The sequence below is a fragment of the Rattus norvegicus genome, chromosome 15 (genome assembly GCF_021556685.1).
Source record: "Rattus norvegicus strain SHRSP/BbbUtx chromosome 15, alternate assembly SHRSP_T2T, whole genome shotgun sequence".
Taxonomy (NCBI): domain Eukaryota; kingdom Metazoa; phylum Chordata; class Mammalia; order Rodentia; family Muridae; genus Rattus; species Rattus norvegicus.
The window spans coordinates 6,676,129-6,791,517 of NC_141548.1; the positions used below are offsets into that span (position 1 = coordinate 6,676,129).

The 115,389-nt window shown below is 42.6% G+C and overlaps 6 protein-coding genes, 1 long non-coding RNA gene and 2 pseudogenes across 8 annotated transcripts; all 9 read right to left on the bottom strand.

Moving 5' to 3' along the window:
• Nucleotides 1-590: 590 nt before the first annotated feature.
• LOC148000748 (uncharacterized) lies at nucleotides 591-4,180 on the bottom strand. The gene is made up of 4 exons (XM_087587024.1): nucleotides 4,015-4,180; nucleotides 3,107-3,266; nucleotides 1,490-1,621; nucleotides 591-1,047 (listed from the first exon to the last, which is right to left on the bottom strand). Exons 1-4 carry the CDS (start codon nucleotides 4,103-4,105, stop codon nucleotides 846-848), a joined length of 585 nt encoding a protein of 194 aa, XP_087443150.1. The 5' UTR covers nucleotides 4,106-4,180; the 3' UTR covers nucleotides 591-845.
• A 1,445-nt stretch (nucleotides 4,181-5,625) lies between these two features.
• On the bottom strand, nucleotides 5,626-6,052 carry LOC134482243 (glutaredoxin-1-like; annotated as a pseudogene).
• A 3,876-nt stretch (nucleotides 6,053-9,928) lies between these two features.
• Nucleotides 9,929-17,180, bottom strand: LOC134481926 (uncharacterized). The gene is made up of 5 exons (XM_087587025.1): nucleotides 16,981-17,180; nucleotides 16,078-16,240; nucleotides 14,780-14,911; nucleotides 14,146-14,322; nucleotides 9,929-10,510 (listed from the first exon to the last, which is right to left on the bottom strand). The coding sequence occupies exons 1-5, from the start codon at nucleotides 17,129-17,131 to the stop codon at nucleotides 10,426-10,428; spliced, it is 708 nt and encodes a 235-aa protein (XP_087443151.1). The 5' UTR covers nucleotides 17,132-17,180; the 3' UTR covers nucleotides 9,929-10,425.
• Nucleotides 17,181-36,289: 19,109 nt separating this feature from the next.
• LOC148000749 (uncharacterized) lies at nucleotides 36,290-38,844 on the bottom strand. Its single transcript, XM_087587026.1, has 4 exons — nucleotides 38,705-38,844; nucleotides 37,795-37,954; nucleotides 37,177-37,308; nucleotides 36,290-36,735 (listed from the first exon to the last, which is right to left on the bottom strand). Exons 1-4 carry the CDS (start codon nucleotides 38,793-38,795, stop codon nucleotides 36,534-36,536), a joined length of 585 nt encoding a protein of 194 aa, XP_087443152.1. The 5' UTR covers nucleotides 38,796-38,844; the 3' UTR covers nucleotides 36,290-36,533.
• A 9,419-nt stretch (nucleotides 38,845-48,263) lies between these two features.
• Nucleotides 48,264-54,676, bottom strand: LOC148000750 (glutaredoxin-1 pseudogene; annotated as a pseudogene).
• Nucleotides 48,498-53,889, bottom strand: LOC148000751 (uncharacterized). Its single transcript, XR_015638631.1, has 2 exons — nucleotides 53,799-53,889; nucleotides 48,498-49,930 (listed from the first exon to the last, which is right to left on the bottom strand). It is a non-coding gene; the product is annotated as an uncharacterized LOC148000751 (long non-coding RNA).
• Nucleotides 54,677-59,568: 4,892 nt separating the features above from the next.
• Nucleotides 59,569-72,101, bottom strand: LOC148000752 (disks large homolog 5-like). Its single transcript, XM_087587029.1, has 8 exons — nucleotides 71,832-72,101; nucleotides 69,558-69,783; nucleotides 66,967-67,143; nucleotides 66,614-66,841; nucleotides 65,711-65,873; nucleotides 64,435-64,566; nucleotides 63,800-63,976; nucleotides 59,569-60,158 (listed from the first exon to the last, which is right to left on the bottom strand). The coding sequence occupies exons 4-8, from the start codon at nucleotides 66,762-66,764 to the stop codon at nucleotides 60,074-60,076; spliced, it is 708 nt and encodes a 235-aa protein (XP_087443155.1). The 5' UTR covers nucleotides 66,765-66,841; nucleotides 66,967-67,143; nucleotides 69,558-69,783; nucleotides 71,832-72,101; the 3' UTR covers nucleotides 59,569-60,073.
• Nucleotides 72,102-86,044: 13,943 nt separating this feature from the next.
• LOC148000753 (uncharacterized) lies at nucleotides 86,045-89,311 on the bottom strand. 2 transcript variants are annotated; one of them, XM_087587027.1, is made up of 4 exons: nucleotides 89,159-89,311; nucleotides 88,249-88,408; nucleotides 86,747-86,878; nucleotides 86,045-86,302 (listed from the first exon to the last, which is right to left on the bottom strand). In XM_087587027.1, exons 1-4 carry the CDS (start codon nucleotides 89,247-89,249, stop codon nucleotides 86,101-86,103), a joined length of 585 nt encoding a protein of 194 aa, XP_087443153.1. In that variant the 5' UTR covers nucleotides 89,250-89,311; the 3' UTR covers nucleotides 86,045-86,100. The 2 variants fall into 2 exon arrangements, with proteins under 2 accessions (XP_087443153.1, XP_087443154.1); XM_087587028.1 differs by lacking the exon at nucleotides 86,747-86,878 and having other exon boundaries at nucleotides 86,075-86,302; nucleotides 89,159-89,289.
• A 16,273-nt stretch (nucleotides 89,312-105,584) lies between these two features.
• On the bottom strand, nucleotides 105,585-113,014 carry LOC134481927 (uncharacterized). Its single transcript, XM_087587031.1, has 5 exons — nucleotides 112,872-113,014; nucleotides 111,971-112,133; nucleotides 110,668-110,799; nucleotides 110,033-110,209; nucleotides 105,585-106,845 (listed from the first exon to the last, which is right to left on the bottom strand). The coding sequence occupies exons 1-5, from the start codon at nucleotides 113,002-113,004 to the stop codon at nucleotides 106,746-106,748; spliced, it is 705 nt and encodes a 234-aa protein (XP_087443157.1). The 5' UTR covers nucleotides 113,005-113,014; the 3' UTR covers nucleotides 105,585-106,745.
• Nucleotides 113,015-115,389: the final 2,375 nt, after the last annotated feature.

The following is a 115,389-nucleotide window of genomic DNA, read 5'->3' on the forward strand; positions in this document are numbered from 1 at the left end:
CCTAACAATCCTCTGTCACTTAAGTTCCAGGTGAAACACAGTGACCTCTTCTGGCCTTTGGGGAATAGCACGCACAGACCTACAGAAGGCAAAACACTCATAAATATAAAATAAATCAACGACAACAACAAACAAAAACAAAAGCACCCAAAGATGGGAAAACCAAAGGAGAAAACTCATAGGGCACCTTTGCCTGGATATTTTGTCCAGCTTTTAAAGAAATCTAGAAACTGAATTGTAAACTATGTGGTCTGCTTGAGTTGAAATCCCAAATGGAACATAGTACATTGTCAAGAACAAAAGTCATCATCCTAATCAAGAAGAACAAGAAAACAACCAACCATAAAAACCCTATCCCCTGAAAGGTCTTGCAATTTATTATCTCTTCTGTGCAGTTACAATTGATATCATGTTTGAAGGAAACCAAAAGCAAGCAATTCTGTTTCATGACTGCTTCTATACTCCCTATAATATTGTTTTATTTCCTGGGAGATACTACAGAACACCTGATGAATATTCCATTAATATGTTCAACACTCTCATCCACAAAAGAGTATATTTTAGTGGTCACTAAATATTTGATAAGGATAAAGCATTGATATTTTATTTTCAATAAGAAGTTGGTATTCAGAGTTGGACACACAATCTACACTGAAAGTACAATTGTCTTTGTATCTCAGTCTGACTGGGAAGTCATTATGATGCCCAATCCCTGTGAGAATGCAGAGATCCATCTCTGCCTGAGAGCTGTGGGATTTCAGATGGTTACATCACACTTCAATAAAGAAGGTTCTTAAGAGTGACGAGTTCGAGATCACTGTTTGATTCACAAGGATACATTCGATTTATTCAAAAGTAACAGGACACAAGGATCCAATATCTGCGGTGTAGATGGTCTTGCTGGCCTCCTCACAGAACCTCTTTCCCTCCTCACAGGATGCTTGCAGTTCAGTCTGCTCCACCAGCAGTTTTCTGTTCTCATTCATCAAAATCCTTACATTCTTCTTCAATTCATTGCGTTCATTCAGGAGGTGGAAGTTTCTGATGCTGAATCAAAAACAAATAATGGTAAATCCCAGGCAGTTTCTATTTGCCTGCCACTCCTGCAAGTACAATCATCCCTTCAAGGGCCCCATCCCCAGGCATCTCCAGACTAGAGCCACAGTTTGCATGATAGCACCAATTAGAGGCAGGTCAAATCCCGAGTCCGCACTCCATGGGAATCAAAGTACTTCAGAAAATCTTGACACTAGAGGGTATATATACATCAAAGAAGAGGAAATGGTGCATATGGGTGCTTATGTGTTCATGGTATTCTAAAACCATTGGCAGGTAGAGGGCCAATCCCCTCTGAGGGCTGATAGAAGACCCAGCAGCTATACAATCTTCCCATGTGTTTCTCATGGATCACAGATCTTTTTTCAAAGTCATAGCTGGACAGAAGTATTCCCTGCCTAGTGCTGGGGTCTCCTTTCTGTCAGTGACTCACCGGTAGGAATTGTTCTCTTGTATGAGCTCCTTGTACTTCTCCATGGCATCACTTATCCAGTTGGTCATCTTATGCATGTCCATCGTTCTCATCTCATGTTGGGATTTAAGCATTGGCAATTCAACACTCAGCCTGTGTTAGAACATGACCCAAGGAACAAATAACTGTCTGAACCCATGATTTCAGAATTAGGTGAAGTGTAAATAAAAAATAGCCAATAAAAAATTCAAATTCAAGGAATGGGGGCTAGGGAAGAAAGTGGAAAACTCAAAGACCACAGCAAAAACACAACAGTGAGATTCAAACCATCACTCTCCCATAGAAAATATTTCTCTGCAAATCAGCATGCATTTGTTTTGAAATAAGTAATCCTTAAAAGGCTGGTGAGATATGGTCCTATAAAGACCCTCTGTATAGGAGGGGGGAAAGTCTGAGAGCTGCATGTTTGGGAATAACAAGTGCCAAGAATTTATTCCCACAGTGACCTTTTCTAGGTCACAGTAAACCATCCTTGGATAATTAAAAAAAAAGAAAATAAAGTTCAAAGCAGGAAAATGAATAATAAATAAATAAATAAATAAATAAATAAATAAATAAATGAACTCAGACTGTTCTCTGGACTACCTAAGCCCAGTATATACCACAAACTTGCTCCTTCCAATGGTGCTGGTTAAATTAATTATCCTGGCCTTTGGACAGCAGAGCTAGGGGACCAAATGGAGGGAGCTGACCTTGAAGAGCTGGCCAGGTAAGCATGAAGGAATTGAATAGTTGTGTAAGAAGTATAAGATGTTTCCTCCAGTCTGTGCCATAGCCTTGGGTCCAACAGAAAGATGTGATGACATTTCTCTTGTTTTGAATGCAGGGATTCTCAATCCTTGTTACAAGACTCCCAGAGGCCGAAACTACTTTTTACAGGGAAGAGGATTCATAACACCTCCTCCCCTCAGGAGAGTCCTATTTGCCAGCAAGGTAAACAGAAGGAGCAAAGTGCTCTGTTGATCAATGACGGCCTCACGGACTCATCACTATCATGACCTGCAAACTGTTCATCAAACAAATTCTCAGACCCAATCAAAGTTCCCAGACTTCCTGATCCTGAGCAAAACACACACAAATACTTTCACATCCATACGTTCATACCAACCCATATACAAACATAATTAGAATGCCAACTTTATCATTGAGGTGCCATAGAATCAGTATATACGATCTAAATCAGAGTAAGAGTGAGGACATTCAGGCATTTCATTCACACACTTAGATGCAGCAAGTGTGACCAGGTCCTTCCAGCTGTTGAAAAAATCCAATTCAACTCCAAGGAGCTCAGGGTCAAGTACAAGAGAGGTTGACCCTAAACACACAGCACCTAGCTTCTCTCATAGGCCAGCACCTGCCAAGGCTCCTTAAAATCCAGAATGAGAGGTGAAACACTTTCTTTTTTTTTGGTTCTTTTTTTCGGAGCTGGGGACCGAACCCAGGGCCTTGTGCTTCCTAGGTAAGTGCTCTACCACTGAGCTAAATCCCCAGCCCCGAAACAGTTTCTTGATGTGAGGAAATCTTGGCTTAGCAGAGAGAGCACAAGACAGTCAATAGGTTACAGGGCATAATGACTACCTGTAGTTCAAACCATCATTGACATAAAGGTCCAGGATTCGAGAAAGTTCATCCCACTCGATTTTATACTTCTGGATTTCAAGTTTTAGTTCCTCCAATTTCTTTATACGCTTTTCATGGTTACTGATGAAATTTTCTGATGATGCCTTCCGAATAAACCCTGTAGATAGATAAACACAAGTGAATGTACATATTGGATAGCCCATGGGTAGAAAAGAACATTCTGAGTCTCAAAATGGAGGTTGAGGAAGAGGAAAGGCTGGAGACTTGTTGAATCCCTGAAAGAGAAGAAAAGCTATCTTTAATGTGGACTCTTAAGCTATTTCCCTCTTCCCAACCTCCATTGCCATACATAAGCCTCACTCACTATTACAGGATCCCTCATACTGAAAGATAGAATCTACCTCAGACAAAGATTAGGGACATTGTCAGCAGATATCAGACGTGGAGCAGGTCAATCCTGGAGTTCACAGCACCATCAAACCCTAATCGTGTGTTCAAGCTTAAAGTGTCTGCGACCTCAATTCATGACTAGGGGGTTCATCCTTCCTTGTTGTTGTCATCAGAGACTTAGTAACCTACAGGAATCTAGAGGATGAAGTGCTTCAGCACCCAACCATGAACGGGCACATTGTTAGTCTCATAGGGCTTCCTCCTGGCATTCCTTGGCAGTAGAAATTAAAAAGCTCATAGAAAATAAGCTGCAGGCCTGCCAATTCCTGGCTCTCTGTCAAATTAATCATCAGGACTCTTGACTCTTGGTCTGCAATTGACAAATTCCAAGGCTCCTGCTTGTAAGGCCGACTCCTGAAAGGCTCAGCTCAAACCTCCCTCCTGGAGGAAGTTCCCCAACTCTACCCAGTACTCACTGTGCCTTCCCCAGAATGATTTCATTCTTCTCTACTTACAAGACAGAAGGCCAGCTTTCTTCTGCCTCGGTCTGGTCTCTCCTTGGTCTCCCCTCTCCTTCTGAACTAGCTTGAGCAGCTGCTGAAACATGCCTGTTTGTGAACCTAAAAGGCACTGAAGGAATCCCACAGGCAGTTGGTGTCACCACAACACTGGTGACATCACAGAAGATTCTAGTGCTCTCTTAGATACAAGAGATTGTCCAAGGAAAGATTACTGATGACGTCACTGGGAAGTTCTATGGCCTCCCTGCTACCCAGCTCTCCCAAAAGCAACCAATTTCTATGGGGCCCTTTTCTGCAGCCTCTCCTGTGACCCAGGGAATATCCTTTGGCAACTTCTCCTCCCAAGTTAGATATTTCTGTCTGCTTCATCGGATGTCATCAATGCTTTTGATGGGGAGAGTTGGTTACAACCCTGAATTGCATATGATATTTTTGTTAGTATCTAAATCTCTAGGGACCACAAATGAGGACGATTTCTATCAATAATAAATCTACACCTGAGACGATGCACATACATACAGTCCAATTCCCAAAGTTTCCCTGTTTCCTAGAGGCCAATATATTCCTCCTGTAATTTTAATTTTATAAAACCTGAATAATATTTGCTTATTGTGCATTGCTTGATAGCCAGGACTATTTCCACATACACGTCCATGTAGTTCACAAAGTCAATGTTAATAATCCTACTTTTTGCAATAAAAACTCCCTTTTCTTCGGAATATAGGGGATCAACTACAGGGCAAATATAAAATCATAAATTTCTGTCCCTTCTTTTACATATTAAGTAGGACATCATTCCTTTCTCAAACATAGCCAGACAATTAAATTGGTCATCAGTGAGTAAAGGTCAACCTGGACTGCGTGTTCCTACATTGTAGCCTGACAGCCATCACTTCTCCAATATCTGTCTTCCTTAATTTCCAAGTCCAGGCATGAGGATATTGGGGGTTGCCCCTTGATACAATTGATGCAATTTTGCATTTCATATTTGACTTTGCTGGTACTCTGACGAGGATCAACATAAAACTTGGGATTTTCTTAATCTCCTTTATGAATAGAGATGAATGCACAATCTGCTCTGTCGTCTATGTTATTATGGCTACAGTGAGGACCAAGTATGCTAAAGCTCTTCATCTGATTTTTCAAACTGCGTGCTCATACAAGTGTGGACTTCTGTGGGTTGTGCGAGGGCAAGGTTGAGAACACTGGCTGAGGGCTGTGAATGGAGAAGTGGGACGGTGCATGCAGGATGGAGGGAAAGGCCTGTGTGTAGGTCATAAACAAAATCACAATATCCATTGATTTAATGACCATTCAGGAAGTGGACTTCTGCAAAATGACTTCAGCTGACCAGCATGGCAGGAAACCAGAAACAGATTCAATGGGGATTAGATCAACTGGATGGGAAACATGGGCTTAGAGGCAGAGACATGTCAGCTCAGGAAGAGTGGAAAAGCCAGTGTTGTCTGTTAAGCTTCTCAGCCCCATGGTTAAAGGCAAACAGCAACAAGTTTTAGCACTGAGGAAAAGAAGAAATAAAAGCCAATTTGTTGAAAAGTCTGGTCACCAGAAAATACTGACATCCTCTGTGATGCACATCATCTCTCAGGGGTCTGGGCCATCAGAATAGCTGGATGATGGCTCTCGGCATGGGCTCTGCCTGCACCCCTTTCCTAACCGCAGAGCTCAAATCTGCTTCAGCCGGGTCATCAGCTCCCCATTGTGTGGCATGGAGATCAGATCGCTGTGTCTGCCTATGCAGTCTTTCTTTACCTATGAAGACCCGAGGAACTGTTCTCCATCCAGTGAGCTGTTGTAAATAATCTTGAATCTCATTGGTGTTGTTAGTGGCTGTGATGTTCACAGATTCCAGAAGACCAGGTTTGAAAGGCAGTTGACTGAGGATTTCTTGGGTCTTTCTGCAATAGGGGCAGGTGGGCTGGATGAACACGACCACCTTCCCAGATGGGAACTTGCAGTTCACAAACCACTGAGCCACGCTGACAGGCTGCAGCTTTCCAGGAAGGAACATTCGGTTGAAGGTCCTGGTCCCGTGTCAAATGGAATTGGAAAACCTGATGTCTTTGCTTCTGTGGACCAAGATCTGGAAAAACCCAACTACATAAAAATCTGAGGACAAGTTGTGAGGGGTTTGTTCTTTCCTTCAATCATGTAGGTCCTAGGAAGGAGCTCAGGTGTAGGGAGTTGGCAACAGTTACCTTTATCTGCTGCCATCTCACCTGCTGAATCCCTCATTCATGGAACTGAAGAAACTCTGTATCCATCTGGTATTCTGTGTATATATCTGTGTATCATTTGTACAGTGGATACTTTTGTCTGTTGGTTGGAAAGACCAGTCTGGTGGGCTCATGGTTGGTCTCAGTAGTCCAGTCCAGGAGCTGCTTTACAAGAACCATTCATTGATCTAGAAGAAACTCTTTTTATAGGCAGTGAGATCTACTGGAACAATATCAACCATCCTTCTCCCTTCCCAGTTCTGAACTGAATCATTCTCCACCAAAGGCCTGTGGTCTCTGCTGCAGGCTGCACCCCCCAGGCTGTCTGAAGCTTGCTCATAGCAGTGCATTTATGGGACGGCAACATGATTTCCTCACCACTTCACCCCCAGGAGAGTTTTTCAATTCTTTATTTAATCTGATGGGTCTAATCTACATCGTCACCCAGGATGAGATGGGGGAGTTCTGCTCCAACCCTTACAGGAAGAGATCCTGAGATATGATGCTGTACCCACTAATGCCCTACCTGGACGCCTGCCAGTTTAGACAATAAGCATGGCTGTCCAATATATGTGTTCCTACTGGTCTCTAGAAATAGAGAGTGAGAAAATATGCCTTGTACATATGAAGCCAGAAAAGAATTTGTGGTTCTAGAAGACAAGGTACGAAGGACTGCGTGAAAATCCCAGTGACTGAGAAAGCAGCCTGGAGCCAGTTGTGTTATTGAGACTTCCGACAGCTTGGCCTTTACACATGTGACACAGCAGACTCCCATGAGCAAATCCTTAGCCTGGAAGATGTAGTTATGGTAGCCCAGAAGAACAAACACAGAACTGTCCCCTTTGCCCGCCTCTTACTACTCTGATCTCCCACATCACGGGAGGCTGAATGGTCTTCCGCATACCCTGGGATGCAGCTCACAAGGGACAGCGCCTGTCTTCAACAGAGCTTCATCGGAGCCTGCCCTTGGCCTGTGGTGGATGTGCAGGAAGTGAGCTGACAGGTGAAACGTAGCCTGGCTGGGTCTCAAAGTGCAGCTTGAGACTCACCCACTGTGATTGTCAACACTTCCATGTCTCCATTGGGAGGGCAGTGTCACAAGGTCCTCCTACTGTCTTCTCACTCCATTCACATGCTTCGTGTGACACAAGCTCATTCACAGTTCACAGGAGGCAGCATAGCTTCAGAGCCCTCATCTCTGGCCGCAGAAGCCAAGAGAGCCATGTCACAGTTCACAGTGATAATGTAGATAAGCCAGGGCATTTCGTCCAAGTTTTACTTTCAAGTGTATCCTTTTATTGCAGTTTACGCTACTCTTTCTAGAAGGCCAGGTTGCAGGAGAGCATTTGGATGACGTCACTGGGAACTGCCAGGGCCTCCTGCTAACCAGCTTTCCTTATGGTGACCAGATTCTGAGGTGCCATCTCCAGGAGGCTCTCCAGTGACACAATGGAACCCTTTCCATATCTCCTCTGTCTAAAGCTAGAGATTTTTATTTGCTTCATTAGTAGTTTCATGCTGTGAAAGGGCAGATTGCGTCAGGGTCTTGGCATGGGTAGAAAACATCAAGGGACACGGGATGGAAGACATTCTTCTGCATAATAATTTTATTCCCAGATCCATTCCTGTGACATACATTCCAATTTCCTAGGTTTTCCTGGTTTCCCAAAAGTCAGTATTTCCCTCCAGACCTTTAATTTATTGGATATTGGATTTCATTTTCTTATTGTGCATTCCTTCCAAGGTGTCTTTCTTTACATATATTCATGGATGTGTACTCACAAAGTCTCTGTTTTGCATCCCTCTGTTGCAATGATCTTGGTAACATAGTGAACCCAGTTATACAGTGAATATAAAACTGTAAATGTTGTGCACCTACTTCAGATGATAAACTTCCAAATCCTTTCTCCAAAACATAACCAGATATCAGTGAGCAAAGGACAACGTGGACGGAGATTGGTCCTCTGCAGTTCCATTAGACGTCACTTCTCTAGTGTCCACCTTCCTGAGTTCCCAGGGACAGGCCTGAGGGTGTTAGAGTTTGGACCATGATCCTGTATTCATGCCAAACATAAGATCCAGGAGGTTGTGCAGGGAGTGGAAGGGCTTGAGGTCAGGTGAAAGCTCAACTTTAATAGGTCCAGAAGTTCTGGAGGGAGTCTATTTGGCATTGTCATCTGTGGCTTCTACCTTCTTGACCTAGTTGTGAGGAATCCATGTTAAAATTCCACCTAACCTCATAGCTGTAAGAGTGTAAAACATCGCCACGTAAGTTCATTGCAAATTGCTTTCATTGTCCTTTCGTTGCCCACTACCACCAGGTCCAAATTAGGGGATATTGTAGATAGATTTAGAGGTTCACTGGGTCTCTCTGATAGTCAAAGTAATAGACTTTACAGAGAACTGGACAGACAGGATTTCAAGAATAAAATAGTTGAAGAATTCTGCCAAGTGCTGATCTCTAAGACTTAGAAGCAATGGGGCGTGTATTCTAAATATAATATTATAGGGTTCAATCCCTCCTTGTATGGAGTACAGCAGGCCCAAAATAAGAAAAGAGCCTTTCCACCTTTCCTGGACTCTAATGAGAGTTTTCTTAGTGTCTCCTTTAATGTCTTGTTCATTATTTCCACCTACCCAGAATTCTGCACAACAAAGACTCCAAACTATTCATACATCTTTGACTGTTATTCATAGGCTTTGGCCGTGAGAGCTGGGCTATTATAGGACAGCATTCCTAGTGAGTGGCAAAATTAGGAGGAAAGTTCCTAGCAGAGCTTTCTAGTTGCTCTATGATCAGTTTCAGTCCGATGTAGTGAGCTTCTACTCACCCAGAAAGGGTATCAATAAAAACAAGCAGGTACTTTTATCTGACTCTAGGAGGCCATGTGTCAGTTAATTCAGGTTCCCATAATTTATCCTAGCGTTGGCTACCTGTATGCAATCCTTTCTGGGTAAATGATCTCTGTTTTTTATTTACATAGGTGTAAATGTGACATCTGGCTTTGACATCTCCTTCTACACTGTCCAGTGTATGTAGGTGTAACATACCTTGGTGTTGGCAACTCAGAGAGTTCTGTGGACCCAAGACAAGTAGTCTGGTAAAGCTGAGTTACCAGAAACCTGCCAATTCTTTCTGGAAGAATGATCTTTCCCTCTGGTGTTCACCACTAACCTCTGGCCTCAAGCTATTCATTTGATTCTTTTGCATCCTCGCCTCTTAGTTATACTCGAAATACACAAGATCTAAGGCACAAACCACATGAAACTCAAGAAGGATGACGAAAATGTGGATGCTTCACTCCTTCTTTAAGGGGGGAACAAAAATATTCACAGGAGGGGATAGGGAGGAAAATTTTAGGGCAGAGAATGAAGGAACGGCCATTCAGAGCCTGCCCCACATGTGGTCCATATAGATAGATAGATAGATGGATAGATAGATAGATAGATGATAGATATATAGATATAGAGATATAGATATAGATATAGATATAGATCCACAGAGCACGATACACTGCCTACATCAAGAGCACAGTTTCCTGTGCAGTTCTGGCTGGCTGTGAACTGATGGTGAAGCCTAAGCTGCATGAGACTTGTAGAACACCACTGTTGCCTTACACTTGTGCTGTTACAGGAGGAAGAACCAAGACGACTCAGGACGGTCTGGTGAGTGAAGGGTTAAAGGTCACATTTTTATTTATTGGCAAAAATTAATTTATTCGAGAACATTTTAAAGTGGGGAGTCAATGAGTTCAATGTATATAGCCTTAAGAATATAGCATATTAATTAAAAAACTAAAGTTAACAAATAAATAACAAAACTTCAAACGTAAACAAATAAAACCAAATGCATAAAACAAAACTTCAAACTAAAAACAAATATAACAAGTAAATTAGTCAGCATTCAATTCCTGTTGATTCTTCAACATATAACTGCAGCCTGTTGCTGGCCTTGCAAACACAGCAGAACGGCAGGTAAGATGGTAAAAATCTCCTCAAGAGGAATGTAGATGCCTCACTCGGAGTGGTTGGTTGTTGATGGACAAGTCGTCAAAAGGTTAAACGTGAGGCGTGTTCCAGGCCACATCTCAAGGTCTTTCAAATTTAGCCCAAGATTGGTATGGTTACAAGGACTGAGATGTGGGAGGTGGTGTCAATCTTTGCACCCTCAGTGCTCCTGGTGGACAGTCCTGTCTCTGAGAGCTGTAATCCTGCTCTGTGCCCTGGGAAAGCTTCTGCTGCAGTGTTCAGACCTAGGGGTGGAAAAGGCCTGGTGAGAACCTGCCATGTCACTTATCCCATACACAGCAGCACAATTCAGCAGGATAATCCAGGATGATCTTTCATCTGAGGTCATTCTCTCATGCCCAAGAGAGAAGGGTAAGAGATCCCACAAGCCTGCATATTTTCCCAGCTTTTAAAACTGCTAAAAATTAAACAGTGAACAGCAGATAATTCCAATCATACGTATACATTATATTTTAATATCATGTAGCAATGTCTCAATGTCAGATGAGGAGAGATATGAACAAACTAGAAAACAATAGGAAGGCCTTGGAAGTCTGGCCATCACTGAAATGAAGACTATTATAATTCCTCCAGTGCAGGAATATGCCTGGGGTCCACATGACAACCTCAAAATCTGTAAAGACCCAGAGAAACAATATCTCAAGAAGTACATGAACACTGAAGTGATATTATACTTGGCAAGAATATGCTGCATGGAAATCTTGCCGAGGGTAGGCATTGAAGTCCAAAGGAGATACTCATGCAGAAAATAAACTATACCACTCCTTTGTTTATGTGTATCGTAAAACTATTTGTGGGGAGACCTAAAGGCACTGGGCTCAGATAATACAAGAGAGCACAGACTGGAGGGATCAGTACACAATAGCCAGAATCTCTATGGATCACATACACTTCATGGACGGAATTTCTTTTAAAATGGACAAGAAAAATATTCTGAGCTGCTCCTAGGTGACAGGTGCTGAGAACTATGGAGAAAGTCACACACCCAATAAGACAGTTTATAAGTACAGGGAATCTACTTGGGTCCTCTCATCCTGTGCTTTCAAATCCTCTCAGTGACACCGAAATGATGCTGCATCTTCTCAGACTAGGCCTTTTGCTCAGTGACCAGTTTTTGCTGATTCAGGGGGTCCTGCAGACTTTCCTCCATTTTCTCCTCATCCTGGTCATTAGAAGATTATATTGTCCATGGAGACATACATGTATACAGACACAGACAGACAAACACCCAGACATACACACTTTTGAACTCACCCAAATATATTTGTTCACATATACAAGCAGAGTAATTTGCAGAATGTGGTTAGTTTCCCAGTTAATGGTAATAGAAGGGATCACCCAGTCTACTATTGTGGCATAAGAAAAAAAAAAAACCTGGAGTGGAGTAAGTACACAGTGAGCATAGCCTAAAGACAGCTCAGCCAATAAAGTGTATTCCCCTGAAAATCAGAAATTAGAAATGTGACATCTAGGCCTGTTAGCCAAGCCTGCTTAGCAAGGTCACAAGGCCGTGCACAGGAGGCTGATTTCAGGCAACAGAGCACTGGGGGGGGGGGGGCAGGTGAGCCTCTTCAGTCCTCTGCTCACTGTTTCCCAGTGCATGCAAAGTGAGCTGCATTTTTCAATATGAGGTCCCTTTACCATACAGTACCTGACAGGGGAAACAAACTACCAGCACAAACAGCTAGGAAATCTCCATAACCACAATCCAAGGTAAAACTTGTACTGGGATGCTATCAGATATAATTCGAGTAAGAGAAGGCTAATTCAAAGCCAAATGCTGGCAGGTATAATCAAACTCAGCCGCAGTCCATGGAAGGGCTGGACAACATTGTACCTTTTCACTTTCTGACTGATGGACATCTGGGTAATTTTGCTTCATGGCTGCTCTGAGGTGAACCACTAAACACTAATATGCCACAGTTTCTCTGCTCACACCTACTTCTTGTTCTGGAATCGCTGTGTCAAAAGGTTGAACTTTCACAAGAGTTGTACACAGCTTCTCACAGGGCTACCCATTTGACACCTCCAGCAATGTCTGAGGGTCATCACTGTTCTAAACCCTCCTTACAGATGATTTTCACTCAGATCAAATGATTTTGAATAACAATGGTTAAGAGTGCCACAACACAGCACAGGGTGAGTGCTTTGGACGATTTTGAGCCTAAGTTTCTGTCTGAGGCAAAGATGTGATTCCACCTCAGCATAACTCCTGGACATCTTCTGCTTGCAGATTCAACTCTAAGCAAATTAATCTTTCAATTAACAAATTCCAGGCCAAACTCCAAAGCCAAGGTATATTCAACCAAGTTTAGGCCAATCTGGAAAGAAAGTGGTGGCAGGTAACGATTAACATAACCAGGATGCTGAGAAGACACAACAAGCCACATGACCTTCCAGTGTTACTATACACTGAGAGCAAAGAAGGCAGAAGAGCTCTGAGTCATCAGTTTCGACACTGAGGTATATAGATTTCACACAGCAGCCTCTCCTCACATCCCTGTACCCTATTCAAGTTTTCTCCAAGTAATATCAATGTTTATGAATAGTTTTCCCAGTGTAAATAGTTTGAATAGTGATCAAGACCCCATTAAGAACAGTTTAAAATGTAATTGGAAAGATTATGTTTTCTCTTCTTCTTTCTCTCTCAGGGTGTTTGTGGTGTGTGTGTGTGTGTGTGTGTGTGTGTGTGTGTGTGTGTACTTTTACATGTTTCTAAATATGCACATATAGACTTATACAATAAATATAAATATTTATATGTGTCTGTGTTCAGAAACTTGATGACTTCACACACACATGTGAAAAAGCACACATATACACACACTTATATATATAAGACCCCCATATCACAAACAATTAAAACAAACAACTTCCAAAGTACAATATGCACCATAGTCATAAACATGATCACACATATATGTACCCACAAACACACAAAAAACACCCCCCCACACACACAGAGTCAGAGAGAGATGGAGAGAGGGAGAGAGGGAGAGAGGGAGAGAGGGAGAGAGGGAGAGAGGGAGAGAGAGAGAGAGAGAGAGAGAGAGAGAGAGAGAGAGAGAGAACAGAAATCATAAGTGAGAAGCAGAAAAGAATGGGGAGGCCATCAGGCTGGAAGAACAGTTGTTGAATACAGATTAGGCAAAGGAAATGTGTCAAGTGAGAGCTTAGACACTGCTATCCATCCCTTATAGAGTAAACCTGTGTAGAGAATGCACTTCTTGGGCACACTAGGTTGAGAGAGCTGGACAAAAATATCCCTCTAATCCTCACATATCTCACACAAACCCTCACCCTGAGAGAAGTCTTTCCTACATCCCTGTTCATCCAGTCAGCTCCAGGACATAAGCCACAGGAAAGAACACTAAAACACTGACATAAAACAGGACGGACAAACTGCTTCTCAAGCTCTGTCACTAGAAACCACGTATTGGACAGGCAGAAGGGACCATTTTCAATGTACGGGGAAAAGGAGAGAAAGTCCACAAGCCCCATCATAATTGACAATGAGAGCCATTCTTTTGGCAATTGAACTGAACTCTAATCAGTTCTGTGCACTACAAAGACGGCTACCTCATGGCATCCCTCTAGCATAATGGCATGTAAGTGTGTGATCAACAGATCCCCCTTAAGGAAATGCATTTTCTAGTTGAGCAGGAGGATTTGGTTGTCAATCCTCCAGTTTCTTGCATGAAGCTAACATCACAGAAAGTTTTGTAAATGTTCAAAGAGATGAACAACTGGATGAGACCTAGGAGAGTGTCTGGATAAGGTGGAGAAAGGTTAAACTGGTTTGACTTGGTTTATGCTTAGATATCAGGAAAACCTGCCCTTGATGCTTCATTCATCCTACCTGAGGCTGCTTGTTACATGGATTTTCATACTGGCTTCCCCACAGAACCTTGTTGTTTCCTTAATAGACTCTTCCAGTGCAATCTGTTCCCATAGAAGCTCCCTGTTCTCATGCCGTGCTCTCTGGGCATTGTTCTTCAGCTCAAACAACTCAGTTAGGAGGGGGCAGAAGCTGCGGCTGAGACACAAAGAAAAAATGGTGACTCCCAGCCAGTCTCCAACTTCCTCCCACGTCTCCAAGTCCATTACTCCTTCTAGGGTCCTGATCTGAAGAGAGTCCCAGATTATAGTCCAAGTCCACAGTAGCCATGGAGCATGACCTAGAGACAGGTCAAATGGAGAAAAGAGCCACATTCCAGAAGACTCAGGGCACTTCTCAAAAACCTGACACCATTGATTCAAGTTTTTCCCAGAAGAGGACTTAATCCCCATGTGTGCTTATTTGTCCATTTTATTAGAATGTCGCTTGGAGGCCAATCTTTCTGTGTCCTGTGTGTCCTAGAGCCTTCCTTAGACACAGGCTTCCTTGTCTGCTTCAAACCCTATAAAGCCTGATCCTACTTTACTTCAAAGATAAGAATGGGCTGACACATGCTGTGCCCTGTGCTGGGGTCACAACCTTGTAAGTTACTCACCAGTACCAGTCATTTTCCAGTGTGAGGTGTGTACATTTGACCAAAGCTCTATTGACCTGCTCGCTCATTTTCTTCATGTCGGTCATCACTTCCTGGTGCTGCATCGTGAGCATTTCAGACTCAAAGTTGTTCCTGTGGTAAGGCATGGTCCAAGGATGAAATAACATTATGAATGAAGGATTCAAGAATTATATGAATTCAGACTGAATCCTGAACTACCCCAGCCTAGGACATGCCACGCCCTTGCTTCTTGGTACTGGGTCATTTGATATTTATTAAGTTTATTATTGTGAACAAGGAGACAGCAGTGCCAGGAAACAGAAGGAGGGAGCTGATTTGCTTGAGCTCCCTGAGGGGGTTTGAAGGAATAGACTAGCTTGCCAAGAACATTCGAGGACCCTGTGTCACAATCCAGGCTCCAACTTAAGCCCATGAAGACTATTCTCCTGTTCTTAGGTAACAATTCTCAATCATAGAATCTATTGCTACATGAAAACCCAAAGGAACATGAACAGTATTTACAGGGAAAAGAATTTATAACACGCACCAGGAGATTCCCATGTGCGTCCACCTGAGCAGATGTGAAATGTTCTACTGCTCACAGTGAGGCTCTCACCCTCATCATTATCATGCCATGGAAATTGACACAGGATAATTCTCAGGCCAAATCAGAACATAGAATACCCAGATCTTAAGTGATACACAAAAACACACTCACACATGCATACACACACACAAACTCACACAAAACACTCTCTCTCTCTCTCTCTCTCTCTCTCTCTCTCTCTCTCTCTCTCTCTCTCAAATACAATTAGAATGCCAATTAAATATAAGGATGTGGCATTATCTCCAAATACAATGAATAAAATCAGAGAAAACCAGTGATCGCCTGTTGTCAGTCCAGTCACACACTGTGAGGTAGCAAGTGGGATTGGGTCCCTCCAGCTCTTCACAGGACCTATTGAACCCAAAGCACCTCCACGTCAATTACAACAATGATTGGTCATAATCAGAGCACCTAGAAATTCCCACAAGCCAACACCTGTCCAGTCTCCTTAAACCACACAATGAGAGCTCACACACTACTACCCTCACTCCCAGACTGTGATTCAATCAGGACACAGGCTATGATTTACGTTTGTAGGAATTAAAATAGCCTGTGCCACCATCCCATTCCCATCTGAACTTCACATTCTGATGCAATCAGGAAAGTGATTTTGACCATGAGGACACCCTGGAGTTGTAGCCTACTGTGATGTGAGGAAATGTGGATTTAACAGAACTTGCATTGTGACTACCTGTCATTTAAATTCTTTCCCGGGTACTCGGCCAGGATACTCCTGAGTTCATCTCTCTCCTTCTGCATCTTCTGGAGAGCAATTTTGATGTTCTCCAAACGCTTCATTCTCTCCTCTTCAACAGGTGTCGTGGAGGGTTGGGACGATGCCTTCTGATCAAACTCTGTAGGTAGATAAATACCAGTAAACAGGCATATATGTGGACACAGTGTCAAGAAAAACTATGCTTACTCTAAACAGAAGTCTGAGGATGAACAGTTCTACAGATACAGTGAATCCCTGACAGAGCAAGAAAGCTATCTTTAAGCTGAAATCAGCTAGGTCCCTGTTCCCACCATCAGAGCCATATGATGACATATGCCATAATAGATATAGACCACACCTCCTAAATCCATTCCTCTGTCACTGAAATTCTAAAGCTGGCCTAAACAAGAAGAATTGGAGGACGTTCTCAGCTAATGTCTGATGTGAGGCAGGTAAGTCCTTGAGTTCAAACTGCTTAACATCTTGAATCCCTAATCATGTGTGTTCAAGGACAAAGTAACTGAGACCTTGATATATGACCAGGAGAGTATCCCTCTTGGCATCAATTACCCAAGTAATCTACAGGACACTGCTGAGAATGAAGTGTTTCAACAGCCGATCCTGGAAGAGACACTTTGTTATTCTTATAAAGGCTCATCCTGGTATTCTTTGACACTGCCCAGGACACTAAAGAGATCCAAGGAAAGCCCCTTGACATATAACAGTTCTTGGTTTTCTGTCAAACTAATGATCAGAAATTATTGTGTCTGGGTCAGCCATTAGGAAGACTGAGGCTCTAAATCATACGTCCTACTCCTGGAAGGACCAACACAAGCCAACCTCCTCCAGGGAGCTCCCCTTGCCCTGCCCAGTACTCACTTGACCTCCTCAAGGACCTTTCCATTCGTCTTCTTCTCCAACGTGATGGAAGGCTAGCCTCCCTCTGCCTTGGTCTGGTGCCTGCATGGATATGATTGTCCCTCCGAAAGAGACTGAGGATCCTGGAGAACATGCCTCCTCGGGAACCCATTAGGAAATGAAGGGAAATCGCTCAGGCAGTTGGTGTCACCACAACACTGCTGACATCACAGAACATTCTAGTGTCTCCTGGATACAAGAGAATTTCCAAGGAAGACACTACCGGTGATGTCACTGGGAAATGCCATAGCTTACTTGCTAACTACCTCCACCCAGACTGACCAGTTTCTGCAGTGGCTTTTCCAGAGACTCACTTTTGAGCCAGGGAACACCCATTCGCTCACTCTCCTTCCAGAGCTTCAGAGTTCTCACTCCTTCATTACAACTCAGTTGCTGAGGAGAGGGAGAGTTGTATCAGGCCTTGAAATGGATAGAACATCTTGGTTAACAGCCAAAGATCTAAAGACCGTGGATGAGGGATATTCTTCTTCCTGAAATGTATAAATCCAGGGTCCGTGCATGTGACATATAATCCATTTGCCACAATTTTTACTGTTCCCTAGAGGCCAATATTTTTTCCTACTCCTTTAAATGTATGCAAGCTGGACCTGTTGTTTCATGGATTGTGCCTTGAGAGGGGTCATGGTTTCAATATATTCACCCATGTTTTTTCCTGAAATCTCTGTCTTACCATCCCATTTTGTGCAATGGAAACTCCCTTTTCCTGGCAAAAAAGCTTCTCAGGTATAGAGCAAACATCAAATTGTAAACTTTCTGTCCATTCTTAAAGTTAAAATCCCCAAAAGTGAGGGAGGAACTGAGACCCAAGCGAGAGCCATGGAGGGGCAGAATGCAGAGGTGCTGCTGGCCAAGGAAGAGCAGGAGGAAGCAGAGAAGCTGTAGCACATCATGGTGCACTGGGAGCTAGAATTGGAGTTCAACCTGGGCAACCTGCTGGCTTCACTCTGAGGACCTACAGGGTGCTTAACCATCATTTATAACTCAGTATCTGGTGTCTCTCTGGCCACCGTTGGAACTGCATTCAGAGGAACCACAGACAAAAGTCATCCAAAGAACAATTCACCAAAATAAATAAAAATTAGTACATTTTTCTTTCAAAAAGGCATACAAATGTATGGTCAAGTCAAACAAAACCCAAGGAAACACAAGAAATGAAATATTTCACAACAACCCAAGAGTGCAAGAAACAGTATAAAAACAATCTCTGAGGGGTTGGGAATTTAGCTCAGTGGTAGAGCAAGGCCCCGGGTCGGTCCCCAGCACCAAAAAAAAAAAAAAAAAAAAAAAAAAAGAAAAGAAAAGAAAAAAAGACCAATCTTTTAAATCTATAATAATTCTATATGTATTTCTTGAAATAGCAGTTGGAGGAAGCAGGCTGTCATGCTCTTATAAGTTCCATAGCCTCATCAACCCTTGTGACAATCTACACCTGTTTGATTTTTTCTTAAGCACAGATATGTGTGAGTTAGAATCCCGAGGTCTGTCTGTGATCAGACTGTAAACTGTAGTCAATGTAACACTGGCAATCATTAGCCACAATCTTCAAGTTTCCCTTGTAACATCAGAGCACTGCCATAACTTTGGAAAGCAAAACTCACCCTCCACCAAACTATCCTCCAAAATCCAGTCTCTCCAAAACACCAAGTCCATTCCTCATGCTATAAAGTATGACGGCCAAGCCTTGCATATGAAGGATCGATATTGCAGGCTCTAATACCTCACCAAAGAGACATTGCCCTAAATTCTTTTACAAGTCCGGTTTCCATGATAAGAGTTATATTAAAATATTATCCCAATCTAGACCTGTTTCCCTGGGTTGGCACATGCCACGTGTTTTCTCGAATGACTCCTTTTTTAAGCCAACATTCTATTACAAATATTACAAATTTTCAACCATACCCAATAACTTAAAAGCCAGTCACCTATAGCCAAGACATGTAAAGCTTATTATACATTTAAAACCAAACAGAAAAAAATGAAGTGACTACACATATCTTTAGTACTTAGATCAAACACCATTTTTACTTCTTTAGCTGTCATTTTAAAAGAAGCACCTTGTTACCTGTTGATTCCAAATATCACAGTCAAAGATTTCTCTAAGAGAAACAGCTAACAGCTCCATTACCATAGAAGCTTTGAAGCTGCTGGCACCTTTAAGGCCAGCTAGTGTAGACATTGAGCCAGCCCCCTGGGGAGCTTCCCCAGTGGACAGACCTAGGCTCCTAGCTACATTCCTCCATTGAGGCAGGATTCAGTCAGAGACACACATGGCAGTTAACACCAGAGATAACCAGTTATCTAGGATGCTGGGCTCCAAAGGTCAATTGAAACTGTTTTATTTATTTGTTCCTTTCTTGAAAGGACTTAAAACTAAATCAAGGGGGAAATCAACCAGCATTTAAAGTTTTCACCATTTTTTCTTTTAAACATGAAACACAAAACATTCAAGCAACAAGAAGCACAACCCAGACATACATTGACATCCATGGACAGCTTGGTGCAACAAGGACAGACAATAGACATAGAGGGAAGGAGCTAGATGGTGTCCCACTAAAAGGACGCAGATACCCTACCTAAAGGACACAGAACCAGAAATAAGCACTTCTCCAATAGGAGCCAGCAAGGAGGCAGGATGTCCCCAGGAGAGCTCTTAAAAAGCTTAATCTCACTTTCCTTCTTTTGCCAAAGCATCTGTGGAGAGTCTGGGAGGAATGTTTTTCTCAAACCATTTTCTCTCTTGTCTAGGGTGTAAACTGTCTCTAATCAGGGTCCAAAGACTAAAAGCATCGATGAGAATTAACTTTGCTTCTCTAGATTTTAGCATAACTCTAAAAGAACACGTACACAAAAACATTTGACCATTATTACCTTGTCCCTTTTTACAAGGTTTACTCACCAGTACCCCAAATCTTTATTTTTCTTTGCACGTGCTTTCAATGCCCACGGTGCTTCTGTATCCTGCTTACTGGGACCTTTCCTGGCCCAGTTTCCCCAATACGTCCCTCCTTCACTGGCCGGCTTCCTGGGACCATCTCGTCAGGTTGTCCTCTCTTTTCCAATCTTGGTGGGACCTCCATTTGATGATGCCTGTGTCATCAGGACACTCAGAACCGGGCATAGGCCTATAAGAGTTAAGAAGAAACACACACTCGGGTCATTCGTGTTAAAAGAAGGCTGTCCACGCTTTACTGAGATCTCCTTATATACCAGAGGCAAAAGCCGTGGAAAAACAATAAAGCAGGTGAAAACCCCAACCAGGAAAATAGGAAAACAGGAAAAATCTGCATCGTGGCAAGTCCTGGCCCCAACACAGGGGCGTAAACAACTTCTTAACAATAAGAAGCTGAAAGGCTCAGCAAGAGGAATGGGTGCCATGGAAGGTCCTGGCCCCAAATCAGGGACCGAGAGAAGCTGCCAAGGGTGTAAACAACTTCTGGCCATAGTAGGCTGAAAGGCACAGCGAGGGGGAAGGGAAACACTCCAAGGTAGGGCCCAACAGGCTAATATAAATATATATTGGAAAAACTAAAACACTGTATATGAAGAAAAATAATTAAAAAGTGCTACATATCTAAGCATAACATTCATAATAAAAGAAACTCAAATGACAGAAATTCATAAGAAATATTCATCATCCTTCTACATCACGCAAATGCAAATCAAAATTACTCTGAGATCACTTTTCACACTTGTCAGTATGACTAAGGTTAATAACACATGTGACAACTCAAGCTGACTGGGTTATGGAGCAAGGGGAACATTCATACTCTCCTGGTGGAAAGGCAAACTTCTACAGCAACTTCGGAGATCAGTATGATGGTTCTTCAGGAAGGTGAAAATTGTTGTACCTTAAGATACAACTCCAGGTCTCATGTCCAGATGTTGATTTATCCTAGAATACAGACCCTTGCTCAACCATGTTCAGTGAAGTTCATTTATAATGCTTAGAATTTGGAAATATTTAAGTTGTCCCTTAACGGATGAATGCATAAAGAAAACGTGGTGCATTTACAGACTGCATTGCTGCTTAACAATTACAAAAGGCAAAAAGGGAAGCATGCACTATGCAGGACAATGAATGGATCTAGTAAAAGTCATTCTGGATGAGGCAATCCAGACTGAAAGAGACAAATGGGATACATATTCACTGAAATGTGGGTGTGGGTGTTAGCTGTTGATTCTTCAATCTGTGTGACTGTATGATCAGTTTAGTGTGAGGGTCTAGGGACGTGGGCCAGACTGTCCTCATTTAGGGAAGTACAAGTTCACTCATGGATGGCTGAGGGACACTGTCAGGGATAGGAATGTGAAATGTGAAGAGACAGGGAGAGGGCAGCAATGGAGGGAACATAGAGAGGGAGAGTAAAATGAGGCGCTGTATCGAAGCATAAGAGAGTAGAAACCCTAATTGCTTTTTAAATTGTTTTATCAAGGTAACTAATGATTTATTATGGGTGCAAGGAGAGAAGTTAAAATGTTGATTGTGTTCATCTATGTGAAATTTCAATAATAAGTAAGTCACAACAGTTATGGATTTTGACTTTCAATGAACCTGTTACAGATAATATCTAGTCCTTATGGAGACATCTGTTACCATCTATTATACACTAGTCATTTTATTTGTTTACATTTCAAATGTCATCCCCATCATTGGTCTCTCCACTTTGAACCCCCATACCCTCCCAATCCTCTTTGTTTCTAAGAGGCCACTCCTCCATCTACCCACCCACTTCCTCTTCACCCCTCTAGCATCCCCCTTCTCTGGGACATCAAGTTTCTACAGGGCCAGTTGCCTCCCATCCCAGAGATGTCAGATGAGCCAGTTGTTGCTACACATGCTCTACACTATATGTATCAGGAGCCATAGCCCGGACCATATATCCTCTTTAGTTGGTAGTTTAGTCCCGAGGAACTCTGAAGGCTCCAGTTAATTGATATTGTTGTTCTTCATATTGGGTTCCAATCCCCTTCATCTCCTTCAGGCTTTCCCTAACTCTTTCATTGTGGTCCCCAGGCTTAGTCCAATGGTTGGCTGTGAATATCTGCATCTATGTCTTGAACAGAGGCACATGGGAGACTAGAAGGAAGCCTCAGACTCCAAAGTAAGGTAATAGGATGTAATTCTGTATTTTCCCAGAAGATGGCGACATAGGATCCTTTTCACAAACTTGTTTCTCACTATCCTCTTAGTTCTGTCCAGCATGTCAGGAAAGTTCCGCAATGTGCTCTGTGACTGAAGATCCTTCTGCTTGCTGGAACTCGATCCGCTGCGTGGAATACTCTCGATCGGCGATGGGCGTCTGGGTCGGTGGACGGATTGACTCCAGGAACTGAGAATGAATGGACTGAGTTGAGCAGACATTGAATTCATCTGAGTGGTTGGCATCTCCAGAACCTGCAGCTTAGCATCCATGGATCCAGGAGAGCACAGTGTGCAGGGCTGAAATCAGATTCTGTAATGGAGAGGCGGAAGAAACTATGGTTTTGAAGTATTTGTTCTTTTTGAAAGCACAAAGTGGGAGATCAGTCAGTTATCCTCTTTTTGCAACATCTTACTCTGAGCTGCAGGACATATCCTGGGGGATATTGCTTTCCATATTCAATGGGCTTTTCAGAAATTCCAGTTTCCTGAAACGGCATGGCCCTACTTTGGTGGACTGACTGGTAGGAAGTGGAAAGGTTCTCTGAGGGGCAGATGAGGAAAGGCCAAAAAAAGAGGAAAGAGACAGCTATGAAAGGGCTGCTGGTGGGTACAAGGAAACAACAAGCACATTTCTCAAAGCCCTATTTTACTATAGCACTGTGGGAAGCATAACCACAAGCTGACAGAAACAAATTGTTAAAATAAACAATGCATTCGTTCCCATCCCCCAAACTACCTCGTTTTTATCCACCAAGGTCAATAGAAATTTAAGCCTCAAGTACACCTTCTCTTAAGGTTCCATACCTCAGCAGGCTGAAAAATCTGCCAACAGGCCTTGACCTACCTTGACTATGCCTAGCAGGCAGACCTTCTCTCTCTTTCTTTTCCTCTGTTTGAGAGCAGGAGCAAATGACTTTATACTGTGGGAGGATTTCCATTATCAACAAACATAAATTTTCCGAAGTCATTAAAGCTAGAAGGCCAATCATTGATGGGCAGGTGTGGTCAGGTCACTCTACCTAAACTATCCCATGGAGAAAAGTAAAAGTGACAGCCATACCTGTGTTTAGGAAACAAGATGTCACAGGTGATTTGAGTATGGGTGCTGTGTGGGAGAGAGGAGGTCATGAATCTATCTGGAAAAGCCCACTCCACTTTTAGATGTGTTTTGAAAGACATATAATAGAAATTTAACTGCAACAAAATTTTGTCAGCAAATGTGCTCTAATGATAGGTGGTTAGGTTTTGGGGGTCTATTGACACAGAAACTGGATTAGTGGTAATATCTTGGGAAGTAGCTTGTGTTACAAGGAGAACTTCAGTTATCCCTTGCCTAGGCCATCTACTGTCTTCTCTTCTCTTTTTCCTCTTTCACTCTTCTATCTGGGCTGATGTAGCAAAAGGCTCTTCCCAGAGACAAGTCAAAGGAGAATTAAGGTGACATCTTTACCCTGTTTTCTTATAGACACATTGGACTGCGAAGGCTGTGAGGGAACCAGGCGGGAGGAGACTGCAAAAGGCAGAAGGAAGCAGTGACTGCACTGGTCGTGTTTCCCATTCTGTCACAGAAGCATTTTAAGAAAGGAGGTTCCATTGGCTCAGAGTCGGGAAGCACAGACTCCATCCTAGAAGGGGTGAGTGTAGCCGTGAGAGGTGCAGTTGGTAGAAGTGGACTGGCTGGCAGGATGTGAATGAGACTCTTTCCATGTGGGTGGAGCAGGGAGCAGAAATAGGGAAATTCTAGCTCTTAGCTTCCTCTCTGTGCCATTCAGTGCAGGCACCTGGCCTGAGAGTTATGGTGTTACCACCATTCAGAGTTTGCTTTACGTCGATTCTCTCCCCAAAACCCCTCAGAGCGACATTCAAAGGCCTGCTTCACTAACACACTAGGCAATTTTTACCTTCCTCAAGTTGTCAGTGACCAGCAGCAGAGCAAGGCAAGAAGGTTGCACGGCCATTTAGAGGGAGGAATCAAGGAGTGGTGTTCGTGCAAGCCAGAAGAGACCTACAGGAAAGCTGGACATCAAAGAGCCACACACATTCTCTCATGGATTCTCATGGTTTTCCCAGGGTGAGATTCAGATGCATGTGGTAGCTAAAGGCATTTCTGGCTGAAGCCGGTTTTCCTATGTGACATTAGGAAACAGTTGTAATAAAAGAAAGTTTCAAACAGCAAACTGTTCTGATTCTGATGGACACAAGTCTGATACTAGGCTGGAATTCTCTTCATAACTTTCGATACTTTTGAAAATAAAGGATAGATAGTATAATGTACTCGAATCCTAAAATACTGTGAAGTATGCATTTCATAAATATGCATTACATGATATTCAGTTGAAATTGCTGGGAATTGTACTTTCTTCTATCCCTATAACCACTTGGCTCTGGACAGAATTACTAAAGAATATGATGACTTGGGCTGTGTGTGTCTCTGTGTGTCTTTGTGTGTTCTGTGCGTGTGTTTATGTGTGTCTCTGTGTTTCTTTAGGTATTTATGTGTTTATATATTTATGTGAAAATGGAGGCTCTGTCAACTTATGGTATTTTTCACAGTAGCTATTGTCCACAGTGTTTTATGAGATGAAGTCTTCATTATGGCAGATGGAGTCAGAGAGACTACAGAAAGATCAAAGTAAGGGGTTGGGGATTTAGCTTAGTTGTAGACGCTTGCCTAGAAACCGCAAGGCCCTGGATTCGGGTCCCCAGCCCCGGAAAAGACAAAAAAAAAAAAAAGAAAAAAAAAAGAAAGATCAAAGTATAGAGGAAGGGGCAGGGAAGATATCACAGCAGTTGAAATCACTTATTGTTCTTCCAGAGGATCTGGAATTGGTTCCTGGTAACCATACAAAGACTAACACCAACCTCGATAGGCAAAGCTGTCTCCCAGATTCTGCCCACACTTGACAACCTCGTGATCCACCCATACAAAAGGCAAAACGCAGATCCGGGTCTAGTGGCTAAGAGTGACATTGACTATCTAATCCGGAGGGGAGGAGGGTGGCGGCCAGCAGTAGCAGTAGCGACAGTTGCATCCAGAATACTCCAGGCCACCTCCCTCCCCACCCACCACTTGTTTGGGTGGCTTTAAAGAGTTGAGTAAAATCAAGCTGGTAACCAACCATGACTGAAGGAGGATTTGATCCCTGTGAATGTATTTGCTCTCATGAACGCACTATGAGAAGACTCATCAATCTGCTCCGGCAGTCCTGGGCCTATTGTACCAACACAGAATGCCTTCGGGAATTGCCAGGGCCCTCCGGTGACAGTGGCATCAGCATCACTGCGATCTTGATGGCCTGGATGGTGATCGCTGTGCTCCTCTTTCTACTGAGGCCTCCTAACCTGAGAGGCTTCAGCCTTCCTGGAAAGCCTTCCAGTCCTCACAGTGGACAGGTCCCGCCAGCCCCTCCTGTGGACTAACATCCTGGTGTGGGAAGCAGCGATTGTTTGACACCCTGCACGACTGAACGACTGCAGAGAACCTGGCACTACCTGTCTCTCCTTTTCCATCTGCAGTTTCATGAGCTTCTAGAAGTTTCACTTGCCAACTGCCTTTGTTTCCTGTGTTGCCACAGTCCTTATTTACAGTATACCTGAGTAAACGATTTCTTTGAAAAGTCGAGGGCTATGTTGGTTGGCCTAAGCTTAAACTTTCCACTCGTTCTCCCTGGAACACTGACCATAGCGTCTGTGGTGGTTTCTGGCCCAACTGAAGGAAAATTAAGGTTTCTGCATTTAAGTATTTTAAGTTGTTTGGATAGATTTTAATTCTTTTTATAAGGTATTTATTCTGGGTTGTCTGGTATGAATGACAGAACCATGCTGTAGTCACTTTACTGTGGCAGTTTACCTGTGGGTGGCAGTTTTCTGTAGTCCTTGACACTGATGCTTTAGATCATTTTCCTTACAAAGTCCAGCTGGCTTATATGGCTAGAATAGGAAAATCGATTTGGTTGTTTAATGATTTTTTAAAATAATTCCCATTAAAAATTTCTGATGTTAATACTTTAAATAAACATGATTGATTAATATTTTTAAAAGAGGTAAAACACTCAGAGACCTAGAAAACCATGGATGGCTTCCTCTTTAGTCAACTGGAGCCACAAAAATGTCAGAATCACAGAGCCAATCAGAATTCACCTGAAACCAGACACTACAGAAATGATCTCATTTATATAGAAAGAATTGGCTGATGGGAAAGGATAAGCAAAGTTGCTCACCACAACCATGAAAGGACTCTTCACAACTGGGCATAGTGACTCAAAGTGCCAATTTCAGTGCCTGGGTACATTCCTACAGGATCAAGCCCACCCTGCTCCATCCAGTAAGTCCATGACATTTAGGTCTGCCAGATTAAACTGAGAAGTCCTATTTTTCCTTTTTTTTACTATATAATATCTACTTGTGAGTACATTGTAGTTATCTTCAAACACACCAGAAGAGTGTATCAGATCACATTGCAGAGTTCTGTAAGTACCCATGTGGTTGTTGGGATTTGAACTCAGGATCTCTGGGAGAACAATTGGTACTCTTAATCCGTGAAGCATCTCTCCAACCCCTGACAGATCCTGTGGCAACATACTGACTAAAATTCTCTGTACATTCATTCAAAGAGTTAATATTTCCAGGCTTGAATGACAATGGTACATTTATAACTTAAATGAAGTATTTCATAAGTGACACTGGTCTCAGATATTGAAGTGGTGGGTGAACTATCAGAAATAGAAGGATGCTGCAGGCCCCTGTATATCTATGCAGGATAGCAGTAGATGTAATTGCACTTTTTATATATAATACACATAGCTTTCCAAACCTATTTATTTTTATTTTAGTTTGTTTAAGATTTATGACGTATAGAGCATTCTGCCTGCATGCATGCTTGCAGACCAGAAGAGGGCGCCAGATCTCACTGTAGATGGTTGTGAGCCACTATGTGGTTGCTGGGAATTGAACTCAGGACCTCTGGAACAGTAGCTCGTATTAACTGTGGAACCACCTCTCCGGCACCATTACTTCTATTCTAATCTGCCTGGTGTCTCCAGCAATTTTCTTGTGGATGTTCTCTTGGCATGATAAAGTTTGATTTTAACCTGTGTGCTCAGAAGGGACACACATCTGCAATGACATGTTCATTTGGGGTTTTGTATTTGTAATCCAAGATCTTTTTATTTGTATTTAGCATGGAACTATCTATGTTAACAAGGATGTTCTACTCCCTGCCTCTGCCCTCCTGCTTGAACTCTTGAAGTAACAGTGGACCACCACCATGAAAAATCACAAAAGATCCACAAAGAAGCAATTAAGTACCTACTAGGGCGTTATGAAATATACTATCACCTTAGATGATTCACAGCATGGCGTATAGATTAACAACTTGTAGCTGGGTATTTCGAGGCATTGTTCCATTGGACTAGACAGAAGACTCTGGCATGAATTTTCTAATGGCGCTAAGTGCCCTTTCATTTTTCTGAAAGTCTTTTGGACTTATGCCAGAGTGAGGGATGTGCACGAATCTCACTGGATATTAAGTGTCCATTTCCTTTAAAGCTGAGGTTGGGTTTCTTTCGAGAGAGGAGTGCTTGTGACTGGGATGATTCAGGTCTCCTCCAGCCAAGGCAACTGTGGGAGAAGACATCACTCAGGTGCACTAAATTCTCACTTCCACAAGCTGGCACCCCATACCTAGCAAAACATATCCTCATTTCTTCAGGACAAACATGTAACACCATTTGGGTAGAAGGGGTCAGAACAAGACCACTCTTCTGTTTCCCTTTTATTTATTAAGTGGTGATCACCCTTATAGACAGCAGACTGCTGTGGTCAGAATGGAGGAAGGTGATAATTTAAGGCCCGTCACTAGTAGGAATTAAAAGTTGACATTTTTATCCACAGATAGTATACTAACATTTATGAAAATTCCAAGGATATAATCATTAAGGAAAATTTGCAAGCTGATTGCCCATTAATTATTATATATCAAATGTATAAAAAAATCAAAGAAAAGCTATTGCTAAGGAGTACTGATCAAAAAGACTGCATATTTTTATTTTTTCATTTTAACTTGGTTTGAAATGGCGTGTGTGTGTTCCTACATTTTAAATTGATGTCAACAACGAGAAACTGTCCAGAGGGATAAAAAGAAATGATAGAAGAGGTGAGGAAAGGAAGGACAATGGTATTGAGAGGCAGAGATTGGCGCAATATATGGTGTATACATATATGAAAATTAGACACACACACAAACACACAGACACACAGACACACACATACACACACACACACACACACACACTTGTGCAATAGCAGCAAGGTCCTTAGCAGGTAAAAGAACTTGCTACCCTAGTATGATTATCTGAGTTCAATACCTGGGACCCATGGTACAAACATGGACTCAATATTGTGGCACATATGTGCACAGACACACACATATCCACTGGCAAAGAAAACTTTGAAAATTCATAAGCATTTGACTTTAGAGGCACAAGGATCAGGAGTTGGGAATGAGGTCACCCCAACATTCACTTACCTCAGAAAACCCAAGAACCGAAATTGAGCTAAGCTAATGAGTCCGATTAAAGTGTGGCAAATGCAAGAAAAAAGAATTTTAATGTGCAAATATGTACGGCATAAACCACAACAAATATTAGGTTAGAAATATCAAATTGCTGGTCCTTTATATTAGTTGATAGAAAGAAAGTAACAAAGAAACAAAAAAGAGAGAAAAGAAACTAAATGACAAACTTATGAAGGGAAGTAGAAGCCATCAAAATAAAGGCAGGGAATGAAAGAAAATGGGCTGGGGTGCCATGCTTGAAGGAGGAAAAGACTTTAGACTCTCTGCTCTGATGAAGCTGACTAAGGCGGTGTCTACAGGTCCTTCACAGGCGCTTTTGCGCTGCCTGCTAGGCTTGCCCACAGTTGTTTGTCCTCTTGGATCCTGTGCGGATTCCAGGTAAGGCGGGCAGTGGGAGAGCCAGGTCTCCAGCTAACTGGCTAAGCTGCTGTGCTTCAGAGCACAGGGTGCCTTGTTGCAGCTTGAGCAGGAGCTCCTGAGTCTGCACAGCCGCTGCCACAATGTTTCCACCACACTCCTGCTTTTCTCCCTGTGAAATCCCCTCCGGAGTCAGGTTTGCTGCTTGCTGTTGTCCTGAACTGCTGCCAAAGGAAAACAAGCTCGTTCCTGAAGAACTATTGCTGAACAGGTCCTCTTCCCCCATATCCTAATAACTTTTCTCTTCCATTAACTATGATGTGGGCTACTTATTAAAAGTAGTTTGCAAAAAACTTTGCCTCCATCCTGCTGTAGTAGAAATAAGAAAAAAGCAAGCAGGTCCTTTTGTACAAAATACTTTATCAGAGGTCTTAAGCTCCTCAGGCTTCCTCAAAGAAGCTCTGAAGGCAATTTTAGGAAGTATCTAATAATATCGTATGTGATAAAAGAAGAGAGGCACTTGGGTCAACTAAAATCCAACTTTATTAGCTGCTCTCTTAGTCTTCAGTGCATCTATCCAGGCTCTTCTGGCTTTTAGAGTCTCTGGGAGAAGTGATGTGTGATTCTCATAGGAGGACTGACTGTGTATGTGAACAGTCCTTTTTCCCTTACAGCTTCTATTACACTTATTTGTTCTCCATGTTTACTGTCTTAGGTAATATATGCCCAGGGGAAATTCTTTTCCACTCCAGTCTATTTCATACTGTGTGCTCCTTTTACTTTGATGAGTCTCTCATTTAAGCTAAGGACATTTTCTTCTATGATTTTGTTGAGAATGGTTTTTTTTTGTTTTGCTTTTGTTTTATTTGATTTGCCCCGAGGGTATTTTCACCCGTCCTATATACTTTATTCTCTTTATCATTTTATTATTATATTTGTTATTTTGCAGAAAAATCCTATTTCTTGGATGTTTTCTTCCAGGATTGACTTCCTTCCTTCCTTTCTTCCTTTGCTTTTCCTTTATTCCTTTCCCCCTCCACCCTTTTCCTCCCTTTGGATTTAAGATTTCCTCTATCTACGTATCCATTCCTTCTATCATCTCTTCAATGCCTGAGGTTCTCTATTCCATCTGTTGTAGTCTGTTATTAAGGTCTGCCTCTGAGAGACTATTTGAGTTCCTACATTTTACTCATCCACATCTCTCTGTTTAGGATTTCTTTATTCATTTCCTTCCACAGTTATTGTTTTCACACATTTCTTTACATTCTCTTTAAAGGCCTCTCCCATATGTGCAAATGCTGTTTTACAGTCTGTTTTATTCTTGTTCTTCAGTCATGTTGACATATTCAGGGCCTTCTGTCATAGTGTTGATGGGCTCTAATAGAGATTTGAATGCCCTGGCTGTTACTGGTTGTGTTTCTATGCTGGTCTGTAGTTATCTGGGGTTGGGAAGATTGTAATTCTAGGTGCTGAATCTGGTTTTGTGTGTAGAAAGTATTTGATGCCAACCATGGATTTCTGCCTATCCTTTGCCCAGTTAGTTTCTGGATAAAAGATTCACACTAGCTTTATATCTATGATAATCCTTAATCAGCACAAGAGCTGGGCAGATAGCTATCCTCTATACTATTATGCATATTTTTCCAATAATTCCGTTATATAATTTGCCATGGTTTTGTCTGGGATGCTTTAAACTCCATTTAGACCACTCACATGGCCATTATTTAAAGATTCTTACCTCATGGTGGCTTCTCCTCTATTTATGTTCTTCTTTCTACCCCTGTCTGTCATGGTCTCCTCCCACCCCCAAGCCGAAACACCAGGGAACACCTGTCTTAATTCTGCACAGCTTTTGACTATACGTGTTTTAATTTACAATTCAGAAATAACTTGGTGGTAAGGTCACATAAGAGTATGCATTGGTGTTTTCTTTCTTTCGTTTGTTGTTGTTATTGTTGCTGCTGCTCCTGTTTTTATTTTGTCTTTTTTTTTTTTCAGAGCTGAGAACCATATCCAGGGCCTTACGCTTGTTAGGCAAGTGCTCTACCACTGAGCTAAATCCCCAACCCCGTTGCTGTTGTTTTTAATTTGTCTTTGTTGCTTTGGTTGGTAGGTTGGTTTTTGAGACAGTGTTTCTCTACTGTACTAGCATTTTCAAAAGCCAGTTGCTTGATTAAGATATCTGGGGTCAGAGAAAGGCCTGAGTGTTAGTATTCTGCTAGCAGCCTTCTGATGAAGATGTAGAACTCACAACTCCTGCTGCACCACACCTGCTTAGAGGGTGACATGCCCCCACCTTAAAGATATTGAACTAAACATCTGAACCTATAAGCCCAGCCCCAATTAAATGTTGTCCTTCATAAGACTTACTTTGGTCATGCTATATGTTCTCAGCAGTAAAACCCTAACTTCACGGTCCTCTGAAGGATCATTTCCCCAATGTAGGGGACTGCCAGGGCGTTGAGGGCACATGATTTAGGGCAAACATAGTCATGATCCTATTGGGTACCGCTGACCTTAAATATTAAATTATCATTTTTCAGTTCTGTAATAGCTGCCAACTGTAGGCTGGATACAATGGGGGCTAGAATGCCATATACATCTAATGCAGGGCAAAGGGAAGGAGCGTCATCCAGTCCCACCAGTCTCTAAGGCTGATTTAGTTAAGGTCTAATTTAGAGTTCTATGTATCCTTTCTACCTGCCCTTAACTGTGGGGATGATATGCATAATGAAGCTTCCAATTTGTCCCCAAGATCTTAGTCAGTCACTGACATTTCTGAAATATGAAGGCAGGCCCTTATCTGGTCCTATTACCTTAGGTGCTCCAAACCTGGGAAAATCTCTTCTAGTATCTCTATCCGTCTATCCAGGAGGAAATGTCCACAAAAACCAGCAGGTATTTTGAGCCATGTCTTTCTTCCTTAATCTCTATAAAGTCAATTTCCCCAGTAGAGGCCTCCAAGCTCTTACCTCTCAGTCAGGAGTTTGGATATTTGGGGTGACTGGGAGTGTTGCTCAGCTGATAAGCTTTAAAGTTTGTCATTCGTTTTACTCCCAAGTGAGTGACTCTGTGGATCTTTCTGAGAAGAGTTCTTGTTAAAGAGATGGATAATATTAGCTTACGTTCACTCGATCATCACCATCCCATTTAATTTCTTTTTCTGCATATATCAGTTGATCTAGGTGGTTCAGGTAGAACAGTATCCAATCTAGAGATACTGTTTTCTTTAAGACTATTTCCTTAGCGGCCTTGTTAGCCCATGTGTTATCTCTAGCCATTGGTTTCTTTTCCCATGATGAGGGCTTGTGTTAATGTTATTAGCTTGGCCCTGTGAATTGAAGTGTCTGGAGGAACAGACTGAGTCCAGACTACCTCCATTTCCAGTGTCACCACTGCCTCTGCTCTCCTCTGACCCTCATGGGTAAAGCTGCTTTTGTTAATAAACCAGATCTGTTCTGTCTCTACAGAAGAGAATCACTTTGATGGAGTGGACAGTCCAAGTCAGGTTTGGGCAGCAGAATTGCATGGTTCGGGGAAACGGGTGGCTGGAAAATATGTAAGCCAAGATAGATTAATAAAGTCTGATAATGAAGCCTGTAGGCATTACTGAACAGCAATCAGGATGTGTGTGTGTGTGTGTGTGTGTGTGTGTGTGTGTGTGTGTGTGTGTGTGAGATGAGTCGCAAAGTTAACTTATCCGCATCTTTATCCAACAATGCTGTGGCAACAATAATAAGCAGGCAATCCTGCTGTCACTGTGTCCAGTTTCTATGATAAATAAGCCATTGGCCATTTCTATGGTAGTCTTTTCTCCTGGATCCAGGGCTTTGTTGGCTAGAGGGGCTCTAATTCATTCTTCTTGTCTAATCTGCACTCTTCTATAATCTCTGCAACTTTTATTAGCTTGTATCTGTAACTTTTATCTAATATTTGGCACTAACTAATTGAAGAAAGCCCTGTACTAGAGTTCTCTGTTTTCTCTTATTTAATATCATATCTAAACACTGGCAAATTATTGTTTAAACCTGCTTACAGAGCCTGGTGGCAAATCTGGAGGAGATCCCTAACCCTTACACCCATTAAATAACCAATCTGGGTGGGTTCCCTGTGGGCCCAAGGGCCAGTTTCTTGGCCTATGTCTGTGGTGAAGAGAACCTGTAAGAACTTTTCGGGGGAGTTGGTGTCATGTCCTGAATACAGTTTATTCTACATTATGCCATCCTGTGGCTGGTCCCTCAGGGGAAGAGATGCCTCAACATGAGCCTACCAGAGGCACCCCCTTTCTTTATATAAAATAAATCTTTTTCATCTTAAAAACTCAGAGACCACATTTACTCGGACAGGGAGCATGCATTTCTCTTGGCAAGAAGGATATTCATTTACTGAACAAAAGATGTGAGCAGGAGTCAGTTGCAAACTCTGTTAATGGATACATATGACCACTTGGGGCCTCTCCTGTCATGGACCCTGGATGCCAGACTGCACTGTGTCTGCCCTAGGCAGAAGGAGAGGGGAAGAGGGGATAAACCGGTGTGAAATGTAAAACCTGGAGCTGGTCCTGAGGGAAAAAGAAACTCAACAAATGACTGCTGAGAATTGAACTCAGGACATCTGGAAGAGCAGTCAGTGTTCTTAACCATTGAGCCATCTCTCCAGCCCCAAAGCTAACACTGTCAACACGGATGGAGCTAACCGCTAGGCTGGACTCAGATTTTGTTCCAGTTGACAAAGAAGTGTTAGCAGGGAGGAGGAGGGAAAACTTCTGAAACACTATATCCTCTACTGCTGACACCTTGGGGGGGGGGTCCTGTGGCCATTTAACATCAAACGCAGGCCACTCTAAGTTACATTAAGTGGTCATTAGTCCTAACAACCTGTCCCTTGTCAAAAAATTTCGTCAGTTCAAGTCCAAGAACACAGAAAACAAAAGAACAACTAACACAAAGCGCCCTCTTTCACAGCTGAAGTACACAGACCAGCCTGTCCATGCCACGGACAGGATAACTCAGGCTATCTGCTCCAGCCACTGGCCAGATCAAAGTCCTGTTACTGAGGCTGTCTGAGCCCTCCTTAAGCTTGCACATATGAATCTAACCAAAAGCAGAACACAAAGAAGCTAGATAGAGGAGACGTAGACAACTGTGGTACATTGCTCAAGCTGTCACTTCCCCGATTCACACTCTCCTGTGGGTCTCCTCCAAGAGGTGAGTTTACTGGCCAATACACAAAATATGAGGTACAAATTGAACCACTACCTGAACCTCCTGAAATGTGACTCACAGAGGAGGAAATCTATGTAAAGGCAAGAGTTTAGTCATTCCAAAATATCAGGGTCATCCCATTTCAGAGAGAGAAGTCCCTGAGCAGAGTCTACCAGGGAGTTATATACTTGCAATTAGGGTAGAATTCAAACAATTGGGGCAGAATTTGGACAAAGGTAACTATATAGGGTACTATCAGTGGGGAGAGGCAACCTCCAAATTGACTTGCAGTCAGTGGGCTGTTCTGGGACCTTCTGAGGGAGTCGGATGGGGAGTCACAGGAGGCTTTTTCAACAGTCTGGTTTGCAGCTGTTGCAGGAACTACACTAGCTCTACTCCTCCTGGAAGGGAGGGGTCCTTCTGTGCTCAGAGGTTGGTGGTCGAATTTTCCCACCGGCCTCAGATTTGTTCCAACTCAGGCTCTTTCATGGGGACTTTGGATCTGGAAAGCTGTGGAAATGCTTTAAATAGGGCTTAATGGGCCATCCTAGAACAAATATGGAAGACTTTATTACTGAAAGTGGTTTAAATTGTGTGACTCTGTCCCAAGCATACTGTGAAGAATTTCAATATTTGCTTAGAGACTCTTTGGGGAGATTTTATGGTAAAGAATGTGGTTACCTTTTGCACTTGTCTGAAGATTCTGCGTGAGACCTAGATTAAGAAAATCAGATAAATTGAATTGAAAAAGGAAGTCTCAGAAACACCACTATGTGGCCCCCATAGTCTCATATGTTTGAAGAAGCCTCTGGAAGCCTCAGAGTGGAATGTGCAGGTTTGTATATGCTTGGCCCAGGGAGTGGTACTATTATACGGTACGGCTCTTTGGAGTAGGTATTTCCTTGTTGGGTCAGGTGTTTCGCTGTGGGTCTGGCCTTTAAGACCCTCATCCTAGCTGCCTGAAACTCAGTATTCTGCTAGCAAACATCAGATGAAGATGTAGAACTCTCAGCTCCTACAGCACCATATCTGCTTAGATGCTGCCAGGCTCCCACCTTGATGATAAAGAACTGAAAATCTGAACCTTTAAGCCAGCTCCAATTAAATGCTGGCCTTTATAACATTTGTCTTAGTCATGGTATGTGTTCACAGCAGTGAAACCCTAACTTAAAACTTCACATAGATGCCTGGAAGTTTAGATAATTAGCATGCAGACCCCATAAATGTGTCCCTACATATCTCAAGAAACACTTTGTTCAGGTATGATCCATTGCCACAAATAAGGAACACGATGAAGGACAAACGTCCAGGGTAGGGGCTGGAGAGATGGCTCATCATTTGAGAATTTGTTTCTCAAAAGACCTGCAGGGCACCTAACAATCCTCTGTCACTTAAGTTCCAGGTGAAACCCAATGACCCCTTCTGGCCTTTGGGGAACAGCATGCACAGACCTACAGAAGGCAAAACACTCATAAATATAAAATAAATCAACGACAACAACAAACAAAAACAAAAGCACCCAAAGATGGGAAAACCAAAGGAGAAAACTCATAGGGCACCTTTGCCTGGATATTTTGTCCAGCTTTTAAAGAAATCTAGAAACTGAATTGTAAACTATGTGGTCTGCTTGAGTTGAAATCCCAAATGGAACATAGTACATTGTCAAGAACAAAAGTCATCATCCTAATCAAGAAGAACAAGAAAACAACCAACCATAAAAACCCTATCCCCTGAAAGGTCTTGCAATTTATTATCTCTTCTGTGCAGTTACAATTGATATCATGTTTGAAGGAAACCAAAAGCAAGCAATTCTGTTTCATGACTGCTTCTATACTCCCTATAATATTGTTTTATTTCCTGGGAGATACTACAGAACACCTGATGAATATTCCATTAATATGTTCAACACTCTCATCCACAAAAGAGTATATTTTAGTGGTCACTAAATATTTGATAAGGATACAGCATTGATAATTTTTTCATCATGAAGTTGGTATTCAGAGTTGGACACACAATCTACACTGAAAGTCCAATTGTCTTTGTATCTCAGTCTGACTGGGAAGTAATTATGATGCCCAATCCCTGTGAGAATGCAGAGATCCATCTCTGCCTGAGAGCTGTGGGATTTCAGATGGTTACATCACACCTCAATAAAGAAGGTTCTTAAGAGTGACGAGTTCGAGATCACTGTTTGATTCACAAGGATACATTCGATTTACTCAAAAGTAACAGGACACAAGGATTCAATATCTGCGGTGTACATGGTCTTGCTGGCCTCCTCACAGAACCTCTTTCCCTCCTCACAGGATGCTTGCAGTTCAGTCTGCTCCACCAGCAGTTTTCTGTTCTCATTCATCAAAATCCTTACATTCTTCTTCAATTCATTGCATTCATTCAGGAGGTGGAAGTTTCTGATGCTGAATCAAAAACAAATAATGGTAAATCCCAGGCAGTTTCTATTTGCCTGCCACTCCTGCAAGTACAATCATCCCTTCAAGGGCCCCATCCCCAGGCATCTCCAGACTAGAGCCACAGTTTGCATGATAGCACCAATTAGAGGCAGGTCAAATCCCGAGTCCGCAGTCCATGGGAATCAAAGTACATCAGAAAATCCTGACACTAGAGGGTATATGCACATCAAAGAAGAGGAAATGTTGCATATGGGTGCTTATGTGTCATGGTATTCTAAAACCATTGGCAGGTGGAGGGCCAATCCCCTCTGAGGGCTGATAGAAGACCCAGCAGCTATACAATCTTCCCATGTGTTTCTCATGGATCCCAGATCTTTTCTCAAAGTCACAGCTGGACAGAAGTATTCCCCGCCTAGTGCTGGGGTCTCCTTTCTGTCAGTGACTCACCGGTAGGAATTGTTCTCTTGCATGAGCTCCTTGTGCTTCTCCATGGCATCACTTATCCAGTTGGTCATCTTATGCATATCCATCATTCTCATCTCATGTTGGGATTTAAGCATTGGCAATTCAACACTCAGCCTGTGTTAGAACATGACCCAAGGAACAAATAACTGTCTGAACTCATGATTTCACAATTAGATGAAGTGTAAATAAAAAATACCCAATAAAAAATTCAAATACTTTCACATCCATCCATACATACCAACCCATATACAAACATAATTAGAATGCCAACTTTATCGTGGAGGTGCCATAGAATCAGTGTATAACGACCAAAATCAGAGTAAGAGTGAGGACATTCAGGCATTTCATTCACACACTTAGATGCAGCAAGTGTGACCAGGTCCTTCCAGCTGCTGAAAAAATCCAATCCAACTCCAAGGAGCTCAGGGTCAAGTACAAGAGAGGTTGACCCTAAACACACAGCACCTAGCTTCTCTCACAGGCCAGCACCTGCCAAGGCTCCTTAAAGTCCAGGATGAGAGATGAAACACTTTCTTGATGTCTCTTGGCTTAGCAGAGAGAGCACAAGACAGTCAATAGGTTACAGGGCATAATGACTACCTGTAGTTCAAACCATCATTGACATAAAGGTCCAGGATTCGAGAAAGTTCATCCCGCTCGATTTTACACTTCTGGATTTCAGATTTTAGTTCCTCCAATTTCTTTATACGCTTTTCATGGTTACTGATGAAATTTTCTGATGATGCCTTCTGAATAAACCCTGTAGATAGATAAACACAAATGAATGTACATATTGGATAGCCCATGGGTAGAAAAGACCATTCTGAGTCTCAAAATGGAGGTTGAGGGAGAGGAAAGGCTGGAGACTTGTTGAATCCCTGAAAGAGAAGAAAAGCTATCTTTAATGTGGACTCTTAAGCTATTTCCCTCTTCCCAACCTCCATTGCCATACATAAGCCTCACTCACTATTACATGATCCCTCATCCTGAAAGATAGAATCTACCTCAGACATAAAGATTTGGGACATTGTCAGCAGATATCAGACGTGGAGCAGGTCATTCCTGGAGTTCACAGCACCATCAAACCCTAATCGTGTGTTCAAGCCCAAAGTGTTTGAGACCTCAATTCATGACTAGGGGGTTCATCCTTCCTTGTTGTTGTCATCACAGACTTAGTACCCTACAGGAATCTAAAGGATGAAGTGCTTCAACTCCCAACCATGAATGGGCACATTGTTATCCTCATAGGGCTTCCTCCTGGCATTCCTTGGCAGTAGAAATTAAAAAGCTCATAGAAAAGAAGCTGAAGGCCTGCCAATTCCTTGCTCTCTGTCAAATTAATCATCAGGACTCTTGATTCTTGGTCTGCAATTGACAAATTCCAAGGCTCCTGCTTGTAAGGCCGACTCCTGAAAGGCTCAGCTCAAACCTGCCTCCTGGAGGAAGTTCCCCAACTCTACCTAGTACTCACTGTGCCTTCCCCAGAATGATTTCATTCTTCCGTACTTACAAGACAGGAGGCCAGCTTTCCTCTGCCTCGGTCTGGTCTCTCCTTGGTCTCCCCTCTCCTTCTGAACGAGCTTGAGCAGCTGGTGAAACATGCCTGTTTGCGAACCCAAAAGGCACTGAAAGAATTCCACAGGCAGTTGGTGTCACCACAACACTGGTGACGTCCCAGAAGATTCTAGTGCTCTCTTAGATACAAGAGATTGTCCAAGGAAGAGATTACTGATGACGTCACTGGGAAGTTCTATGGCCTACCTGCTACCCAGCTCTCCCAAAAGCAACCAATTTCTATGGGGCCCTTTTCTGCAGCCTCTCCTGTGACCCGGGGAATATCCTTTGGTAACTTCTCCAAAGTTAGATATTTCTCTCTGCTTCATCGGATGTCATCAATGCTTTTGATGGGGAGAGTTGGTTACAACCCTGAATTGGAGAAGAGATTTTTGTTAGTACCCAAATCCCTAGGGACCATAAATGAGGGAGATTTCTATCAATAATAAATCTACACCTGAGACGATGCACATACATACAGTCCAATTCCCAAAGTTTCCCTGTTTCCTAGAGGCCAATATATTTCTCCTATACTTTTAATTTTATAAAACCTGAATAATATTTGCTTATTGTGCATTCCTTGATAGCCAGGACTATTTCGACATACACGTCCATGTATTTCACAAAGTCAATGGTTAATAATCCTACTTCTTGCAATAAAAACTCCCTTTTATTGGGAATATAGGGGATCAGATACAGGACAAATATAAAATCATAAATTTCTGTCCCTTCTTTTACATATTAAGTTGGACATCATCCCTTTCTCAAATACACTCAGACAATTAAATTGGTCATCAGTGAGTAAAGGTCAACCTGGACTGCGTGTTCCTCCATTGTAGCCCGATAGCCATCACTTCTCCAATATCTGTCTTCCTTAATTTCCAAGTCCAGGCATGAGGATATTGGGGGTTGCCCCTTGATACTTTATTCCTAACAAACATAAGAATCAGCAGGATGGGGAGGGAGTCGAAGGGCCTGAGGTCAGGTTAAACCTCAATTTTAGTGGGTCCATAAGTTCAGGGGAAAGTCCATTTGGCATTGTCATGTGTGGCTTCTGTGTTCTTATCCTAGGTGTGCTCAGTCTGTGCTATGACGCCTCCTAACCTCACAGATGTAAGAGACAAAAACATGTATGTCTTTTCTGGGAAGGGCTCTGCCTCTGACTCCCACCTGGAGTTGGAAAGCATCGCTATGCAAAGCTCAAAACAGAGGAGTGGAGATGATGGACGCCTCAGAAGTTTAGGGTCATTTCTTCCAAATAAGGCACAGATTTTTCCAATGTAATTTTTCCTTTCTTCTTTCACCCATGTTAGCTGGCTTCTTTCCTGGCCTGAAGTATACTGGAGTCCAATCTTTTGGATGACTGAAGCATCTTTTTGTGAGATGACAGGCACACCAAGGGGCCTGCTGCATACAGGCTCCTATCACCAAGGAAGTTGTTGCTACAGAATCTTGGCATGGCGGCAGCAGCACACGATCTCTCAGTCTTCTCTGATGCAATTGCTAAAAGAATAATAGGGTTGTTTGTTTGTTAATATTTTATTGGAAATACCTACAATGCTGGTCAGTGTTGATACATGCCTTTAATCCCAGCACCCATAAAGTTTTTTTCTCCTTTTTTCTCTTCTTTTTTTGCAATTGTTGTTAGAATTCCCATTGTTTTCTTTGGTAATTCCCTCTATTTATTCTGTACCTAGAATGTTACCCACACTCTTCATGGCCCTATTCTTCATGTTAAAGATTTTATTCTTACCACCCACACCGCACATGATCACATTATTTACTTTCAAATAAGAAAAACAGGCATGAAAAAGAGAGTTAACTCATATGGTCTCAGGTAATCAACACATCAGGAGTTTCAACTAGGCTGCTCTACGTTCCAGCTCACTGGATGCAGGCCTGAGTCCATGGGGTATCTTGGAAAGGCAGAAGAACACACTACCTCACAGCTCTCTCTGCTAGCAACTGCTAGAATTGTGACAGGACCTGTGTTTGTTTATTAGAAATATCTACAAAGCCTATCGCAGTTGGCACACACCTTAATCCCAGCATTCAAAATTTATTTTAATCATTGATGTTGTTTTTGTTTGGTTTTTGTTTTTAATCCCCCCAGCTAATTGCTCTATACCTAGAATGTTAAGCACATGCTCTGGAGGAACCTATTCATGTTAGGCAATGCTTTTATTTTTACCAACCACTCCACAGATGATCCCATTATTTACTTTCAAATAAGAAGACAGTCATAGAGAAGTGAGTTAACCAGTATGCTCTCACAGAAGAAACACATCACGACTATGGAATGGCAACCCAACCTTTTGCATTTGTTATGCCTTTTAAATTTTTTTATTCTTTATATGTTTTTAGTTACATTCAAATGTTACAGCCTTTCTCTGTTTCACACCCATATCCCCCCTACTCCATCCCCCTCAACCTGTTTCTCTGAGGGTATTCTCCCACCCACCCAACACTTTCTGCCACACTGCCCTGACATTCTTCTACACTGGGGCATATAGCCTTCGCAGGAACAAGGGCTTCTTCTCTCATTGAAGCCCAACAAGCCAATCCTATTCTACATATGCTCCTGGAGCCCTGGGTCTGTCCATGTGTACCATTTGAATGGTGGTTTAGTCTCTTAGATCTGTAGTTGGTTGGTATTATTGTTGTTATGGGGTTGCTAACCCTTTCAGCTCCTTCAATCCTTTCTCTGCCTCCTCCATTGTTCTCAGTTCAATGGTTGACTTCAAACATCCGCCTCTGTATTTGTCATGCTCTGGCAGTGCCTTTCAGAAGACAGCTATATCAGGCACCTGTCAGCTCGCACTTCTTGGCATCACCAATATTGTCTGAGGTTGGTGGATGTATATAGACTGGATCCCCAGTTAGGGCAGTCCCTGGGTAGCCTTTCCTCCTGTCTCTGCTCCAGACTTCATCTCCATACTTCCTCATGTGAATATTTTTGTTTCCCCTTCTGAGAGGGACTGAAGCTTCCACACTTTGGTCATCCTTCTTGAGCTTCATGTGGTCTGTGGATTGCATCTTGGGTAATCTGAGATTTGTGGCTAATGTCCACTTATCAGTGAGTGCATACAATGTGGGTTTTCTTGTGATTGGGTTACCTCATTCAGGATGATATTTTCTAGTTCCTTCCATTGCTGTAAGATTTCCATGAGGTCATTGTTCTTGATAGCTGAGTAGTACTCCACTGTGTAGATGTACCACATTTTCTGTATCCATTCCTCTGTTGAAGGGCATCTGCGTTTTTCCCAACTTCTGGCTGTTATGAATACAGCTGCTATGAACATAGTGGAGCATGTGCCTTCATTGTATGTTGGAGCATCTTTTGGTTATATGTCCAGGAGAGGTATAGCTGGGTCCTCAGGCAGTGCAATGTTCAATTTTTGAGGAAACTCCAGACCGATTTCCAGAGAGGTTGTCCAATTTGCAATCCTACCAACAGTGGAGGAGTGTTCCTCTTTCTCCGCATTCTCTCCAGCATCTGCTGACACCTGAGTTTTTGATCTTAGCCTTTCTGACTGGTGTGAGGTGGAATCTCAGGGTTATTTTGATTTGTGTTTCCCTAATGACTGAGGATTTTGTACATAACAGAAGGCATTTTAAGAAATGATGCTACCCTAACTGGTGGTCTGCATGTAGTTGAGTGCCAATGGATCCATTTCTCTCTCTACACAGTTGAAGTCCAAGTGAATCAAGGAAATCCACATAAAACCAAACATGCAGAAGCTAATAGAAGGGAAAGTGTCGCAAAGTTCCTAGAACACATATGCACAGGACAAAGTTTTCAGAACACAATACCAAAGGGTCAGGCTCTAAGATCAACAGTAAATGTATGAAATCTCAACAATCTGAAACTTTCTTTAAAGCAAAGGACACTGCCAATAGGACAAAACAGCAAGCTACAGATTCGGAGAAGAGTTTTACCAACCCTACATCTGAGAGAGTGGGATGTAGAGAAAGTGGAACACTCCTCCATTGTTGGTGCGATTACTAGCTGTATAGCCACTCTGGATATCAATGTGGAGGATAATGGGAACAATGCAAATAGCTTTACCTGAAGACCCAGCTTTAACACTCACTTCAGTGCATATACTCAAACATGATCCACATATGACAAGGACGTGTGGATGAATATGTTCATAGCAGCCTTACTTATATTAGTCAAATGCTGGGAACAACCACGATAGACCTCAACTCAACTGAGGAATGAGTATAAGAAGTGCGCTCTATTCAAACAGAGGAACAGTACTCGGGTATCAAAGATGAATACACCAAGAACTTTGTAGGCAAAGGGATGGAACTGGAAAATAGTGAAGTAACAGAGATCGAAAAGGACATAACATGGGATGCATTTAGTGACAAATGGATGTTAGCCCAAAAGTTCAGAAGACCCACTATACAATTCATTGATCATATGAAGGGTAACATGTCAGAAGGCCAAATTGTGGATGCTTGAACCCACTTAGAAGGGGAAGAACATAATCATGGGAGGCAGAAGGATGGAGGGACCTAGGTAGAGGCAGGGAAGGATGGACAAGGGGTGGGGGGAGTAGCAACAATGAAAAGAGACAAGAGAGAAACCCAGAGGAAAAGTGGAATCAATGACAATAAGCATCAGTGGTGGGTAGTGAACTTGGGTAACCCAAATGGAAAATGAAGAACCAGTGGAAGGGGAAGCCCTGGGTCCTGCTAAGACTGAACCCCCAGTGAACTAGACTGTTGGGGGGAGGGCGGCAACGGGGGGAGGGTTGGGAGGGGAACACCCATAAGGAAGGGGAGGGGGGAGGGGGATGTTTGCCCGGAAACCGGGAAAGGGAATAACACTCGAAATGTATATAAGAAATACTCAAGTTAATTAAAAAAAAAAAGAAACAAAAAAAAAAAAAAGAAAATGAAGAAGTCAAAATGTTCTCATTCGCAGATGGCGTGATACTATTTTAAAAACTCTAGAAATGTATCACCGTCTCTTAAGACTGATAAATACATTCATAAAAGCACAATACAATGGGAACACACAAAATTTCTTAGCCTTCCTTTATGCCAATCCAAATCATACCGTGAGAAAATCTGGGAAAAATTCCCCTCATAATCATCTGAAAATATAAAATAAAATAATGTGGATCAAAACATTTAAAATGCAAAGGCAACTATGAATTAGCTAGAGGTGATGCTAAATCGAGACAATTTGTCTCTAAAAAAATTAAGTTTCTTAAAGCTGAAAATACATTCATAAAAGTAGAAGAATGCAAAATAACACACAAAACTCTTTATCTTTCCTGTATACCAATAAAAAACCATGGGAAAGAAATCAGGGAAATATTCTACTCAAAATACTCTTAAAATATATAACAAAATACTGTGGATTAGCTTACTTATAAAGCATACTATTAGTAAGAAGACATGAAGTACCCACGATCCATCCTGAATACATATAAGAACTTTCCAGCTGATGTTCTGAAAGACCTTAAAGACTTGAATAAATCAAAGCTTTTATATCTTTATGGATAAGTAGATAATATAATAAGGTCAGTTTTTGATGAATTAATAAAATTAATACAATAAATAGTGATTAGAAAATTTTACTACAATAAATCACCCACTTTTATGAAACATATGAATTTGAATATAAATATTCTACTATGGGAAAAAGGACAACTTTTAAAGTACAAAGAGCTAACATGTTTAGAAAGATAATTTTAAAGAGAAAAAAAAGAGGAAGGAAAAATTGTCATGAGAAAAAAATGTGATAGTTACCTAAGCAGTGTGATGCGGTTGGCAGAGCGAATATTTCAACAGATTAGTGTGTCCAGGAACTGTGTGTATTGATTTTAAAACCTGCAGGAGGAGGGACTATCAGAGCAGATCTCAAGAAAATTCCGATTGTTCAAGTTAGTTTCCTATTGTTATAGGAAACATAAAAATGCCACTGTGGGAAAGTGAAGGTTTTATTCACCCCATAAGTTACAGTTCATCATTAATGGAATACGAGATAAGAACAGAAGGCAGCAGCTTGACAACAGAGAGGAACTCTGCTTACTCATCTGCTCAGCTACCTTTCTCTATGACCTCTCCTCCCCTTACTAGGGCTGGTACCACCCACAGTGGGCTAAATCAAATACATCAACTGCCATCAAGAAAATGCCAAAGACACATGACTGCCAGCCATTCTGATGGCGTCAATTGCTCAAGAATGCACCATTTAGACAGCTACAATTAGCCATCACAGTAAGGTATAAAAGGAAAATACAAACCTTAGCCTATTCCAGAGAAAAGTAACACTTCATGAATAGAATTTGAGGTCACAAGTGAAGTTTCATGTGAGGAAGAAATTAGAAGGAATTATGACAGAAATCGAACTTTATTTAAAATAAAAAGTGACAAGTCAAAGCCACAAATAAAATGTTGGTAACTTTGACCTCTTCAAACCTCTTCTGGAGGCTGCAGGGTGGACGCAGGGCATGGTTGTTGGCTGGCACCACCATGGCCCATTCACTGTTTTGGTGAAGGATTTTCCATCAGAAGCCTTAGCCTTACTACAGAGGGTAGGTCCCAAGTACTAATCATAGTCAGTCAATTGGATGACAGATCTTGTGCTCCAAAGAAATGGAAGAGTCCATTTAGTCATGATTTCAGGATGGCTCTAACTCATTTCAGAGTCATAGATATTGCAAGCATCTAGAACACCAAAAGACCCATTGTCTCACACCAGTATTCTCTTGCTGTGCCCTCAGTCACCACGGTAATAATCAGTGGTGAGCTCTATAGTATTATTTGGTCCAGTTTCCTGGTGGTGCTGCTTCCAAATACTGTTTCTTTGACCCAGACAGAAGCTTCAAGTAAAATAATAAATAATTTTTGCATTGAAAGCCATTGTAGTTGTAGTTAACAATGAAGACCTCAAGCAATCTTCCCTCAGTCCTCCTGTTTTAGCAAGGGTTTTTTTTTTTTTTTTCTTTTGCTTTCTGTTTCGTTTTGGTTGTTTTTTATTTTATTTTGTTTTATTTCGTTTTGTTTTTCTTTTTGTTCTATTCTTCTTAGGGTGCATGGAGTGGTCAAGAAGTGGTCGGAAAAAGGTCAAGTACAAATTCAGATGCACAGAAAGACCCCAGTCTTTCTGGCAGGTCCACTGTGTTTCCTGCATTAGGGCTTTTTCCCTTTTGCCTTACATGTTACTCATTTTCACTCTCTTGCATGCTTTTATCCAGTCATAATTAGTAACATATCTATCATAATTATTTGAATTTCAATTATCCAATTCTAACTACTCTATCTCCTATCCCAAACCAGAGACAGGCGTTGAGTCCCGTAGGGTGTGGTTTTGATGCTTAGATCAGGAATCTTCCTGTGAACACTGATCCCTGATAGTTCAATAAAGATGCTGTTGGCCAACCAGCTGGGTGGCATAGGCAGGTCTTCTAGTTTTCCTCCAGGCAGGCTAGGAGACACAGGAGAGGAGAAGGGATTTAATACTTCAGAGGGAGTAAAACTACCAGCCATTTGAGATCTAGGGCTGAGTGGCAATTGGTGGCCTCCCAGACTGGGCTTGGTGTAGCAGGCAGGAGGTTAGAAACACAATAAGCTGATTTGGGGAGCTGAGCTATGACTAAAGGCACCTGAGCAACTGAGCTGAGGGCAGATTTAGAGGTGCTGAGTTGGGAGTAAAAAGGAGGGCATCCTATTTGGAGGAGGCTTAGAAGAACCTGTCCACTGAGCCATCTCATCAAAAGTATCTTAATGTGTGTGTCTTTTATGTGCAATCCAAAGAAACCTGGGCAGGGTTGATAGCTTGGTCTGCCTAGAGTTTAAAGTGAGGAAGTAGAAACAACACTCTACAGAGTCCTATGTGAGCAATCCATGGGCATTAAGGAGCGAATCCAAAGTCACCTTGACTAAGAGAGTTAGAGCTGACCCAGATGTAGCTTTTCACTATAACCATCCCTTCCTTTTGATCTTTTAGTGTGCCATTTGTTCAAGAATATTAGTGAGGAGGAGAATATGACTCTAAAGGTTATTCTTGGTTGTTAAATTGTCTTCATCTGAGATTACCAAACCACAAAAGTAGAGGGGAAATCTGTGAGGGATTTCCGTTTAATGTAAATTCAAATTTACTTGTAATCTGGATATTTGAGGTAGGAAGTCATACCTTTAACCCAGAACTTTAATCCTGATCTTCTTTTTTCTTTTTTAGTCATCTACAGATACATCATTATTAGGAATGTGTCCTTCTCACTGGAGACCAGAGAAGAGACCTACAGTTCTATGATACTTAAATGTCATAGCAAGACATCAAAACAAAATGTCAAAGTGTGAATGGAGGAAATTATTTAGGACAGTGTTTTGCAAACAAGTTTTCATACAGATATTCTTGGTAGGAGAGCTCTGCAATTTTGCATTTCATATTTGACTTTGCTGGTACTCTGACTAGGATCAACATAAAACTTCTTGGGATTTTCTTAATCTCCTTTACGAATAGAGATGAATGCACCATCTGTGGGAGCCATATTGGATTTGGGCCTGGTTGCTTTGTCACTGTGTGGCACAAGAAGTTTACATTCACAGAATGTTGTCAGCCTGAGCCAGACCCTTCTGGGTCTCCAGCAAGGTTTGACCCCTGCTGAGCCCTGCCCTTACATGTGGAAGCCTTTTGTCCCCAACTGGGAACAGTCTGGCCCGGTACTTCTCACCTGAGTCAGAATTAGGCTGGCCTTCCTGGTTATTTCCCTAATTTATTCAGGCCACATAGTCGGTCCTTTGTTACCGAAGTCTCAGCCAGGGTTCCCCACTGTGCTTGACAGATACCTGCTAAGTGGTGTTCTTTGGATATATAGTTTGGTCAATAAAGAAACCAAGAGGCTCTCTTCCTCTTCTGGCTTGACACGAATAACCTGTGTGTGTGTGCTTCTTTCATCCTGCAGGCTTTCGCCCGATTCTCGGTACCGTGTCGGTGCTGGCGCCGACACCATCAGCTCTGTCGTCTATGTTATTATGGCTACAGTGAGGACCAAGTATGCTAAAGCTCTTCATCTGATTTTTCAAACAGCGTGCTCATACAAGTGTGAACTTCTGTGGGTTGTGGGAGGGCAAGGTTAAGAACACTGGCTGAGAGCTGTGAATGGAGAAGTGGGACGGTGCATGCAGGAGGGAGGGAAAGGCCTGAGTGTGGCTCATGAACAAATTCACAATATCCATTGATTTAATAACCATTCAGGAAGTGGACTTCTGCAAAATGACTTCAGCTGACCAGCATGGCGGGAAACCAGAAACAGATTCAATGGGGATTTAGATCAACTGGATGGGAAACATGGGCTTAGAGGCAGAGATGTGTCAGCACATGAAGAGTGGAAAATCAAGCCAGTGTGGTCTGTTAAGCTTCTCATCCCCATGGTTAGAGGCAAACAGCAACAAGTTTTAGCACTGAGGAAAAGAAGAAATAAAAGCCAATTTGTTGAAAATCCCCATCACCAAAAAGTAGTGACATCCTCTGTGATGCACATCATCTCTCAGGGGCACGGGCCATCGGAATGGCTGGATGATGGCTCTCGGCATGGGCTCTGCCTGCACCCCTTTCCTAACTGCAGAGCTCAAATCTGCTTCAGCCGGGTCATCAGCTCCCCATTCTGTTGCATGGAGATCAGATCGCTGCGTCTGCATATGCAGTATTGTAAGACTCTCAGAGAGAATCTTCCCTCAGGAGGGAGATCCTCAAGCCCAATGACCAGACCGAGTCCACAGGCTGCAATCTGCAAGAGGATTTTTATTGATCAGGATACACAGGTATCTGTGGGCGTCCCAGTCAATTCGGAAGACTGGCGCGCCTAGCAGAGCCAGGGTGGGCTTTTTATAGTATTTTGGGGAGCAGAAGCAGGCTTACAGAAGCAGATGCATGGTTACAGGGATGTGATTGGTGGAGTAAATGAGGCATACGTGTATGTTACCTATTTTGGCTATAATCATAACAGTGAGTTAGCAAAAAGTACATGGTGGTCAGGGCTTCCGGGGGGTCAGGGACTTTTTCTTTTTTCTGCCAGGTGGCCCATGGAGCAGTGCCCATAATTTAGTCTGGTTTCTGCATTTTGTTTTCTTTTATGGTCTGTTTCATCTAAATGATGGGTCAGCTTGTCCCACATATCTAAAAACTTACTTTTTACTTCTATAGTTGAGGGCCTTGGGCTTGTACAATTCCCTTTCTGGGAGGGGGTCTTTCATTCCCCCATTTTCTTTTTTTGTCCTTGAGTGGAATCTTCCACTCAACTTGTTTTAGGTACCTCTGTTTTTTTTTTTTTTTTCACCATCTGATACTGTTTTCTCAGCACAAAAGTTTGAATGACTGAAAGTCTGTATCTCTTATTATTCCTGTCTGATCTGCATAGAAACAACATTCTTCTTTTAGTGTAGCACACAGACTCTTTCTTTAAGGAATATCAGGTCTAATCTTTTCCTATTTTGAAGGACTACCTCTGAGAGGGAGGTTAGGTATTCTTGGAGGTCAGCTAAAAAGTCTTTTTTACTCTTTTTATATCTGAGTCAATGGCAGTTCTGAATTCTCTATAAGCCTTGCATTGTAAGGCAACAGCAGATGTCCTTGTGCTGCCCTTGTAGCACCTGGATAGCCTTAAATAATTCTCAACTCTCTTTTGTGTCTTATTAAGTCTTTAGCATCAGGATTCTAATCTGGACACTATCTGAACCTATACACCAAGGTCTTTTAGAACTTCTAAACTTATATAGGTTGTGATCCCTGAGGCACAGTCCCAAGAAGTGTTAGGAGTACTAACATATGTAATGTTACATCATTTGTAATAAAAATCAAGCCTATCCTTACACCTATTCCGAGGGAACCCAGGGCAAACAGGCAAACATGAAATTCTTGTTAGCAACCTCCCAGTCACTTAAGTCTAGGGAGCTTTTTGAAGATCTGAGTGTCCCTCTAGGTCCCAGCTCTCAGCCCCAACAGCTAGTACGCTGCTGGTGAGGGCTGAGAATTGACGGCTGTCAGGGTGGTCAGCAGCACCAGGTACGGTCCTTTCCAGCGAGGCTCGAGTGTCTGGGCTCAGTGTAGCTGTAGTCTCTAACCTGGAGCTGATGACATGTCTCAGGGGTCTCCGGGGCATAGGCTGCTGTCAGCTGTGAGCAGATTTCTTTCTGTATCACCTGTAGGTCTTTTAGCCTGGCATATAAATCATTATTACTATGACATGTTGGTTCAGTAACATCATCTAATACAGTCAGGGGAGCTGAGGCCCCATATAAGATCTCAAAGGGGTAAGGCTGAATCTGGAAGGGGTATTTCTTGCTCTGAAGAGAACAAGAGGGAAGGAGTGTCACCCAGTCTGTGCCAGTCTCCATGGTCAATTTGGTCAGGGTCTCTTTTAGAATTTTATTTATTTACTCTACTTGTCCTGAACTTTGAGGTCTGTAAATACAACGTAATTTTCAATTGACCTCTAAATACTTGGCCACACCCTGGCTTACCTTGGCAACGAAAGTAGGGCTGTTGTCTGACCAGATTACCTTGGGCATTCCAAACCGGGGGAAGATTTCTTCCAGTATCTTCTTGATGATTGTAGAGGCTGTCTCTTGTTTGGTGGGGAAAGCTTCTATCTATTCCTGAAAAGATATCTATAAACACTAGGAGACATTTATAACCATATTTTCCTGGTTTTATCTCTGTGAAGTCCACTTCTCAGTAGTATCCAGGCCGTTCCCCACGGAGCCTCCTACCACAGTCAACTTTCCTGAAAACAGTTACCTTTTGGCATGGTATACATCAGTGCACTATCTGTTCCACGAGATACTTGAGACCTGTGACATAATATTTAGTTTTTGAAAACGTCTGGATGAGTTTGCTTACCCCTAAGTGAGTCTATTGATGCATTTGTTTTATCATGGCCTCTGCCTATTTTTGTAGCAGGATCTTCTTTCTCGTTGAGGTGTACCAGAGTCTCTTCCTCGGCCTGGCTGGGTCATGTAGGGCCCTTAACAGAGCCAGAATCTCTTTTTTTCTTGCCCTCAGATGTCAGCAGGCCCCTCTGCTGCTGTCCACAGAGATGTTAAGTCTCTTTCTCAGTTCAAGGGCTTTGGTGAGGGGAGCGAGCTCTACTCTCTGAGTAGAAGTGCCTTCTGGTAGGGCCTGAGCCCATATGACTCTGTTTCCATCTACCACTGCTGCCCCAGCCCATCTTTTTCCTTCTGTAAGAAGCTGCTCCCATCTATGAACCAGATGGCATCTACCTCCTCTGCTGGCTGATCAGTCCGATCTTTATGCCACTCTTTAGTGAGCTCCTGCTGACAGTCATGAAGGGGGGTGTCTAGGTCGGGGTCCGGGAGCAGGGTTGCAGGGTTTAGACTCGTAGGGGCAGTCTGGAATCACAAGGAACAAGTGGGATACCCGGCCCACGCCAAGGTCCACTGTTCTTCGGGTAGTCCATGAGTATCATTTGTTGCCGGTAGTCCCCTGTACTCAAGGTCTTTTGCTGGACACTAGCCCATTTGGGCGTAGGAGCACAGAGTGTTGGGCCCCCATATTCACAAAACAGCTGGGCGGGCTTCCCTTCTATCTTAGCGCATAGCCAGCACTCTAGGACCAAGAGGCTTGCCTTCCGGGTTGCTGGAGAGGCCCTTCTTGTTCTTCCTGGGGCAGTCCCTGACCCAGTGTCCTTTTTCCTTGCGATAGGCACACTGATCTTTAGCTAGGAATTCTCTTCTGTTGCCAGGTACTGTCTTCCTAGGTTCCCTAACTACTGTGGCCAGTATATATTCCTCTCCTGTCTTTTATCCCTCTTTAGCTCTCTAGCTTCTTTTTCCTTTTGTCTCTTTTCTTCCTTAGCTTCCTGCTCTTTTTACCTTCTTTCCTCTTTCTCTTCCTCAGTCTCTCTCTCATATCTTCTGCATCTTCCTCTACAGCTATTAGATGCTGTCCACTTATGTAACTACACTTCAACTTTACTTTCTCTGCAACTTACACTAACTCTCAGCAACTTAGCTTAACCCTTTAAATTTTTGTAACTTTCTCTCTTTATATCTTTTTCTTATCTTAGCCAGATTGGTGGGGCATTTTCCAGCCCCTCAGAGACCCACCCTTGGAGCCTGGTGGCAGACCTGGAGCACTCCCTACCTTCAGGGGTATTCAAGTCAACAGTCAAGAGTGAGGGTCTTCCATCTATGTCTGGAACATTCTTTCTGGCCTCCAGTAGGATTCTGTCTTTCCTCAGTGGTAAAGAAGACCTGTAACAGTTACTAACAAGCATCTCAAATGGGATGGTGAGAAAACAAGAGAATCTTGAGAATAGAGGTCCACTGAAGAGGACAAATAGCATTTAGTCACACAGCTAAACCAGGAGGACTTTTTGGGACAAAAAGGCTGTTGTAAAAATAAGCACAAGCTTTGTGTCTGTGAAACAGAACGGCAAGCAGAGGGAGCTGATCTGTTACCGACCATCTCTCTGGACTTAAGAACTAATAACAAAAGGATGGAGAGATGGTTAGGACCTGGGTGCTAGATACCAAGTGGCTGACAAAAGAATTGTAACCAGTTCACCTGGGACTTTCAGGACCTCAGTAGCAGCCCTTTACCAAACTGTCTCAGTGGGCTAAAGGCCCATGGAAAAGAAAACATTAATCCTGACCTTGGCCACAACCAAAGCCTGAATTCTAAATTTTGACTGGCAAAACAAAGTTCTTCACAGTTTGTTGCAGATTCTTTTCGAAACTATTTTAGGGGCTTCTCTGCCCCCAAACCTGGGGCATTTTGACCACAGGGGTAGGAACTGGCTGCTGTGGGGATAGGATCAAAGGCACTCTCCATGTCAATGATGACTAACAGGGAAGGTTACTTAATGTTGGAGATCAACTCCTCTCTTGGAATAGGGCCAGCAGATATGGCAGGCTCCCTTAAAGAACTTCTCTTAATGAACACTCTCCTTCTGTGAGCAAGTGTTGAAGGTCTGGTCACTGAAGGCAGCAACTGGAATTATTATTTTTTTTCAGGGCCAAAAGTCTCATAAAACAACCACTAACTCTACGCTATCTTCTTGTTGTCAAAGCATCAACCCCGGCCGGCCTCATCACCTTGAAACTCCTCTTACGCTGACTTGGCCTGAGCTGCGCCACTGCCCACGCGCAGCCTGCAGCTTGCTAGCAGGCCTGCATGCTTGTCACCCTCAGCCCCTATATTGTCCTACTCTGTGCTGTCCCTTCCTTAGAAGCTGTGAATGTTTAAGCAACAGGGAGAATTTTTCTTCAGGATCTAAGGTAAAGCTTTCAGGCTCTTGTTAATACCTGCTTCAGACAGGGTCACTCACTAACCTGGAGTTCTTCATACACAACTGTTAACAGCAGCTAGACTGGACAAGGGGAGCAAAGGGAGGGGCATCTTTCCTTGGGGAGGAGGCTAAGAGAGAAAGATAAAACAATTTTTCTCAAGCAAATTATTTCCAAGTTAAGCACCAAGAGGACCAAGTAAAACTCCTTGACAAACAAAGCAAACAGTTTCATGATTTCAAACACAGTGTCATTCCAAGATTTTAAACACAGTCGTCTATCCAAAGTTCAAAAACGAAACAAAAGTCAAAAAGACACTCGACAATACCACAGAAAACAACCCAGACAAACAAGACCAAGACAAAGCATCCTATAACCAATTTCCACAGGTGTTCAAAGAAAATTAGGACACAAAGAAGACAAACAATTCCAACAGTCAGACAGACAGACGCACCACGCGGCTTCGGTGTCAAACTGAAACCAAAAATTCAGACAGAGGCGACGAGGGTCTGAATCCTTCAGTGGATCCGGCTCTCTCCTCTCTCCTCCAACCCAAAACCACGAATCCTTCCGATACAGGCTGAGCCCCGAAAAACCGGGCTCTAAACACCCTTGGAACGTCTTCCAGGGCTGCGGGGGAGAAGTTCGAGCTCGTCAGCTCCTTCTCTGGCCCGCCCAAATACAAACGGTCTAGACCCAAGCCAAGTAACTAAGCATTTACAGAACAAGTCACAAAGCAAGACAAGACAGGACAAGACAAACACTGGCCAGCTTACCTCCCGGTGGGTGGTGGGTGGTCTCTAGGCAGAGGATCTCCGATCCCGGACGAGCCCCCATATGTAAGACTCTCAGAGAGAATCTTCCCTCAGGAGGGAGATCCTCAAGCCCAATGACCAGACCGAGTCCACAGGCTGCAATCTGCAAGAGGATTTTTATTGATCAGGATACACAGGTATCTGTGGGCGTCCCAGTCAATTCGGAAGACTGGCGCGCCTAGCAGAGCCAGGGTGGGCTTTTTATAGTATTTTGGGGAGCAGAAGCAGGCTTACAGAAGCAGATGCATGGTTACAGGGATGTGATTGGTGGAGTAAATGAGGCATACGTGTATGTTACCTATTTTGGCTATAATCATAACAGTGAGTTAGCAAAAAGTACATGGTGGTCAGGGCTTCCGGGGAGTCAGGGACTTTTTCTTTTTTCTGCCAGGTGGCCCATGAAGCAGTGCCCATAATTTAGTCTGGTTTCTGCATTTTGTTTTCTTTTATGGTCTGTTTCGTCTAAATGATGGGTCAGCTTGTCCCACATATCTAAAAACTTACTTTTTACTTCTATAGTTCAGGGCCTTGGGCTTGTACAATTCCCTTTCTGGGAGGGGGTCTTTCAGTATTTCTTTACCTATGAAGACCTGAGGAACTATTCTCCATCCAGTGAGCTGTTGTAATTAATCTTGAATCTCATTGGTGTTGTTAGTGGCTGTGATGTTCACAGACTCCAGAAGACCAGGTTTGAAAGGCAGTTGACTGAGGATTTCTTGGGTCTTTCTGCAATAGGGGCAGGTGGGCTGGATTAACACGACCACCTTCCCAGACGGACACTTGCAGTTCACAAACCACTGAGCCACGCCGACAGGCTGCAGCTTTCCAGGAAGGAACATTCGGTTGAAGGTGCTGGTCCCGTGTCAAATGGAATTGGAAAACCTGATGTCTTTGCTTCTGTGGACCAAGATCTGGAAAAACCCAACTACATAAAAATCTGAGGACAAGTTGTGAGAGGTTTGTTCTTTCCTTCAATCATGTAGGTCCTAGGAAGGAGCTCAGGTGTGGGGAGTTGGCAACAATCACCTTTATCTGCTGCCATCTCACCTGCTGAATCCCTCATTCATGGAACTGAAGAAACTCTGTATCCATCCTGGTATTCTGTGTAGATATCTGTGTATCATTCGTAGAGTGGATACTTTTGTCTGTTGGTTGGAAAGCACCAGTCTGGAGGGCTCATGGTTGGTCTCAGTAGTCCAGTCCAGGAGCTGCTTTACAAGAACCATTCACTGATCTGGAAGAAACTCTTTTTAGAGGCAGTGAGATCTACTGGAACAATATCAACCATCCTTCTCCCTTCCCAGTTTTGAACTGAATCATTCTCCACCACAGACCTGTGGTCTCTGCTGCAGGCTGCATCCCCCCAGGCTTCTGAAGCTTGCTCATAGCAGTGCATTTATGGGACGGCAACATGATTTCCTTACCACCTCACCCCCAGGAGAGTTTTTCAATTCTTTATTTAATCTGATGGGTCTAATCTACATCGTCACGGAGGATGAGATGTGGGAGTTCTGCTCCAACCCTTACAGTAAGAGATGCTGAGATATGATGCTGTACCCACTAATGCTGTACATGGATGCCAGCAGTTTAGACAATAAGCATGGCTGTCCAATATATGTGTTCCTACTGGTCTCTAGTAAGAGAGAGTGAGAAAATATGCCTTGTCCATATGAAGGCAGAAAAGAATGTGTGGTTCTAGAAGACAAGGTACGAAGGACTGCGTGTAAATCCCAGTGACTGAGAAAGCAGCCTGGAGCCAGTTGTGTTATTGAGACTTCAGACAGCTTGGCCTTTACACATGTGACACAGCAGACTCCCATGAGCAAATCCTTAGCCTGGAAGATGTAGTTATGGTAGCCAAGAAGAACTAACACAGAACTGTCCCCTTTGCCTGCCTCTTACTACTCTGATCTCCCACATCACAGGAGGCTGAATGGTCTTCCGCATACCCTGAGACGCAGCTCACAATGGACAGCGCCTGTCTTCAACAGAGCTTCATCGGAGCCTGCCCTTGGCCTGTGGTGGATGTGCAGGAAGTGAGCTGACAGGTGAAACGTAGCCTGGCTGGGTCTCAAAGTGCAGCTTGAGACTCACCCACTGTGATTGTCAACACTTCCATGTCTCCATTGGGAGGGCAGTGTCACAATGTCCTCCTACTGTCTTCTCACTCCATTCACATGCTTCGTGTGACACAAGCTCATTCACAGTTCACAGGATGCAGCATAGCTTCAGAGCCCTCATGTCTGGCCACAGAAGCCAAGAGAGCAATGTCACAGTTCACAGTGACAATGTAGATAAGCCAGGGCATTTCCTACAAGTTTTACTTTCAAGTGTATCCTTTTATTGCAGTTTACGCTACTCTGTCTAGAAGGCCAGGTTGCAGGAGAGCATTTGGATGACGTCACTGGGAACTGCCAGGGCCTCCTGCTAACCAGCTTTCCTTATGGTGACCAGATTCTGAGGTGCCATCTCCAGGAGGCTCTCCAGTGACACAATGGAACCCTTTCCATATCTCCTCCCTCTAAAGCTAGAGATTTCTCTTTGCTCCATTAGTAGTTACCTGCTCTGAAAGGGCAGATTGCGTCAGGGGCTTGGCATGGGGAGAAAGATCACGGGACATGGGGTGGAAGATTCTTCTGCATGATAATTTTATTCCCAGATCCATTCCTGTGACATACATTCCAATTTCCTAGGTTTTCCTGTTTCCCAAAAGTCAGTATTTCCCTCCAGACCTTTAATTTATTGGATATTGGATTTCATTTTCTTATTGTGCATTCCTTCCAAGGGGGCTTTCTTTATATATATTCATGGATGTGTACTCACAAAGTCTCTGTTTTGCATCCCTCTCTTGCAATGATCTTGGTAACATAGTGAACCCAGTTATACAGTGAATATAAAACTGTAAATGTTGTGCACCTACTTCAGATGATAAACTTCCAAATCCTTTCTCAAAAAAATAACCAGATATCAGTGAGCAAAGGACAACGTGGACGGAGATTGGTCCTCTGCAGTTCCATTAGACGTCACTTCTCTAGTGTCCACCTTCCTGAGTTCCCAGGGCCAGGCCTGACGGTGTTAGAGTTTGGACCATGACCCTGTATTCATGCCAAATGTAAGATCCAGGAGGTTGGGCAGGGAGTGGAAGGGCTTGAGGTCAGGTGAAAGCTCAACTTTAATAGGTCCAGAAGTTCTGGAGGGAGTCTATTTGGCCTTGTCATCTGTGGCTTCTACGTTCTTGACCTAGTTGTGAGGAATCCATGTTAAAATTCCACCTAACCTCATAACTGTAAGAGTGTCAAACATCACCACGTAAGTTCATTGCAAATTGCTTTCATTGTCCTTTCCTTGCCCACTACCACCAGGTCCAAATTAGGGGATATTGTAGATAGATTTAGAGGTTCACTGGGTCTCTCTGATAGTCAAAGTAATAGACTTTATGGAGAACTGGACAGACAGGATTTCAAGAATAAAATAGTTGAAGAATTCTGCCAAGTGCTGATCTCTAAGACTTAGAAGCAATGGGGCGTGTATTCTAAACATAATATTATAGGGTTCAATCCCTCCTTGTATGGAGTACAGCAGGCCCAAAATAAGAAAAGAGCCTTTCCACCTTTCTTGGACTCTAATGAGAGTTTTCTTAGTGTCTCCTTTAATGTCTTGTTCATTATTTCCACCTGCCCAGAATTCTGCACAACAAAGACTCCAAACTACTCATACATCTTTGACTGTTATTCATAGGCTTTGGCCGTGAGAGCTGGGCTATTATAGGACAGCATTCCTAGTCAGTGGCAAAATTAGGAGGAAAGTTCCTAGCAGAGCTTTCTAGTTGCTCTATGATCAGTTTCAGTCCGATGTAGTGAGCTTCTACTCACCCAGAAAGGGTATCAATAAAAACAAGCAGGTACTTTTATCTGACTCTAGGAGGCCATGTGTCAGTTAATTCAGGTTCCCATAATTTATCATAGCGTTGGCTACCTGTATGCAATCCTCTCTGGGTAAATGATCTCTGTTTTTTATTTACATAGGTGTAAATGTGACATCTGGCTTTGACATCTCCTTCTACACTGTCCAGTGTATGTAGGCGTAACATACCTTGGTGTTGGCAACTCAGAGAGTTCTGTGGACCCAAGACAAGTAGTCTGGTAAAGCTGAGTTACCAGAAACCTGCCAATTCTTTCTGGAAGAATGATCTTTCCCTCTGGTGTTCACCACTAACCTCTGGCCTCAAGCTATTCATTTGATTCTTTTGCATCCTCGCCTCTTAGTTATACTCGAAATACACAAGATCTAAGGCACAAACCACATGAAACTCAAGAAGGATGACGAAAATGTGGATGCTTCACTCCTTCTTTAACGGGGGAACAAAAATATTCACAGGAGGGGATAGGGAGGAAAATTTTAGGGCAGAGAATGAAGGAACGGCCATTCAGAGCCTGCCCCACATGTGGTCCATATAGATAGATAGATGGATAGATAGATAGATAGATGATAGATAGATAGATATAGATATATAGGTATAGATATATAGATATAGATATATAGGTATAGATATATAGATATAGATATAGATATAGATATAGAATTAGATATGGATATATATCCACCAAAACTAGATAAGATGGATGAAGCTAAGAAGTGCATGCTGACATGAACCGGATATAGATCTCTCCTGAAAGACACAGCCAGAACATGTCAAATACAGAGTCAAATGCCTGAAGCGAACCACTGAACTGAGAACGGGACACCCATTGGAGGAATTAGGGAAAGGACTGAAGGAGCTGAAGGGGTTTGCAAGCCCATAAGAACCAACCAGAGCTTCCAGGGACCAAACCACTGCCCAAAGACTACACATGGACTGACCCTGCGTAGGTAGCAGTAAATAGCATTGTTGGGGCAACAGTGGAAGGGGAAGCCCTTGGTATTACCAAGGTTGAACCCCCAGCGTAGGGAATGTTGGAGAGGGCAGTAATGGGGGTTGGACAGGGAGGGGACACCCATTTAGAACGGGAAGGGGAGGGGTTAGGGGGCTGATGGACAGGAAACCAGGAAAAGGAATAACATTTGAAATGTAAATAAGAAATGCCCAATTTAATAAAAATGGGAGAAAAAGAATAACAACAAACAAACCAACAAAACAATAAAGAAAATGTTCCAGGGGCAGTGCAGGGGAATAGTGGTGAACAATAAGGGGGATGTATAGGGGATACACATATGGGGAAGGGAGAGGGAAGGGAATGGGGGCTTAAGGAAGGAAACAAGGTGGGGAATAAAGTTTGAAATGTAAGTAAAGAAATATATCTAATAAAAAATTTAAAAATATCGTTCCTCCAAAATTGCTGGAATTCAATAAATGTGCAGTTATAACCGATGCTTTATTATAAGGAATGCAGAGGCATACAGCTCTGTGTGTCCTGATCGTTTTTTATATTCCTATACTGAATGTTTTTATTTCCTCTAATGTATTAGAGAAATACTTGTGTTTCTCCTTTGTTTGTCATTATAAAGGAAGCTAAATTTGTGAGCACAAGGATAAAGCAAGGATAATTTTCGTCATGTATGTGGGATCCACAGAGCACGATACACTGTCTACATCAAGAGCACAGTTTCCTGTGCAGTTCTGGCTGGCTGTGAACTGATGGTGAAGCCTAAGCTGCATGAGACTTGCAGAACACCACTGTTGCCTTACACTTGTGCTGTTACAGGAGGAAGAACCACACATGACTCAGGACGGTCTTGTGAGTGAGGGTTAAAGGTCACATTGTTATTTATTAGCAAAAATTAATTTATTCAAGAACATTTTAAAGTTGGGAGTCAATGAGTTCAATGTATATAGCCTTAAGAATATAGCATATTAATTAAAAAACTAAAGTTAACAAATAAATAACAAAACTTCAAACGTAAACAAATAAAACCAAATGCATAAAACCAAACTTCAAACTAAAAACAAATATAACAAGTAAATTAGTCAGCATTCAATTCCTGCTGATTCTTCAACATATAACTCCAGCCTGTTGCTGGCCTTGCAAACACAGCAGAACGGCAGGTAAGATGGTAAAAATCTCCAAGATGAATGTAGACCTGCCTCACTCGGAGTGGTTGGTTGTTGATGGACAAGTCGTCAAAAGGTTAAACGTGAGGCGTGTTCCAGGCCACATCTCAAGGTCTTTCAAATTTAGCCCAAGATTGGTATGGTTACAAGGACTGAGATGTGGGAGGTGGTGTCAATCTTTGCACCCTCAGTGCTCCTGGTGGACAGTTCTGTCTCTGAGAGCTGTAATCCTGCTCTGTGCCCTGGGAAAGCTTCTGCTGCAGTGTTCAGACCTAGGGGTGGAAAAGGCCTGGTGAGAACCTGCCATGTCACTTATCCCATACACAGCAGCACAATTCAGCAGGATAATCCAGGATGATCTTTCATCTGAGGTCATTCACTCATGCCCAAGAGAGAAGGGTAAGAGATCCCACAGGCCTGCATATTTTCCCAGCTTTTAAAACTGCTAAAAATTAAACAGTGAACAGCAGATAATTCCAATCATACATATACATTATATTTTAATATCATGTAGCAATGTCTCAATGTCAGATGAGGAGAGATATGAACAAACTAGAAAAAATAGGAAGGCCTTGGAAGCCTGGCCATCACTGAAATGAAGACTATTATTATTCCTCCAGTGCAGGAATATGCCTGGGGTCCACATGACAACCTCAATATCTGCAAAGACCCAGAGAAACAATATCTCAAGAAGTACATGCACACTGAAGTGATATTATACTTGGCAAGAATATGCTGCATGGAAATCTTGCCGAGGGTAGGCATTGAAGTCCAAAGGAGATACTCATGCAGAAAATAAACTATACCACTCCTTTGTTTATGTGTATCGTAAAACTATTTGTGGGGAGACCTAAAGGCACTGGGCTCAGATAATACAAGAGAGCACAGACTGGAGGGATCAGTACACAATAGCCAGAATCTCTATGGATCACATACACTTCATGGACGGAATTTCTTTTAAAATGGACAAGAAAAATATTCTGAGCTGCTCCTACGTGACAGGTGCTGAGAACTATGGAGAAAGTCACACACTCAATAAGACAGTTTATAAGTACAGGGAATCTACTTGGGTCCTCTCATCCTGTGCTTTCAAATCCTCTCAGTGACACCGAAATGATGCTGCATCTTCTCAGACAAGTCCTTTGCTCAGTGACCAGTTTTTGCTGATTCAGGGGGTCCTGCAGACTTTCCTCCATTCTCTCCTCATCCTGGTCATTAGAAGATTATATTGTCCATGGAGACATACATGTATACAGACACAGACAGACAGACACCCAGACATACACACTTTTGAACTCACCCAAATATATTTGTTCACATATACAAGCAGAGTATTTTGCAGAATGTGGTTAGTTTCCCAGTTAATGGTAATAGAAGGGATCACCCAGTCTACTATTGTGGCATAAGAAAAAAAAACCTGGAGTGGAGTAAGTACACAGTGAGCATAGCCTAAAGACAGCTCAGCCAATAAAGTGTATTCCCCTGAAAATCAGAAATTAGAAATGTGACATCTAGGCTGTTAGCCAAGCCTGCTTAGCAAGGTCACAAGGCCGTGCACAGGAGGCTGATTTCAGGAAACAGAGCACTGGGTGGGGGCAGGTGAGCCTCTTCAGTCCTCTGCTCACTGTTTCCCAGTGCATGCAAAGTGAGCTGCATTTTTCAATATGAGGTCCCTTTACCATACAGTACCTGACAGGGGAAACAAACTACCAGCACAAACAGCTAGGAAATCTCCATAATCACAATCCAAGGTAAAACTTGGACTGGGATGCTATCAGATATAATTCGAGTAAGAGAAGGCTAATTCAAAGCCAAATGCTGGCAGGTATAATCAAACTCAGCCGCAGTCCATGGAAGGGCTGGACAACATTGTACCTTTTCACTTTCTGACTGATGGACATCTGGGTAATTTTGCTTCATGGCTGCTCTGAGGTGAACCACTACAACACTAATGTGCCACAGTTTCTCTGCTCACACCTACTTCTTCTTCTGGAATCGCTGTGTCAAAAGGTTGAACTTTCACAACAGTTGTACACAGCTTCTCACAGGGCTACCCATTTGACACCTCCAGGAATGTCTGAGGGTCATCACTGTTCTAAACCCTCCTTACAGATGAGTGAAAATTTTTTCTGATTTTCACTCAGATCAAATGATTTTGAATAACAATGGTTAAGATTGCCACAACACAACACAGGGTGAGTGCTTTGGACGATTTTGAGCCTAAGTTTCTGTCTGAGGCAAAGATGTGATTCCACCTCAGCATAACTCCTGGACATCTTCTGCTTGCAGATTCAACTCTAAGCAAATTAATCTTTCAATTAACAAATTCCAGGCCAAACTCCAAAGCCAAGGTATATTCAACCAAGTTTAGGCCAATCTGGAAAGAAAGTGGTGGCAGGTAATGATTAACATAACCAGGATGCTGAGAAGACACAACAAGCCACATGACCTTCCAGTGTTACTATACACTGAGAGCAAAGAAGGCAGAAGAGCTCTGAGTCATCAGTTTCGACACTGAGGTATATAGATTTCTCACAGCAGCCTCTCCTCACATCCCTGTACCCTATTCAAGTTTTCTCCAAGTAATATCAATGTTTATGAATAGTTTTCCCAGTGTAAATAGTTTGAATAGTGATCAAGACCCCATTAAGAACAGTTTAAAATGTAATTGGAAAGATTATGTTTTCTCTTCTTCTTTCTCTCTCAGGGTGTTTGTGGTGTGTGTGTGTGTGTGTGTGTGTGTGTGTGTGTGTGTATACTTTTACATGTTTCTAAATATGCACATATAGACTTATACAATATATATAAATATTTATATGTGTCTGTGTTCAGAAACTTGATGACTTCACACACACATGTGAAAAAGCACACATATACACACACTTATATATATAAGACCCCCATATCACAAACAATTAAAACAAACAACTTCCAAAGTACAATATGCACCATAGTCATAAACATGATCACACATATATGTACCCACAAACACACAAAAAACACCCCCCCCACACACAGAGTCAGAGAGAGATGGAGAGAGGGAGAGAGGGAGAGAGGGAGAGAGGGAGAGAGGGAGAGAGAGAGAGAGAGAGAGAGAGAGAGAGAGAGAGAGAGAGAACAGAAATCATAAGTGAGAAGCAGAAAAGAATGGGGAGGCCATCATGCTGGAGGAACAGTTGTTGAATACAGATTAGGCAAAGGAAATGTGTCAAGTGAGAGCTTAGACACTGCTCTCCATCCCTTATAGAGTAAACCTGTGTAGGGAATGCACTTCTTGGGCACACTAGGTTGAGAGAGCTGGACAAAAATATCCCTCTAATCCTCACATATCTCACACAAACCCTCACCCTGAGAGAAGTCTTTCCTACATCCCTGTTCATCCAGTCAGCTCCAGGACATAAGCCACAGGAAAGAACACTAAAACACTGACATAAAACAGGACGGACAAACTGCTTCTCAAGCTCTGTCACTAGAAACCACGTATTGGACAGGCAGAAGGGACCATTTTCAATGTACGGGGAAAAGGAGAGAAAGTCCACAAGCCCCATCATAATTGACAATGAGAGCCATTCTTTTGGCAATTGAACTGAACTCTAATCAGTTCTGTGCACTACAAAGACGGCTACCTCATGGCATCCCTCTAGCATAATGGCATGTAAGTGTGCAGTGTGTGATCAACAGATCCCCCTTAAGGAAATGCATTTTCTAGTTGAGCAGGAGGATTTGGTTGTCAATCCTCCAGTTTCTTGCATGAAGCTAACATCACAGAAAGTTTTGTAAATGTTCAAAGAGATGAACAACTGGATGAGACCTAGGAGAGTGTCTGGATAAGGTGGAGAAAGGTTAAACTGGTTTGACTTGGTTTATGCTTAGATATCAGGAAAACCTGCCCTTGATGCTTCATTCATCCTACCTGAGGCTGCTTGTTACACGGATTTTCATACTGGCTTCCCCACAGAACCTTGTTGTTTCCTTAATAGACTCTTCCAGTGCAATCTGTTCCCATAGAAGCTCCCTGTTCTCATGCCGTGCTCTCTGGGCACTGTTCTTCAGCTCAAACAACTCAGTTAGGAGGGGGCAGAAGCTGCGGCTGAGACACAAAGAAAAAATGGTGACTCCCAGCCAGTCTCCAACTTCCTCCCACGTCTCCAAGTCCATTACTCCTTCTAGGGTCCTGATCTGAAGAGAGTCCCAGATTATAGTCCAAGTCCACAGTAGCCATGGAGCATGACCTAGAGACAGGTCAAATGGAGAAAAGAGCCACATTCCAGAAGACTCAGGGCACTTCTCAAAAACCTGACACCATTGATTCAAGTTTTTCCCAGAAGAGGACTTAATCCCCATGTGTGCTTATTTGTCCATTTTATTAGAATGTCGCTTGGAGGCCAATCTTTCTGTGTCCTGTGTGTCCTAGAGCCTTCCTTAGACACAGGCTTCCTGGTCTGCTTCAAACACTAAAAAGCCTGATCCTCACTTTACTTCAAAGATAAGAATGGGCTGACACATGCTGTGCCCTGTGCTGGGGTCACAACCTTGTAAGTTACTCACCAGTACCAGTCATTTTCCAGTGTGAGGTGTGTACATTTGACCAAAGCTCTATTGACCTGCTCGCTCATTTTCTTCATGTCGGTCATCACTTCCTGGTGCTGCATCGTGAGCATTTCAGACTCAAAGTTGTTCCTGTGGTAAGGCATGGTCCAAGGATGAAATAACATTATGAATGAAGGATTCAAGAATTACATGAATTCAGACTGAATCCTGAACTACCCCAGCCTAGGACATGGCACGCCCTTGCTTCTTGGTACTGGGTCATTTGATATTTATTAAGTTTATTATTGTGAACACGGAGACAGCAGTGCCAGGAAACAGAAGGAGGGAGCTGATTTGCTTGAGCTCCCTGAGGGGGTTTGAAGGAATAGACTAGCTTGCCAAGAACATTCGAGGACCCTGTGTCACAATCCAGGCTCCAACTTAAGCCCATGAAGACTATTCTCCTGTTCTTAGGTAACAATTCTCAATCATAGAATCTATTGCTACATGAAAACCCAAAGGAACATGAACAGTATTTACAGGGAAAAGAATTTATAACACGCACCAGGAGATTCCCATGTACGTCCACCTGAGCAGATGTGAAATGTTCTACTGCTCACAGTGAGGCTCTCACCCTCATCATTATCATGCCATGGAAATTGACACAGGATAATTCTCAGGCCAAATCAGAACATAGAATACCCAGATCTTAAGTGATACACACAAACACACTCACACATGCATACACACACACAAACTCACACAAAACACACACACTCTCTCTCTCTCTCTCTCTCTCAAATACAATTAGAATGCCAATTAAATATAAGGATGTGGCATTATCTCCAAATACAATGAATAAAATCAGAGAAAACCAATGATCCCCTGTTGTCAGTTCAGTCACACACTGTGCGGCTCCAAGTGGGATTAGGCCCCTCCAGCTCTTCACAGGAACTATTGAACCCAAAGCACCTCCACGTCAATTACAACAATGATTGGTCATAATCAGAGCACCTAGAAATTCCCACAAGCCAACACCTGTCCAGTCTCCTTAAACCACACAATGAGAGCTCACACACTACTACCCTCACTCCCAGACTGTGATTCAATCAGGACACAGGCTATGATTTACGTTTGTAGGAATTAAAATAGCCTGTGCCACCATCCCATTCCCATCTGAACTTCACATTCTGATGCAATCAGGAAAGTCATTTTGACCATGAGGACACCCTGGAGTTGTAGCCTACTGTGATGTGAGGAAATGTGGATTTAACAGAACTTGCATTGTGACTACCTGTCATTTAAATTCTTTCCCGGGTAATCGGCCAGGATACTCCTGAGTTCATCTCTCTCCTTCTGCATCTTCTGGAGAGCAATTTTGATGTTCTCCAAACGCTTCATTCTCTCCTCTTCAACAGGTGTCGTGGAGGGTTGGGACGATGCCTTCTGATCAGACTCTGTAGGTAGATAAATACCAGTAAACAGGCATATATGTGGACACAGTGTCAAGAAAAACTATGCTTACTCTAAACAGAAGTCTGAGGATGAACAGTTCTACAGATACAGTGAATCCCTGACAGAGCAAGAAAGCTATCTTTAAGCTGAACTCAGCTAGTTCCCTGTTCCCACCATCAGAGCCATATGATGACATATGCCATCATAGATATAGACCACACCTCCTAAATCCATTCCTCTGTCACTGAAATTCTAAAGCTGGCCTAAACAAGAAGAATTGGAGGACGTTCTCAGCTAATGTCTGATGTGAGGCAGGTAAGTCCTTGAGTTCAAACTGCTTAACATCTTGAATCCCTAATCATGTGTGTTCAAGGACAAAGTAACTGAGACCTTGATATATGACCAGGAGAGTATCCCTCTTGGCATCAATTACCCAAGTAATCTACAGGACACTGCTGAGAATGAAGTGTTTCAACAGCCGATCCTGGAAGAGACACTTTGTTATTCTTATAAAGGCTCATCCTGGTATTCTTTGACACTGCCCAGGACACTAAAGAGATCCAAGGAAAGCCCCTTGACATATAACAGTTCTTGGTTTTCTGTCAAACTAATGATCAGAAATTATTGTGTCTGGGTCAGCCATTAGGAAGACTGAGGCTCTAAATCATACGTCCTACTCCTGGAAGGACCAACACAAGCCAACCTCCTCCAGGGAGCTCCCCTTGCCCTGCCCAGTACTCACTTGACCTCCTCAAGGACCTTTCCATTCGTCTTCTTCTCCAACGTGATAGAAGGCTAGCCTCCCTCTGCCTTGGTCTGGTGCCTGCATGGATATGATTGTCCCTCCGAAAGAGACTGAGGATCCTGGAGAACATGCCTCCTCGGGAACCCATTAGGAAATGAAGGGAAATCGCTCAGGCAGTTGGTGTCACCACAACACTGCTGACATCACAGAACATTCTAGTGTCTCCTGGATACAAGAGAATTTCCAAGGAAGACACTACCGGTGATGTCACTGGGAAATGCCATAGCTTACTTGCTAACTACCTCCACCCAGACTGACCAGTTTCTGCAGTGGCTTTTCCAGAGACTCACTTTTGAGCCAGGGAACACCCATTCGCTCACTCTCCTTCCAGAGCTTCAGAGTTCTCACTCCTTCATTACAACTCAGTTGCTGAGGAGAGGGAGAGTTGTATCAGGCCTTGAAATGGATAGAACATCTTGGTTAACAGCCAAAGATCTAAAGACCGTGGATGAGGGATATTCTTCTTCCTGAAATGTATAAATCCAGGGTCCGTGCATGTGACATATAATCCATTTGCCACAATTTTTACTGTTCCCTAGAGGCCAATATTTTTTCCTACTCCTTTAAATGTATGCAAGCTGGACCTGTTGTTTCATGGATTGTGCCTTGAGAGGGGTCATGGTTTCAATATATTCACCCATGTTTTTTCCTGAAAAAACCCATTTTGTGCAATGGAAACTCCCTTTTCCTGGCAAAAAAGCTTCTCAGGTATAGAGCAAACATCAAATTGTAAACTTTCTGTCCATTCTTAAAGTTAAAATCCCCAAAAGTGAGGGAGGAACTGAGACCCAAGCGAGAGCCATGGAGGGGCAGAATGCAGAGGTGCTGCTGGCCAAGGAAGAGCAGGAGGAAGCAGAGAAGCTGTAGCACATCATGGTGCACTGGGAGCTAGAATTGGAGTTCAACCTGGGCAACCTGCTGGCTTCACTCTGAGGACCTACAGGGTGCTTAACCATCATTTATAACTCAGTATCTGGTGTCTCTCTGGCCACCGTTGGAACTGCATTCAGAGGAACCACAGACAAAAGTCATCCAAAGAACAATTCACCAAAATAAATAAAAATTAGTACATTTTTCTTTCAAAAAGGCATACAAATGTATGGTCAAGTCAAACAAAACCCAAGGAAACACAAGAAATGAAATATTTCACAACAACCCAAGAGTGCAAGAAACAGTATAAAAACAATCTCTTAGGGGTTGGGAATTTAGCTCAGTGGTAGAGCAAGGCCCCGGGTCGGTCCCCAGCACCAAAAAAAAAAAAAAAAAAAAAAAGAAAAGAAAAGAAAAAAAGACCAATCTTTTAAATCTATAATAATTCTATATGTATTTCTTGAAATAGCAGTTGGAGGAAGCAGGCTGTCATGCTCTTATAAGTTCCATAGCCTCATCAACCCTTGTGACAATCTACACCTGTTTGATTTTTTCTTAAGCACAGATATGTGTGAGTTAGAATCCCGAGGTCTGTCTGTCTGTGATCAGACTGTAAACTGTAGTCAATGTAACACTGGCAATCATTAGCCACAATCTTCAAGTTTCCCTTGTAACATCAGAGCACTGCCATAACTTTGGAAAGCAAAACTCACCCTCCACCAAACTATCCTCCAAAATCCAGTCTCTCCAAAACACCAAGTCCATTCCTCATGCTATAAAGTATGACGGCCAAGCCTTGCATATGAAGGATCGATATTGCAGGCTCTAATACCTCACCAAAGAGACATTGCCCTAAATTCTTTTACAAGTCCGGTTTCCATGATAAGAGTTATATTAAAATATTATCCCAATCTAGACCTGTTTCCCTGGGTTGGCACATGCCACGTGTTTTCTCGAATGACTCCTTTTTTAAGCCAACATTCTATTACAAATATTACAAATTTTCAACCATACCCAATAACTTAAAAGCCAGTCACCTATAGCCAAGACATGTAAAGCTTATTATACATTTAAAACCAAACAGAAAAAAATGAAGTGACTACACATATCTTTAGTACTTAGATCAAACACCATTTTTACTTCTTTAGCTGTCATTTTAAAAGAAGCACCTTGTTACCTGTTGATTCCAAATATCACAGTCAAAGATTTCTCTAAGAGAAACAGCTAACAGCTCCATTACCATAGAAGCTTTGAAGCTGCTGGCACCTTTAAGGCCAGCTAGTGTAGACATTGAGCCAGCCCCCTGGGGAGCTTCCCCAGTGGACAGACCTAGGCTCCTAGCTACATTCCTCCATTGAGGCAGGATTCAGTCAGAGACACACATGGCAGTTAACACCAGAGATAACCAGTTATCTAGGATGCTGGGCTCCAAAGGTCAATTGAAACTGTTTTATTTATTTGTTCCTTTCTTGAAAGGACTTAAAACTAAATCAAGGGGGAAATCAACCAGCATTTAAAGTTTTCAACATTTTTTCTTTTAAACATGAAACACAAAACATTCAAGCAACAAGAAGCACAACCCAGACATACATTGACATCCATGGACAGCTTGGTGCAACAAGGACAGACAATAGACATAGAGGGAAGGAGCTAGATGGTGTCCCACCAAAGGGACCCAGATATCCTACCTAAAGGACCCAGAACCAGAAATGAGCACTTCTCCAATAGAAGCCAGCAAGGAGGCAGGATGTCCCTAGGAGAGCTCTTAAAAAGCTTAATCTCACTTTCCTTCTTTTGCCAAAGCATCTGTGGAGAGTCTGGGAGGAATGTTTTTCTCAAACCATTTTCTCTCTTGTCTAGGGTGTAAACTGTCTCTAATCAGGGTCCAAAGACTAAAAGCATCGATGAGAATTAACTTTGCTTCTCTAGATTTTAGCATAACTCTAAAAGAACACGTACACAAAAACATTTGACCATTATTACCTTGTCCCTTTTTACAAGGTTTACTCACCAGTACCCCAAATCTTTATTTTTCTTTGCACGTGCTTTCAATGCCCACGGTGCTTCTGTATCCTGCTTACTGGGACCTTTCCTGGCCCATTTTCCCCAATACGTCCCTCCTTCACTGGCCGGCTTCCTGGGACCATCTCGTCAGGTTGTCCTCTCTTTTCCAATCTTGGTGGGACCTCCATTTGATGATGCCTGTGTCATCAGGACACTCAGAACCGGGCATAGGCCTATAAGAGTTAAGAAGAAACACACACTCGGGTCATTCGTGTTAAAAGAAGGCTGTCCACGCTTTACTGAGATCTCCTTATATACCAGAGGCAAAAGCCGTGGAAAAACAATAAAGCAGGTGAAAACCCCAACCAGGAAAATAGGAAAACAGGAAAAATCTGCATCGTGGCAAGTCCCGGCCCCAACACAGGGGCGTAAACAACTTCTTAACAATAAGAAGCTGAAAGGCTCAGCAAGAGGAATGGGTGCCATGGAAGGTCCTGGCCCCAAATCAGGGACCGAGAGAAGCTGCCAAGGGTGTAAACAACTTCTGTCCATAGTAGGCTGAAAGGCACAGCAAGGGGGAAGGGAAACACTCCAAGGTAGGGCCCAACAGGCTAATATAAATATATATTGGAAAAACTAAAACACTGTATATGAAGAAAAATAATTAAAAAGTGCTACATATCTAAGCATAACATTCATAATAAAAGAAACTCAAATGACAGAAATTCATAAGAAATATTCATCATCCTTCTACATCACGCAAATGCAAATCAAAATTACTCTGAGATCACTTTTCACACTTGTCAGTATGACTAAGTTTAATAACACATGTGACAACTCAAGCTGACTGGGTTATGGAGCAAGGGGAACATTCATACTCTCCTGGTGGAAAGGCAAACTTCTACAGCAACTTCGGAGATCAGTATGATGGTTCTTCAGGAAGGTGAAAATTGTTGTACCTTAAGATACAACTCCAGGTCTCATGTCCAGATGTTGATTTATCCTAGAATACAGACCCTTGCTCAACCATGTTCAGTGAAGCTCATTTATAATGCTTAGAATTTGGAAATATTTAAGTTGTCCCTTAACGGATGAATGCATAAAGAAAACGTGGTGCATTTACAGACTGCATTGCTGCTTAACAATTACAAAAGGCAAAAAGGGAAGCATGCACTATGCAGGACAATGAATGGATCTAGTAAAAGTCATTCTGGATGAGGCAATCCAGACTGAAAGAGACAAATGGGATACATATTCACTGAAATGTGGGTGTGGGTGTTAGCTGTTGATTCTTCAATCTGTGTGACTGTATGATCAGTTTAGTGTGAGGGTCTAGGGACGTGGGCCAGACTGTCCTCATTTAGGGAAGTACAAGTTCAGTCATGGATGGCTGAGGGACACTGTCAGGGATAGGAATGTGAAATGTGAAGAGACAGGGAGAGGGCAGCAATGGAGGGAACATAGAGACGGAGAGTAAAATGAGGCGCTGTATCGAAGCCTAAGAGAGTAGAAACCCTAATTGCTTTTTAAATTGTTTTATAAAGGTAACTAATGCAAGGAGAGAAGTTAAAATGGTGATTGGGTTCATCTATGTGAAATTTCAATAATAAGTAAGTCACAACAGTTATGGATTTTGACTTTCAATGAACCTGTTACAGATAATGAATATCTAGTCCATATGGAGACATCTGTCACCATCTATTATACACTAGTCATTTTATTTGTTTACATTTCAAATGTCATCCCCATCATTGGTCTCTCCACTTTGAACCCCCATACCCTCCCAATCCTCTTTGTTTCTAAGAGGCCACTCCTCCATCTACCCACCCACTTCCTCTTCACCCCTCTAGCATCCCCCTTCTCTGGGACATCAAGTTTCTACAGGGCCAGTTGCCTCCCATCCCAGAGATGTCAGATGAGCCAGTTGTTGCTACACATGCTCTACACTATATGTATCAGGAGCCATAGCCCGGACCATATATCCTCTTTAGTTGGTAGTTTAGTCCCGAGGAACTCTGAAGGCTCCAGTTAATTGATATTGTTGTTCTTCATATTGGGTTCCAATCCCCTTCATCTCCTTCAGGCTTTTCCCTAACTCTTTCATTGTGGTCCCCAGGCTTAGTCCAATGGTTGGCTGTGAATATCTGCATCTGTGACTTGAACAGAGGCACATGCGAGGCTAGAAGGAAGCCTCAGACTCCAAAGGTAATAGGATGTAATTCTGTATTTTCCCAGAAGATGGCGACATAGGATCCTTTTCACAAACTTGTTTCTCACTAACCTCTTAGTTCTGTCCAGCATGTCAGGGAAGTTCCGCAATGTGCTCTGTGACTGAAGATCCTTCTGCTTGCTGGAACTCGATCCGCTGCGTGGAATACTCTCGATCGGCGATGGGCGTCTGGGTCGGTGGACGCAATGACTCCAGGAACTGTGAATGAATGGACTGAGTTGAGCAGACATTGAATTCATCTGAGGGGTTGGCATCTCCAGAACCTGCAGCTTAGCATCCATGGATCCAGGAGAGCACAGTGTGCAGGGCTGAAATCAGATTCTGTAATGGAGAGGCGGAAGAAACTATGGTTTTGAAGTATTTGTTCTTTTTGAAAGCACAAAGTGGGAGATCAGTCAGTTATCCTCTTTTTGCAACATCTTACTCTGAGCTGCAGGACATATCCTGGGGTATATTGCTTTCCATATTCAATGGGCTTTTCAGAAATTCCAGTTTCCTGAAACGGCATGGCCCTACTTTGGTGGACTGACTGGTAGGAAGTGGAAAGGTTCTCTGAGGGGCAGATGAGGAAAGGCCAAAAGAAGAGGAAAGAGACAGCTATGAAAGGGCTGCTGGTGGGTACAAGGAAACAACAAGCACATTTCTCAAAGCCCTATTTTACTATAGCACTGTGGGAAGCATAACCACAAGCTGACAGAAACAAATTGTTAAAATAAACAATGCATTCGTTCCCATCCCCCAAACTACTCCGTTTTTAACCACCAAGGTCAATAGAAATTTAAGCCTCAAGTACACCTTCTCTTAAGGTTCCATACCTCAGCAGGCTGAAAAATCTGCCAACAGGCCTTGACCTACCTTGACTATGCCTAGCAGGCAGACCTTCTCTCTCTTTCTTTTCCTCTGTTTGAGAGCAGGAGCAAATGACTTTATACTGTGGGAGGATTTCCATTATCAACAAACATAAATTTTCCGAAGTCATTAAAGCTAGAAGGCCAATCATTGATGGGCAGGTGTGGTCAGGTCACTCTACCTAAACTATCCCATGGAGAAAAGTAAAAGTGACAGCCATACCTGTGTTTAGGAAACAAGATGTCACAGGTGATTTGAGTATGGGTGCTGTGTGGGAGAGAGGAGGTCATGAATCTAGCTGGAAAAGCCCACTCCACTTTTAGATGTGTTTTGAAAGACATATAATAGAAATTTAACTGCAACAAAATTTTGTCAGCAAATGTGCTCTAATGATAGGTGGTTAGGTTTTGGGGGTCTATTGACACAGAAACTGGATTAGTGGTAATATCTTGGGAAGTAGCTTGTGTTACAAGGAGAACTTCAGTTATCCCTTGCCTAGGCCATCTACTGTCTTCTCTTCTCTTTTTCCTCTTTCACTCTTCTATCTGGGCTGATGTAGCAAAAGGCTCTTCCCAGAGACAAGTCAAAGGAGAATTAAGGTGACATCTTTACCCTGTTTTCTTATAGACACATTGGACTGCGAAGGCTGTGAGGGAACCAGGCGGGAGGAGACTGCAAAAGGCAGAAGGAAGCAGTGACTGCACTGGTCGTGTTTCCCATTCTGTCACAGAAGCATTTGAAGAAAGGAGGGTTCCATTGGCTCAGAGTCGGGAAGCACAGACTCCATCCTAGAAGGGGTGAGTGTAGCCGTGAGAGGTGCAGTTGGTAGAAGTGGACTGGCTGGCAGGATGTGAATGAGACTCTTACTATGTGGGTGGAGCAGGGAGCAGAAATAGGGAAATTCTAGCTCTTAGCTTCCTCTCTGTGCCATTCAGTGCAGGCACCTGGCCTGAGAGTTATGGTGTTACCACCATTCAGAGTGAGCTTTACGTCGATTCTCTCCCCAAAACCCCTCAGAGCGACATTCAAAGGCCTGCTTCACTAACACACTAGGCAATTTTTACCTTCCTCAAGTTGTCAGTGACCAGCAGCAGAGCAAGGCAAGAAGGTTGCACGGCCATTTAGAGGGAGGAATCAAGGAGTGGTGTTCGTGCAAGCCAGAAGAGACCTACAGGAAAGCTGGACATCAAAGAGCCACACACATTCTCTCATGGATTCTCATGGTTTTCCCAGGGTGAGATTCAGATGCATGTGGTAGCTAAAGGCATTTCTGGCTGAAGCCGGTTTTCCTATGTGACATTAGGAAACAGTTGTAATAAAAGAAAGTTTCAAACAGCAAACTGTTCTGATTCTGATGGACACAAGTCTGATACTAGGCTGGAATTCTCTTCATAACTTTCGATACTTTTGAAAATAAAGGATAGATAGTATAATGTACTCGAATCCTAAAATACTGTGAAGTATGCATTTCATAAATATGCATTACATGATATTCAGTTGAAATTGCTGGGAATTGTACTTTCTTCTATCCCTATAACCACTTGGCTCTGGACAGAATTACTAAAGAATATGATGACTTGGGCTGTGTGTGTCTCTGTGTGTCTTTGTGTGTTCTGTGCGTGTGTTTATGTGTGTCTCTGTGTTTCTTTAGGTATTTATGTGTTTATATATTTATGTGAAAATGGAGGCTCTGTCAACTTATGGTATTTTTCACAGTAGCTATTGTCCACAGTGTTTTATGAGATGAAGTCTTCGTTATGGCAGATGGAGTCAGAGAGACTACAGAAAGATCAAAGTAAGGGGTTGGGGATTTAGCTTAGTTGTAGACGCTTGCCTAGAAACCGCAAGGCCCTGGATTTGGGTCCCCAGCTCCGGAAAAGACAAAAAAAAAAAGAAAAAAAAAAAGAAAGATCAAAGTATAGAGGAAGGGGCAGGGAAGATATCACAGCAGTTGAAATCACTTATTGTTCTTCCAGAGGATCTGGAATTGGTTCCTGGTAACCATACAAAGACTAACACCAACCTCGATAGGCAAAGCTGTCTCCCAGATTCTGCCCACACTTGACAACCTCGTGATCCACCCACCCATACAAAAGGCAAAACACAGATCCGGGTCTAGTGGCTAAGAGTGACATGGCCTATCTAATATGGAGGGGAGGAGGGTGGCGGCCAGCAGCAGCAGTAGCGACAGTTGCATCCAGAATACTCCAGGCCACCTCCCTCCCCACCCACCACTTGTTTGGGTGGCTTTAAAGAGTTGAGTAAAATCAAGCTGGTAACCAACCATGACTGAAGGAGGATTTGATCCCTGTGAATGTATTTGCTCTCATGAACGCACGATGAGAAGACTCATCAATCGTCTCCGGCAGTCCCGGGCCTATTGTACCAACACAGAATGCCTTCGGGAATTGCCAGGGCCCTCCGGTGACAGTGGCATCAGCATCACTGTGATCTTGATGGCCTGGATGGTGATCGCTGTGCTCCTCTTTCTACTGAGGCCTCCTAACCTGAGAGGCTTCAGCCTTCCTGGAAAGCCCTCCAGTCCTCACAGTGGACAGGTCCCGCCAGCCCCTCCTGTGGGCTAACATCCTGGTGTGGGAAGCAGTGATTGTTTGACACCCTGCACGACCGAACGACTGCAGAGAACCTGGCACTACCTGTCTCTCCTTTTCCATCTGCAGTTTCATGAGCTTCTAGAAGTTTCACTTGCCAACTGCCTTTGTTTCCTGTGTTGCCACAGTCCTTATTTACAGTATACCTGAGTAAACGATTTCTTTGAAAAGTCGAGGGCTATGTTGGTTGGCCTAAGCTTAAACTTTCCACTCGTTCTCCCTGGAACACTGACCATAGCGACTGTGGTGGTTTCTGGCCCAACTGAAGGAAAATTAAGGTTTCTGCATTTAAGTATTTTAAGTGGTTTGGATAGATTTTAATTCTTTTTATAAGGTATTTATTCTGGGTTGTCTGGTATGAATGACAGAACCATGCTGTAGTCACTTTACTGTGGCAGTTTACCTGTGGGTGGCAGTTTTCTGTAGTCCTTGACACTGATGCTTTAGATCATTTTCCTTACAAAGTCCAGCTGGCTTATATGGCTAGAATAGGAAAATCGATTTGGTTGTTTAATGATTTTTTAAAATAATTCCCATTAAAAATTTCTGATGTTAATACTTTAAATAAACATGATTGATTAATATTTTTAAAAGAGGTAAAACACTCAGAGACCTAGAAAACCATGGATGGCTTCCTCTTTAGTCAACTGGAGCCACAAAAATGTCAGAATCACAGAGCCAATCAGAATTCACCTGAAACCAGACACTACAGAAATGATCTCATTTATATAGAAAGAATTGGCTGATGGGAAAGGATAAGCAAAGTTGCTCACCACAACCATGAAAGGACTCTTCACAACTGGGCATAGTGACTCAAAGTGCCAATTTCAGTGCTTGGGTACATTCCTACAGGATCAAGCCCACCCTGCTCCATCCAGTAAGTCCATGACATTTAGGTCTGCCAGATTAAACTGAGAAGTCCTATTTTTCCTTTTTTTTACTATATAATATCTACTTGTGAGTACATTGTAGTTATCTTCAAACACACCAGAAGAGTGTATCAGATCACATTGCAGAGTTCTGTAAGTACCCATGTGGTTGTTGGGATTTGAACTCAGGATCTCTGGGAGAACAATTGGTACTCTTAATCCGTGAAGCATCTCTCCAACCCCTGACAGATCCTGTGGCAACATACTGACTAAAATTCTCTGTACATTCATTCAAAGAGTTAATATTTCCAGGCTTGAATGACAATGGTACATTTATAACTTAAATGAAGTATTTCATAAGTGACACTGGTCTCAGATATTGAAGTGGTGGGTGAACTATCAGAAATAGAAGGATGCTGCAGGCCCCTGTATATCTATGCAGGATAGCAGTAGATGTAATTGCACTTTTTATATATAATACACATAGCTTTCCAAACCTATTTATTTTTATTTTAGTTTGTTTAAGATTTATGATGTATAGAGCATTCTGCCTGCATGCATGCTTACAGACCAGAAGAGGGCGCCAGATCTCACTGTAGATGGTTGTGAGCCACTATGTGGTTGCTGGGAATTGAACTCCGACCTCTGGAAGAGTAGCCAGTATTAACTGTGGAACCACCTCTCTGGCACCATTACTTCTATTCTAATCTGCCTGGTGTCTCCACCAATTTTCTTATGAATGTTCTCTTGGCATGATAAAGTTTGATTTTAACCTGTGCGCTCAGAAGGGACACACATCTGCAATGACATGTTCATTTGGGGTTTTGTATTTGTAATCCAAGATCTTTTTGTTTGTATTTAGCATGGAACTATCTATGTAAACAAGGATGTTCTCCTCCCTGCCTCTGCCCTCCTGCTTGAACTCTTGAACTAACAGTGGACCACCACCATGAAAAATCACAAAAAAATCCACAAAAAAGCAATTAAGTGCCTACTAGGGCGTTATGAAATATACTATCACCTTAGATGATTCATGGCATGGCGTATAGATTAACAACTTGTATCTGGATATTTCGAGGCATTGTTCCATTGGACTAGACAGAAGACTCTGGCATGAATTTTCTAATGGCGCTGAGTGTCCTTTCATTTTTCTGAAAGTCTTTTGGACTTATGCCAGAGTGAGGGATGTGCACGAATCTCACTGGAAATTAAGTGTCCGTTTCCTTTAAAGCTGAGGTTGGTTTTCTTTCGAGAGAGGAGTGCTTGTGACTGGGATGATTCAGGTCTCCTCCAGCCAAGGCAATTGTGAGAGAAGACATCGCTCAGGTGCACTAAATTCTCACTTCCACAAGGTGGCACCCCATACCTAGCAAAACATATCCTCATTTCTTCAGGACAAACATGTAACCCTATTTGGGTAGAAGGGGTCAGAACAAGACCACTCTTCTGTTTCCCTTTTATTTATTAAGTGGTGATCACCCTTATAGACAGCATACTGCTGTGGTCAGAATGGAGGAAGGGGATAATTTAAGGCCCGTCACTAGTAGGAATTAAAAGTATAGTATACTTTTAATAGTATAACAACATTTATGAAAATTCCAACGATATAATCATTAAGGAAAATTTGCAAGCTGATTGCCCATTAATTATTATATATCAATTGTATAAAAAAATCAAAGAAAAGCTATTGCTAAGGAGTACTGATCAAAAAGACTGCATATTTTTATTTTTTCATTTTAACTTGGTTTCAAACGGCATGTGTGTGTTCTTACATTTTAAATTGATGTGAACAACGAGAAACTGTCCAGAGGGATAAAAAGAAATGATAGAAGAGGTGAGGAAAGGAAGGACAATGGTATTGAGAGGCAGAGATAGGTGCAATATATGGTGTATACATATATGAAAATTAGACACACACACACACACACACACACACACACTTGTGCAATAGCAGCAAGGTCCTTAGCAGGTAAAAGAACTTGCACACTAGTATGATTATCTGAGTTCAATACCTGGGACCCATGGTACAAACATGGACTGAATATTGTGGCACATATGTGCACAGACACACACATATCCACTGGCAAAGAAAACTTTGAAAATTCATAAGCATTTGACTTTAGAGGCACAAGGATCAGGAGTTGGGAATGAGGTCACCCCAACATTCACTCACCTCAGAAAACCCAAGAACCGAAATTGAGCTAAGCTAATGAGTCCGATTAAAGTGTGGCAAATGCAAGAAAAAAGAATTTTAATTGCAAATATGTACGGCATAAACCACAACAAATATTAGGTTAGAAATATCAAATTGCTGGTCCTTTATATTAGTTGATACAAAGAAAGTAACAAAGAAACAAAAAAGAGAGAAAAGAAACTAAATGACAAACTTATGAAGGGAAGTAGAAGCCATCAAAATAAAGGCAGGGAATGAAAGAAAATGGGCTGGAGTGCCATGCTTGAAGGAGGAAAAGACTTTACACTCTCTGCTCTGATGAAGCTGACTGAGATGGTGCCTGCGGGTCCTTCACAGGCGCTTTTGCGCTGCCTGCTCGGCTTGGGCACAGTTGTTTGTCCTCTTGTATTCTGTGCGGATTCCAGGTAAGGCGGGCAGTGGGAGAGCCGGGTCTCCAGCTAACTGGCTAAGCTGCTGTGCTCTGTTGCAGCTTGAGCAGGGAGCTCCTGAGTCTGCACAGCCGCTGCCACAATGTTTCCACCACACTCCTGCTTTCCTCCCCTGTGAAATCCCCTCCTGAGTCAGGTTTGCTGCTTGCTGTTGTCCTGAACTGCTGCCAAAGAAAAACAAGCTCGTTCCTGAAGAACTATTGCTGAACAGGTCCTCTTCCCCATATCCTAATAACTTTTCTCTTCCATTAACTATGATGTGGGCTACTTATTAAAAGTAGTTTGCAAAAAACTTTGCCTCCATCCTGCTGTAGTAGAAATAAGGAAAAAGGAAGCAGGTCCTTTTGTACAAAATACTTTATCAGAGGTCTTAAGCTCCTCAGGCTTCCTCAAAGAAGCTCTGAAGGCAATTTTAGGAAGTATCTAATAATATTGTATGTGATAAAAGAAAAGAGGCCCTTGGGTCAACTAAAATCCAACTTTATTGGTCTGGTCTCTTAAACTTCGGTGCATCTATCCAGGCTCTTCTGGCTTTTGGAGTCTGTAGCGAGAAGTAATGTGTGATTCTCATAGGAGGACTGACTTCGTATGTTACCAGTACTTTTTCCCTTGCAGCTTTTATTATACTTATTTGTTCTCCATGTTTACTGTCTTAGGAAATATATGCCCAGGGGAATTTCCTTTCGACTCCAGTATATTTCATACTGTGTGCTCCTTTTATTTTGATGAGTCTCTTGTTTAAGTTAAGCACATTTTCTTCTATGATTTTGTTGAGAATTTTTGTTTGTTTGTTTGTTGGTTGGTTTTTGTTTTTGTTTTCTGTTTTATTTGCCTTTGACCCAAGTTTATTGTCATCCTTAATATATACTTTATTGTCTTTATCATTATTATATTTGTTATTTTGCAGAAAAATCCTGTCTATTTCTTGGATGTTTTCTTCCAGGATTGACTTCCTTCCTTCCTTTCTTCCTTTGCTTTTCCTTTATTCCTTTCCCCCTCCACTCTTTTCCTCCCTTTGGATTTAAGATTTCCTCTATCTACGTATCCATTCCTTCTATCATCTCTTCAATGCCTGAGGTTCTCTATTCCATCTGTTGGAGTCTGTTATTAAGGTCTGCCTCTGAGAGACTATTTGAGTTCCTACATTTTACTCATCCACATCTCTCTGTTTAGGATTTCTTTATTCATTTCCTTCCACAGTTATTGTTTTCACACATTTCTTTACTTTCTCTTTAAAGGCCTCTCCCATATGTGCAAATGCTGTTTTGCAGTCTTTTTTTATTCTTGTTCTTCAGTCATATTGACATATTCAGGGCCTTCTGTCATAGTGTTGATGGGCTCTAATAGAGATTTGAATGCCCTGGCTGTTACTGGTTGTGTTTCTATGCTGGTCTGTAGTTATCTGGGCTTGGGAAGATTGTAATTCTAGGTGCAGAATCTGCTTTTGTGTGTAGAAAGTATTTGATCCCAACCATGGATTTCTGCCCATCCTTTGCCCAGTTAGTTTCTGGATAAAAGATTCACACTAGCTTTATATCTGTGATAATCCTTAATCAGCACAAGAACTGGGCAGATAGCTATCCTCTATACTATTATGCATATTTTTCCAATAATTCCGTTATATAATTTGCCATGGTTTTGTCTGGGATGCCTTAAACTCCAATTAGTCCACTCACACGGCCATTATTTAAAGATTCTTACCTCATGGTGGCTTCTCCTCTATTTACGTTCTTCTTTCTACCCCTGTCTGTCATGGTCTCCTCCCACCCCCAAGCTGGGAACACCAGGGAACACCTGGCTTAATTCTGCACAGCTTTTGACTATAGGCATTTTAATTTAAAATTCAGAAATAACTTGGAGGCAAGGTCACATAAGAGTATGCATTGGTGTTTTCTTTCTTTCGTTTGTTGTTGTTATTGTTGCTGCTGCTCCTGTTTTTATTTTGTCTTTTTTTTTTTCAGAGCTGAGGACCAAATCCAGGGCCTTACGCTTGTTAGGCAAGTGCTCTACCACTGAGCTAAATCCCCAACCCCGTTGCTGCTGTTTTTAATTTGTCTTTGTTGGTTTGGTTGGTAGGTTGGTTTTTGAGACAGTGTTTCTCTACTGTATTAGCATTTTCAAAAGCCAGTTGCTTGATTAAGATATCTGGGGTCAGAGAAAGGCCTGAGTGTTAGTATTCTGCTAGCAGCCTTCTGATGAAGATGTAGAACTCACAACTCCTGCTGTGCCACACCTGCTTAGAGGGTGACACGCCCCCACCTTAATGATAATGGACTAAACATCTGAACCTGTAAGCCAGCCCCAATTAAATGTTGTCCTTCATAAGACTTACTTTGGTTTGCTATATGTTCTCAGCAGTAAAACCCTAACTTCACGGCCCTCTGAAGGATCATTTCCCCAATGTAGGGGACTGCCAGGGCGTGGAGGGCACACAATTTAGGGCAAACATAGTCATGAGCCTATTGGGTAGCGCTGACCTTAAATATTAAATTATCATTGTTCAGTTCTGCAATCGCTGCCAACTGTAGGCTGGATACAATGGGGGATAGAATGCCATATACATCTAGTATAGGGCAAAGGGAAGGAGCGTCATCCAGTCCCAGCAGTCTCTAAGGCTGATTTAGTTAAGGTCTAATTTAGAGTTCTATGTATCCTTTCTACCTGCCCGTAACTCTGGGGATGATATGCATAATGAAGCTTCCAATTAGTCCCCAAGATCTTAGTTAGTCCCTGACATTTCTGAAATATGAAGGCAGGCCCTTATCTGGTCCTATTACCTTAGGTGCTCCAAACCTGGGAAAATCTCTTCTAGTATCTCTATCCGTCTATCCAGGAGGAAATGTCCACAAAAAGCAGCAGGTATTTTGAGCCATGTCTTTCTTCCTTAATCTCTATAAAGTCAATTTCCCCAGTAGAGGCCTCCAAGCTCTTACCTCTCAGTCAGGAGTTTGGATATTTGGGGTGACTGGGAGTGTTGCTCAGCTGATAAGCTTTAAAGTTTGTCATTCGTTTTACTCCCAAGTGAGTGACTCTGTGGATCTTTCTGAGAAGAGTTCTTGTTAAAGAGATGGATAATATTAGCTTACGTTCACTCGATCATCACCGTCCCAGTTAACTTCTTTTTCTGCATGTATCAGTTGATCTAGGTGATTCAGGTAGAACAGTATCCAATCTAGAGATGCTGTTTTCTTCAAGACTATGTCCTTAGCGGCCTTGTTAGCTCATGTGTTATCTCTAGCCATTGGTTTCTTTTCCCATGATGAGGGCTTGTGTTAATGTTATTAGCTTGGCCCTTTGAATTGAAGTGTCTGGAGGAACAGACTGAGTCCAGACTACCTCCATTTCCAGTGTCACCACTGCCCCTGCTCTCCTCTGACCCTCATGGGTAAAGCTGCTTTTGTTAATAAACCAGATCTCTTCTGTCTCTGACAGAGGAGAATCACTTTGATGGAGTGGACAGTCAAAATCAGAGTTGGGCAGCAGAATTGCATGGTTCGGGGAAACAGGTAGCTAGAAAATATGTTAGCCAAGATAGATTAATAAAGTTTGATAATGAAACATGTAGGCATTACTGAACAGCAATCAGGATTTTGTGTGTGTGTGTGTGTGTGTGTGTGTGTGTGTGTGTGTGTGTGTGTGATGAGTCCCAAAGTTAACTTATCCGCATCTTTATCCAACAGTGCTGTGGCAACAATAATAAGCAGGCAATCCAGCTGTCGCTGAGTCCAGTTTCTATGATAAATAAGCCATTGGCCATTTCTATGGTAGTCTTTTCCCCTGGATCCATGGCTTTGTTGGCTAGAGGGGCTCTAATTCATTCTTCTTGTCTAATCTGCACTCTTCTATAATCTTTGCAACTTTTATTAGCTTGTATCTGTAACTTTTATCTAATATTTGGCACTAACTAATTGAAGAAAGCCCTGTACTAGAGTTCTCTGTTTTCTCTTATTTAATATCATATCTAAACACTGGCCAATTATTGTTTAAACCTGCTTACAGAGCCTGGTGGCAAATCTGGAGGAGATCCCTAACCCTTACACCCATTAAACAACCAACCTGGGTGGGTTCCCTGTGGGCCCAAGGGCCAGTTTCTTGGCCTATGTCTGTGGTGAAGAGAACCTGTAAGAACTTTTCGGGGGAGTTGGTGTCATGTCCTGAATACAGTTTACTCTACATTATGCCATCCGGTGGCTGGTCCCTCAGGGGAAGAGATGCCTCAACATGAGCCTACCAGAGGCATCCCCTTTCTTTATATAAAATAAATCTTTTTCATCTTAAAAACTCAGAGACCACATTTACTCGGACAGGGAGCATGCATTTCTCTTGGCAAGAAGGATATTCATTTACTGAACAAAAGATGTGAGCAGGAGTCAGTTGCAAACTCTGTTAATGGATACATATGACCACTTGGGGCCTCTCCTGTCATGGACCCTGGATGCCAGACTGCACTGTGTCTGCCCTAGGCAGAAGGAGAGGGGAAGAGGGGATAAACCGGTGAGAAATGTAAAACCTGGAGCTGGTCCTGAGGGAAAAAGAAACTCAACAAATGACTGCTGAGAATTGAACTCAGGACATCTGGAAGAGCAGTCAGTGTTCTTAACCACCGAGCCATCTCTCCAGCCCCAAAGCTAACACTGTCAACACGGATGGAGCTAACCGCTAGGCTGGACTCAGATTTTGTTCCCCTTGACAAAGAAGTGTTAGCAGGGAGGAGGAGGGAAAACTTCTGAAACACTATATCCTCTACTGCTGTCACCTTGGGGGGGTCCTGTGGCCATTTAACATCAAAAGCAGGCCAGTCTGAGTTATATTAAGTGGTCTTTAGTCCTAACAACCTGTCCCATGTCAAAACATGTCCAAGTCCAAGAACACAGAAAACAAAAGAACAACTAACACAAAGCGCCCTCTTTCACAGCTGAAGTACACAGACCAGCCTGTCCATGCCACGGACAGGATAACTCAGGCTATCTGCTCCAGCCACTGGCCAGATCAAAGTCCTGTTACTGAGGCTGTCCGAGCCCTCCTTAAGCTTGCACATATGAATCTAACCAAAAGCAGAACACATGGAAGCTAGATAGAGGCAACATAGACAACTGTGGTACATCGCTCAAGCTGTCACTTCCCCGATTCACCACTCTCCTGTGGGTCCCCCACAAGAGGGGAGTTTACTGGCCAATACACAAAACATGAGGTGCGAATTGAACCACTACCTGAACCTCCTGAAATGTGACACACAGAGGAGGAAATCTATGCAAAAACAAGAGTTTAGTCATTCCAAAATATCAGGGTCATCCCATTTCAGAGAGAGAAGTCCATGAGCAGAGTCTACCAGGGAGTTATATACTTGCAATTAAGGTACAATTCAAACAATTGGGGCAGAGTTTGGACAAAGGTAACTAGATAGGGTACTATCAGTGTGGAGAGGCAACCTCCAAATTGACTTGCACTCAGTGGGCTGTTCTGGGACTTTCTGAGGGAGTCGGATGGGGAGTCACAGGAGGCTTTTTCAACAGTCTGGTTTGCAGCTGTTGCAGGAACTACACTAGCTCTACTCCTCCTGGAAGGGAGGGGTCCTTCTGTGCTCAGAGGTTTGTGGTGGAATTTTCCCACTGGCCTCAGATTGGCCCCAACTCTGACTCTTTCATGGGGACTTTGGATCTGGAAAGCTGTGGAAATGCTTTAAATAGGGCTTAATGGGCTATCCTAGAACAAATATGGAAGACTTTGTTACTGAAAGTGGTTTAAATTGTGTGAATCTGTCCCAAGCCTTCTGTGAAGAATTTCAATATTTGCCTAGAGACTCTTTGGGGAGGTTTTATGGTAAAGAATGTGGCTACCTTTTGCACTTGTCTGAAGAATCTGCCTGAGACCAAGGTTATGAGAATCAGATAAATTGAATTGAAAAAGGAAGTCTCAGAAATACCACTATGTGGCCCCCATAGTCTCATATGTTTGAAGAAGCCTCTGGAAGCCTCAGAGTGGAATGTGCAGGTTTGTATATGCTTGGCCCAGGGAGTGGTACTATTTTATGGTACGTCTCTTTGGAGTAGGTATTTCCTTGTTGGGTCAGGTGTTTCGCTGTGGGTCTGGGCTTTAAGACCCTCATCCTAGCTGCCTGAAACTGAGTATTCTGCTAGCAAACATCAGATGAAGATGTAGAACTCTCCGCTCCTACGGCACCATATCTGCTTAGATGCTGCCAGGCTCCCACCTTGATGATAAAGAACTGAAGATCTGAACCTTTAAGCCAGCTCCAATTAAATGCTGTCCTTTGTAACATTTGTCTTAGTCATGGTATCTGTTCTCGGCAGTGAAACCCTAACTAAAAACTTCACATAGATGCCTGGAAGTCTAGATAATTAGCATGCAGACCCCATAAATGTGTCCCTACATACCTCAAGAAACACTTTGTTCAGGTATGATCCATTGCCACAAATTAGGAACACGATGAAGGACAAACATCCACGGTAGGGGCTGGAGAGATGGCTCATCATTTGAGAATTTGTTTCTCAAAAGACCTGCAGGGCACCTAACAATCCTCTGTCACTTAATTTCCAGGTGAAACCCAATGACCTCTTCTGGCCTTTGGGGAATAGCACGCACAGACCTACAGAAGGCAAAACACTCATAAATGTAAAATAAATCAACGACAACAACAAACAAAAACAAAAGCACCCAAAGGAGGGAAAACCAAAGGAGAAAACTCATGGGGCACCTTTGCCTGGATATTTTGTCCAGCTTTTAAAGAAATCTAGAAACTGAATTGTAAACTCTGTGGTCTGCTTGAGTTGAAATCCCAAATGGAACATAGAACATTGTCAAGAACAAAAGTCATCATCCTAATCAAGAACAAGAAAACAACCAACCATAAAAACCCTATCCCCTGAAAGGTCTTGCAATTAATTATCTCTTCTGTGCAGTTACAATTGATATCATGTTTGAAGGAAGCCAAAAGCAAGCAATTCTGTTTCATGAGTGCTTCTATACTCCCTATAATATTGTTTTATTTCCTGGCAGATACTACAGAAAAGCTGATGAATATTCCATTATTATGTTCAACACTCTCATCCACAAAAGACTATATTTTAGCGGTAGCTAAATATTTGATAAGGATACTGCATTGATTTTTTTTTCATTATGAAGTTGGTATTCAGAGTTGGACACACAATCTACACTGAAAGTACAATTGTCTTTGTATCTCAGTCTGACTGGGAAGTAATTATGATGCCCAATCCCTGTGAGAATGCAGAGATCCATCTCTGCCTGAGAGCTGTGGGATTTCAGATGGTTACATCACACTTCAATAAAGAAGGTTCTTAAGAGTGACAAGTTCGAGATCACTGTTTGATTCACAAGGATACATTCGATTTACTCAAAAGTAACAGGACACAAGGATTCAATATCTGTGGTGTACATGGTCTTGCTGGCCTCCTCACAGAACCTCTTTCCCTCCTCACAGGATGCTTGCAGTTCAGTCTGCTCCACCAGCAGTTTTCTGTTCTCATTCATCAAAATCCTTACATTCTTCTTCAATTCATTGCATTCATTCAGGAGGTGGAAGTTTCTGATGCTGAATCAAAAACAAATAATGGTAAATCCCAGGCAGTTTCTGTTTGCCTGCCACTCCTGCAAGTACAATCATCCCTTCAAGGGACCTCGTCCCCAGGCATCTCCAGACGAGAGCCACAGTTTACATGTTAGCACCAATTAGAGGCAGGTCAAATCCCGAGTCCGCATTCCACGGGAATCAAAGTACTTCAGAAAATCCTGACACTAAGAGGGTATATATACATCAAAGAAGAGGAAATGATGCATATGGGTGCTTATGTGTTCATGGTATTCTAAAGTCATTGGCAGGTAGAGGGCCAATCCCCTCTGAGGGCTGATAGAAGACCCAGCAGCTATACAATCTTCCCATGTGTTTCTCAGGGATCACAGATTTTTTTTCAAAGTCATAGCTGGACAGAAGTATTCCCTGCCTAGTGCTGGGGTCTCCTTTCTGTCAGTGACTCACAGGTAGGATTTGTTCTCTTGTGTGAGCTCCTTGTACTCCTCCATGGCATCACTTATCCAGTTGGTCATCTTATGCATATCCATTGTTCTCATCCCATGTTGGGATTTAAGCATTGGCAATTCAACACTCAGCCTGTGTTAGAACATGACCCAAGGAACAAATAACTGTCTGAACTCATGATTTCACAATTAGATGAAGAGTAAATAAAAAGTAGCCAATAAAAAATTCAAATTCAAGGAATGGGGGCTAGGGAAGAAAGTGGAAAACTCAAAGACCAAAGCAAAAACACAACAGTGAGACTCAAACCATCACTCTTCCATAGAAAATATATCTCTGCAAATCAGCACACATTTGTTCTGAAATAAGTAATCCTTAAAAGGCTGGTGAGATGCGGTCCTATAAAGACCCTCTGTATAGGAGGGGGTAAAGTCTGAGAGCTGCATGTTTGGGAATAACAAGTGCCAAGAATTTATTCCCACAGTGACCTTTTCTAGGTCACAGTAAACCATCCTTGGATAATTAAAAAAAGAAAATAAATTTCAAAGCAGGAAAATAAATAAATAAATAAATAAATAAATAAAATAAGTGAAATCAGAGTGTTCTCTGGACTACCTAAGCCCATTTATATAACACAAACTTGCTCCTTCCTATTGGTGCTGGTTAAACTAATTATCCTGCGCATTGGACGGCAGAGCTAGGGGACCAAATGGAGGGAGCCGACCTTCAAGATCTGGCCAGGTCAGCATGAAGGAATTGAACAGTTGTGTAAGAAGTATAAGATGTTTCCTCCAGTCTGTGCCATAGCCTTGGGTCCAACAGAAAGATGTGATGACATTTCTCTTGTTTTGAAAGCAGGGATTCTCAATCCTTGTTACATGACTCCCAGAGGCCATAACTACTTTTTACAGGGAAGAGGATTCATAACACCTCCTCCCCTCAGGAGAGCCCTATGTGCCAGCAAGGTAAACAGAAGGAGCAAAGTGCTCTGTTGATCAATGACGGCCTCCATGGACTCATCACTATCATGATCTGCAAACTGTTCATCAAACAAATCCTCAGACCCAATCAAAGGTCCCAGACTCCCTGATCCTGAGCAAAACACACACAAATACTTTCACATCCATCCATACATACCAACCCATATACAAACATAATTAGAATGCCAACTTTATCGTGGAGGTGCCATAGAATCAGTGTATAACGACCTAAATCAGAGTAAGAGTGATGACATTCAGGCATTTCATTCACACACTTAGATGCAGCAAGTGTGACCAGGTCCTTCCAGCTGTTGAAAAAGACCAATCCAACTCCAAGGAGCTCAGGGTCAAGTACAAGAGAGGTTGACCCTAAACACACAGCACCTAGCTTCTCTCACAGGCCAGCACCTGCCAAGGCTCCTTAAAGTCCAGGATGAGAGGTGAAACACTTTCTGGATGTGAGGAAATCTTGGCTTAGCAGAGAGAGCACAAGACAGTCAGTAGGTTACAGGGCATAATGACTACCTGTAGTTCAAACCATCATTGACATAAAGGTCCGGGATTTGAGAAAGTTCATCCCGCTCGATTTTACACTTCTGGATTTCAGATTTTACTTCCTCCAATTTCTTTATACGCTTTTCATGGTTACTGATGAAATTTTCTGATGATGCCTTCCGAATAAACCCTGTAGATAGATAAACACAAGTGAATGTACATATTGGATAGCCCATGGGCAGAAAAGACCATTCTGAGTCTCAAAAATGAGGTTGAGGAAGAGGAAAGGCTGGAGACTTGTTGAATCCCTGAAAGAGAAGAAAAGCTATCTCTAATGTGGACTCTTAAGCTATTTCCCTCTTCCCAACCTCCTTTGCCATACATAAGCCTCACTCACTATTACATGATCCCTCATACTGAAAGATAGAATCTACCTCAGACATAAACATTTGGGACATTGTCAGCAGATATCAGACGTGGAGCAGGTAAATCCTGGAGTTCACAGCACCATCAAACCCTAATCGTGTGTTCAAGCTTAAAGTGTCTGCGACCTCAATTCATGACTAGGGGGTTCATCCTTCCTTGTTGTTGTCACCACAGACTTAGTAACCTACAGGAATCTAGAGGATGAAGTGCTTCAGCACCCAACCATGAATGGGCACATTGTTATCCTCATAGGGCTTCCTCCTGGCACTCCTTGGCAGTAGAAATTAAAAAGCTCATAGAAAAGAAGCTGCAGGCCTGCCAATTCCTGGCTCTCTGTCAAATTACTCATCAGGACTCTTGACTCTTGGTCTGCAATTGACAAATTCCAAGGCTCCTGCTTGTAAGGCCGACTCCTGAAAGGCACAGCTCAAACCTACCTCCTGGAGGAAGTTCCCCGACTCTACCCAGTACTCACTGTGCCTTCCCCAGAATGATTTCATTCTTCTGTACTTACAAGACAGGAGGCCAGCTTTCTTCTGCCTCGGTCTGGTCTCTCCTTGGTCTCCCCTCTCCTTCTGAACGAGCTTGAGCAGCTGGTGAAACATGCCTGTTTGTGAACCCAAAAGGCACTGAGGGAATCCCACAGGCAGTTGGTGTCACCACAACACTGGTGACATCACAGAAGATTCTAGTGCTCTCTTAGATACAAGAGATTGTCCAAGGAAGACATTACTGATGATGTCACTGGGAAGTTCTATGGCCTACCTGCTACCCAGCTCTCCCAAAAGCAACCAATTTCTATGGGGCCCTTTTCTGCAGCCTCTCCTGTGACCCAGGGAATATCCTTTGGCAACTTCTCCTCCAGAGTTAGATATTTCTCTCTGCTTCATCGGATGTCATCAATGCTCTTGATGGGGAGAGTTGATTACAACCCTGAATTGGAGAAGAGATTTTTGTTAGTATCTAAATCTCTAGGGACCACAAATGAGGACGATTTCTATCAATAATAAATCTACACCTGAGACGATGCACATACATACAGTCCAATTCCCAAAGTTTTCCTGTTTCCTAGAGGCCAATATATTTCTCCTATAATTTTAATTTTATAAAACCTGAATAATATTAGCTTATTGTGCATTCCTTGATAGCCAGTACTATTTCCACATACACGTCCATGTATTTCACAAAGTCAATGTTAATAATCCTACTTTTTGCAATAAAAACTCCCTTCTCTTTGGAATATAGGGGATCAACTACAGGGCAAATATAAAATCATAAATTTCTATACCTTCTTTTACATATTAAGTAGGACATCATCCCTTTCTCAAATATAGTCAGACAATTAAATTGGTCATCAGTGAGTAAAGGTCAACCTGGAGTGCGTGTTCCTACATTGTAGCCCGACAGCCATCACTTCTCCAATATCTGTCTTCCTTAATTTCCAAGTCCAGGCATGAGGATATTGGGGGTTGCCCCTTGATACTTTACTCCTAGCAAACATAAGAATCAGCAGGATGGGCAGGGAGTCGAAGGGCCTGAGGTCAGGTTAAACCTCAATTTTAGTGGGTCCATAAGTTCAGGGGAAAGTCCATTTGGCATTGTCATCTGTGGCTTCTGTGTTCTTCTCCTAGGTTAGCTCATCTGTGCTATGACGCCTCCTAACCTCACAGACGTAAGAGTCAAAAACACGTCTGTCTTCTCTGGGAAGGGCTTTGCCTCTGACTCCCACCTGGAGTTGGACAACATCGCTATACAAAGCTCAAAACAGAGGTGTGGAGATGATGGATGCTTCAGAAGTTTAGGGTCATTTCTTCCAAATAAGGCACATATTTTTCCAATGTAATTTTTCCTTTGTTCTTTCACTCTTGGTGGCTGGCTTCTTTCCTGGCCTGAAGTATACTGGAGTCCAATCTTTTGGATGACTGAAGCATCTTTTTTTGAGATGACAGGCCCACCAAGGGGCCTGCTGCATACAGGCTCCTATCACCAAGGAAGTTGTTGCTACAGAATCATAGCATGGTGGTAGCAGCACATGATCTCTCACAGTCTTCTCTGCTGCACTTGCTAAAAGAATAATCGGGTTTTTTTGTTTTTTAATATTTTATTGGAAATACCTACAATGCTGGTCAGAGTTGATACATGCCTTTAATCCCAGCACCCATAAAGTTTTTTTTCTTTTTTCTCTTCTTTTTTTTGCAATTGTTGTTAGAATTCCTGTTGTTTTCTTTGGTAATTCCCTCTATTTGCTCTGTACCTAGAATGTTAAGTCCACACTCTTCATGGCCCTATTCTTCATGGTAAAGATTTTGCTCATACCACCCACACCACACATGATCACATTATTTACTTTCAAAGAAGGAAAACAGGAATGAAGAAGAGAGTTAACGTGTATGGTCTCAGGTAATCAACACATCATGAGTGCAGGATGGCATCCTAGGGTTTTGGATTACCCAAGCTTCTGGTTTTGAGATTGACAGGCCTCTGCAGAAGTCTCCAGTTGAGTAGCAGAGAGTCTGGAAAGGCTGAAATAATGGCTTCCCACGCATGGAAAAGGCTGCCCTTCAGTGCCTCTGCAGCCTGAGGCAGAGGTCTGCCAAGAGCACAAGGGCACTTGACCAGAGCTGGTAAGGGACTGCCTTTTGGATGATCTGTGAGACCTGGATGAACAGAGGCCTCCAGAGTCCTGATAAAGGGAAGGAGAGTCACATAGATGTGCTGGAAACAATCGATCTTTGGGCTGCAAGTCGTGCATTTATCTTTGCTGTGTAAATAGTATTTGTAAGTGACAGAGGCATCCTACTTTATCATGTCTAGTCACTCTAGTTGTTAAAGTGTTAGCTAGTGTAAACATAGTAGAGTTACTACAACATTACACTGTGTCCCATTTTGTTAAAGAACTTTATTTTATTTTTTATTTATACATATTTTACTTATTCACATTGCATGCTGCTCACTGCCCCCTGACACCCGGTTACTCTCTCCCACAATCCTTCCCCAACTCTCCTAGTATATTCTTCTCTGGGTGTATGAGGGCCAGCTATCACAGTAGATCCCTTCTTCCACCAAAGCCAATTTACCCTGTCCTGGGGCAGGTGCTGAGGATGCTGGTAATGGATGCCTTGGGCTTTCTTCATGCTCCAATTTGCTGGCTTTGGGAAGTTCATGCAGATTTGTCTGTGAACTTGATACTTCATATAGACAGCACACAAGAAGCACTGATTTGGATAATGTTCTTGAGAGTATATTTCAATCAAACTTACTCCCACTAATATCCTAAGAATGACAAAGGTAATGGGACACTATACATCTATTCCAGGAGTTTCCATTTCTGAGAGAAGCAGAATAGAAGCCCACAAATTGGCAAAGTTAAGTGAGGTCACACAGGGGACCTAAGAGCACACTGCTGCTTTCCTAGAGTGTATCCTAGAGGCTTATGGTATCTATACACCCACAGATCCATATGCACTGAACACCAGGCTATTCATTGCTTTTGTCACTCAGTTTGCCACAAATATTAGAAATCCCAAAAGTCAGAGAAATTTGGAGGTATGAATAAGTCCCAGGGGCTGGAGTAAGCTCAAAAAGTCTGTGACAACAAAGAACTGAATGAGAATCAGAGAGACAAGATGCTCACCAAGACCATAGTCGTATCCCATTAAGAAAATATGAATAATAAGCCATCAGGTGAAAATATAAAGTAGGAGGTCAGAGCCCTAGGAGGTCTATCCTTTGCCCTCAGGGAAGCAGCCATTCTCTCAGCCATTCCAGGCCCTCGGCCACACAATCAGAGACTTCCCCAACAACTCACTGACCTTTCTCAAAGACCTATCTGGGCTTCTCCCTGAAGAATAGGACATGCAGAGTCCTTGAGGAGCCGCCAAGAGGCCTCCTCCACACAGGCTCTTTGTGGGCAAAGGAAAATGTTCCTGCGAATCTGCCATGGCAGCAGGAGTTTCAACCAGGCTGCTCTTAGTTCCAGCTCACTGGATGCAGGCCTGAGGCCATGGGGTGTCTTGGAAAAGAAGAAGCACACACTACCTCACTGCTCTCTCTGCTGGCGAATGCTAGAACTGTGATAGGACGTGTGTGTTTATTAGAAGCATCCACAAAGCTGATCAAAGTCAGCACACGCATTAATCCCAGGATTCAAAATTTATGTTAATCGTTGATGTTCTTGTTTTTTGTTTGGTTTTTGTTTTTAATCCCCCCTCCACAGCTAATTGCTCTATACCTAGAATATTAAGCACATGCTCTGGAGGGACCTATTCATGTTAGGCAATGCTTTTATTCTTACTAACCACTCCACAGATGATCCCATTATTTACTTTCAAATAAGAATACAGTCATAGAGAAGTGACAACCAGTATGCTCTCACAGAAGAAACACATCACGACTATGGAATGGCAACCCAATCTTTTGCATTTGTTATGCCTTTTTAAATTTTTTTATTCTTTATTTGTTTTTAGTTACATTCAAATGTTATAGCCTTTCTCTGTTTCACACCCATATCCCCCTACCCCATCCCCCTCACCCTGTTTCTCTGAGGGTGTTCTCCCACCCACCCAACCCTTCCTGCCACCCTGCCCTGACATTCTCCTACACTGGGGCATAGAGCCTCGCAGGACCAAGGGCTTCTTCTCTCATTGATGCCCAACAAGCCAATCCTTTTCTACACATGCTGCTCGAGCCCTGGGTCTGTCCATGTGTACCATTTGAATGGTGGTTTAGTCTCTTGGAGCTTAGTTGGTTGGTATTATTGTTGTTATGGGGTTGCAAACCCCTTCAGCTCCTTCAATCCTTTCTCTGCCTCCTCCATTGTTCTCAGTTCAATGGTTGACTCCAAACATCCGCCTCTGTATTTGTCATGCTCTGGCAGTGCCTTTCAGAAGACAGCTATATCAGGCTCCTGTCAGCTTGCACTTCTTGGTATCACCAATATTGTCTGGGTTGGTGGATGTATATAGACTGGATCCCTAGTTAGGGCAGTCCCTGGGTAGCCTTTCCTCAGTCTCTGCTCCAGACTTCATCTCCACACTTCCTCCTGTGAGTATTTTTGTTCCCCCTTCTGAGAGGGACTGAAGCTTCCACACTTTGGTCATCCTTCTTGAGCTTCATGTGGTCTGTGGATTGCATCTTGGGTAATCTGAGATCTTGGGCTAAAGTCCACTTATCAGTGAGTGCATACCATGTGGGTTTTCTTGTGATTGGGTTTCCTCACTCAGGATGATAATTATCTGGTTCCTTCCATTGCTGTAAGATTTCCATGAAGTCATTGTTCTTAATAGCTGAGTAGTATTCACTGTGTAGATGTACCCCATTTTCTGTATCCATTCCTCTGTTGAAGGGCATCTGGGTTTTTCCCAGCTTTTGGCTGTTATGAATGTGGCTGTTATGAACATAGTGGAGCATGTGTCTTTGTTGTATGTTGGAGCATCTTTTGGGTATATGCCCAGGAGAGGTATAGCTGGGTGCTCAGGCAGTGCAATGTTCAATATTTGAGGAAACTCCAGACTGATTTCCAGAGAGGTTGTCCAGTTTGCAATCCTACCAACAGTGGAGGAGTGTTCCTCTTTCTCCGCATTCTCGCCAGCATCTGCTGACACCTGAGTTTTTTATCTTAGCTATTCTGACTGGTCTGAGGTGGAATCTCAGGGTTGTTTTGATTTGCGTTTCCCTGATGACTGAGGGTTTTGAACATAACAGAAGGCATTTTAAGAAATGATGCTACCCTAACTGGTGGTCTGCATGTAGTTGAGTGCCAATGGATCCATTTCTATCTCTTTCTACAAAGTTCAGGTCCAAGTGAATCAAGGAAATCCACATAAAACCAAACATGCAGAAGCTAATAGAAGGGAAAGTGTCGCCAAGTTCCTAGAACACATTTGCACAGGAGAAAGTTGTCAGAACAGAATACCAAAGGGTCAGGCTCTAAGATCAACAGTAAATGTATGAAATCTCAACAATCTGAAAACTTTCTTTAAAGCAAAGGACACTGCCAATAGGACAAAACAGCAAGCTACAGATTCGGAGAAGAGTTTTACCAACCCTACATCTGAGAGAGTGCCAAAATTCAAAATAAAAAAAGTACTAAAAAAGGTAAACTCCCAGACTAACAAATAACCCGACTTTTAAACTGGGACAGAGAGCTAAACCAAGAATTCTCAACTGCGGTATCTCAATGCCTGAGAAACAGATCAAGAAATATTGAACATCCTTACTTATCAGAAAAAGGCAAATCAAAACGAACCTGAGATTCTTCATTACACCAATCAGAATGGCAAAGATAGAAAACTGAGGCAGCAGCAGAGTGGGCTGGGATGTAGAGAAAGTGGAACGCTCCTCCATTGCTGGGGCGATTACTAGCTGTATAGCCACTCAGGATATCAATGTGGAGGATAATGGGAACAATGCAAATAGCTTTACCTGAAGACCCAGCTTTACCACTCACTTCAGCGCATATACTCAAACCTGATCCACATATGACAAGGACGTGTGGATGAATATGATCATAGCAGCCTTACTCATATTAGTCAAATGCTGGGAACAACCGCGATAGACCTCAACTCAACTGAGGAATGAGTATACGAAGTGCGCTCTATTCAAACAGAGGAACAGTACTCGGGTATCAAAGATGAATACACCAAGAACTTTGTAGGCAAAGGGATGGAACTGGAAAATAGTGAAGTAACAGACAACGAAAAGGACATAACATGGGATGTATTTAGTGACAAATGGATGTTAGCCCAAAAGTTCAGAAGACCCACTATACAATTCATTGATCACATGAAGGGTAACATGTCAGAAGGCCAAATTGTGGATGCTTGAAACCCACTTAGAAGGGGGGACAACATAATCATGGGAGGCAGAGGGATGGAGGGACCTAGGTAGAGGCAGGGAAGGATGGACAAGGGGCGGGGGGAGTAGCAACAATGAAAAGAGACAAGAGAGAAACCCAGAGGAAAAGTGGGATAAATAACAATAAGCATCAGTGGTGGGTGCTGAACTTGGGTAACCCAAATGAAAAATGAAGAAGTCAAAATCTTCTCATTTGCAGATGGCCTGATTCTATTTTAAAAACTCTAAAAATGTATCACTGTCTCTTAACACTGATAAATACATTCATAAAAGCACAATACAATGTGAACACACAAAATTTCTTAGCCTTCCTTTATGCCAATCCAAATCATACCATGAGAAAAATCTGGGAAAAATTCCCCTTATAATAATCTGAAAATATAAAATTAAATAATGTGGAGTAAAATACTTGAAATGCAAAGACAAATATGAATTAGTTTGAGGTGATCCTAAATAGAGACAACATGTCTCTAAAAACTTAAGTTTCTTAAAGCTGAAAATACATTCATAAAAGTAGTAGAATGCAAAATTAACACACAAAACTCATTACCTTTCCTGTTTACCAAAAACAAACCATGGGAAAGAAATCAGGGAAATATTCTACTCAAAATAGTCTTAAAATATATAACAAAACACCCTGGATAAGCACACTTATAAAGCATACTATTAGTAAGAAGACATATGAAGTACCCACGATCCATCCTGAATACATCTAAGAACTTTCCAGCTGATGTTCTGAAAGACATTAAAGACTTGAATAAATCAAAGCTTTTATATCTTTATGGATAAGTAGATAATATAATAAGGTCAGTTTTTGGTGAATTAATAAAATTAATATAATAGTGATTAGAAAATTTTACTACAATAAATCACCCCCTTTATAAAACTCATGAATTTGACTATAAATATTCTACTATGGGACAAAGGACAACTTTTAAAGTACAAAGAGCTAACATGTTTAGAGAGATAGCTTTAAAGAGAACAAAACAGTCAGGAGGAAAAAATGTCATGAGAAAAAATTTAATAGTTACCTAAGCAGTGTCATGTGGTTGGCAGAGCGAATATTTCAACAGTTTAGAGTGTCCAGGAACTGTGTTTATTGATTTAAAAACTGAGGTTCCATACCTGCAGGAGGAGGGACTATCAGAGCAGATCTCAAGAAAATTCTGAATGTTCAAGTTAGTTTCCTATTGTTATAGTAAAACATAAAAATGCCAATGTGGGAAAGTGAAGGTTTTATTCACCCCATAAGTTATAGTTCATCATCAGTGGAATACAAGATAAGAACAAAAGGCAGCAGTTTGACAACAGAGAGGAACTCTGCTTACTCATCTGCTCACCTACCTTTCTCTATGACCTCTCCTCCCCTTACTAGGGCTGGTACCACCCACAGTGGGCTAATTCCCCATACATCAACTGCCATCAAGAAAATGCCAAAGACACAGCCTGCCAGCCATTCTGATGGCGTCAATTGCTCCAGAATGCATCATTTAGACAACTACAATTAGCCATCACAGCAAGGTATAAAAGGAAAATACAAACCTTAGCCTGCTCCAGATAAAAGTAACACTTCATGAATAGAATTTGAGGTCAAAAGTGAAGTTTCATGTGAGGAAGAAATTAGAAGGAATTATGACAGAAATCGAACTTTATTTAAAATAAAAAGTGACAAGTCAAAGCCACAAATAAAATGTTGGTAACTTTGACCTCTTCAAACCTCTTCTGGAGGCTGCAGGTTGGACGCAGGGCATGGTTGTTGGCTGACACCACCATGGCCCAGTCACTGTTTTGGTGAAGGATTTTCCATCAGAAGTCTTAGCCTTACTACAGAGGGTAGGTCCCAAGTACTAATCATAGTCAGTCAATTGGATGACAGATCTTGTGCTCCAAAGAAATGGAAGAGTCCATTTAGTCATGATTTCAGGATGGCTCTAACTCATTTCAGAGTCATAGATATTGCAAGCATCTAGAACACCAAAAGACCCATTGTCTCACACCAGTATTCTCTGCTGTGCCCTCAGTCACCACGGTAATAATCAGTGGTGAGCTCAATAGTATTATTTGTTCCAGTTTCCTGGTGGTGCTGCCTCCAAACCCTGTTTCTTTGACCCAGACAGAAGCTTCAAGTAAAATAATAAATAATTTTTGCATTGAAAGCCATTGGTAGCTTGTAGTTGTAGTTAACAATGAAGACCTCAAGCAATCTTCCCTCAGTCCTCCTGTTTTAAGTTTTTTGTTTTTTGTTTTGTTTTGTTTTTTGCTTTTGCTTTTGCTTTTTTTCCATTTTGGTGATTTTTTTTTATTTTATTTTATTTTGTTTTGTTTTGTTTTTCTATTTGTTCTATTCTTCTCAGGATGCATGGAGTGATCAAGAAGTTGTCTGAAGAAGTTCAAGTCCAAATTCAGATGTGCAGAAAGCCCCCAGCATTTCTGGCAGGTCCACTGTGTTTGCTGCATTAGGGCTTTTTCCCTTTTGCCTTAAATGTTACCCATTTCCACTCTCTAGCAGCCTTTTATCAAGGCATAATTAGTAACATATGTATCATTATTATTTGAATTTCAATTATCCAATTCTAACTACTCTATCTCCCACTTTAAACCAGAGACAGGCGTTGAGTCCTGTAGGGTGTGGTTTTGATGCTTAGATCAGGAATCTTCCTGTGAACACTGATTCTTGATAGTTCAATAAAGATGCTGTTGGCCAACCAGCTGGGTGGCATAGGCATGTCTTCTAGTTTTCCTCCAGGCAGGCTAGGAGACACAGGAGAGGAGAAGGGATTTAATACTTCAGAGGGAGTAAGAGCTACCAGCCATTTGAGATCTAGGGTTGAGTGGCCATTGGTGGCCTCCCAGACTGGGCTTGGCGTAGCAGGCAGGAGGCTATAACACAATAAGTTGAGAGCAGATTTGGGCTCTGAGCTATGACTAAAGGCAACTGAGCAACTGCGCTGAGGGCAGACTTAGAGGTGTTGAGCTGGGAGTAAAAAGGAGGGCATCTTATTTGGAGGAGGCTTAGAAGAACCTGGCCACTGAGCCATCTCATCAAAAGTATCTTAATGTATGTGTCTTTTATGTGCAATCCAAAGAGACCTGGGCAGGTTTGATAGCTTGGTCTGCCTAGAGCTTAAAGTGAGGAAGTAGAAACAACACTCTACAGAGTCCTATGTGAGCAATCCATGGGCATTAAGGGGCGTATCCAAAGTCACCTTGACTAAGAGAGTTAGAGCTGACCCAGATGTAGCTTTTGATTCTAACCATTCCTTCCTTTTGATCTTTTAGTGTGCCATTTGTTCAAGTATTTTAGTGCGGAGGAGAATATGATTCTAAAGGTTATTCTTGGTTGTTGAATTGTCTTCATCTGAGATTAACCAAACCACAAAAGTAGAGGGGAAATCTGTGAGGGATTTCCATTTAATGTAAATTCAAACTTACTTCTAGTCTGGATGTTTGAGGTAGGAAGTCACACCTTTAACCCAGAACTTTAATCCTGATCTTCTTTTTTCTTTTTTAGTCATCTACAGATACATCATTATTAGGAATGTGTCCTTCTCACTGGAGACCAGAGAAGAGACCTACAGTTCCATGATACTTAAGTGTCATAGCAAGACATCAAAACAAAATGTCAAAGTGTGAATGGAGGAAATTATTTAGGACAGTGTTTTGCAAACAAGTTTTTATACAGATATTCTTGGTAGGAGTGCTCTGCAATTTTGCATTTCATATTTGACTTTGCTGGTACTCTGACTAGGATCAACATAAAACTTCTTGGGATTTTCTTAATCTCCTTTACGAATAGAGATGAATGAACCATCAGCTCTGTCGTCTATGTTATTATGGCTACAGTGAGGACCAAGTATGCTAAAGCTCTTCATCTGATTTTTCAAACAGCGTGCTCATACAAGTGTGAACTTCTGTGGGTTGTGGGAGGGCAAGGTTGAGAACACTGGCTGAGAGCTGTGAATGGAGAAGTGGGACGGTGCTTGCAGGAGGGAGGGAAAGGCCTGAGTGTGGGTCATAAACAAATTCACAATATCCATTGATTTAATAACCATTCAGGAAGTGGACGTCTGCAAAATGACTTGAGCTGACCAGCATGGCAGGAAACCAGAAACAGATTCAATGGGGATTTAGATCAACTGGATGGGAAACATGGGCTTAGAGGCAGAGACATGTCAGCACATGAAGAGTGGAAAATCAAGCCAGTGTTGTCTGTTAAGCTTCTCAGCCCCATGGTTAAAGGCAAACGGCAACAGGTTTTAGCACTGAGGAAAAGAAGAAATAAAAGCCAATTTGTTGAAAATCCCCATCACCAAAAAGTAGTGACATCCTCTGTGATGCACATCATCTCTCAGGGGCACTGGCCGTCGGAATGGCTGGATGATGGCTCTCGTCATGGGCTCTGCATGCATCCCTTTCCTAACTGCAAAGCTCAAATCTGCTTCAGCTGGGTCATCAGCTCCCCATTCTGTTGCATGTAGATCAGATCGCTGTGTCTGCCTATGCAGTCTTTCTTTACCTATGAAGACCTGAGGAACTGTTCTCCATCCAGTGAGCTGTTGTAATTAATCTTGAATCTCATTGATGTTGTTAGTGGCTGTGATGTTCACGAATCCATAAGACCAGGTTTGAAAGGCAGTTGACTGAGGATTTCTTGGGTCTTTCTGCAATGGGGGCAGGTGGGCTGGATGAACACGACCACCTTCCCAGATGGGAACTTGCAGTTCACAAACCACTGAGCCACGCTGACAGGCTGCAGCTTTCCAGGAAGGAACATTCGGTTGAAGGTACTGGTCCCGTGTCAAATGGGATTGGAAAACCAGATGTCTTTGCTTCTGTGGACCAAGACCGGAAAAATCCAACTACATAAAAATCTGAGGACAAGTTGTGAGAGGTTTGTTCTTTCCGTCAATCATGTAGGTCCTAGGAAGGAGCTCAGGTGTAGGGAGTTGGCAACAATCACCTTTATCTGCTGCCATCTCACCTGCTGAATCCCTCATTCATGGAACTGAAGAAACTCTGTATCCATCCTGGTATTCTTTGTAGATATCTATGTATCATTCGCAGAGTGGATACTTTTGTCTGTTGGTTGGAAAGCACCAGTCTGGTGGGCTCATGGTTGGTCTCAGTAGTCCAGTCCAGGAGCTGCTTTACAAGAACCATTCATTGATCTGGAAGAAACTCTTTTTATAGGCAGTGAGATCTACTGGAACAATATCAACCATCCTTATCCCTCCCCAGTTTTGAACTGAATCATTCTCCACCAAAGGCCTGTGGTCTCTGATGCAGGCTGCATCCCCCCAGACTGTCTGAAGCTTGCTCATAGCAGTGCATTTATGGGACGGCAACATGATTTCCTTACCACTTCACCCCCAGGAGAGTTTTTCAATTCTTTATTTAATCTGATGGGTCTAATCTACATCGTCACGGAGGATGAGATGTGGGAGTTCTGCTCCAACCCTTACAGTAAGAGATGCTGAGGTATGATGCTGTACCCACTAATGCTGTACATGGACGCCAGCAGTTTAGACAATAAGCATGGCTGTCCAATATATGTGTTCCTACTGGTCTCTAGTAAGAGAGAGTGAGAAAATATGCCTTGTCCATATGAAGCCAGAAAAGAATGTCTGGTTCTAGAAGACAAGGTACGAAGGACTGAGTGTAAATCCCAGTGACTGAGAAAGCAGCCTGAGTTTCGTTTGTTCTAGGGATCTAGGGTAATTCAAGCCTTTGGGCTAATAGCCACTTATCAATGAGTGCATACCATGTATGTCTTTCTGTGATTGGGTTAGCTCACTCAGGATGATATTTTCCAGTTCCAACCATTTGCCTACGAATTTCATAAACTCGTTGTTTTTGATAGCTGAGTAGTAAGAGCACCAGTGGAAGGGGAAGACCTGGGTCCTGCTAAGACTGAACCCCCAGTGAACTAGTCTATGGGGGGAGGGCGGCAATGGGGGGAGGGGTGGGAGGGGAACACCCATAAGGAAGGGGAGGGGAGAGGGGGATGTTTGCCCGGAAACCGGGAAAGGGAATAACACTCGAAATGTATATAAGAAATACTCAAGTTAATAAAAAAGAAAAGAGAGAGAGAGAGAGAGAGAGAGAGAGAGAGAGAGAGAGAGAGAGAGAGAGAGAGAAAGCAGCCTGGAGCCAGTTGTGTTATTGAGACTCAGACAGCTTGGCCTTTACACATGTGACACAGCAGACTTCCATGAGCAAATCCTTAGCCTGGAAGATGTAGTTATGGTAGCCAAGAAGAACTAACAAAGAACTGTCCCCTCTGTCTGCCTCTTACTACTCTGATCTCCCACATCACAGGATGCTGAATGGTCTTCCGCATACCCTGGGACGCAGCTCACAAGGGACAGCACCTCTCTTCAACAGAGCTTCATCTGAGCCTGCCCTTGGCCTGTGGTGGATGTGCAGGAAGTGAGCTGACAGGTGAAACGTAGCCTTGCTGGGTCTCAAAGTGCAGCTTGAGACTCACCCACTGTGATTGTCAACACTTCCATGTCTCCATTGGGAGGGCAGTGTCACAAGGTCCTCCTACTGTCTTCTCACTGCATTCACATGCTTCGCTTCGTGTGACACAAGCTCATTCACAGTTCACAGGAGGCAGCATATCTTCAGAGCCCTCATGTCTGGCCACAGAAGCCAAGAGAGCAATGTCACAGTTCACAGTGATAATGTAGATAAGCCAGGGCATTTCGTCCAAGTTTTACTTTCAAGGGTATCCTTTTATTGCAGTTTACGCTACTCTTTCTAGAAGGCCAGGTTGCGGGAGAGCATTTGGATGACGTCACTGGGAACTGCCAGGGCCTCCTGCTAACCAGCTTTCCTTATGGTGACCAGATTCTGAGGTGCCATCTCCAGGAGGCTCTCCAGTGACACAATGGAACCCTTTCCATATCTCCTCCCTCTAAAGCTAGAGATTTCTCTTTGCTCCATTAGTAGTTACATGCTCTGAAAGGGCAGATTTCGTCAGGGGCTTGGCATGGGGAGAAAAGATCACGGGACACGGGATGGAAGATTCTTCTGCATAATAATTTTATTCCCAGATCCAGTCCTGTGACATACATTCCAATTTCCTAGGTTTTCCTCTTTCCCAAAAGGCAGTATTTCCCTCCAGACCTTTAATTTATTGGATATTGGATTTCATTTTCTTATCGTGCATTCCTTCCAAGGTGTCTTTCTTTACATATATTCATGGATGTGTACTCACAAAGTCTCTGTTTTGCAGAGACTCTGTTGCAATGATCTTGGTAACATAGTGAACCCAGTTACACAGTGAATATACAACTTTAAATGTTTTGCACCTACTTCAGATGATAAACTTCCAAATCCTTTCTCAAAAAAATAACCAGATATTAGTGAGCAAAGGACAACGTGGATGGAGATTGCTCTTCCGCGGGTCCATTAGATGTCACTTCTCTAGTATCAACCTTCCTGAGTTCCCAGGGCCAGGCCTGAGGGTGTTAGAGTTTGGACCATGATCCTGTATTCATGCCAAACATAAGATTCAGGAGGTTGGGCAGGGAGTGGAAGGGCTTGAGGTCAGGTGAAAGCTCAACTTTAATAGGTCCAGAAGTTCTGGAGGGAGTCTATTTGGTATTGTCATCTGTGGCTTCTACGTTCTTGACCTAGTTGTGAGGAATCCATGTTAAAATTCCACCTAACCTCATAACTGTAAGAGTGTAAAACATCACCACATAGGTCCTTTGCAAATTGCTTTGTCCTTTTTGATGCCCAGTTGGCTCATGCAGGTTCACTACCACTAGGTCCAAATTAGGGGATATTGTTGGTAGATTTAGAGGTTCACTGGGTCTCTCCGATAGTCAAAGTAATTAATAGACTTTACGGAGAACTGGACGGATAGGATTTCAAGAATAAAAAAGCTGAAGAATTCTGCCAACTGCTGATCTCTAAGACTCAGAAGCAATGGGGGGGTGTATATTCTAAACAGAATATTCTATGGTTCAATCCCTCCTTGTATGGAGTACAGCAAGCCCAAAGTAAGAAGAGCCTTTCCACACTTCCTGGACTCTAATGAGAGTTTTCATAGTGTTTCCTTTAATGTCTTGTTCATTATTTCCACCTGCCCAGAATTCTGCACAACAAAGACTCCAAACTATGCATACATCTTTGACTGTTATTTACAGGCTTTGACTGTGAGAGCTGGGCTATTATATGACAGCATTCCTAGTGAGTGGCAAAATTAGGGTGAAAGTTCCTAGCAGAGCTTTCTAGTTGCTCTATGATCAGTTTCAGTCCGATGTAGTGAGCTTCTACTCACCCAGAAAAGGAATCAATAAAAACAAGCAGGCACTTTTATCTTACTCTAGGAGACCATGTGTTAGTTAACTCAGGATCCCATAATTTATCAGAGCATTGGCTACCTGTATGCAATCCTCTCTGGGTAAATGATCTCTGTTTTTTATTTACATAGGTGCAAATGTGACATCTGGCTTTGACATCTCCTTCTACACTGTCCAGTGTATTAGGTAGAACATACCTTGGTGTTGGCAACTCAGAGAGTTCTGTGGACCCAAGACAAGTAGTCTGGCAAAGCTGAGTTACAAGAAACCTGCCAATTGACTCTGGAAGAATGATCTTTCCCTCAGGTGTTCACCACCAACCTCTGGCGTCAAGCTATCCATTTGATTCTTTTGCATCCCCACCTCTTGGTTATACTCGAAATACACAAGATCTAAGGCACAAACCACATAAAACTCAAGAAGGATGACTGAAATGTGGATGCTTCACTCCTTTTTTTTTATTAACGTCAGTATTTCTTATATTCATTTCGAGTGTTATTCCCTTTCCCGGTTTCCGGGCAAACATCCCCCTCCCCTTCTTTATGGGTGTTCCCCTCCCAACCCTCCCCCATTGCTGCCCTCCCCCCAACAGTCTAGTTCACTGGGGGTTCAGTCTTAGCAGGACCCAGGGCTTCCCCTTCCACTGGTGCTCTTACTAGGATATTCATTGCTACCTATGAGGTCAGAGTCCAGGGTCAGTCCATGTATAGTCTTTAGGTATTGGCTTAGTCCCTGGAAGCTCTGGTTGCTTGGCATTGTTGTTCATATGGGGTCTCGAGCCCCTTCAAGCTCTTCCAGTTCTTTCTCTGATTCCTTCAACGGGGGTCCTATTCTCAGTTCAGTGGTTTGCTGCTGGCATTCGCCTCTGTATTTGCTGTATTCTGGCTGTGTCTCTCAGGAGCGATCTACATCCGGCTCCTGTCAGTCTGCACTTCTTTGCTTCATCCATCTTGTCTAATTGGGTGGCTGTATATATATGGGCCACATGTGGGGCAGGCTCTGAATGGGTGTTCCTTCAGTCTCTGTTTTAATCTTCGCCTCTCTCTTCCCTGCCAAGGGTATTCTTGTTCCCCCTTTAAAGAAGGAGTGAAGCCTCCTTCTTTAAAGGGGGAACAAAAATATCCACAGGAGGGGATAGGGAGGCAAATTTTAGAGCAGAGAATGAAGGAATGCCATTCAGAACCTGCCCCACATGTGGACCATATCTATCTTTCTATCTGTCTATCAATCTATCTATCTGTCTATCTATCTATCTATCTATCTATCTATCTATCTATCTATCTATCTATCTATCTATGTCCACCAAAACTAGATAAGAGGGATGAAGCTAAGAAGTGCAGGCTGACATGTACTAGATATAGATCTCTCCTGAAAGACACAGCCAGAACATGTCAAATACAGAGTCAACTGCCAGAAGCAAACCACTGAACTGAGAACGGGACACCTATTGGAGGAATTAAGGAAAGGACTGAAGGAGCTGAAGGGGCTTGCAACCCCATAAGAACCAACCAGACCTTCCAGGGACCAAACCACTACCCAAAGACTACACATGGACTGACCCTGCATAGGTAGCAGTAAATAGCATTGTTGGGGCAACACTGGAAGGGGAAGCCTTTGGTACTACCAAGGTTGAACCCCCAGTGAAGGGAATTTTGGAGAGGGCAGTAATGAGGGTAGGGTGGGGAGGGTACACCCATTTAGAACGGGAAGAGGAGGGGTTAGGGGGCTGATGCACAGGAAACCGGGAAAAGGAATAACATTTGAAATGTAAATAAGAAATGCCCAATTTAATAAAAATGGGAGAAAAAGAACAACAACAAACAAACCAACAAAAACAATAGAGAAAATGTTCCAGGGGCAGTGCAGGGGAATAGTGGTGAACAATAAGGGGGATGTATAGGGGGATACACATATGGGGAAGGGAGAGGGAAGGGAATGGGGGCTTAAGGAAGGAAACAAGGATGGGGAATAACGTTTGAAATGTAAGTAAAGAGATATATATAATAAAAAATTTTAAAAATATCGTTTCTCCAAAATTGCTGGAATTCAATAAATCTGCAGTTATAACCGATGCTTTATTACAAGGAATGCAGAGGCATACAGCTCTGTGTGTCCTGATCGCTTTTTATATTCCCACACTGAATGGTTTTATTTCCTCTAATGTATTAGACAAATACTTCTCTGTTTCTCCTTTGTCTGTCATTATAAAGGAAGCTAAATTTGTGAGCCCCAGGATAAAGCAAGGATATTTTTCATCATGAAGGTGGGTTCCACAGAGCATGACAAACTGTCTACATCAAGAGCACAGTTTCCTGTGCAGCTCTGGCTGGCTGTGAACTGATGGTGAAGCCTAAGCTGCATGAGACTTGCAGAAAACCACTGTTGCCTTACACTTGTGCTGTTACAGGAGGAAGAACCGCACACGCCTCAGGACGGTCTTGTGAGTGAGGGATTAAAGGTCACATTTTTATTTATAGACAAACATTAATTTATTTAAGAAAATTTTAAAGTGGGGAGTCAATGAGTTCAATGTATATAGCCTTAAGAATATAGCATATTAATTTAAAAACTAATGTTAACAAATAAATAACAAAACTTCAAATGTAAACAAATAAAACCAAATGCATAAAACAACCAAATTTCAAACTAAAAACTAAATATAACAAGTAAATTAGTCAGCATTCAATTCCTGCTGATTTTTCAACATATAACTCCAGCCTGTTGCTGGCCTTGCAAACACAGCAGAACGGCAGGTAAGATGGTAAAAATCTCTTCAAGAGGAATGTAGACGCCTCATTCGGTGTAGTTGGTTGTTGGTGGACAAGTCGTCAAAAGGTTAAACGTGAGGCATGTTCCATGCCACATCTCAAGCTCTTTCAAATTCAGCCCAGGATTGCTATGGTTACAAGGACTGAGATGCGGGAGGTGGTGTCAATCTTTGCACCCTCTGTGCTCCTGGTGGACAGTCCTGTCTCTGAGAGCTGTAGTCCTGGTCTGGGCCCTGGGAAAGCTTCTGCTGCAGTTTTCAGACCTAGGTGTGGAAAAGGCCTGGTGAGGACCTGCCATGCCACTTATCCCATACACAGCAGCACAATTCAGCAGGACAATGCAGAATAATCTTTCATCTGAGGTCATTCACTCATGCCCAAGAGAGAAGGGTAAGAGATCCCACAGGCCTGCATATTTTCTCAGCTTTTCAAAATGCTAAAAATCGAACAGTGAAAAGCAGATAATTCCAATCGTACATATATATTATATTTTAATATCATGTAACAATGTCTAAATGTCATTTGAGGAGAGATATGAACAACCTAGAAAACAATAGGAAGGCCTTGGAAGCTTGGCCATGTCTGCAATGAAGACTATTATTATTCCTCCAGTGCAGGAATATGCCTGGGGTCCACCTGACAACCTCAATGTCTGCAAAGACCCAGAGAAACAATATCTCAAGAAGTACATGCACACTGAAGTGATATTATATTTGGCAAGAATATGGTGCATGGAAATCTTGCCAAGACTAAGCATTGAACTCTAAAGGAGATTCTCATGCAGAAAATAAACTGTACCACTCCTCTGTTTATGGGTATCGTAAAACTATTTATGGGGAGACTTAAAGGCACTGGGCTCAGATAATAAAAGAGAGCTCAGACTGGAGGGATCAGTACACAGTAGCCAGAATCTCTATGGATCACATACACTTCATGGACAGAATTTCTTTTAAATGCACAAGAATAATATTCTGAGCTGCTCCTAGCTGACAGATGCTGAGAACTATGGAGAAAGTCACACACCCAATAAGACAGTTTATAAGTACAGGGAATCTACTTGGGTCCTCTCATCAGGTGCTTTCAAACCATCTCAGTGACACCGAAATGATGCTGCATCTTCTCAGACAAGGCCTTTTGCTCAGTGACCAGTTTTTTCTGATTCAGGGGGTCCTGCAGACTTTCCTCCATTCTCTCCTCATCCTGGTCGTTAGAAGATTATATTGTCCATGGAGACAGGAATGTATACAGACACAGACAGACAGACACCCAGACATACACACTTTTGAACTCACCCAAATATATTTGTTCACACATACAAGTAGAGTATTTTGCAGAATGTGGTTAGTTTCCCAGTTAATGGTAATAGAAGAGATCACCCAGTCTACTATTGTGGCATAAGAAAAAAAAAACCTGGAATGGGGTAAGTACACAGTGAGCATAGCCTAAAGACAGCTCAGCCAATAAAGTATATTCCCCTGAAAATCAGAAATTAGAAATGTGACATCTAGGCCTGTTAGCCAAGCCTGCTTAGCAAGTTCACAAGGCTGTGCACAGGAGGCTGATTTCAGGAAACAGAGCACTGGGGGGGGGGGGGGGGGCAGGTGAGCTTCTTCAGTCCTCTGCTCACTGTTTCCCAGTGCATGCAAAGTGAGCTGCATTTTCCAATATGAGGTCCCTTTACCATACAGTACCTGACAGGGGAGCCAAACTACCAGCACAAACAGCTAGGAAATCTCCATAACCACAATCCAAGGTAAAACTTGGACTGGGATGCTATCAGATATAATTCCAGTAAGAGAAGGCTAATTCAAAGCCAAATGCTGGCAGGTATAATCAAACTCAGCCGCAGTCCATGGAAGGGCTGGACAACATTGTACCTTTTCACTTTCTGACTGATGGACATCTGGATAATTTTGCTTCATGGCTGCTCTGAGGTGAACCACTACAACACTAATGTACCACAGTTTCTCTGCTCACACCTACTTCTTGTTCTGGAATCGCTGTGTCAAAAGGTTGTACTTTCACAAGAGTTGTACATGGCTTCTCACAGGGCTACCCATTTGACACCTCCAGCAATGTCTGAGGGTCATCACTGTTCTAAACCCTCCTTACAGATGATTTTCACTCACATCAAATGATTTTGAATAACAATGGTTAAGATTGCCACAACACAACACAGGGTGAGTGCTGTGGACTATTTTGAGCCTAAGTTTCTGTCTGAGGCAAAGATGTGATTCCACCTCAGCATAACTCCTGGACATCTTCTGCTTGCAGATTCAACTCTAAGCAAATTAATCTTTCAATTAACAAATTCCAGGCCAAACTCCAAAGCCAAGGTATATTCAACCAATTAGGCCAATCTGGAAAGAAAGTGGTGGCAGGTAACGATTAACATAACCAGGATGCTGAGAAGACACAACAAGCCACATGACCTTCCAGTGTTACTATACACCGAGAGCAAAGAAGGCAGAAGAGCCCTCAGTCAGCAGTTTCTATACTGAGGTATATAGATTTCACACAGCAGCCTCTCCTCACATCCCTGTACCCTATTCCTGAGTTTTTCTCCAAGTAATGTCAATGTTGATGAATAGTTTTCCCAGTGTAAATAATTTCAATAGTGATCAAGACCCCATTAAGAACAGTTTAAAACTAATTGGAAAAATTGTGTTTCCTCTTCTTTCTCTCTCCCTCCCTCTCTCTCTCTCACTCTCTCTCTCTCTATATATATATATATATATATATATATATGAGGCAAAGGAAATGTTTCAAGTGAGAGCTTAGACATTGCTATCCATCCCTTATAGAGTAAACCTGTGTAGGGAATGCACTTCTTCGGCACACTAGGTTGGGAGAGTTGGAGAAAAATTTCCCTTTAATCCTCACATATCTCACACAAACCCTCACCCTGAGAGAAGTCTTTCTTACATCCCTGTTCATCCAGTCAGCTCCAGGACATAAGCCACAGGAAAGAACACTAAAACACTGACATAAAACAGGACGGACAAACTGCTTCTCAAGCTCTGTCACTGTAAACCACGATTTGGACAGGCAGAAGGGAAGATTTTCAATGTACGGGGAAAAGGAGAGAAAGTCCAGAAGCCCCATCATAATTGACAATGAGAGCCATCTTTTGGCAATTGAACTGAACTCTAATCAGTTCTGTGCACTACAAAGATGGCTACCTCATGGCATGTAAGTGTGCAGTGTGTGATCAACAGATCCCCCTTAAGGAAATGCATTTTCTAGTTGAGCAGGAGGATTTGGTTGTCAATCCTCCAGTTTCTTGCATGAAGCTAACATCACAGAAAGTTTTGTAAATGTTCAAAGAGATGAACAACTGGATGAGACCTAGGAGAGTGTCTGGATAAGGTGGAGAAAGGTTAAACTGGTTTGACTTGGTTTATGCTTAGATATCAGGAAAACCTGCCCTTGATGCGTCATTCATCCTACCTGAGGTTGCTTTTTACACGGATTTTCATACTGGCTTCCCCACAGATCCTTGTTGTTTCCTTAATGGACTCTTCCAGTGCAATCTGTTCCCATAGAAGCTCCCTGTTCTCATGCCGTGCTCTCTGGGCATTGTTCTTCAGCTCAAACAACTCAGTTAGGAGGGGGCAGAAGCTGCGGCTGAGACACAAAGAAAAAATGGTGACTCCCAGCCAGTCTCCAACTTCCTCCCACTTCTCCAAGTCCATTGCTCCTTCTAGGGTCCTGATCGGAAAAGAGCCCCAGATTATAGTCCAAGTCCAGAGTAGCCATGGAGCATGACCTAGAGTCAGGTCAAATGGAGAAAAGAGCAACATTCCAGAAGACTCAGGGCACTTCTCAAAAACCTGACATCATTGATTCAAGTTTTTCCCAGAAGAGGACTTAATCCCCATGTGTGCTTATTTGTCCATTTTATTAGAATGTCACTTGGAGGCCAATCTTTCTGTGTCCTGTGTGTCCTAGAGCCTTCCTTAGAGACAGGCTTCCTGGTCTGCTTCAAACACTATAAAGCCTGATCCTCACTTTACTTCAAACATAAGAATGGGCTGACACATGCTGTGCCCTGTGCTGGGGTCACAGCCTTGTAAGTTACTCACCAGTACCAGTCATTTTCCAGTGTAAGGTGTGTACATTTGACCAAAGCTCTATTGACCTGCTCGCTCATTTTCTTCATGTCGGTCATCACTTCCTCGTGCTGCTTCGTGAGCATCTCGGACTCAAAGTTGTTCCTGTGGTAAGGCATGGTCCAAGGATGAAATAACATTATGAATGAAGGATTCAAGAATTACATGAATTCAGACTGAATCCTGAACTACCCCAGCCTAGGACATGCCACATCTTGATCCTTGGTATTGCGTCCATTTGCTATTTATAAGTTTATTATTATGGACACAGGGACAGCAGTGCCAGCAAACAAAAGGAGGGAGCTGATTTGCTTGAGCTCCCTGAGGGAGTTTGAAGGAATTGACTAGCTTGCCAAGAACATTCCAGGACCCTGTGCCACGATCCAGGCTCCAACTTAAACCCATGAAGACTATTCTCCTGTTCTTAGGTAACAATTCTCAATCATAGAATCTATTGCTACATGAAAACCCAAAGGAACATGAACAGTATTTACAGGGAAAAGAATTTATAACACGCACCAGGAGATTCCCATGTGCGTCCACCTGAGCAGATGTGAAATGTTCTACTGCTCACAGTGAGGCTCTCAGCCTCATCATTATCATGCCATGAAAATTGACACAGGATAATTCTCAGGCCAAATCAGAACATAGAATACCCATATCTTAAGTGATACACAAAAACACACTCACACATGCATACACACACACATACTCACACAAAACACATTCTCTCTCTCTCTCTCTCTCTCTCTCTCTCTCTCTCTCTCTCTCTTTCTCTCTCTCTCAAATACAATTAGAATGCCAATTAAATACAAGGCTGTGGCATTATCTCCAAATACAGTGAATATAATCAGAGAACACCAATGATCCCCTGTTGTCATTCCAGTCACACACTATGCGGCAACAAGTGGGATTAGGCCCCTCCAGCTCTTCACAGGACCTACTGAACCCAAAGCACCTCCACGTCAATTACAACAATGATTGGTCATAATCAGAGCACCTAGAAATTCCCACAAGCCAACACCTGTCCAGGCTCCTTAAATCACACAATGAGAGCTCACACACTACTACCCTCATTCCCAGACTGTGATTCAGGCCACAGGCTATGATTTACGTTTGTAGGAATTAAAATAGCCTGTGCCACCATCCCATTCCCATCTGGACTTCACATTCTCATCCAATCAGGAAAGTGATTTTGACCATGAGGACACCCTGGAGTTGTAGCCTACTGTGATGTGAGGAAATGTGGAATTAACAGAACTTGCATTGTGACTACCTGTCATTTAAATTCTTTCCCGGGTAATCCGCCAGGATTCTCCTGAGTTCATCTCTCTCCTTCTGCATCTTCTGGAGAGCAATTTTGATGTTCTCCAGACGCTTCATTCTCTCCTCCTCAACAGGTGTCATGGAGGGTTGGGATGATGCCTTCTGATCAGACTCTGTAGGTAGATAAACACCAGTGAACAGGCATATATGTGGACACAGTGTCAAGGAAAACTATGCTTAGTCTAAAACAGAAGTCTGAGGATGAACAGTTCTACAGATACAGTGAATCCCTGACAGAGCAAGAAAGCTATCTTTAAGCTGAACTCAGCTAGGTCCCTGTTCCCCACCATCATCGCCATAGGATGACATATGCCATCATAGATATAGACCATACCTCCTAAAGCCATTCCTCTGGCACTGAAATTCTAAAGCTGGCCTAAACAAGAAGAATTGGAGGACGTTCTCAGCTAATGTCTGATGTGAGGCAGGTAAGTCCTTGAGTTCAAACTGCTTAACATCTTGAATCCCTAATCATGTGTGTTCAAGGACAAAGTAACTGAGACCTTGATATATGACCAGGAGAGTATCCCTCTTGGCATCAATTACCCAAGTAATCTACAGGACACTGCTGAGAATGAAGTGTTTCAACAGCCGATCCTGTTATTCTTTGTTATTCTTATAAAGGCTCATCCTGGTATTCTTTGACACTTCCCATGGCGTTAAAGAGATCCAAGGAAAGCCCCTTGACATATAACAGTTCTTGGTTTTCTGTCAAACTAATGATCAGAAATTGTTGAATCTGGGTCAGCCATTTAGGAAGACTGAGGCTCTAAATCATACGTCCTACTCCTGGAAGGACCAGCTCAAGCCAACCTCCTCCAGGAATCCCCCTTGCCCTGCCCAGTACTCACTTGACCTCCTCAAGGACCTTTCCATTCGTCTTCTTCTCCAACGTGATGGAGGGCTGGCCTCCCTCTGCCTCGGTCTGGTGCCTGTATGGATATGATTGTCCCTCCGAAAGAGACTGAGGATCCTGGAGAACATGCCTCCTCGGGAACCCATTAGGAAATGAAGGGAAATCGCTCAGGCAGTTGGTGTCACCACAACACTGGTGACATCACAGAACATTCTAGTGTCTCCTGGATACAAGAGAATTTCCAGGGAAGACACTACCGGTGATGTCAGTGGGAAATGCCATAGCTTACTTGCTAACTACCTCTACCAGACTGACCAGGTTCTGCAGTGGCTTTTCCAGAGACTCACTTTTGAGCCAGGAACACCCATTCGCTCACTCTCCTTCCAGAGCTTCAGAGTTCTCACTGCTTCATTACAACTCAGTTGCTGAGGAGAGGGAGAGTTGTATCAGGCCTTGAAATGGATAGAACATCTTTGTTAACAGCCAAAGATCTAAAGACCGTGGATGAGGGATATTCTTCTTCCTGAAATGTATAAACCCAGGGTCCATGCATGTGACAAATAGTCCAATTCCCACAATTTTTACTGTTCTCCAGAAGCCAATATTTTTTTCCTACACCTTTAAATGTATGCAAGCTGGAGTATGTTGTTTCATGGAGTGTACCTTGAGAGGGGGCATGGTTTCAATATATTCACCCATGTTTTTTCCTGAAATCTCTGTCTTACCATCCCATTTTGTGCAATGGAAACTCCCTTTTCCTGGCAAAATGCTTCTAAGGTATAGGGCAAACATCAAATTGTAATCTTTCTGTCCATTCTTAAAATTTAAAATCCCCAAAAGTGAGGGAACTGAGACCCAAGCCAGAGCCATGGAGGGGCAAAATGCAGAGGTGCTGCTGTCCAAGGAAGAGCAGGAGGAAGTAGAGAAGCTTTAGCACAGCATGGTGCACAGGGAGCTAGAACTGGAGTTCGACCTGGACAACCTGCTGGCTTCACTCAAGAGGACCTACAGGGTGCTTAACCATCATTTATAACTCGGTATCTGGTGCCTCCTCTGGCCACCGAGGGAACTGCATTCAGAGCAACCACAGACAAAAGTCAGCCAAAGAACAATTCACCAAAATAAATAAAAATGAATACATTTTTCTTTCGAAAAGCCATACACATGTATGGTCAAGTCAAACAAAACCCAAGGAAACACAAGAAATGAAATATTTCACAACAACCCAAGAGTGCAAGAAACAACATAAAAACAATCTCTTAAACCTATAATCATTCTATATGTATTTCTTGAAATAGCAGTTGGAGGAAGCAGGCTGTCATGCTCTTATAAGTTCCATAGCCCCATCAACCCTTGTCACAGTCTCCACCTGTTTGACTTTTTCTTAAGCACAAATATGTACGAGTTAGAATCCCGAGTCTGTCTGTGATCAGACTGTAAACTGTAGTCAATGTAACACTGGCAATCATTAGCCACAATCTTCAAGTTTCCCTCCTAACCCCAGAGCACAAGCATAACTTTGGAAAGCAAAACTCACCCTCCACCAAACTATCTATCCTCCAAAATCCAGTCTCTCCAAAACACCAAGTCCATTCCTCATGCTATAAAGTATGGCAGCCAAGCCTTGCATATGAAGGAACGATGGTGCAGGCTCTAATACCTCAGCAAAGAGACATTTCCCTAAATTCTTTTAAAGTCCGGTTTCCATGATAAGAGTTATATTAAAATATTATCCCAATCTAGACCTGTTTCCCTGGCTTGGCTCATGCCACATGTTGTCTACAATAACTCCAGTTTTAAGCCAACTTTCTGTTACCAATGTTAAAAATTTTAACCATACCCAATAACTTAAAAGCCAGTGACCTGGGGTTGGGGATTTAACTCAGTGGTAGAGCTCTTGCCTAGGAAGCGCAAGGCCCTGGTATTGGTCCCCAGCTCAGAAAAAAAGAACCAAAAAAAAAAAAAGCCAGTAACCTATAGCCAAGACATGTAGAGCGTATTATACATTTAAAACCAAACAGAAAAAAATGAAGTGATTATACATATCTTTAGTATTTAGATCAAATACCATTTTTACTTTTTGTAGCTATCATTTTAAATGAAGCACCTTGTTACCTGTTGAATCCAATAATCACAGTCACAGATTTCTCTAAGAGAAACAGACACCAGCTCCCTTACCATAGTAGCTTTGAAGCTACTGGCACCTTTAAGACCAGCTAGTGTAGACATTTAGCCAGCCCCCAGTTATCTAGGATGCAGGGCTCCAAAGGTCAATTGAAACTGTTTTTATTTATTTGTTCTTTTCTTGAAAGGACTTAAAACTAAATCAAGGGGGGAATCAACCAGCATTTAAAGTTTTCACCATTTTTTCTTTTAAGCATGAAACACAAAACATTCAAGCAACGAGAAGCAAAACCCAGACATAAATTGACATCCGTGGACAGCTTGGTGCAACAAGGACAGACAATACACATAGAGGGAAGGAGCTAGATGGTGTCCCACCAAAAGGACCC

What these genes read in the sequence shown, in the direction of transcription:
- LOC148000748 (XM_087587024.1), bottom strand. Translation starts at nt 4,105, where the DNA reads ATGTTTCAGCAGCTGCTCAAGCTAGTTCAGAAGGAGAGGGGAGACCAA. An exon ending in GAAAGCTGGCCTTCTGTCTT is followed by an intron (nt 3,267 to 4,014) that starts GTAAGTAGAGAA and finishes ATCTATCTACAG; the next exon opens with GGTTTATTCGGAAGGCATCA. An exon ending in AATGATGGTTTGAACTACAG is followed by an intron (nt 1,622 to 3,106) that starts GTAGTCATTATG and finishes GTTCTAACACAG; the next exon opens with GCTGAGTGTTGAATTGCCAA.
- LOC134481926 (XM_087587025.1), bottom strand. Translation starts at nt 17,131, where the DNA reads ATGGGTTCCCGAGGAGGCATGTTCTCCAGGATCCTCAGTCTCTTTCGG. An exon ending in CTGGAAAATGACTGGTACTG is followed by an intron (nt 14,323 to 14,779) that starts GTGAGTAACTTA and finishes TTTGTGTCTCAG; the next exon opens with CCGCAGCTTCTGCCCCCTCC. An exon ending in CATGTAACAAGCAGCCTCAG is followed by an intron (nt 10,511 to 14,145) that starts GTAGGATGAATG and finishes TTCCACCCCTAG; the next exon opens with GTCTGAACACTGCAGCAGAA.
- LOC148000749 (XM_087587026.1), bottom strand. Translation starts at nt 38,795, where the DNA reads ATGTTTCACCAGCTGCTCAAGCTCGTTCAGAAGGAGAGGGGAGACCAA. An exon ending in GAAAGCTGGCCTCCTGTCTT is followed by an intron (nt 37,955 to 38,704) that starts GTAAGTACGGAA and finishes ATCTATCTACAG; the next exon opens with GGTTTATTCAGAAGGCATCA. An exon ending in CAAGAGAACAATTCCTACCG is followed by an intron (nt 36,736 to 37,176) that starts GTGAGTCACTGA and finishes TTTTTGATTCAG; the next exon opens with CATCAGAAACTTCCACCTCC.
- LOC148000752 (XM_087587029.1), bottom strand. Translation starts at nt 66,764, where the DNA reads ATGGGTTCCCGAGGAGGCATGTTCTCCAGGATCCTCAGTCTCTTTCGG. An exon ending in AAGGTCCTTGAGGAGGTCAA is followed by an intron (nt 65,874 to 66,613) that starts GTGAGTACTGGG and finishes ATCTACCTACAG; the next exon opens with AGTCTGATCAGAAGGCATCG. An exon ending in CGTGTAACAAGCAGCCTCAG is followed by an intron (nt 60,159 to 63,799) that starts GTAGGATGAATG and finishes TTCCACCCCTAG; the next exon opens with GTCTGAACACTGCAGCAGAA.
- LOC148000753 (XM_087587027.1), bottom strand. Translation starts at nt 89,249, where the DNA reads ATGTTTCACCAGCTGCTCAAGCTCGTTCAGAAGGAGAGGGGAGACCAA. An exon ending in GAAAGCTGGCCTCCTGTCTT is followed by an intron (nt 88,409 to 89,158) that starts GTAAGTACAGAA and finishes ATCTATCTACAG; the next exon opens with GGTTTATTCGGAAGGCATCA. An exon ending in AATGATGGTTTGAACTACAG is followed by an intron (nt 86,879 to 88,248) that starts GTAGTCATTATG and finishes GTTCTAACACAG; the next exon opens with GCTGAGTGTTGAATTGCCAA.
- LOC134481927 (XM_087587031.1), bottom strand. Translation starts at nt 113,004, where the DNA reads ATGTTCTCCAGGATCCTCAGTCTCTTTCGGAGGGACAATCATATCCAT. An exon ending in AAGGTCCTTGAGGAGGTCAA is followed by an intron (nt 112,134 to 112,871) that starts GTGAGTACTGGG and finishes ATCTACCTACAG; the next exon opens with AGTCTGATCAGAAGGCATCA. An exon ending in CTGGAAAATGACTGGTACTG is followed by an intron (nt 110,210 to 110,667) that starts GTGAGTAACTTA and finishes TTTGTGTCTCAG; the next exon opens with CCGCAGCTTCTGCCCCCTCC.